This window comes from Macaca thibetana, chromosome 15 (genome assembly GCF_024542745.1).
Source record: "Macaca thibetana thibetana isolate TM-01 chromosome 15, ASM2454274v1, whole genome shotgun sequence".
In the NCBI taxonomy this organism is placed as follows: domain Eukaryota; kingdom Metazoa; phylum Chordata; class Mammalia; order Primates; family Cercopithecidae; genus Macaca; species Macaca thibetana.
The window spans coordinates 35,739,982-35,884,160 of record NC_065592.1 but is presented as its reverse complement, the minus strand read 5'-3'; the positions used below and the strand labels follow the sequence as shown (position 1 = coordinate 35,884,160).

Sequence of the window (144,179 nt, the reverse complement as noted above, 5' to 3'; positions counted from 1 at the left end):
TGTGTTGTAAGTATACTCTATATTGTGTAGTATACTCTATTGCAAGTATTCTCTATATTGTGTAGTGTACTCTGTATTTTAAGTGTACTCCATATTGTAAGTGTACTCTGTATAGTGTAGTGTACTGTAAGTGTACTTTGTATTGTAAGTGTAATTGTATTGTACTCTGTATTGTATGGTGTATGGTGCTTTAACTTTTAGAACAGCGTATGTTGTGGTTTTTCATATATGTGTGCATATACTTATATATGTTTTAGTAATACATTTTGTGTATTTATATATGTGTGTGTATATATATGAGGCATAATCTGCAGTCTTTTTACAAAATAAAATATTTTATACAATTAAACAGACTTCTCAATTATAACCAGAGGCATTAGAAACTAAAATCCATAACCATTTTACAGCAACCTTAGAAGGATAGAGCACAAAGTGCTTTTAATCTTTTCCCAAGAGATCAAGAGTTTCATTCACGTCTTCAAAAAATATTAAGTAATGATTTACATGAAATTAATTATTGAGGAAAAAATAGAAGAATTTTTAGAAAATTGAGAGAGATCATAAAATCTGATCTATAAACGGGTCCCTGTGCAATTATGTTTAGTACATCACCTGACTATGTGGTTAAAGTGGTCTTTTAATAAAGATGCAACACAGGAATCCAGGCTAGTTCTAGGATAATGACTAAGTGTTCAGTGGGGAGGGATGTTAAGTACTCTGGTTTATTGCATTCTGTTTATTGCATTTTGAATACCTTAAAATGACAATTTAATGTAGCTGAAATTATAAGAAATGTATTTTCCGCCAGCTACTTTTTAGTGAAAACCTATGAGATATGACTAGAGATCAGAGGCTAAGTCTTTATTACATTTATGGAAGTAAGAATGAATTTCTAAAAATGAAAGGGCAGCTCCCAGCTGTGGAGAGTTTTATGTTTGTTTTTAACAGACTTTCTACTTCTAAGCCATTACTCCCATGAAAGAGTTCCCTACTGTAGAGCAGACCCTCGAGGCAGATAATTTTAATCATAAACCTAAAAAAACATTGATTTGTTGACATTTTTGAAGGCATAAATATAGTCTTCATATGACCTTAACCAGGATGAGGAAACCTTGGCCAGTCATGAAATTCTGACTGACTGGAGGGTAAAATCCTTCAGTGGAGTATCAGTCAAAAAAAAAAAAAAAAAAAAATTCATAGGATGAGGTGATTTTACATTTGTTTTTTAGAAATATAAATCTAAAATATTGTATTTTCTGGCTTTAAAAAGTAAGAACAAGAAACATAAAATCTATTAACTCTCATTGCTATTGGATGATTCAACCAAAATAATAGTTTATTACTGTTACTGATATTTATGGGAAGACAGAGAAAGAAACAAAGGTAATAAGAGAAAGAAACAGCTGTAATATAAGAAAGATAAATAAAATAAGAGGGTGAATGTAAAGATAGAGACGACCAACCAAGAAGCAGGGAAGAGAGAAAGAAGGAACCACATGCTTAAAAACACAAAACACGGTCGGGCATGGTGGCTCACACCTGTAATCCAAGCACTTTGGGAGGCTGAGGCAGGCGTATCACGAGGTCAGGAGTTCAAGACCAGCCTGGTCAACATAATGAAACCCTGTCTTTACGAAAAATACAGAAAAAAAAAAAGTAGCAGGGCATGGTGGCAGGCACCTGTAATCCTAGCTACTCAGGAGGCTGAGGCAGGAGAATCGCTTGAACCTAGGAGGCGGAGGTTGCAGTGAGTGAGATCGCACCACTGCACTCCAGCTCGGAAGACAGTGTGAGACTCTGTCTCAAACACACACACACACACACACACACACACACATACACACACACAAAACAGTTAGGCGTAGGTTTTTCTGAAGATAACAGAAAAAGCCAAAATAACAGTGGCTTAAACAAAATAAATCTTTGTCCTCTATATAAAATTTCAAGCAACGAGGACACTGCCAGTATCATGGCCCCACAACAAATGGCAAAGCTGGCTCATTCTGTCCTGTTGCCCAGCCCAAGGTAATACGATGCTGAATTATCAAAGATGGCTGCTCATTTGCTCATCAATCAAGTCCATGTTCTAACCAATCTTTGGGAGTAAAGGATAAGGAAAAGCATGCCTGGTTCCAATAGTCAAATTTCCCTGAAGTTGCGCACTTAGTCACATGTCCGAACCTAGATGTAAAAGATGCCAATAAATGTTAACATTATGTCAAGTTAAAATTTGGAGTTTCTGTTACTAAGTAAAGATTAAAACACAGACATTTCTATATATAATTTGTTCTCCTTGTCACCGAAACCCATCATTTATTCCTTTTTTCTGGAAACATAAAAATTAGTTATTTGTTATAGTTATAACGAAGTAATATCTCCCAATTCCTCTAAACAGTCAGAATTTTTCTATTTGTATGTTCAATCATTAGATAACGTTTTAATAGTCAAATTTAATTTTCCCATGGAAGTTTGAAAGTTTTCCTTAGATACAGAAAAGAATTTCTGGAGATCTTAAAATTTACTTTGAGAGTACAATAGGATTTCAGTCAATTAACTATGTCTGCTCATATCCTTAGTAGTGTCTTCCACAATTCAAATTTACAGCTGTAATCTATTGGTGTGATTAGCTAAAGCATCCAAATTTCATGTAATCTTTCAGTAAAGACAAATTGTTTAATGTAATTAAGTTGTCATTCCTTTGTAGGACACTGCATATTTAAAAAAAAAAGAAAAGTCTCATTTTTATTCTATATGCCCCTATGTAGAATTGAGAAAATAAGGCTATTTCTCTGTGTTGGGAATAACTTCTAAAAATTGTATCAATGAAAAAAATAGTGTAACTTAGAATTAAACTTATGTAATATTTACCAATATTGAAATGCATGATCAAATTCTAATGAATAGAATGTTGGATGATTTCCAAGGCTAGGTCATAACAGGGAATATTGTCTAGTAGACTTTCCCTCTCTCCCAGGCATGAATCTTCGGAGCCCTGAGCTGCCATGTAAGAAGTCTAGCTAGCAATGCCATCATGCTGGAGAGATGATGAGCGAAAACTACATACAGAGTGAGACATTCAAGAAGCCCTAGTTGTGGAGTACAGCAGTTCTATGGGGGCTTGACATAACCATCTACTTTTCCAGAAAACCACATTGTCTAGGATGAGATAGTATGTGCCAAAGTTTATTGAATTCGTTGATTCACTACCTATTTCTGCTAATTCACTTGATTAACATCTATTCAATAATGATCTGTAATCCATCCCTGGGAAATTTGAAATGTGAGGTGAAAAACTAAAGACCTGAATGGCACAGGCAGTATATTTATTTTTCTTTAAAAATGAAAGTATTTCATTCAATGGGCTGGGCGCGGTGGCTCACACCTGTAATCCCAGCACTTTGGGAGGCTGAGATGGGAGGATGGCTTAAGGCCAGGAGTTCGAGACCAGCCTGGTCAACATAGTGAGACTCCATCTGAATTTAAAAGACATTAAAAATAAAAAAAGAGAAGTATTTCATTCAATGATCAATACTTTGTGGCTTTGTGACTTGTACTTACAACAAAGTCCTACTCTCATCTGAAGGAGAAGGAAATGTGATATCTAGAGGAGGCAGAAATCCAGTGGAAATAATATAGTTTCAAAACCCTTTCATGTATACCGTCATGTGTTACTTAATAATGGGGATACATTCTGGGAAATGAGTCATTAGGCAACTTTGTCATTGTGTGAACATCATAGAGTGTACTCATGCAAACCTGGATGGTATAGCCTAATACCAACCTACACTATAAGGTGTAGCCTATTGCTCCCAGGCTTTAAATTTATACAGCATGTTACTGTATTGAGTACTGTAGGCAACTATGGCACAATGGTATTTGTGTATCTAAACATAAAAAATTACAATAAAAATATAGTATTATAATTGTATGGAACCGCCATCCTATAGGTAGTCTGTCATAGACCAAAACATTCTTATGCAGCACGTGACTGTATTATTTTATCCAAACTCCACAGCAGTCCTCTAAGGATTAAAAGAAGGTTTTCTTTACACTCCAGAGATGAAAAACCTGAGATTCAAAAAGGCTAAGTGGGTCCTTGTTCAAATACCATTTCCTTTAAGACCATCATAACTAGGTTAAATCTCTCTTTCATGAGTATTTATAACACCATGTGTCTTTTCATTGCAGTGCTTAAAATATTTATAATTTACATTGTGTGACTTAAACATTAAACTTGTCTTTTCCACAAGATCGTAACTTTACTGGAGCAGGGGCTGAGTCTTCTTTTGCTCACTCTTGTATGTCTAGTTTGTTGTAGGTATTAAGTAATATTTTATGAATTAAGTCATGCTCTCCAATTATTTTATCAAATACCCTAAAAGTGCCAAACCATTGATGTGAGTCTGAACCTCCAAATCTCTAGCTCTTCAAAAGGTTTGAAAGGACCTTATTTCAGGGCTGTTTGTGGTAAAAGGTCACGGAATCTCACAAGACTTTTTAAAATGCCTTCCTGCTGAACTAGAATTCAGATTTTTAAATTCAGTCACCAGATGGAGCAAGATAATCACAAACAAATCATAAACGTGGTGACGTGTTTCAAAGAAAGTGTTTTCATTTATTCGTTTACTCAATTATTTATGCATTTTTAACAAATACATTTCAGTACCTCCTAAAATGACATTAGGTGCTATAGAGAATAAAATGAAATTCATGTACTCAGGATCTTTATAATCAGTTTTAAGTGACCATAGAATTATATGTCATTTTTTGAAATGAAAGATGACAACAGATGATTAAGTTCCAAAAGCATTGTGCAGGGAATTCATCTATTAGGCATTCATTGAAAACCGAAGTGGTTAGATACAGTTTCATGGAAAAAGACATGCAAAAGCAGGATAAGTCACACACTTACTATGGAAACTGCAGGCATGATTGGGGCAACTACTTAGTGTGTGGTAATGCAGTTAGGAGAGGGAATGTGATGACAATAATGAATAAGCAAGCAAAAGCAAGATCGTGAAGGCCCTTATGTTCTCATCATCCTGAAGTCTATTGGAAGCTATGGCATAATTTTCCTGTTGGTAAGTCATATGGAAATAATGCAGATTGTCTAGTAGACATCTGTAGATGTCTAGTTCATTGTATGAAGTAATATTTTATGAATGAATTAATTCATACTCTTCATTTGATGAAATAATACCCTAGAATGGGATAGGGCAGGGTGAAAATGGCTTACAGAAGACAAGGAGATGAGCTATGAGTGTTATAGACAATACAGATACAAGATATCAGAACATAGAAGCTACAGTTCTTTATTTAGTGAATACTGTGAGGTGAAGAAGAATGAGTAAGACACAGAAATATAATGTGAGTCCTAGAATTCTTATTCAGAGGTTAGGAAGAAGATGGTGCCATTTACCAAGGAAGAAAAAAAGAACTGTAGATTATACAAATTTGTGGGAGAAAATAAATCATTCAGCTCAAGTACGTATAAGTTAAGGTGTTAGTAAAAGATGCAATCATAGATATTCATCAGACAGTTGAAATTTAAAAATAAAATAGAGAATGTATAAATAGAAGGCACAAAAAAGGATTGATATCAAATGGGACAAAAAGGGAAAAGATACATCATTGAAAGTCAACAGCACATCAGAGATATTTTGTGACAAAAATTTAAATTAAGTCACACAGGATCAATACATAGTATGAGAACAGAAAGATGAGGAGGGAATCATGGAGAAAACTAACAGGGCTTGAACAGAACTAGAGGAGACTGAGAAGAATTGGCCCAGATACATGACAATAAACTAGAGGGTAATGACCCCAAAACGAAGGGAGGACAGAATGTGAAAGAGGAAATAATCAACAGCATCAGGTGCTGATGCTGAACGTTCAAATAATGTAAGGACTGAAAGAAAAACGTTGAATGTGGCAGCTAGGATATTACTGGTGACCATCATGAGGTCAGTTTCAGTTAGGTAGCAGAGGAAGAAGGTGGATTTCAGTAAGTTGAAGTGGAACTGGCAGGTGAGGAAACCAGTTCTTCAGTGAGAAGAGATTCTTTTTCAAAAAGCTTGACTATAGAGACACTGAGATCTAGGCTAGTGAGGAGTGTGTGGCAAAGGAAGGGTCTTTTATTTTAATGTGGAAGAACATAAAATGTATTTTTGGGGGGAATATAAACTGGTAGAAAGAAAATTATTGATTTCACAAGATTCCTAAAGAATTAGGAAGAGATGGGATCCAAATTTCAGGAAGAGCTACGTATTTCAAATAGAAGACTATAAAATTGAAGCAAAGTTGTTAAATGTGACTCCTAATATCATAAATATCATAAATTTGTAGGCAGTAACAGAGGAAATACCTGCCTGATAATCTCAATATCATCAATAAAATTGAAGGCACAACAGAAAGGATTTGTCAGTAAGTTAAGCAAGAATGGGAGAAATGGGTCTGTAGAAAAGAAGCACAGCACAGTGGGGAGGGGGAGGAGGTATGAGCAATGAGAGGGTAGATAGAATGAGGATCTTCTATTTTTGGTGTTGGTAGAGTTGATTCTGTCAATCAGAATGGATGACACACAAGCATTAAATCTTGGAAGCTCTCTCTGGGCTAGATTTCAACACTTGCTTATAGCTTGGGGAGAACCAGAGTAGCCGCAAGGGAAAGGCTTGGTTACCTAAGCCGTTGGCATAAGGAAGCCTTAAGATAGCAAATGACAATTTGTCAAATTGCATGGAATTCCTTCATTACTTTAATAATTGATATGGTCATACCTGTATATACTGACGGAATATCAGCTGTTAATGTTGGCCAAGGATAACAAAGGAAATCAGGCCTGCAGATTTTGGTTATTAGTTGTTTTCTATGCCACTGGGCAAAGAGATACTGGACCCAGTGGTGGACAGGGTGAGCCTAGAAAATAAATGTTAGTTTGCAGTACAGTGATTAATTTGAAATCTTTTCTCGAGATTCCCAAAGGACAGTGAAGAAGATGTTTTATGACTCATCAAAGTTTATCTCTGGATGGAAGGATGTATTAGTCCATTCTCGCACTGCTCTAAAGAAATGTCTGAGACTGGGTAATTTATAAAGAAAAGACATTTAATTGGTTCATAGTTTTGCAGGATGTATGGGAAGCATTGCAGCTTCTGCTTGTGGGGAGGCATCAGGAAGCTTCCAACCATGGCAGAAAGCAAAAGGGGAATGAGGAGCTTCACATGGTCGGAGCAGGAGGAAGCGGGGAAGGTGCCACACACTTTTAAATGACCAGATCTCAAGAGAATTCACTCACTATCCCGAGAACAGCGCCAGAGGGGAATCCACCCCCATGATCCAGTTACCTCCCACCAGGCCCCACCTCTAACACTGGGGATTACAACTCAACGTGAGATTCAGGCAGGGACGCAGATCCAAACCATATCAAAGGGCTAGGTCAATAAAGTCATAGTTGTAATAGTAACTATGCCTAATAATGGTCCTCATAGTCAAGAGAAATAAACATTGCTTATCTACCCATCCTCACACCTTAAAGCTTGTCATTACCAATTACAGCATCAGCTCCAATTATTTTTTATGTCTAGCATCCCATTCTAGGAAAAATACTTCTTTTTAGCAAATTCCTTCTTATACTCCCATTCACAGATTATATTCAACACACTGACCTTACCATTTCTTCAGTGTCTACTCCCTCAATCTGTGTCTACCTTTCTTCTTACTCAGCTTAGATTTCATTCTATGGCCCTGCATTAAAATAACCCCCATGCAAATACGTTCATTTCTTTTTACCCTCCTCTGCTCTGAAAGAACTTACATGGTAAAACCTATTAATTACAACCCTCTCCCTACTTCCTCTTTTACTTAAGTAGCTAAACCTACTGGGAGGAAAAAAAACCACAATCTTGCTAATTTGTCATACTTTAAATTCACAGTAGCAAATGCATAGCATATTTTTACAATTGCCAGATAAAGCTACACTTCCCTAATTCATTTACCCCCAACTCTATCATACTACAAACCATTTCACACATTCCCCTCTCTGCTCAATCATTAAAAGCCTCCTTCCCCTTCTCAATTTAAGCTTATGTCATTACTTTTTCCTTCACTGGCAACTCAACATGTGTAGAGCAAACTATAGAGTCAAATTAGTCTTGAAAATTTATTGAAAGTTAACACATTGGAGACTGACATACCATCTCTTACATTTAATACAACTAGGCTTTCTTCTAGCATTGAAACTGTTTCTTTAGTTACAGATACAGCCTGCATTCACAGTCCATGTTGTACCAAAAATATCTGTCTTTAAACATTATATGTTCCACAGCAAGCAGTATATGGGAAGTGACTTCGCCCGGGGAAAGAGTAGATTCACCTTTCCCATCTCACTCTCACTCTAGGGCATAAACTCATTGAATAAAATGGTAGGATAAATATTTACCCTATATAAATTTATATTTCTATATATTTTTAGTCTCTTAGTTTGTTTTTTTGTTGTTGTTTTTTTGGTTTTTTTTTGTTTTGTTTTTTGTTTTTTGAGACAGGGTCTCGCTCTGTCACCCAGGCTGGAGTGCAGTGGCGCAATCTTGGCTCACTGCAAGCTCCGCCTCCCGGGTTCACGACATTGTCCTGCCTCAGCCTCCCGAGTAGCTGGGACTACAGGCGCCCGCCACCGCACCCGGCTAATTTTTTGTGTTTTTAGTAGAGACAGGGTTTCACCGTGGTCTCGATCTCCTGACCCCATGATCCGCCCGCCTCAGCCTCCCAAAGTTCTGGGATTACAGGCGTAAGCCACCGTACCCGGCCCAGTCTCTTAGTTTTCTGATGTGACAGTCTGAGCTGCTGAGTGTGAAATTATTCTTTATTTTTTAATTTATTTATTTGTTTTTTACGACAGAGTCTCACTCTATCACCCAGGCTGGAGTGCAGTGGTGCAATCTCAGCTCGCTGGCTCACTGCAACCTCTGCCTCCCGGGTTCTAGTGATTCTCCTGCCTCAGTCCCCCTAGTAGCTAGGATTACAGGTGTGTGCCACCACGCCCAGCTAATTTTTGTATTTTTAGTAGTGACAGGGTTTCACCACGTTGGCCACGCTGGTCTCAAACTCCTGACCTCAGGTGATCTGCCCACCTCGGCCTCCCAAAGTGCTGGTATTACAGGCGTGAGCCACCGTGCCTGGCCAAGTGTGAAATGTTAATACATATTATATAATAGATGTATTATGTGATCCCACTGTAAAACACGACGTGTTCCCTGCTTCTTATTAAATTTAATAGTCCATTTAAAATGCTTAGTACAGTGCCTGGCATACAGTAAACCATAAATGTTAGCTATTAGTAGCAGTCATTTTAGTACAAGTGTTAATATTCAAGAGTCGATGTTACAGCCAAGGAGAGAGGATATAGGCAATGAAGATAAATGGTGGCATAGCATAAGTGCTAAATAACTATTATAGGTGCTTAGAGCAGAGAGAGATCACCATTAGCTGCAACATCAATGATTAGACTTGAAATGTTATGCATGAAAATACGTGAGGTTACAAGAAAAAGAAAGCCAGCAGCTGTGAACCAACAGTTCAGATAAAATACGAGACAAAATTGGAGATAATTTCTAGACTAATTCCAGAAAGATAAACCACAAAATGAAAGGTTATATGCATACACATTATGGTTTACAAGAAATGTTCACCTTCATTATATAATTTAATTTTCATGAGATTCAGTTGATAGAAGGGTAGGTGTTTCTATTTTAATTTTACAATGAAGAAACTGTCCCTTAGAGACTTGCTTACTTTCTTAGACTCCTGCTCAGCAATAGAACCTGAAGAAGAGCTAAATAGTGGTTCTCTGACTCTAAGCCCAGCATTCTAGCCATTGTATTCTTCCTGTTTTGCCTGAAACAATAATTGAAGGAGAATACATGTGCTGTGATAGTAAGTGCCAGGCTTAATATATTGCTTAAAGTACTTTGTTGTGTTGACAAAGTCCATTTAAAAAGAATGAGGAAATCTTTAAAAGTTGTACAACCATCAATACTGTTTTTCCATTAACTAGACACGCTGGTATCATCTTAATTCAAATATTTGTAAGCAGAAAAGAGATGCTCATTTTCATTCACAATGCTTTCCGTACCCCATCTGGCACAAGCAATTTCCTTTTGTTTGCCTTTAAACTGTGTTATAAAGAAATTAATTTTACCCGGAGGGCTTTCACTATAAATCTCACAACTTTCATTCTGGTTAATTTCTCAATTTCATCATCGGTAACAAATTATTCTTGTGGGGGGAGTTGTGCTTGTCAGTTTCTCTAGTTTAGCCCATCGGATTTTTTATTAGATCTTGCCATTAACAAAATTCTTTGTTTTCTTTCCAAAGTTGTCAACAGCTATTTTAATTATTTTATCATAAGGACACATTTTACATTGGTGTATATTAATTAATTGGAAAATTACCTTTTCAAATTAGTTTATAATGAGAATGATTATGTTTATTGTCACTTAGACAAGTGGTTGAATGAAAAAAGAATCAATTTAACTTAATGTTTGTGATTAATAACTAAAAATATAAATGTGTACCTCATAATTATTTAACCATACTTCTTGTGGAGTTTTCTCTATGATTTTAATAAGTAATTAGAAAAGTCTACTGATGCATAACCTCAGATTCCTAAAGGTCGCTGGTCTTTGGGAGACAAAAGACAAAAAAATAGAACAATGCTATCACTATTATTAATTCTTTCTTGATTCACTACTCTAAGTTGGGCTAGACTTGTCATCAGTAATATAAAGGTTGACAAGATATAATTCCTGGCTTCAAAGAAGTCATGGTCTAAAAATGTCACCCTTTCAACAGCTACCACTTTTTCACCATTTTTTGCATTATGACGACTTCCAGGCTTTTTCACAAGAAATATAAATCCTATCAACTTTGGAAGAAAAATGCATAGTAAGAACAGTGAAATTCACAGAAGTTACTTACTAAAGGTTATAGAGCTACTAAGTAGTAGACTGAGGAATTGAACCTCTCTCTCTCTCTTTCTCTGTCTCTCTACCCACCCCCCGGCCTCCCTCTCCCTCCCCTGCTGACATCCCCCCTTCACTCCTACTCCTCACCTTTCTTTCACTACCTTAGCATAAGAGCTATATAGTTAGCAGTGGCCAGACAACCATGCTATAAAAGCAGGAGAGAGTCACTGCCTCACTTTCCTTGGTCTCTGCCACTCAGAAAGACCTGACCTTGAATATTAGTCAAAGAAAACCCCATACTCACTGAGATCACTATTCCTCTCACATACATGGTCTTTCAAACATCCTGGAGGTGATGCTGTTCACAAATCATGAGGCATTGCTGAGGCATTTGGTCAGCACTTCCAGATAGCATCATGATCTAAGTCTAGAGCCAAGGCTGGTCAAACTCCTATGGCAGTGCCTTCTGAGAAACCACACAGGATATCATGTCCAATCTTTAGTTCAGATAAACAGGCATTTTTGACCTCTAACTCTGCTAAAACCTGAACCCAAAAAGCAGGAATAAATGGAAGATTAAAACAATGTCTTCCCTCAGAAATTCTAAGGAGAAACACATCATAAGCTCACTTTGATGAGGATTAAGAGCAAAATAGAAAGTTATTCAGAGATAACATGTAAAAATTATTTTTCTTATTGGAAATGTCCAAAAAGTCAATATCGTCAGATGTACAAGAATGCTCTGTCTGGGTTGATGTGGGATGATGGTGGTAGTATCACAGGAAAGATTGTAATTTAAAAAATGTTTTTTAAAAAACAATTTATAAAAAGATTTGTCAAAATAAAATTAGAGAGGTGTCTTTTAAAAGTACATACTGAGGGAGATTAGATTTAAAGCCTGCTTTAGTTTAATCAGCTGCAAACTGTGATCCCCAGCAATTTACCTACTTCTCTTAGACTCAATTTCTTCATCTAAAAAGAAGTAGTAGTAATAATATCTGCTTTTCATGTGTGTCTGATGTTTGAATGAGGTAATGAGGGTTACGTGCTTAGCACATATTACTGAGAGGCAGAATGTACACAGGTAAACAGAATTAGTATTTAAATTTGCAAAAACACATACAATTTACTTTTGGAGAGTCTGATATTCTGTAGGATACAGAATATCAGGCTGCTTTGACAATTATTGTAGATGAATATTTCAGCATTTATCTGTAGGAAAGGGAACAGAACATCAGAAGTGTCTGAAGTTTTATAATCCTATGATTGATGGAGTATCAGGTATTGATACTTTTTGGTTTTTTATCATAAAGTTGTTCTGAATTCTTCAAGCTGGAATACCTCACATATGCAAGATAAAACTATGTTTACATAACCTAGACCAGCATGCTCTTCTATCCTGAGTGGATTATAGTTACTCTGAAATTGCTTGTGTCACTGTGTTAATGTGGGTTTCACAGCAGGGACCATAACTTCTATTTGTGAATTTGTAGCGCCTGACACACAGCAGGTGCTCAATAAGTGCCTGTTGAAGGGAAATTGATAACTTCCATTCATTTAAACATTATACATTTTACTTTTTCAATATATACATTTAGGACCTCATTTTGATTTCTTATCACAACAAAATAAAAATTACTGAGGAAATCACACAGCTGGAGAAATTGATGTAATTAGTGTCACTATAAATTCATAAACACCATGATCACCGGCCTGTAGTAGGTATTCACTAGCACCTTGTAATCCTACTGTATTTCTCCAAGTAGCTTATTTTTCTGTTTTCTACTTAGCTGCTTTTTACTGCATTTTGTACACTGCCCCCCGACACCACCACCACCACTGTATTGAGACGATGTTGCCTCACAGTTCACAGATAAAGCAGAAGCCATTGTTTTGGAGTTCTTCCCATCACCAAATCAACAAACCTATCTGACTCTGCACTCATCTCCTTCTGCCCTTTAAATTCAATGGAGAAGGCATCTCCCTCCCAACATTCAGCAAAGGTGATTCCTTTCCACATCCATGTCCTTTTGCCATTCACCTTTTGAAGGGCTTTGCTGCCTGATTATTCTACGTCTCTTGTGCATCACCAATCTCTCCATCTATACTAAATTATTCCCACTAGCATGCAACTGCTGTTTACCATAGTCCATCTGGGAGCAATGTTTCCTGCCTTCCTCTTTCTCTGTTCCCTTTCTGGACCAAACTTCTTACAAGAGTTGCCACATCATGCTGTTTACACTCCTCCTAGCTGTTCACCCTTCAAATTCATTGCAGTTTCTCTTCCACCCTCACCATCTCTAAGTAACTGTTCTAGTTAAAGTCTCCAATGACCCCCATGTTTTCTGCTCTCACTGAACCCTCAACAGTTCACCATTCCTTCATGAAATACTCTTCTTTCTTGCCATCTACAATACCACTTTATTTTAACCTTCCTCCTATCTGCATACTCCTTTAAAATAAATTCTGAATATAAGCACTTATTACCATCCCCACTGCTGCTTCCCTACTTCAAAGCATAATCATTTCTTTTCAAAATTTTTGCAATTGGCTTCTAACTAGTATTACTACTCTACTCATTATCCTTACCTGTTAATAGCCTTTTCCCTACTCATCAGCATTAAAAATCCTCATAGCTCTCTGCCTTACTCAATTAAAAATCCAGAGTGATTACCAGGACCCATAAGGCTATATCCAACCTGGCCTCTGGTTACCTGTCTGACGTTGTTACCTTTTACCATCTTCCCCATTCCTTGGGCTCCAGACTTAACTAGTCTCGTTGCTGTTCCTGCAGGTTCCAGGAACCTTCCCATAAGGGCATTTATATCTCCTGTTTCTCAGACTAGAACATTCTTTGCCTGGATATCGGTAGGCTTATTTCCTTCAGTTCTTTGTTCAAATATCACCTTATCACAAAAGACTTTTCTCCTTACCCCAAAATATTTTTCTTTCACAGCTTTTATAAAAATATGCCATGATATACATGCATTGTTTATTGTCATTCCCTATACCAGCATATAAGCTCCAGGAGAGTGGAGACTTGGTCTATTTTTTTACTGCTGATTCCTCAGCTCTTGGAACAGTCTGATACTTAGTAATTATTTATTAAGTAAATGGTAAATTGAATTTTTTGTTTACTTGCATACTTTTACTGGGTTATAAACCCCATGACAGCCTATCAAAAAACTATATAGCTAATTAAATTATCACAGAGGCTACTGAAAATTCTCAATATACTTACTTGGTACTTCCACTCAATTTTCTTAACAGAACTAAATTCAATATGTTAAAACTAAACTCGTTATTCTGCCCATCAGACTATGTCTTCCTGACATTACTATTTCCATTAATGCAGTGTGATCCTCTCAGTCATACAAATTTAGATATTTAAGCCTCTTTTTACCTTTTATGCTTCTCCTTTATTGCTGTATTTGCATCAACAGATGCCAAATTTTTAATTATTACTTCTGTAAGGACACTTTGCCTCTTTGTTTCCATTCCCACTGCCACACGGTAGTTTAGACTTTTTGGCTTGAATCTGTCTTAATCATTTCCAATTCTTCTCCTGGTCTTCACTTCTGCATGTTTTTGATCATGTTATTAAGTAATTAATCACTCTAAATCATAACTCTCATACTCAAATCCTTAATTGTCTATCCATTACCCAGTTCAGCTGCAGGGAGCATATAATTTATTATCCAAATGAGTACATTTTTCAGAGTTAAAAGGACACTATTATTCATTACATTGGGACGACACATATGAACTGGAATTGTCCAAGCAAACCAAAAAGCATGGTCATTTTAACTTCCACAAGGACTGTTGATTGCTTACTCAACAATCATTCCTCCCTTCTTTCTGAAAAAAAGGAGGAGGATTTACTCCTCCTAAAAATGATTTAGTGATATAAATTGAATTTTCTTAGCCAACGTGGACATTGCATTCCTTTGTCAGCAACTGATTTAGGAAGGAGCACATAATCTAATTCTAGCCTCTGAAAAGTGAGAGGTAGTTTGTTTCAGGAAAAGAGATTCCTGAAAAAAGATTATGGATACATTTCTTATCCTTATTCTGGTTGACATCTTGTCTGCATGTAATCCCTGAAGCTTCAGTAACCAGTTCATGATCATGAGGTGAACTAGCGGAAGACAAAGCTGACATCCTAGCCTATCTGAGAGAAAAATGAAGATAACTTGGTTCTTTAATTATATTATTGAAATACTGAATTAACCAAAACTGTGGGTAACTTGCCTCTAAATGCAGGATACTCTTCTGCTAGTGTGAGATAATATATTTTCCCTTATTGTTTAAATGAATTAAAGTGGAGTTTTCATTACTTGCTGCTGAAAGCATTCCATTTGATGCAAGCTAAACATATGTCTGCCTCTTTCTTACTCTCGCTCTCTCTCTTTCTGGCTTTCAGTATTCTTTACCTACAGCTTCTTCTTCCTTCTTATCTAAAACCTGTTTCAGTACATTCTACTTTTTAGAGGAAAACCAGAATCTATTTTTAATATACTTTAATTTTTATAGTGTGTTTATTACAGGTTGCCCCTCATTTCAGAAATACTTTCTGTTCATTTTCTGAAAGCTAAAACCCTCCAGACCTACCCATCTCAGATATTATCTCCTCATGAAAGTTTACTGATTCTTGAAATGAATCTTATCCTTGTGTCTTTTAAACCTATATTGCAATAAATTCACATTTCTCTCATTACACTGATTTAACCACATCCTACAGTTTTATGCACAATGCTAAATCTTCTACCTATTTATACTCTTCTCAGTATGCTTTAAATATCTGACACAGAATTTTGCTTATTGAGTAAATAGCTATTAAAATTGATATTTTGAAAACATTTCACAATGTACAGTTATTAGTGAGTTAAGTAGTAATACTGTTTGCTATAATTTGCAAGGTGCCACACTAAGAAAAGTATGTCCTTGTCCTCAACTTAGTATTTTAAAACATAGAAGAGGGAAAAAAATAAGTATCTAATAATTAACATATTTTTGGTTGGCAAACAGATGCTACAAATAATACATCTTTTACATGCATCTGCCCTAGGTAACTAGTTTGCCAAAGTAATTTTATTGTCAGTGCATTTCTACAATATATATTGAACACTTTGAAGAGATAAATGGAAGCTTGCCATATAGGATGCCAAATTCAAAACTTCATTCTTTACTGAATTAAAAAGAATAGAGGGGAAAGACAGAAATATGATCAGTTTATGGTTATACTTCTTACTCAGATGAAATGCCTCTGCACTAGCATGTTAATATTTCAATCAGACTTGAAAGTCTGTTCCTGTTCCAGTTCCTTTATTTTAAATAACTGAATTTACCAAGAGAGACAAAGGCAGGGAGAGTCAGGAAAGGACTTATATTGATGGAGTGGTTAATATATGTCCAGGCACTATACTAAGAACTTTACATATGTCATCTTATTTTATCCTTAGTATAATCCCCCAATGTAGATATTTTTATCTCCAATTTACTAACAAGAAATCAGATGCACAGAATAGTGTCCACCAATATAGTTAGCAAACGACAGAGCCAAGATGTGAACCCACATAATCGATTAACTAAACCCAGGTCACCTTCACCATATATGCAAATATCTTAATATTTTTGCTTAAAGGTCAAAAGCTATGTTTAGTAATAGAGAATTTTCAGGATGTAAATTAAGGAATTCACAACTTAGTAGATGAGGCAAATGCTTGTGAATAATAAAATATAAAGAAAAATTCAGTAAAACCATAAAGAGTTCAGAAATGAAATACTACAATGTCTGAATTTAGATTTGGGCTATGTATAGGTTATGTACAAAGTGAGTGCAGAAAGCACAAGCACGAGAGTGCAGAGAGGGAGACAGGGAAAGGCAAGATACCAATAAATAGTGCATTAATAAATAGAAATGTCCAGGGGCAACTGCTGCTTAATTCTGCTAGGAGCCTCTGAGGAGTTATGTGGAATGCACTTTAAAATTCTCCACCTGGGGATTGAGAAGCTGAGATATTTATCTATTCACTTACATCTTTCATTGTTTGAGGGTTATCTCTGGGGTCTGTTATATCCTCAGCACATCAGGGCTTCCCTGCACTACAAGCACTGCACTGGGGAAAGTCCTCAGGCAGAGGAGCAGAGACAAAAGCCCTTGCGCTGAAAAATTGTCCGACCACACATGCACATGCATGACACCTGTCCACGGCTCAGAAGGGAAACAGGATGAGCAACAACACAGTCAGCTATGCATGGGAATGTAAGGGAGTTTAAGGAGCGTTGAGGCAATCAGGGCAGGAATCACAGAGGAGATAACATTTGGGTGGGTAGAAGTGAACTCAACAAGGTTTGGCAACAGGTAAGGAATAAGAGGCAGGAAGTGGAATTGAGTTTTACTCAATTTCAGCCCACCCTGACCACCCAATTTAAAATGGCAACACTTTCTTCCCACCATCCCTCACCACAATTCTTTTTTTTTTTTTTTGGAGACAGAGGCTCGCTCTGTCGCTCGGGCTGGAGTGCAGTGGTGCAATTTTGGCTCACTGAAACCTCCATCTCCCGGGTTCTAGCGATTCTTGTACCTCAGCCTCTGGAGTAGCTAGGACTGCAGGCACACACCATCATGCCCAGATAATTTTTGTACTTTTAGTAGAGACGGGGTTTTTCCATGTTGGCCAGGCTGGTCTCAAACTCCTGACCTCAAGTGATCTGCCTGCCTCAGCCTCCCAAAGTGCTGGGATTACAGGCATGAGCCACCAAGCCCAACCCCTCACCACAATTTGATCCCCCTACTTACATCATGTACTTGTTTTCCGTAGCAAATTTTGTTCACTGATATATCCTAAGTACCTAGAAGAGTATCAGACACTTCAAAGTTGTTTGATAAACATTTGTTGAACAAAATAATGAACTTGAGCATTAAGCTCTTCAGTTAGTAGATGGCTGTCTATAAGTATAATGAAGATGATGAATCTAAAAAGAGAAGGAAGCATGAGAAAGAAAATGAATGAACGCAGTTTGGTGCCCAGTTGAATCCACTGGACCCCTATGAGACATCAGTCATGTTTCTGCACACTGGAAAAGAAAGAAGGGCAAGGAATCTATGTTTTGTTGGCACTTTGTTTTTGCTGTTTAACTTTATATTCAGCATCATGCATTTGGTACATTTTCAAGGATCTTTTTTCTCAGTAAATCATCTATATTTATAGTATTAATATACCCTGGCGGACACAATAATCTCACATTTTTTCTGGCATCATCTATCCTTGAGGGCCTCTAAGCTTTTGTGCTGAAAAGTTATCTTTCTTATGGTTTTGCATTTACTTCTTTAAACTGAGAGCATCTGTCATAGGAGCTGATTCTGTTTGGCAGCTCCCACTCACTCAATAGTGCCCTTAACATCACTACCAGACTCAGAAATCTGCTTTCTTTCTGTCTTATTTTTCTGAGCTAAACTGTCACATGATTCTCCTCTGATCATATATGCTGGGTGGAACTATGAGATACAAAGTCTTCAAAAGTGGACTCTGTGCTTTGACTTTGTGTCATAGGCAGTCTTAAAAGCAATATTATCCTGTAGCTAGTACTGGAACTTATGCTAGTTCTTGGAAGATCAGACATACATTGGAAACGCTCATGTGATAGCCAATGACTGTTTCTGATATTTAGGTTTACATCTGCTTCTATCCAATGAGCTGAAATTCGCTCATATAGATTACAATAATTTGGAAATTTTCTTGATTATGTTGATGTTTACCTTTGTACTAATGATAAAGAAATGGTTTGTTAGGCAAATTAATAGAGCAAAACCATTGTGAACAGTATGCTTAAAGTTTGTAACTAATTCAAAGAAGAAATTACTTTCAGGCAATCTCAAGTAATTTAAAAAGCATCATTTGCATATAAATACACAGGATGATAGGTTAATTACAATTGTTTTTATATATTCATTGAAACTATTTCCCAAAAGCATTCTCTTAAACCACATTTTCATAGTATCTAGTTTCCTTGAAAGTAAAACAAGGAGGGGCTTTTTAACTTTTAAGTTGAGTGGTACATGTGCAGGCTTGTTACATAGGTAAACTTGTGTCATGGAAGTTTGTGGTATAGATTATTTTGCTCTCCAGGTATTAAACCTGGTAGATTTGTCACTAATTCTGCTTCCACCCAATGAATGAGGTTTGCCAGCAGTGTGTTCATCAGTCATGAAGCGACGTCATCAGATCACAAAGTCAAAAGCCCAATTAAAAGTCTCAACATTTAAAAATTCCAGATTTTATAGAGTTGTTTAAAAAAAAAAAAAAGAGTGAGCACTGAAGGAATATTATTTTAGCCAGGCATTGCAGTCCTTTCATGGGCTACAGTGCATTGAGAGGGAGCCATCTCCACGTTCTAGACTTGGGCAAAGCAAGGCTTTGAATGGACCCCATGCCCTTAGGTGGTAGAGGGCCAAGCATATAAAAAATTGGCACTTTTTGATGAATTTCTCCAAGTGTCTCATTTTCTGATCACTGATGTTTACATTGCTTATTTCACATTGCAAACTCTAGCATCTTTATTATTATTATCCTAATAATAAACATTAAAATGTACCTGTTTTGAATACTCAGTGACTCTGTTCCTTCTCCAATTATGATTCTGCCTCTACTTCAGCCAGGAGTCCTCCATGTTGTTTGAAGGAAGAACTTGAAAAACATCTTTAGTGTTTTCCCTAGTAATCAATGTGTTGCTCTTAGTTTTCGTTAACTTTGTGGCTAAAACTACATATAACACGACCCTTTGGTACACAGATTCCCTGAATGAGCTTGCTACTAAGAACAGTTATTTGTATCAATTTTTCTTTCCTTACAAACCCAATACTGATGGAAAATTGCAAGACATCATGAAAACAATTATTGACTGGTACATTGGGATAGAATTAAAGAAATGGGAATTGGTTAGGCTTGCATAGGGCTGATCAGCATGTGCTATACAATGAGCAAGGCAATTCAGCTGTTTATGCTTGGCATAACTCAATTTTGTGTTGTTACCCCCACCTTTAAACAGCCCAGAGACTTTCTGGTTCTGTTTCTCCAGAAACATTTCTTGTCTTCTGCAGGGATGTGGGTGGAGATTGGGTACCTGAAAGATGGGAGTTTGGTTGACAACCTGGAGTAATAACTTCTCTTCATATAGATTTTCAAACCACTTTATTTTCACTTACCTCATTGACTTCATCCTGTTCGATCTTTTATGGTATCTGATGTTTCTAATTCTTCAGGCCTTTCCAAGATGCTATGGAGGAAAAAAAAAAAAAAAAGCTGCTTGCATTTTACAGTATCTCTCTCTATAAGCCCTTAGATTTAAATTTCTTCATTCTGATAAATCAGATACTATTGTGCCACCCATTTCCATGTCCTAATATTTTAGTTTAAAGCTGTGGACATCTAGCGTATGTGTTTAGAGTATGTGTTTAGAGTATGCGTCTTGTTCTTGTTTGTGTGTGATTCTCCCTAGAAAAGGGAATTGAAACCTGAAGCTGAGCTTTGTTTTTTAATAATAGCTGAAGTTAATGAAAATAGGAATGAGGAGAATGCCATTCCAGGAAGGAAGAGCGATATGGTTTTAATAGTTAGTAAAAGTATATGTGTGATAGACAGAATAACATCTCACCCAAAGATACCAATATTCCTAATCCCCAGAACCCGTGAATATATTACTTTATATGGCAAAAGGGACTTTACAGATATGATCAAACTGAGGATCTTCAGATAGTAAAATTATCCTGCATTAGCCAGGTAGGCACGATGTAATCGCAAGAGTCATTATAATGGGAAAAGGGAGGCAGGAGGGATATTAGAGAAAGAAAGGACCAGAGGCAGAGGGCAGAGAGGAGCAAGACTCCTTGCCACACTGCTGGCTTTAAAGATGAAGGAATGGCCCACAAGTCAAGGAATACAGGGGGCTTCTAGAAACTGGAAAAGTCAAGGAACTGAATTCTCCTCTACAGCTTCCAGAAGCAATGCAACCCTGACAAACCATTAATAACTTCTGACCACCAGAATTGTAAGAGAATAAGTATTTGTTGTTTTGAGCTCCTAAGTTTGTGGTAATTCTTCACAGAAATAATAGGAAATTAAGGTACTATATAGAGAGAATATAGGGAGAAAGGGTGAATAAATAATGAAGTGAAAGACAGTGAAGGGTCTGGTATGCCAAGTTAAGGAATGTAAATTTTATCCTGAGTGACAGTAATGACCATTTCAAGATTTTAAGCAGAAGGATTTTACAGTTAGTTGTTTTTTTCATTTGTTCATTTTTACTTTATAACAACCACTCTCACAATAATTTGGATGGCAGATAAATTGGAAGGGCCAAAACCAGAAGTTGGTAAATCAGTTGGGAGACTATCTATAATCTAGTCAAGAAATGCTATGTTCACAGGAAGATACAGAAGACCCGAACAGCATGATAACAAGTAACGATATTGAATCCGTAATAAAAAGTCTGCCAACAAAATCTAGGATTCCATGGCTTTACTGATGAATTCTACCAAACTTTTAAAGAAGAACTAACATCAGTTCTTCTCAACGTATTCCAGGCAATTAAAGAGAATGGGATTTTTCACAATTCATTTTACAAGGCCAGCATTACTCTGATACCAAAACCAGAGAATGACACAACAGCAATAACGACAACAATTACAGGTCAATATGTCTGATGAACATAGTTGCAAAACTCTTCAATAAAATACTAGGAAACTGAATCCAACAACACACCGAAAAGATTACATAACATGATAAAGTGGGACTTATCCCAGGAATGAAAAAATGGTTCAACATATTCAAATCAATAAATGTGATATACCACATCTCACAGAATGGAAAAAAAAAAAACATAAGATCACCCAATAGATACAGTAAAAGCATTTGATAAAACTTAACATATCTTCATGATTAAAAACTCCCAGCAATTAAATATAGAAGGAACATACCTCCACACAATAAAGGTCATATATGACAGACCCATAGCAAACATCCTGCTAAATGGGGAAAAGATAATTTCCTAATTAAAGCCTAATTAAAAGGCTTTTAATTATAGGAGCCTTTCCTCTAAAAACTGGAACAAGACAAGTATGCTCACTTTCACTACTCTTACTCAATATATACTATAAGTTCTAGCCAGAGCGATTAGGCAGGAGAAAGCAATGAAGGGTATCCAAACTGGAAAAGAGGAAGTCAAACCGTCCCTCTTCACAGATGACACAATTTATATATAGAAAAACCTAAAGATTTCACCAGAAAACTCTTAGAACTGATGAAGAAATTTAGTAAAATTTCAGGATACAAAATTAACATACAAAAACCAATAGTAGTCCTGTGCACCAATAATTAACTAACTGAAAAAGAAATTTAAAAAGCAATCTCATTTACCATAGCTACAAAAAATACCTAATCAAGGAGGTAAAAAAATCTCTACAAAGAGAACTATAAAACACTGATTTAAAAATTGAAGAGAACACAAAAAAATGAAAAGATATCTCATGTTCATGGAGTGAATTAATTTTTTTTTTTTTTTTGAAATGGAGTCTTGCTCTGTTGCCAGGCTGGAGTGCAGCAGCGCAATCTCGGCTCATTGAAACCTCTGCCTCCCGGGTTCAAGTGATTCCCCTGCCTCAGCCTCCCGAGTAGCTGGGACTACAGGTGCCTGTCACCACTCCCAGCTAATTTTTTGTATTTTAGTATAGAGGGGGTTTCACCGTGTTGGACAGGATGGTCTCAATCTCCTGACCTCGTGATCTGCCCGCCTTGGCATCCCAAAGTGCTGGGATTACAGGCGTGAGCCACCGCACCTGGATGTGAATTAATATTTTTTAAATGACCATACTACCCAAAGCAATCTAAATATTCAGTGCAATCACTGTGAAAATACCAGTGACATTCTTCACAGAAGTAGAAACAAAAATCCTAAAATTTGCATGTAACCACAAAGACCATGAAGAGTCAAAGAAATTATGAGCAAAAAATACAAAGGTGGAGGCATCACAGTATCTGATTCCAAAATTATTATATATAATAATATATAACTTTATTACATAATGTTATCATAACTTTAAAAAAACTCATAGGCCAATGCAACAGAATAGAGAACCCAGAAATAAATTTATGTGTTTAAATCTAACTCATTTTAGACAAAGGTGCCAAGTGCAAACATTGGGGAAAAGACACCCTCTTTAATAAATGGTGCTGGGAAAACTGAATATCCATATGGAGAAGAATGTTTCTAGACCCTTATGTCTCACCATAATTAAAAATGAACTCAAACTGGATTAAAGATTTAAGCATAATACCCAAAATTATAAAATTAATAAAAGAAACCATAGAGGAAATCCTTCTGGATATTGATCTAGGAAAAAATTTTATCGCTAAGACTTAAAAAGAAAAAACAATAAAAACAAAAAGACAAATGGGACTATACTAAATGTAAAAGCTTCTTTACAGCAAAGGAAACAACCAACAGAGTGAAGAGACAACTGGTAAATGGAAGAAAATATTTGCAAACTATTCATATGACAAGGGACTAATATCTAGAATATACAGGAAACTTGAACAACTTAACAGAAAAAAAACCTGCACAATTTTTTATTACAAAATGGGCAAAGTATCTGAATAGACATTTCTCAAAAGAAGACATATAAATGGCTAACGAGTGTATGAAAAAATGCTCAGCATCACTGATCATCAGGGAAATGCAAATCAAAATGACAATGAGATATAATCTCACCCCAGCTAAAATTTTTATTATCCAAAAGACAAAACAAACAAACAAAAATGCCGGAGAAGCTCCAGAGAAAAGGGAACTCTTATACATTGTTGGTGGAAATGTAAACTAGTACATCCATTATGGAAAACAGTATGAAGGTTTCTCATAAAACTAAAAATAGAACTACCATATGACCCAGCAATTCCACTAGGTATTCATCCAAAGGAAAGGAGATCAGTATATCAAAGAGGCACCTACATCCTCATGTTTATTGCAGCACTATTCACAGTAGCCAAGATTTGGAGTCAACCTAAATGTCTATCTAAACAGATGGCAATGTGGTATGTATACACAATTAAATACTATCCAACCATTAAAAAGAATGAAATCTTGTCATTTGTGGCAACATGAATGAGCCTGGAGGGCATTATCTTAAATGAAATGCCAGACACAGAAAAATAAATACCACATGTTCTCACTCATATGTGGGAGCTAAAAACAAAACAAAACAAAACAAAAACTTGAGGTCTTAGAAGTAGAGAACAGAATTGTGGTTATTAGAGGCGGGGAAGGGGGAGGGGAGGGGAGGATAGGGAGAGGTTGGTTAACAGATACAAAGCTACAGCTAGATGGAAGGAATAAGTTTTAGTGTTCTGTAAGACAGTATAGTAAACATTGTTAACAATTTAGTGTATATTTTCAAAAAGCTAGAAGAGATTTTTTAATGTTTCCAACACAAAAAATAATTAATGTCCAAGGTAATGAATGTGCTTATTACCCTGATTTGATCATTGCTCATTGTATACACACATCAAAATATCACTCTGTATCCCATAAATATGTACAATTATTTTATGTCAAATAAAAATAAAAGGAAAAAAATAAATGCTATGTTCACATGGAGAAAAGGTTATAAAGGTACACTAAGGAAGTAAAATAACTGAGTAGATATGGAATCCTGAAAAAATGAAGGATTCTAAATGACTAAAATTCTGCCATTGAAAGGATACTTTTTATTTTTCTTGAAAGTAAAGAGCAGAATAAAAGGATTGGATTTGTTAGAAGTAGGAGTTCACTTTTATATATTCTGTTTTTGAGGTGCCTATAAAGGCTTCCAGTTAGAAAGATATTCAATAGAGTTGGATGTGTGGGAAATGAATTAGGCTTTACAAAAACCAAAGATATAAAATGACAAAGAAGAAAGAGAAAGATTAATTTATAGAAATGTCCCACATATATTTTAACCTCATTTATACCCATGAATTTAACTAATATTAATAAACTTAAGATTCCAGATACAAAGCTCTAGTCCTTATAATTTACCTGAGCTGAGATCCCTACTCAACTATTTTCTGGAAAACACTGCTCTGACATTTAGAAGTATATGAAATCTTACCTCTTACCTGTCCTGGTTAACAGCACACCACCACTTCAGTGTCAGAAAAGTCAATGTCATCTTCAACTCCTGCTCTCATTCTATTATCAAATTCATCATGATTTCCTGTCAGTTTTACTTCTCAAATATCTCTGAAATGTAACCCATCTACTCTATCTCCACTGCCATTTCTTTGGTTCAGATCCATATAACTTCCTCTTACCCCTTAATGAACATTTTTTCTTTCCAATCGATTTGCTGCACTTGCAGGTAAAGTACTTGATGATATCATGGCCCCAACATAGTGTTGAGCATCATGTCTCCACAGAAGATTTCTGAGGTAGGAAAGGGCCACCTGGTCTTCTCGTCTCTAATCGGAGAGCAGATGCCTTCACAGAAGCCCTACACCTCCGAACACCTTCTTGGCCAGAAACAAGTCACCTACTTACTCCTTCACCAACCACTGAAATGGAGAAGTGTTTAGACTAGTAATAATTAATGTTGTTAACTTAGCATGCCGCCTACTAAACAAAATCATGCTTCTTGAAATGAAAGGAGAAAGGGGACAATGGATAAGAAAATAGTTATTAGGCAACCAAAATCTGCTGTATCTAGAAATCATGAAATAGCAAGATGGTAGCATTAGTCCAGACTTCAGAGAGAGAGGGAAGGAGAGAGGGAGAGAGAAATCCTTAAATACAATAGTTAAACAGTGACATGCATCTATTTTTAAGAATGTTTTTTCAATACTCACTCTGAAAGACATTTTTATATTGCTGAAAAATATGTTTACTGAGTTCCTAACAATTATACTTGCATAAAAACAGAGGAATGAATCAAGATAGTAATACTCTTTTTTATGTTTAAACATGAGAAAGGACACATGCACGTGCACACACACACACACACACACACACACACGGTTTGAATCTAAGCTCACCTAAATATAGACACCACCATTCTTCTCATGGCATACATCCAAAGGATAGGCATAGTGCATACAAATAATTACTTGATCTCCATATGACTAGTCGTGCATTTTGTATTTGTTTTAGAAACATAACCTAGCACATCCTGATTTGTGTTTATGTACACTGCTACCATCTGCCCATTTAATGGCAACACAGCAATTATAAAACAATGACCAATGGTATCCAAATAAAGGATAGATGGAGCACAGTGAAAATGGGAGAAAATTTCATGGCTTTTAAAAACTCAGGTTTCAAATGTATCACCACTATGGCACATTCTGAATGTTATTAGCCTCTATATATAATGGTTTCTTTACTTGGTTCTAAGCTGGAACTCAATTTATCTTTCTCAGCAATATGCTATCTTGTTAATTATTTTACTTTTATATAAAACATTGAATATGTTGACATTTTATATGTCAATTGTAAATAATAAACAACTATTATACCAAAGGTTAAGTTTTTTATTGCAAGTTAACAGTACAATCCACCAAATGTGTATTGCCCATGATCATTTTTCTTCATAAACATTTCTCTCAGGTTTGTCTATTCTAGAATTTATGCCGATAATGGGCTTTTGAATCCTGATTTTATATGACACAGGGTCATATTTAAAAGCTTTTTATCAAAATAACGGGAGATGTAATTTTAAATACATCTCATCAATACAGCTGTCTTTAATGTCTGGAGATGAATAGTGACAAATGAGGCTGAGTTTTTGACTTGTTTAGCTGCTGCTGAAACAGACTGGGTGTTTTCATGGAGCTTTTAAGTGGATAATAGGTATGCAGTGAGCATTCTGAGGTGTGATAATGAGATCTATGTATGGATGCAGCCCTGTAGTTTTCACTGTGTTTCTGCACAAGAAAGTATTTGCAATTTATAAAAGAATCAGAAGTCTATTTACATGGCTACTGGGATGTGTGCTAAATTTCCTTATGCATTTAAATATCCCTATTTTCACACCCACTACAACCATTATTTAGTTTGCAGATTCATTAAACTGTATAATGCATACTTATTAATTGCCAAAGAAATCATGTCAAATTAGGTGTGGATTTTTATCACTTAAAAAAAAAAAGGACACAATAATGCAACATACTTAAAAAAGGCTTGAATCACAAAATGGTTATGATGACAAAGTTTGTATAAATATCTTTCATTCAAGCCTCCAAATTCATATATTGAAGATTAATGTACTCCAATTACAGGAAACACTAACTGTGATTTCAGCATTGGTTTGATGAAACCAAAACTGGATTCTCTAATTGCTGAAAAGTGACAGATCACATAAATGACTATAGCCAGAATACAGGAGTCCTGGAATTCTAGCCAATAAGCAGAAATTCTTACTCTTGCAAATCTCAGTGTGGTTAGTGCAAAAGAAAAGAGTGGAAGCAGAGATAAAAGTTAAAGGGTAGGTGCTGTAACAATAAAGCATCTAGTTTCTTAATGAAATCAACAACTGATTTCCTGCAAATAAGCTAATGTGAAAGCATATATAAGAGTGAGGGACTTTATAATGCCTTATATTATATTTCCTGGTACATGTACCCTGTAGATTACAGGAATGTGGTTTTAGGGAAACAGCATGGACTTTGGTGAAGACAACTCTGGACCTATCCTATATCTGGCACTTCCTAGCCATACAATTGTGGCCAGACTACGTATCATCTTTATTCTCAGTTGTCTCATTATTAAAATGTGTTGGGGGGTGCACTTCCAATTCAAATGATGAGGTGACTTCAGAGTCCTGTGAAGTCAAGATATTCTGAAGGACCCTCTAAACAACTAGATCCTGTATGTATTTATACACTTTCTAAGGCATTGCTGGACTTATAACAATGAAATAAAAAATTAGTAACCACTCCTAAGTTTTTTTTAATAGTGCTAAAATCAAAAAGTTTGGTTGGCCCTGGACAAATTCCAGTAAAAGTGTTGCTATCACAAGACGACACTTTAGATCAGCTATGAAGTGGGAAGGCTGAAACTATGAATCTTGTATTAGGTTAAGAATTTTCCAAGAAGGCTGAAATAGCCACACATCGGGTAGTGGCATGAGGCTTCTGGCAAGAGCAAGTGTAGCTCCTTTCTGAAGGAAGGTACATCAGATATAGGTCTTTCTGATTTCTATAAACAAAGATAAAATAATTATGAGCTCACACACAAAGATAACAGAATAGAAAGCTGCTTCTGCAATTATAAGAGCAGTAGGAAAAGAAAGCCTCATGGGGGTGGATTAGTAAAGAAAACAATTTCAAACTCATTTTGAGGCCAGCATTATATTTATAATAAAACCAGAAAAAGACATTGCAAGAAAAGAAAACTAGAAACTGATATCCCTGAACATTGACTAAAAAATCCTTAACAAAACATTAGCAAATTAAATTCAACAATATATTATATATATATTATATATACATATATATATATATATAAAGGATAATACATCATGTACAAATGGGTGGCCATATTAACAGACTGAGTGAGAAAATTCTTATGATTATCTCCACAGACATAGACAAAGCATTTGCCAAAATTCAGCATTTATTTATGATTCAAACACAACAAATTAGAAATAAGAAGACGTTTTCTTAACAGGATAGAAGACGTCTCTTTTTAAAAAAGACACCTATAGCTAACATCATACTTAATGGTAAGAGGCTGAACATTTTCCCCTAGGATTGAGCAGGAGGCAAAGATGTACTCTTATCACCCATGATCAATACAGTACTGTGAATATTGGCTAGTGCAATAAAACAAGAACTTAAAAGCCTTACAGATTAGATAGGAAAACTGTCTGTATTCACAGAAGACATGCTTACCTATGTAGAAAGTTTCAGACAATCTACAGAAATACCTCCAAAAACGAGTGAGTTTAGCAAGTTTGCACAATACAACACTGATAAATGAAAATGTTACATTCTCATTATATATGTATCATTGGATAAAGTTAATCATCTTTCCAAATACTAGCAATGAAAGCTCAGAATTTGAGACTAAAAAAATCACTTAAAACAGTATTGAAGGAAAAAAACATGAAATAAAAATCTAAGAAGGTATGTTCAGAATTTATATATTGAAAAATATAAAATCCTGTTGGAATAAGTAATACAGATATAAATGGTGGACATAACATATTTATGAATTGGAAGACTCAATATAGTTAGCATGTCACTTCATCTCAATTTTATCTCTTGATTCAATACAGTCCCAAACAAAATTTTAAAAAACTAATCCCCCCCGCAAATTTTAACATCCAAAAATATGTATAAGTCTTTTTGGAGGTCTCTAAGAACTTGCTATGTGAATCTGGGTGCTCCTGTATTGGGTGCATATATATTTATGAGAGTTAGCTCTTGTTACATTGATCCCTTTGCCATGATGTACTGTCTTGGTCTTTTTTATCTTTGTTGGTTTAAAGTCTGTTTTATCAGAGACTAGGATTGCAACCCCTGCTTTTTTTTTTTTGCTTTCCATTTGCTTGGTAAATATTCCTCCATCCCTTTATTTTGAGCCATGTGCACCTTTGCATGTGAGATGGGTATCCTGAATACAGCACACCAATGGGTCTTAACTCTTTATCCAATTTGCCAGTCTGTGTCTTTTAACTGGGGCATTTAGCCCATTTACATTTAAGGTTAATATTGTTATGTTTGAATTATATCCTGTTATTTGGATGTTGGCTGATTATTTTGCCCATTAGTTGATGCAGTTTCTTCATAGTGTTGATGGTCGTAACAATTTGGTATGTTTTTGTAGTTGCTGGTACCAGTTGTTCCTTTCCATGTTTAGTGCTTCTTTCAGGAGCTCTTGTAAGGTAGGCCTGGTGGTGACAGAATCTCTCAGCATTTGCTTGCCTGTAAAGGATTTTATTTCTCCTTCACTTTTGAAGCTTAGTTTGGCTGGATATGAAATTCTGGGTTGAAAATTATTTAAGAATGTTGAATATTGGCCCCGTCTCTCTTCAGTGAATCCAGGAGTTGAGTTTTGAAAAGATTACCAAAATAGACTGCTAGCCAGACAAATAAGGAAAAAAAGAGAGAAGAATCAAATAGACACAATAAAAAATGATAAAGGGGATATCACCACTGATACCACAGAAATACAAACTACCATCAGAGAATACTATAAACACCTCTATGCAAATAAACTAGAAAATCTAGAAGAAATGGATGAATTCCTGGACACATACACCCTCCCAAGACTAAACAAGGAAGAAGTTGAATCCCTGAATAGACCAATAACAAGTTCTGAAACTGAGGCAGTAATAAATAGCCTACCAATCAAAAATGTCCAGGACCAGGCAGATTCACAGCCAAATCGTACCAGAGGTACAAAGAGGAGGGGGTACCATTCCTTCTGAAACTATTCCAAACAGTAGAAAAAGAGAGACTCCTCCCTAACTCATTTTATGAGGCCAGCATCATCCTGATACCAAAACCTGGCAGAGACACAACCAAAAAAGAAAATTTCAGGCCGATGTCCCTGATGAGCATCAATGTGAAAATCTTCAATAAAATTCTGGCAAACTGAATCCAACTGAACATCAAAAACTTTATCCACCATGATCAAGTTGGATTCATCCCTGGTATGCAAGGCTGGTTTAATATACACAAATCAATAAACGTAATCCATCACATAAATAGAACCAATGACAAAAACCACATGATTATCTCAATAGATGCAGAAAAGGCCTTTGATAAAATTCAGCACTGCTTCATGCTAAAAACTCTCGATAAACTAAGTGTTGTTGGAACATATCTCAAAATAATAAGACCTATTTATGATAACCCCACAGCCAATATCATACTGAATGTGTGAAAGCTGGAAGTATTCCCTTTGAAAACCAGTACAAGACAAGGATGCCCTCTCTCACCACTCCTACTGCACATAGTATTGGAAGTTCTGGCCAGGGCAATCAGGCAAGAGAAGGAAATAAAGTGTATTCATATAAGAAGATAGGAAGTCAAATTGTCTCTGTTTGTAGATGACATGATTGTATATTTAGAAAACCCCTTTGTCTCATCCCAAAATCTCCTTAAGCTGATAAGCAATTTCAGCAAAGTCTCAGGATACAAAATCAATGTGCAAAAATTACAAGCATTCCTATTAACCAATAATAGACAAACAGAGGGCCAAATCATGAGTGAACTCCCATTCACAATTGCTACAAAGAGAATAAAATACCTAAGAATACAACTTACAAGGGATGTGAAGGACCTCTTCAAAGAGAACTACGAAGCACTTCTCAAGGAAATAAGAGAGGACACAAACAAATGGAAAAACATTCCATGCTCATGGATAGGAAGAATCAATATTGTGAAAATGCCCAAACTGCCAAAAATAACTTATAGATTCAATGCTATCCCCATCGAGCTACCATTGACTTTCTTCACAGAATTAGAAAAAAACTACTTTAAATTTCATATGGAACCAAAAAAGAGCATGTGTAGCCAAGACAATCCTAACCAAAAAGAACAAAGCTGGAGGCATCATGCTACCTGACTTCAAACTATACTACAAGGCTAAAGTAACCAAAACAGCATGGTACTGATAACAGAACGGATATTTAGACCAATGGAACAGAACGAAGGCCTCAGAAATAATGCCACACATGTACAACCATCTGATCTTTAACAAATCTGACAAAAACAAGCATTGGGAAAAGGATTTCCTATTTAATAAATGGTGTTGGGAAAATTGGCTAGCCATATGCAGAAAACTGAAACTAGATCCCTTCCTTACACCTTTACAAAAATTAACTCAAGATGGATTAAAGACTTAAATATAAGACCTAAAACCATAAAAACCCTAGATTAAAATCTAGACAATACCATTCAGGACATAGGCATGGGCAAGGATTCATGACTAAAACACCAAAAGCAATGGCAACAAAAGCCAAAATTGACAAATGGGCTCTAATTAAACTAAAGAGCTTCTGCACAGCAAAAGAAACTACCGTCAGAGTGAACAGGCAACCTACAGAATGGGAGAAAATTTTTGCAATCTGTCCATCTGACAAAGGGCTAATATCCAGAATCTACAAAGAACTTAACCAAATATATAAGATAAAGACAACCCCATCAAAAAGTGGGTGAAGGATATGAACAGACAGTTCTCAAAAGAAGACATTTATGTGGCCAACAAACATATGAAAAAAAGCTCATCATCACTGCTCATTAGAGAAATGCAAATCAAAACAACAATGAGATACCATCTCATGCCAGTTAGAATGGCAATCATTAAAAAGTCAGGAAACAACAGATGTTAGAGAGGATGTGGAGAAATAGGAATGCTTTTACGCTGTTGGTGGGAGTGTAAATTAGTTAAACCTTTGTGGAAGACAGTGTGGTGATTCCTCAAGGATCTAGAACCAGAAATACTATTTACCCAGCCATCCCATTACTGGGTATATACACAAAGGATTATAAATCATTCTACTATAAAGACACATGCACACGTATGTTTATTGTAGCACTGTTCACGATAGCAAAGACTTGGAACCAACTCAAGTGTCCATCAATGATAGACTGGATAAAGAAAATGTGGGACATACATACCATGGAATACTATGCAGCCATAAAAAAGGATGAGTTCATACCCTTTGCAGGGACATGGATGAAGCTGGAAACTATCATTCTCAGCATAGTAACACAGGAACAGAAAACCAAACACTGTATGTTCTCACTCATAAGTGAGAGTTGAACAATGAGAACACATGGACACAGTGGAGGGCAGGGAGCATCACACACTGGAGCCTCTTGCGGGGTTGGGGGCTGGGGGAGGGATAGCATTGGGAGAAATACCTAATGTAGATGACGGGTTGATGGGTGCAGCAAATCACCATGACACGTGTATACCTATGTAAGGAACCTGCACGTTCTGCAAATGTATCCCAGAACTTAAAGTATAATTTAAAAAAAAAAGAAGGATAAGAAAAAAAAGCAGCTGGGGATAAAAGGTCACACAAAGAACAATTTGTGTAACATAAAACCTCTTGACTGTGACAATGGAAGCAAAAAAAAAAAAAAAAAGGTAGAACAATTTATTCGAAGTGGAGTGTTAATCAAAAAATGGCTGTCCTGGGAGGTCGAGGAAGGCAGATCATGAGTTCAGGAGATCAAGACCATCCTGGCAAACATGGTGAATCCTCGTCTCTGCTAAAAATACTAAAATTAGCTAGGCTTGGTTGTGCATGCTTGTAATCCCAGCTACTTGGGAGGCTGAGGCAGGAGAATTGCTTGAACCTGGGAGGCAGAAGTTGCAGTGAGCTGAGACTGCACCACTGCATACCAGCCTGGCGACAAAGCAAGACTCCATCTCAAAAAAAAAAAAAAAAAAGAAAGAAAGAAAGAAAGAAAGGAAAAAAAAATGTCTCACAAACTATCTGGTTGACATAACTGGCTGCCAGTCATTTTGTTCCATGATGCAGCAACAAACGATTCTTCCGAAAGTGCGTATTATACAGCAAAGCTTTATTTTTTTGCCTGTATTACACAGGAGCTTAGTAAGCTATCAGTGCACTAGCTCTGGATCATGTTTTGTCTTTATGGCATCTAGACTACAGGAGTAATCCCTATTTGGAACATGCATTTCTCATGACAAAAGAAAAGGAACAAGGGCAGAATAATGTAATGACCCTTAAAGCTTCTGTGAGACCTGGCACACATCACTTCTGCTCATATTTCTATGCGCCAACATAAGTTTTGAAGACAAGATGGGTATCTATGTGGTAGGGAAGTATACTCCTCCCACAGAGAAAGACAGCAAACTATATGGCAATGAGCAGGGATATAAAATATTCTTATAGGGAGGAGAGCAAATAATTAGAAAAAATAATATAGTGTATTACAATTCAGTATTGTGTACCTAGACATTCTTATCTTTCAAGGACAAGGCAAAATAAACCATTTTCAGATAAATAAAAGTGAAGGATTTTACCACTCACAAATCTTCACAAAAGGAAATTCTGAGAATTGTACTTCTGAAAGGAAGGAAAGTAATTACAGAAAGAAGGTCTAAAATGCAAAAATGAATAGTGAACAAATAAATTTAGATATGTGACAAAATCTAACACTATAAAAAACAATACAAAGTCTAAATTGTAGTATGAAAACAAAACAATAGAATTTGGGTGTGTGTGTGTGTGTGTGTGTGTGTGCACAAATCCAGAAAAGATCATTCTTTGCTAACTTCTGTGAATGCCCATCTCTTCTGTCTTCTCTGAGTACATACCTCAAACCCCTAGCTTCACTAGCTAACTCCTAGTCTACTAATTATTTTAGGATTTTTTTCTAATTTCTAATCTAATTTTTAAAAACCATCTATGATTAACCCCATTCAAAGTCTAGCCTGGATTGTTTTACTGTTTGTCTAGCACTCTGCCATAGTACCCTATTATAAAAAATTATCAGACTGGGCTATTATTGTTGTTCATTATTCCATCTCTCACACTAAAGTGAGGATCAAGATCTTTGGCATTTTTATGATGTATTTCATGCATTTAGCACAATGATTGTAGACCCCCAAATAAATATTTATTGAATGACAGAAGGAACTGAATGTAGGATAAAAAGATATAGTTCTTTTCCTTTTGGAATTGAATGTTTTTAACATTTATTAATATCTCTCTAAAGGGGAGTAAATGCCATTTATTGTTTTATACACTTCCAGTGAATTCAGTTATGTTCACTAATTTATAGTTGTCATAACTTTTCCTGAGAAGCAGAGAAAAGAGGGAAATTACTATCAGTTTATAGATAAGCTCACTGAAGCTCAAAGCAGGTAATATCTCTTTCACAAGGTAGTGCCACCATTCAGATCCAAATCTCTTTTTAAAAAATCAACATTCAGTATATAAAGATGATTGTTTCAAAGGCTCAAAACTATAGTTCCTTATGTGGCATGGATAGAAAAAATAGCTCTATAATTATTATAAAGAATAATACAACTTAATGTGAAATGCAGATGCCCTCATTAGGTAAAATCCATAAAGCTGATATTATTTAAAAAACAAGTGTTTTCATTTTTCATAAAAACAACTCACAGACTGAAAACATCATTTCCAGAATTGGTTTTTTCTTCTTTCTCTGTCCAAATGTATTGAAGTGTTGAGAAACTGGTGGGTAATTGTTTTATCATTCATTCTAAACTCTATCCAGTGCAGACTGCATACATTCAAGCCAAGTATCCTCATGAAATTAATTTCAGGCTGGGCGCAGTGGCTCACGCCTATAATCCCAGCACTTTGGGAGACCGAAGCAGGCAGATCATGAGGTCAGGAGTTCAAGACCAGCCTGGCCAATATGGGAAAATCCTGTCTCTACTAAAAAATACAAAAATTAACTGGGCGTGGTGGCACATGCCTGTAATCCCAGCTACTCAGGAGGCTGAGGCAGGAGAATCACTGGAACCTGGGAAGCAGAGGTTTCAGTGAGCCGAGATTGTGCCATTGCCCTCCAGCCTGGACGACAGAGCAAGACTCCATCTCAAAAAAAAAAAAAAAATTAATTTCAGATTGATGTTGGTTTACTGTTTCAAGAACATTTAATTGAATATTTTAAATAAGACAGACAAAGCATTTTTATAAATAGGTAATAACACTGATATTAGTAAACCATAAAAAATCAACCTGCATAGGTGCCCCTCGAGTCTGACATCAGAGTAATAGTTCCATTTTATGAATTTACCATTTTGTTTTCTATTTGTAGCACAAGAAACATTATACCAACAATGAAAGAAATAAATAAAAAAGAAAAATATCTCACAATCCCAACTCACTAACAAATCCTTTGTTTTCATTTTTTATGTTCTTTGGGTCATAAGGAAACATGTTTTATGTGTTTGAAAGTATACTGTTCATTTTAATTTTTTTTCACTTGACGTTACGTTATAAACTTTTTTACATTGTCATTTTTCAAAATAAGTTTTTTAAATTAATGGTTTATAGTCTACAAATTTATATTCGGTGGTTTACTGAACCATTTCTTAGTTTTCAAACATGAAGCTGCTTTCCATTTTTTTACTATTATAAATGAGTTAGTAATGAGTATTTTTACATGTGTTTTTCCTTTTTCCCTAAAAATAATATTAAGTCTGAACAATAGCAACAACATATCAAAAAAGGAACAATTTCAAGTTTTTGCTATTTTGTTTTTAAAAGATGACTACAACTTACACTCTCAGTAGCTTATTTGAAAGCACTAATTTCAACACAAGCTCACTTGTACATATGTGCTAATTTAATAATTGTAAAAAAATACACCATTTGATTTTACATCTTTAATAAATAATCACATTGGCCGGGCGTGGTGGCTCACGACTGTAATCCCAGCACTTTGGGAGGCTGAGGCAGGCAGATCACCTGAGGTCGGGAGTTTGAGACCAGCCTAACCAATATGGAGAAACCCTGTCCCTACTAAAAATACAAAATTAGTTGGGCATGGTGGCACATGCCTGTAATTCCAGCTACTCAGGAGGCTGAGGCAGAAGAATCGCTTGAACCCGGGAGGCGGAGGTTGCCGTATGGCGAGATCGTACCATTGCACTCCAGCCTGGGCAACAAGAGTGAAACTCCATCTAAAACAAATAAATAAATAAATAATCACATTAAATTTTGTGCCCTAAGTGGCTGTTTGTATGTGAATTCGTTGTCGCCCTGATATAAGGACTCTTAACACAATGATGAGGTCACAAAAGAAACTAGTAAACCTCTGGGGGAGAAATGATCCTACCCTCTTTTAGCCACTTTGCAATTGCTGTTTCATTCTTCAACTATGTCTGAAAGGGAGTTATATTATGCTTTATTCCTACCACAAAATCACTCATTCAATATTTTCTGATGTTGGAACATGATGTGTGTCATTTTGCATCTCACCTTATAGAGAAAGTATGGATACCAACTCAGATAGGGAAGGGGTAGCTGTAGTCTCCATAATTGTATACTTACATCGTTATTTCTATTTGACAAATAATCTAAGAAATCATATAAGTAAAATATGAAAAATATTGCACTTAAGAGTACCACTGAATTTATTCATAATTGTGTCCATCTTTAAGGCCAGGATTAACATATTGATTCTCAGGGGACTTTTTAAATGTGTTTTGTAAAAATTGCTACTATGTGTTTAGTTCCTGCTACATGCCAGACACTTCTACACGTGGTATAGCTAATTATCCCAGCAATCCTATAAAATAAATATGCATCATCTCCATTTTACAGGTAGGGAAATTGAGACTCAGAGGTTAAGTATCTTGCCCAGGTCCATTCAGTACACTCCTAGGCTGAATTTCACGTTTAATGTTTTCTCTCTCTAACATCTGTGATCTTTCACTTGTTTAATTATTTAATTCAAAGGTTAAGTATATTTTCTTCTCTAAATTCTCAATTTTCTATTGTAAATTTACGTTGATAGGAATATAATTTAACCCAGAACATTAATAAACTATAATCTAAGTAATTAAAATGCTCAACCAATAAATGTTTCTGATCTCAAACTAAGAAAGCTTTCTCTTTATATAAATTTTCACCTGGATGAAAGAAATCCTGAGGTAAATGAAATCCACTTTCTGGACCCAATGCTGTGTTATACCAACTGTGCTTTTCTGGACAATAGGCTCATTTGCCATTCTTTGAACATAATTTTTACCTTCTTCCTTCTGCACCTAAGCTCATTTTTCAACTGCAAATCTCCTTCTCCAGTCATTAAGGGGCCAATCCAAAGGGCATCTTCTTTATGATAGCTTTCTTAGTCACTTCAAAGTAACTCTTCTCTCTCTAGAACAGCCATATGACTTTGTTCTATATTCTTCTCCATCATTATTTCTATTCTGTGCAGTAAATGGAAAGAACATGGGCTTTAAAGGTGTCTAGGTGACTCAATATTCCGCTCTAAATTGTCATTTTCTTAAAGATCAATGTGTCAGCTATTTCTGTGTAACAAATCACCCCAAAACTTAGTGACTTAAAACAATAAGCATTCCTTATTGCTCTTAAATCTATGAGTAAGCTAGGTGGTTGGCTGGCAATAAGATGGTCCAATCTAGGATGGTCTCAGCAAGGACAGCTGGGCTCGTTTCCATGTAATTTATCAGTTTCCAACAAGATGGCCTTAGTTTCTTCCACATGGAAGTGACAGAGTTTCAAGAGAAAACAAGTGGAAGACCTCTTAGGGCCTAAGCAAAGAGAGAGAGAGACAGAGACTGACTCACTTCTTCCTTCACATTCTCTGATCACGAGGGCAGCTCAAATTCAAGTGGTAGGAGAATAGACTCCACCTCTTGATGGGAGAAGCTTTCAAAATCAGCATAATGGAGTATCTACATTTCAGGGTTATAAAATCAATAGGAAATTTTATTACAAAATCCTTAGCAAATGTTTTGAATATAATCTATACTCAATATATGCTAAATTTTATATCCCTTATATATCTTTGTCCCTCATGTCTTACATATAGTAGGTCTATAAGCAATGCCAAAATAATGGATTATAGAAATATATCTTTTGGAATACTCTTGGAAAACAGATTTTGAAAAACATTTTAATACAAATATGCAATCAAACAGGTACATTACTTCCTGAAAATTATAATTAATTAATTCAAGTACTAGAAAATATATAGAAAATAAATACCAATGCTAAAAGCCAAGACAAATTTAACCATTTTTCTTCAAAGTCCTCAGTTCCTCAATTTATATTTTTGTCATATGAAAAGTGGAAATTTTAAAAGGAGGTATCTGATCATACCGAATATATAATTTGTGCAGGGCCTATTATTTTTGGCAATGGATTTTATTTTATGGGAGTAAAATGAAGTACATAAATTCTGCATCACGTGCTGGAAAAAAATCAGTATAGCTACACAGTTCTCATGCTTCAAGGATTTTTACTGTAATAGAAATCTGTAGGAACATAACACCTTTGAACTTCACAGCCTCGGTGTGTCTTAGACAGACATGGTGAGAATGCATTCAGCAAGTAATGCTGAAGTAAAACTCGTATAGTGTTTAGTAGCCAAACAAATGTGCTGATTTTATTTACAGTTTTAGAAGCCATCTTTTCTTTTCAAAGAGCCTTTAAATAATAATCTGCCTAAACCCAATGTCCATTTTAGAAATGGATAAATTAGAGCAAATTGAATATACCTGTGTTTTATACGCAGTAAAACTCAGAGTTTGGATTTGAGTCATATAAAAATGGATACAATTTCTCTCATTCAGTTCACTCAATGAGGGAATATAATCGCCTATGATAATGTAACACAGAACTTTTCTAACTAACCTAGTACAAATTCATATTTCTGTAGAACCCCGAGGTTGTGCTTTAGTGTTTTCAACATTTGATTGGTATTTATCTTTTACTCATGGCAATATTTATATATATTTTTTAAAAACACTCAAGCTTGAATATGCTATATACAACATTAAACTTTTTTAAATCAATGTTTTAAAATTATAAAGTAGTTCAAAAAACTCAGATAACAATATAGAGTACTATAATGAAAATTATGTACCTAGCCCCTATGTTTATCATATTGTCATATTATTCCACACTTGCCATAGTTATAGTTACAATACTCTATAAAATCCTTTATTTCCATTATCTTTGCTCCCACTCAGTGGTAATCTATTCTCACTAATTCCAAATTTATCATTTACAGTTAAGTTTTCTAATATTTCTATGTTTTTATTCACGTGTAAAAAAATCTATATTACGATTTTGCAGAATTTTTAACGATTTAAATGCTATCTTAATACAGGTATTATTTTCAAATTGCTTTGTTTTATTCAACATTATAAATCTGCGCTTCATTCCTACTAAGATATGTGTTGCTCTAGTTTATTTTTACTGTATGATTTTTACAGCATTTTATGACTATATCAACACAATTTATTTATTCTTCTGTTGATGGGCACTTCAAATATTTTCAATTATTCTCTTTTTCAAATAATTCTGCCATAAACAGCCTTGAACATAGTATCCTTTTGTGCACATAGAAGAGTTTCTCTACTAGAAAAGGAACTGCTGAGTTGTAGGGAATATTTATCTTCAAGTTTAACAGATATTACCAATGTTCACTATGTATGAAGGTTACATATTTTTCTTTCTAAAAGAGGTTATGTATTTTCTTGTGATAATATAATGACACCTATAACCCACTGTGATTCTTTTTTCCTCTGGATTCAGACCTCAGTATAGTACTCATCCATGGTAACTGCTAGACTCTCTCCTCATCAACACTATGGGTCATGATTATACAATAGTGAAGAAATCACATCATTTCTTTCTGCGTGGTTTGCAGAAAAGAAGGCATTTGTTTTGTGGAAAGTAGACATCAGGAATGTTAGACTGGGTACCTCTCTCTGTTGCTGTATCAGGGGAATGTTTGATTAGGTAAAGACTGACTGTATCCAAGTAAGTCCTCTGTAAATAGGCATACAGATCTCACAGGGCAAGGCGCTCAATATTTTGTAGCCTGGGAATCAACAGTTAAAACATTTTTACCCCTCCACCCCTGAATTCTCCTGGAAAGCCTATACATCGAGAAGCTCATCTTGTCTTTGGAACAAGACATCTTTGGTTTTCGATGTGTTACAGCTCAGGATCTAGCAATTTTTGTCCCCATTTCCCAATCCTACCAAAAACGATAAGCTTATTGGTGCCTACTGCCCTGATTCCGATCCTGCATATAGCCTCAAGTTCTCATGATATGTTAGCAAGACAATAACCTCTCCAATTCTCAGATGCTTCATTTATTTACAAGAGAGGTAACTGGGAATCAGGGAGGAAATGTATTTTCTCAACACAGCCAGAAAGCAGCAAAACAGAATGCAACCTGCTCTTGCTTCTTAGCAAAATGTTCTTTGTACTATACAATTTATCCAAAATGACTCCCTTTAGTTTCTCTAGTTTTTCCTCTGAGACTTTTTCAGTATTTGCTAGACAAAATTGGATTTTGTAATGTATTCCTAGAAACAAGGTTATATAAACATGAACTTTAGTCTCAACATTATGTAGGTCTTCTGCATGCAATATTCTCTCCAGGGAAATACTATGTTTCGCCTGTCGAGACTTACAGCCACAGAAATTCAAAGTAGGAATGGACTCTCAAAAAGTTGCTCAATATTGTCAATTTCCAAATGAAACAAAAGTGAAAAATAAAATATAAAGAGGTTAAGTTACTTGCCCAGAGCCATGCTTCTAATAAGTGGCAGAACCACTATCATATTTTTTTCTGATTATAACAGTAAAGATAAAATAGGCCGGGCACGGTGGCTCAAGCCTGTAATCCCAGCACTTTGGGAGGCTGAGACAGCCAGATCACAAGGTCAGGAGATCCAGACTATCCTGGCTAATACGGTGAAACCCCGTCTCTACTAAAAAATACAAAAAAACTAGCCGGGCGAGGTGGCGGGCGCCTGTAGTCCCAGCTACTCGGGAGGCTGAGGCAGAAGAATGGCATAAACCCGGGAGGCGGAGCTTGCAGTGAGCTGAGATCCGGCCACTGCACTCCAGCCTGGGTGACAGAGCGAGACTCCGTCTCAAAAAAAAAAGAATAAAATAAAAATCCACTGTAAATTCCTACCACACAGAGATAGCTACTATTAAAATATAATTGCCTATTTTTCCAATTGTGTCCATTAAGAGGAGAATCAATAAATAAATTAATTGCAGTATTTATTTGATACCATAATAATTACTACAGTTCTTTTGGGTTTAAATTCAATTTGAGTATTTATTAGATGTGTGCCCTTGGGCAGGTTAATTAATTTACCTGGGCATCATTTTCCCCATAAATAGGAGAAAATAGTAGCGCTGTTTTTAAGATTAGATGTCATAATACATGATAACATTGTCTTCCAGTAATCAATATTTAGTGAAGCATAGCTAAATTATTTGGTTCAAATAAGTGAAAACATAGTTTGTGCTTCATTATAACAGGAAACATGTATTTTTACATTTTATAGTCATTCTGTTGTACCATATACATACATATATGCACACACGTATATACACTCTAATTTATATTTTAAAATGTGAATTGTATAGGAATAATTTTGTGTTTCTCTCCCCTTTTAAAGAAAGTGGATCTATCAGGTCAATCAGAAACTTAAGTTATGTTAACCATAATTTTATGCCAGGAATTGGCATCCTACTGGGCATAAACATGCACAAACTGTCATGTTCTGGAACAGAGAATCAGCTTAGTGGAAGCATTTAGATCACAAACTCAACCACACCTTGGTCTTCAGCAATTACATTCACATATGCATTATAAATTAGAAAAAAATGACAAAGTATAGAAATATAACATTAAGTATATATTTTAAATTGTGCATAAATATTAGGAATATACATTATATGCAAGCATATATTTGAATTAGGAGTAAATATGCTGGATTGTTATCACTGCCTCTCTCTGGAAGTTTTTTTAAAATATACTTTTCTATATTTTATTAATTCCCAATATGAATTGTAAAACTCTTTATAATTAGAAAGTTGCTAAAAGAGAAGTCAATCAAGGGATGTGTTCTCCCCTTTATGAATTATTTAGTATATCTGAAACTAAATACCCTTTATATTTGGATACAAAGATGAATCTTTGGGTGTCCAACTTAGACTGATTTAACAAATTACATTGTGCCATGAATTAGGCCACAAATCTGTTTTTGCCTATACTGCTCCAGTGACCCGGTATCCAGTTTTCTCTTTTTATCTCCACTACTCCATTATCACCCCAAGAAAAAAATTTAACCATCCGTACAGACACAATTAGTTTCTCTTTCTGAACTAAGACTTTTAAAATTATCTACTGAAAATTGAGCACTTCTATCTTTTTGACCCACTGTAGTTTGAACATACATTTGTCATAAACCTGAAACAATTAGTTTGTACTTTTCCAAGTATATGTCTGTATCCTGAGATCAGAGGCTCTGTCCAATTGTCTTTGTTTTCCCAGTACTTGGCAGAATAAGTGGATATTTGTTGAAGATAGGGTTGGAGGGAGAGAGGAGGATGGAAGGAATAAAAGAAATAAGGGAGGGAGGAAATGACAAAAAGAGGGAGGTAGGAAACAATCAGATAAATATTTAGTGATGTGCAAAGAATAGATACCTCTCATGGAGATTTGAAGCATCCCTGGGAATTCATTTGAGGTGAGTCTACTATTCATATTTTTTCCATGCATAGACATACTTGTCCAAAAGGCTGAAAAAAATTAAAATTAATGTCATGAGAGAAAACTAGGTGAATCTAAAAATTAAAAAATGAATTGTACATATTGATATACATGCTAGCCTCTGTAAAGAATTTTAGAATTTTTATAACACCTTTCAAATATAGTCTTCTTAAAATCTCAGAGAAACCCAATGACCTAAATATTTATTGCCAGTTTAAAATTAGGAAACTGAGGTTCCAAAAGGTAACATGATCTGTCCCAGTTTACACAGCTAAAAAATGGCAGTTTATATTTTAGTAACACTTATCCAAAGTCTTAGGGGGCTTAACACAAACAAGGTTTATTTCTCATTTGTGTTTTTCCACTATGTATCAGCAGGGAGCAACCACATATTGTAAACTCTCGGCGACCCAGGCTGATGCAGAAGGCACCATCTCAAACATTACTAGTTATTGCCTCAGAGGGATGGAGAACTGACCATTTCACATCAGCAATTAAATGTTCCACTTCGAAGTGACACATGCCACTTTTACTAACAAACTTATTAGTCACATGGACTGACCCAACCACAACAGGGCCAAGAAATACAATGTTAGCATGTGACTGGAAGTGAAGAGAACTGAAAACTATTTGGCAATATTTTTACCTAGTATCTAATACTCCTAAGTGAGAATTCAAGTACTTTTTTGGTACAAACATAGAAATAACATGCTCTTAAAATTTCAGAATTCTTAAAACTCATGTACATTAAAATAAAAGTATTCTTATAATTGAATAATTTCTTATTCAGAAATAAGTTGGTCCTGAAGCAGTCTATTCTGAACCAGATAACTGCATGCAGTTTAGTTCTATCTGTACCTGCTTAGTCCAACTCTATTTATATTTTTATTTAGAGTTAAGACATATAAACATAATCTCATAAACTGGAGACAGATTATAGAAAGGGACAATAGGATTTCTTCGAGAGAATTTTATTCAGGGATGAAGGAATTGGTATGAACAGAAACTGACCTCTTTCAACATTAAGCTTTTATGTGTATCCATCCTAGCCCCCAGCTATAATTGTGTATAAGACCAGGGAGGATAAAGGGGCTTTGTGTCAATTCCAAGGTCTGTTTCACTAGATAAGTCATGTTTTGAGACTCAAATAAGTCTGCTGTAAAGTAAGTATTTTTACAACTTAACATATCCTTTACAAGTGCAGGCATGCTTGTATCTTGGCAACAGTATTGCTGGTTCATGCCATCTTAGGCTACTGGAAACAGTGCCATTGTAAAGCCAAAACCTTTAAGTAGGTTTGGAGTCCAGCAGCTAGGAAAGCTTCATCAGACTAGCAAAAAGGGTTGTGACAAAAGAAAATCACGAAGAGCTTGTATTCAGTAAATAGTGCCGGTAGAAATCGAACCAATGCCAAAGGCACGGAGATGTAGCTTCTTGGAGCAGAATCTGTATAGAACAGTTGAGGTTAGTGCCTGTAGAATCCTGAATTGGTTAATAACAATTAGTTAATTTCCACAAAGATTCATTCACTATATGTCTACTAAATACCTATTCTTTGCAAATCATGGTCCTAAATTTTTCTAGGTGTTGGACAACACTAGGTAAGCAAATAAATTTTCTACTCTCATGAAGCTAAAATTTAGGAGGAGGAGAGAAAATATAAGTACATGAGGAAATAAAGTAATTTTAGATATTCACCTCCAGGATGTGAAAGAAAGGAATCAAGGATGACTTCTAGGGTTTGGTGAATGGTTATGCCATTTAATGTAAAAGCATAAGAGTTTCATAAGAGTTCCAAAATCAAGTGTTCAGTTTGGGACAAGTAGATTTTGAGATGCTGACAAGATATTAGTGGAAATGTTGACTGGGCAGTGGCATTCAGGTGCTTGATGGACAGTCATGTGTCTGCACTGCAACAAGCACTGAATTAGAGGTAGGAGCATTGGTAGTGCAGCCTGGAGTAAAAATAAAGCTGGCATCCAGTGGCTGCCTGGACTGATTCATAGTTCATATAACCCATCTCTTGTGTACTCCCACAGACGTGTCTAATATTGGCATATAAGTGATGCATCCCAATAACGTGTCCCCATGTTATTTTCACTGTACAATTTATTTCACAATTAATATTTAGTCAATGTCTACATATAAGTGATGTTTTCTTAGGGGAGACAGTGTGGTATAACAAGAGGTTACTAGGTGTGAAGCCAAAGTGTGATAATTCTCCTTCAATGAATAACTTGTTGCTTCAACTGCTGGAAGTCCTATTGGCAGACAATCTTCAGCTGTCAGCACCTTCAGAGATTGCTTCAGCCACAGAGAGCCACTTTTCTCAAGGTCATGCTCCTTTCCAGGGTGGCCCACATTCAATTACTGATCTATTGGTCTATGTGGGAAGATTTATGCTGCGGCATCTAAGCCCAACTTGGGACCACTCTGCAGGAAACTGCAGTCTAGCCTAGTGGGGCTGGCAGTCATTAGGCCTTTATCACAACTCAGCTTCTGCTCCGTCCTGCTGCTAGCCTCCCATTCACAAGTGTTGGTGCCAAGGGCACTCTTTCATAAATTCCCGCTCACTACACACTATCCTGGCACCTGCTCTCTGGGGAACCCAGCTTGCAGCACAGAGACTATTTCTATTTTATTATTTACCATGTAAATATACTTGTGGTTGTTTGACAGGTTGGCAACATTTTTGACACTCTTCCCAGAAAAGTTGAAATCTCCATTCCCTACTTGTGAAACTAGGTGGATCTTTGCTACTGCTTCAACAAACAGAGGAATATGGTGGGAAAGGGGGCTGTGTGATGTGTAACTTATGAAGCTAGGGAGCAAAGGACATGAGATTTCTGCTGGTCCCTCTTGGGACATTCATTCTGGGAACCTTTGGTTCACAGGCACAAAGTCCAGCTACCCTGAAGTTGCTCTGCAGCGAGACCATGGAGAGAAAACAGAGGGTGTTATGTCTGAGGATCCCCAACTATTCTAGATCCCAGATGTTTGCGTTGTTTCAGACCAGGCACCAAACATGTGAATAAAGCCTTTGAGGTGCCCTCAGCCCCAGCCATCAATGACCACAACTGCATGAGAGACTCCAAACAAGGATTGACTAGCTAAGCCCAGGGAACCCTCAGGTGAGGAAAAAAAAAAAAATTAGTTATTGTTTTAAGTCATTGTTTTAGGATGGTTTGTTCACACCTATAAATAGTTATAACAATAATTAAATTATTTTAATTCTCTCAGCCTCAATTTCTCTGTGATATGGGAATAATTTTATTAAGACCTTCTGAACCTATTGCACTAGCAAGTTTTGGAAATAACAGTAACAGCATATGGAAACTTGCTTTATAAGCTGTAAGACACATTAATTAGAGGTACAGTTTATTATAATTATCATGATAAATCCTCATTAATGTGGAATGGAATATACAGAATACCAAAAAATAATGATTCCTTATCTCAAGGAGTAGCAATATTGGCTCTCAGTTTATAATCATTTATTCTAACCACAAAAAAAAGTAAACAGAAGGGTCTGGAATGGCAAAGGGAAAATGGAAATCAAAAATGGATTTAAAAGCAATAATGTAATATTTATTTTTCCTTATCTACCCCTTCTGTACAGCTCAGATCAAAAGAGTATTTTTAGGTATATTTGCAGAAGACAAAACTTTGTCCTCTCTGCAAGCTTCAAGCATGGAAATTTGGCACTTAACAATTCTCTCTTTTACATTCACTAAATGTTGCTCCTACTGCCCTCCTCTATTTGTTCTCTGCCCTACATATTTTGAATGCCTTTATCTCTAAGTAGATATAAACACCTTTAAAGAAATAGTCCAGGGATTCTTCATAGTTGTGCCCTAGGAATAACTGTCAGAGTACTTTGTAAACCGAAGGCACCTAACACATGTTTACAAAATAAACTCCAAAGATTGCAAATACAATTTTAAAGATACTAAAGGATCAACGATTACTTATTACTAATCTACTTTTTACTTAATTGAAAATTAGGAATTCAACTACCAGTTTAAATGGATTTTTCTTTTTTTATTTCATTTTATAGGTTCCAAGATTTCCGCCAAGTCTTTACTAGTGTAACCTGCCAAATATTCCAATTCTCCTAACTCCTGCTCCACCAGGCACATTTTGAGATTGCATTTTCTGAGCCCCTTGTGATGAATAGTTGTAGCAAATTCTGAGTATAAGTGATGTATATCACTTTGGGTGTAACATTTAAGTCATAGATCTAAACCCTCCCAAACTTTTTATTTCCTCTGGCAATGATTTGCAAGATTCTAGGTGGTAGCTGCCCCACTGACTAGCTTCCATAGTGACTATGAGCAGAAATACCTTCTCTTCTGACTTGATATGAACATGGAGCATCAACAAAAAATAAGTCATTGTTACTTTTTAAGCCCTTGAGGTTTGTTTTCTGTTACTGTTGTTCATTTGTTTTCTGTTTTTGTTTTTGTTTTGTTTTTTCACAGCATAATTTCCTGATATAGTCTTAAGTATAGATAGACTATACACTTGGTGACTGAAACTGATTGATGGGTTTGGCAAAGCCTGACAGCAGAAGAATCACAGCCCTGGTACAATTTCTCTCCTTTCCAGTTATTTGTCAGTGGCATCTAAATTGGTTTAGTAAATCAGCACTAATCTTGAAATTCCACATTGTTACCATAGAGACCACAAGTCAGTACTTCTAATGACTGAGTCATATGCACTTTTATGCTTCCCAAAGTCTATGTTATTTCTGTTAAAATAGCCTATTGTATCTCAAATTATTCCTGGAGTTGTCTTAGATGAGTTCCCCAGAAACGACTCTGAGACAAAGATTTGTATTCGGAAAGTTTGGCTGGGAGTGCTATCCAGAACACACATGACCGAGTGAAGAAAACATACTTGTCCAGAGGGAGATGCTGAACTGCAGTGCAATCAGAACAAAGACCTTAGCTGATGGCATGGGGAGCGTTTAGATGGCCCTTTATAGTTGTCCTGGTTGAAACAAAAGGTATGGACTCTTGTGTCTCTGCATCAACCAGTCATTGGATACAGGTGACCACAGGGGAGGAAATGTAACTTTCAGCTAGGCAAAGCCTGGGAAGGAACTCAATGATGAGCTGTCACCAGCCAACACTCTTGCCAAATGAAGGAATTTATGCCTCTGTCCTGAAGAGAATTCTGCAGGTTGCAACACAGTAACCACTGTAAAAGCAATATAAGTTTCTAATGAAATCTTTGGCAACCTGCCACCAGGTTATCTCCTGTTAAAACCATTACTACAGTTTCTGTCCACCATGATCTGTCCACTGAATTGCTGTTTCCCTGTCTCCAAGCATCAAATGCATACCTAACCTGAAGAATTCAGCTCAAACATCATCTAGTAAAATCCTCCAAAAATAATCTCTCCTGATGATGTTACCAATCATGATTTTTTTTTTCTTCTTGTGGACTTTCTTGGCATTCTATGCCAAAACTGTTTCATAAGTTTGCTTCATGTAAGAAAAAAGCCCTCTAAGTGGATGACTATGGAGCTGATGCTCAAACCTGAGGTATAAAGAAACCAAGATGGAGGTTGATAGAGGTGGGAGAAATAACTTGACATATTCAGTAGGGGATTCTTTAGGTCTCATTTGTTCCTCTAGAGTCCCACACAGATAACACTAGTGCTGAGGCCCAAAGTGTCCTGTAGTCCGGGGCTATGTTTTGTAAGCCAGATTCTTCTCTTTTCACCATACTGTATGAATTGCTTCCCCATTAATATTCCCAAAGGTTTAGTAAAGGATTTTTCTAAAGTTCCTTTCTTGACTTGCCCTTGCTTCAGAACCTTAAAAGGAGAGATCATTTCGATTCCTTCTTAGGGTTTTTGTGCCCCTTCCCCACTCACGACTCCATCCCCATCTGTTACCAGAAAGGGGTCCTGATCCAGACCCCAAGAGAGGTCTGTACAGGGACTGCGTAGACAAGCTATGAGGCCAGTTTTCCCAAAGGGCTTTTACTGGCTCTACAAGTTAAACATGCCATTCCAGTCAAAGTCTTAGTAAAATAATCAGTTTCTCCAATTGTGTCCTGTTACAAAAGAAAACAGATTCTTATTGCACTTATGCAAATAACTATATTATCATAAGTTAAGAATACTCACAGATGGTTTCCAAATTCTGGAGAAATCAGGCAGCAAGAAACAAATATGCTCCCAACTTTGTTCACAGGAGTATACTTGTATTAGTTCATTTTCATACTGCTATGAAGAAATACCTAAGATTGAGTAATTTATAAAGAAAAAGAGGTTGAGTGGACTTACAGTCCCCTTCCCTGGGGAGGCCTCACAATCATGGTAGAAGGTGAAGGAGGAGCAAAGGCATGTCTTACATGGTGGCAGGCAAGAGAGCGTGTGCAGGGGAACTGCCCTTTATAAAACCATCAGGTCTCCTGAGACTCACTATCACGAGAACAGCATGGGAAAAACCCACCCCATGATTCAATTGCCTCCCAATGGGTCCCTGCCATGACACATGGGGATTGTGGGAGCTACATTTCAAGATGAGATTTGGGTGGGGACACAGCCAAACCATATCAATAATTTACTCAATTGTTAAAAGCTGTAAATAGCCCAAAAGAAAAGTTTTCTTGGCTCTGAGAAACAAAAGATCAGCAATGTTTTAAGCTAAAAGCCAAAAAAAGATTACTTCAGGCTTCTATTAGTTCAGTCCATGCAATTAATTCCTGTTCTGCTTGATATTCATGAACAGTTCAGCCCTCCATGAGAGTTCTGAAAGTTTTTCCTCTATTATAATGTCACAATCTCCAGAGTTACCAGAAACCTGCATTCAAGAGCACCTGTCAAAGTCTTATAGCTGATTATAAACCACCTTTTGAAGAGGATCAAAATAAGACAACAATTGTCCATGAATGACAAAAAGTCTTAGGACAGCCACTATTAAAGCCACAATTGACAAGAAAATTTTGGGTACTTCTGTGGCATACAAAAATTTTACATAATAATTATGACAATACATGCACTAAATCATATGAGAATTATAGGAGTTTCCCATAATTTTGGAACACATACCTAAAACTTATTTACACAAATAAATCTTTTGTTCCTTAATAGAGGGAAGACTTAGCTTTCCAAACAATCTGACTCTCTCCTTCCCCAGGAAAACAAAACTATTTTAATATTTTTTAATATAACATGAAAATCTTGTTCAACAGAGAAAGCCAAATTTCACCTTTACATTAACGCAGTATTGATGCCAAACCTAATTCTTAATAAAACCTTATAGACAAATCTATCCAATCTTAATCAGTTAGATCATCAGGTAAGATTCTCATAAACCTTTTATAACCCTTTACAATTTTTTGTTAAAGAGCAGATCAGTGTTGTAAGAAAACCCTGTTGTGCTTTTATTCCAATGTTCAATTTATGAAAAAACCTGAATACCCCCTTTAATTGTAGCTAATATGTTCACACACAGAATTTCTTTTATAAGATTAATTGTTCACAAAACTTCCACAACTTGTTTAAACCTTTATCTTTTTTCTATATAGCTTGAAAAAAAAATTTAAGCCTCTAAACTAGGCCAAAAAAAAATCCATATTCCCATGCCTTCTTATAATTTTTTTTACCAAAAACACATCACTGTTCTTACACACATTGCACGTAAAACTGTTTGTTCAGTAGACTCAATTAAATGTTACAATGCTAACTGAGCAACTTTTATTTTTGGTGAAAAATCTGGTAAGTAAGGATTTTAATTATCTATCAAGTGTGGAGCCTAAGACACTAGAGAGAAGTCCAGAAAAGGTCTTTTTTCAGCATAGCCAGGGGGGCATGGCTAACTCCACATGTTCACATGCCTTACCTGGAATCTAATGGCTCCAAAGCAGGTAAGTTATCAAGTTAAAGAAGCAGTTTATGATATTAAAGCATTTGGCAAACCTAAATCTGACTGGGCTAATTTAGACCAAATGTCTTTATTTTACCAATAATCTTTAAAACTGTCTGTAATTCCTAAATATTACTAAAGTTACATGAATTAAAAGGTATTTGTTTTTATTTTTCTGACAATATTTGCTTTAATTACCTATTATCTTTAAACCAATTAATCAGAGCTCTTATGTATAAACATCACACACACAACACATGTAAATATGCAGACAGACAGAAAATTCAGTACTTTTAAGATTTGCCATTTGCAAGTTTCTTAATTGGATTGCTGGCTTTAGGGTGGAGCCCTTGGAGGAATAGGACTGGGAAAGCATGCAGTTTCCAGGGCCTAATAAGCAGGCACAGCTGGAAGGCAAAACAGAGCCCCAAAATTAAGGGTCTCATTTTTATATTAGATCCTGGATCTCTGAAGAAAAGAGGGAATTAGGCATGAGATCATATCATTTGCAGGGACATGGATGAAGCTGGAAGCCATCATTCTCAGCAAACTAACATAGGAACAGAATACCAAACTCCACATGTTCTCACTTATAAGTGGGAGCTGAACAATGAGAACACATGAATACAGGGAGAGGAACAACACACACTGGGGCCTGTTGGGGAGAGCACCAGGATAAATAGCTAATGCATGTGGGGCTTAATACCTAGGTGATGGGTTGATAGGTACAGCAAACCACCATGGCATATGCTTACCAATGTAACAAACCTGCACATCCTGCACATGTATCCCAGAGCTTAAAGTTAAATTTTTAAAAAGAGGGAATCAACCCATCTCCCATGGGAGTCTTATCTCTCAGTGGGGAATGGGGACAGTTTCAAACTTTCTAGGTGGCCAAGAACATGATTCTCTAATCCAAACATGCAAAGTGCCAAGTATCCCCCCATAACTGCCATTAGCCTCCCCAAAAGTATATTTCCTACCTAGTTTTACATACCAAAACTCTCTCATAATGCAAAGTAATTTCTGATACTCCAAAAGTCAATAATGTCAGACATCACAATGCAAAACAGAGGAGAGCCTTAGATTTTGAGAGGGATCTATCTGATTTCAGGTTCTGGGTTTTCATGAAGAAAGCAGAGGTTTTTCCCCAAACAGCGTCTGTGGTGCTTCCTGTTTTTCCCAAGGAGTCCCAGGCTGTTAGAGCTTGAATATACACTTTTAATGAAGCTGACTTTTAACCATAGCATTCTTAAAATAAAAAAAAATCTCATTATCAGACTCTAGCCAGGCAAACAGCAAATACTTCTAGCTTTTGAACTTTACCAAAGGTAACCTCCCAGGTACTCAGAAAAAGGAAAATTCAAGAAAGGAAGTCAGAAGTTGTTCTACAGCACTGGGCAGTCTCCATTGCTTTTCCCAGAAGGAGTCTAGAGCAGCCAATTTTGAGCTTGCAAAGCCTTTTAACTGCTCAATATAATTTTTAGGGGTATGATATGAACCCCAAAGTTCCTGTCCTCTGGATGACAGAGACAAAGAGGAAGTACTGCCACATGGTTATAAGGTCAAACTCCCAAGAACATAAAACAAGACAAGAGGGAAACTTCAGTTTTGCTTTTGTTTTGTTTTGTTTTGTATTGTTTTGTTTTGTTTTGTTTCAGGGACCTGAAGCAAAGTTTGTAAGTGACCAGTTTGATGGGCTGTCTTGAACAGCAGTCTTATAGGGTGTATTAGTCAGGGTTCTCTGAAGGTATAGTACTAACAGGATAGATGAATAGATGAATGGAGAATTTTTAGGAGAATTGTCTCACATGATTACAAGGTGAAGTCCCACAACAGGCCATCAGCAAGCTGAGGGGCCAGGAAGCCAGTCCCAGTCCCAAAACCTGAAAAGTAGGGAAGCTAATAGTGCAGCCTTCAGTCTGTAGCTGAAGACCCAAGAGCTGCTGATGAATCACTGGTGTAAGTCCAAGAGTCCAAAAGCTAAAGAACTTGGAGTCTGATGTTCAAGGCCAGGAAGCATCCAGCATGGGAGAAACATGGAGGCCAGAAGACTCAGCCAGTTTAGTCTTTCCACATTCCTCTGCCTGCTTTTATCCTGGCCAAGCTGGCAGCTGAATAGATGGTACCCATCCAGAATGAGGGTGAGTCTGCCTCTCCCAGTTCACCAACTCAAATGTTAATCTCCTTTGGCAGCACCCTCACAGACACACCCAAGAACAATACTTTGCATCCTTCAATACAATCAATTTAACACTCAGTATTAACCACCACATGGGGGCTTAAGCCTGTATTCTATCCTAAGGTACACCTTCTTCTGACAGAACAATATGGAAAGACAAATTTATAGGACAAAGTACCCCAAATTCACTACAGCTTAAGACGAACTTAATGAAAAAATTCTTTTTCCTATTAATTAAAACTTCACAAGAAATAAACAGTGATATTTACCATTCCTATAACTTGTTTGCACAGACAGGCCAGCAGTCTGAATGGTAAGAACCTTACCGTTTTGCTGGCATGCCAGGCTTCTGAGTTCCCTTTCCCTGAGCAGCCCTAGTGACCTGTCTTGTGGCATCATAGCCCAAGGGGTCAAACCACAACAGAAAGGAAAATCACCTTTTTCCATTTCATGAAACCATTGGCAAAAGCCTCTCAATTTTGTAAGATGTCACCCAAGAGATTGCATGGGGTAACCAAATTAACATTTTCCAAAACAGCCAGAGCAAAATACATGTGACAAAACATAGATATTAGCCACTCTGCTTAGCACCCAGTATCAAACTGGCAAGGCTCAAACATGACCCTGGTTGGGCCTTGTCATCTTTGATCCACTCAAAGTGGTGTGGAATGATCTTCCGACCAGGAGTTGCAACATGTGGTCTCTGAGCAAAGTGAAACCACAGACAGTTGCCCTGAGTAACAGAAAAGATAGAAAAGGAGAACAGCATTGCCTGCAGCAGGGTGGGCAAAATGAGGAGCTCAGGGAGGTCAGAGAAAGACCCATCCATTGCAGAATCTAAAGTTCGGGTGGCCAATTGTCTCATCAGCTTTCAAATTTTCCCCATATCCAGTGATCCTATATACACCTAATCCTGTCACCCACAGCCATCACCAAAGAGTGCAAGGCAGATTAATCCAAAGAGCGTAACAGTTAATATCCTATAATGTCAAATCCATTTTTAATCAAGAGGGACTTCTAATCCCCTTAGTCCTAGGAAGGACTCTAACCTTCCTAATTTGGGCCTTGAATCTAAGTTCCATCAAGTGTCCTTGCCTTTTATTAAGAGAGGCCTTTAAGCTGTCTTAGGAGAGACTCTAACTCTCCTAAGTTGGGCGTCTAACCCAATTCCATCCTTTAACCAGGTAAAATGGTTCCTACCACTTACCCAAAGTCATCCAATTGGTGCTCTAATCTATTTCCTTTGGATAAGGAGTCTCCTTAGTTTAATCACTTTGTGGTCACCAGGAAGATGTTACCAGAAAAGGGTCCTGATCAAGACTTTAAGCGAGGGTTCTTGGACCTCATGCAGGAAAGAATTTGGGGTGAGTCCATAGAGTACAGTGAAAGCAAGTTTATTAGGAAAGTCAAGGAATAAAAGAATTGCTAGTCCATAGACAGAGAGCAGTGGCATAGGCTGCTTGACTAATTATACTTATAGTTATTTCTTGATTATATGCTAAACAAGGCGTGTATTATTCCCTAGTTTTCCAGGAAAGAGGTGGGCAATTCCCAGGACTGAGAGTTCCTCCCCTTTTTAGACCATAAAGTGTAACTTCCTGACATTGCTATGGCATTTGTGAACTGTCATGGCACTTGTAGGAGTGTCTTTTGGCATGCTAATGCATTATAATTAGCACATAATGAGCAGTGAGGACTACCAGAGGTTACTTTTGTCCCTATCTTGGTTTTGGTGGGTTTTAGCCAGCTTCTGTACCACATTATTTTATCAGTAAGGTCTTCGTGGCCTGTATGTTGTGCCAACCACCTATCTCATCCTGTAACTAAGAATGCCTAACCTCCTGGGAATGCAGCCCAGCGGGTCTCACCCTCACTTTGCCCAGCCTGTATTCAAGATGGAGTTGCTCTGGTTCAAATGCCTCTGACACATCCGTGGCTGAAGTGGTTGTCCTGGTGTTAATTATTGAAGGATTCTGCCAAGGGGTAGGGAAATGTTAGAGAGTAAGTGTCTGGGCTGTCAGGTTTAACTGTCCTTTTCCCAGTAGAAATCCTCCCTACAGAATCAATCTTTTGTTATCTGTTTTAAATTTTATTTTTCAGGGAAGCAATGTTTTTATACTTTCAATTAAAATTATTTGTACATACATTTTATTTCCTCATGAGACCTTAAAAGTACTTGAGATAAAAAATTTAGGAAAATCAGTAGAAGCCTTAATTTTCCTATTTGCAAAATGAGTGGCAATAACTTTTCAAGGGCCCTTTTATCCATATTACTTGCTAATTTTATACAACTCAGCCTAAAATTATAGGATGTCACAATTCTAGACAGGTCGAGTGTCCTTAATCTCTGGTTTCCATATTAGTTTGCTGGCTGATATGCTGCCTATATCTTTTTGTTATTTTCAGGTAACATAATTGCTCTGGAAAAGAAGGCAAGAAAGTAAAACAAGGCAGTTTCACCACACCTATCATCAGGAACTCAGGGGCAATTTGACTTAAAGCAGCTTGAAATTTTAAAAGAAAAACAGAAAATGCAATCTGTTTTCTCATTTGTTCGGTTTCCTCTTTAAACAAGCACACTCTATCTCGCTAAAGATTTCCCCCTAAAAAGAAAACACATTGCACAGCTTGACCTATAATTTAAATCACAATTAAGCTTCCAGTTAGAATGTATCTTCATCATAAATCTACTGTAAATCCCCCAGTGTTCTGTTAAATTCCCTGAGCCTCTCAAACAGCAGGACCCCCGTTTTATTTCCCCTAGTTATAAAATGCTGGATTATAGCTTATTTATGAGTTTCATGAATAAGAAAAATTTGATTGCCATTCACAGAGAAATTCTCACCAGGTTATTATATTCCTGGATCCTATTAATAAAAATACACAAACTAAAAATTACTCCAAATTAGTCATTCAAGTAGAAATGCTTGCAAGACTTCTTTGTATAAAAAGAAGATGCCACCAAACAGCACTATTAAGAACATTTCCTCCTACTGCTCCTGGTCATCACTGCTACCTCTGCTAAATCCAATCTGCTTTTTATAAACATTTATAAATCTACCTTTTAGCCTGCTATAGCAATCCTTCCTGAGGGACATTGCTTTTTCACTAGGAATTTACTCCTTATGAGTAGTGCCTAAGCAGTTCAGATTTTATGTTCTTGACCTAAATCTGGGTACCCATTATAAATCCAGACTTGACGGAGAATGTCCAAGCATCTGGTGAAATGGGTCATCTGGGGTTTCAAAGATTTGAGGGCTTCCATAGTCACATGGAAAGGACAATTACTTGAGGCATGAAGACTGATAGGTACTCCCAGGGTAGTGTAAAATTGTTGTATAAAGTTCTGCTTTATAATCAATAAAATAAGAATTGATATTTACTACAATATAAGCTCCATACAGCAGAAATTTTTGTAAGCACTCAATTATTTGTTGAATGAGTGGATGGACTTTCATCTCACCTCTGCTCTGTGATCAAAGCCTAGTTCCAAGATCTACCTTCTTCACCTATGAAAAGGAAATTACATGTATTACATGAAGTAACTTAGGAAATGTGTATGGAACTAAGTATAGCACAAGTATAAATCAATATTTTAAGCAATAAAATTACTTTCTAATAATCATAAATAATTCAAACTAAGTCTAAAATAAAAGATTATTTAAATCCTTGAAAGGCAACAATGGGGAAAACTATTGTCTAAAAATTGCAAGCATTTTCTTTCTCTTAAAATGTGAAGGATTAAATTTTCAGGCACAAAAAGCTTTTGTTTTTGTAAAGTCATCTGAATGGATATTTATTTACACAAATGTAGAACGATGGTTCCCAGTTGCAATATACATATTTTAGACATGTAGCAGCAAATAAATGAACTGCTTTGCTTTATATTTTAACATAGTGACATTAATGTAAACAGGTTTATTTTTAAAATATCTTTCTTTTCTTAGCATAAGGACAGAAAGATGTTTTTATTACGTATGTACCTAGACTATTCCATGCCTTACATTATTGCTTGTCCTTATGAAATTGCATGAGTGTTTTCCCAAAGAAGTTGCCCACAGGAGACTGGGAGAGGATACTGGCAACGGTAGAAAAGACTTGGAGACATGATCTTCATCATCTATTGACAAAGGACATAAAGAGAACATGATTTGGACTGCTGAAGCCTCACCTGAACTCCACTGTGGATTTCCTACAATTGCTGTTATTTAAAAACACATCATCTAATTCTCAGAAATGTATTGATGCCACACATTATCATGGTCTGAAGACCCTCAGGAACCAAAGCACAAAACCACACTCTTACGGTGGGGTGGAGTTTGGGGAGAATGGACTATGGGGAGTGGGGAGACCAAAATCGAATGCACAGAAGTCTATGAATTCCCCATTTCCCACCTACTTATAATGGGATAGAAGTGGGACTGGAAGTCAGTGTGTGGAGATAAGGCCAGCATGGGAAAGGGAAGAGAGAGTGATCAAGGTAATTCCTGAGTTTCTATGCACATTAATGTTTGATGGAGTATGCAGGTAATTACCTAGGAACTTAAATATGGGTAAAAATAACAACAAAACAACAAACTTTCATCTGAAAAAATCTGGAAAACAATAGTTTCTGATTTGGAGAGAATGACCATTTTTATAATCTTTGTATGTTCATGTAGTTGCTCATCCCTTCAACTAGCACTTATGGAGCACAACTCTGTATCCAGAATTGGACTGGATGCTGGGTTTATAGGCACTTACAAGGCAAGACCACTGACATCAAGGTGCTCACAGTGGGAGACAAACATATAAATAAATGCATGTAACAGGAGTCTGTGTAATTAATAAGATAATACAAAGGAGGGTTAGTAATTATACCTCGACAGCAACTAAGAAAGTGGTAGCTGAATTAGATTCTTTCAACCCAAAACTGCAGCTGTTCATAAAGCATGGAAGATTGTTTTTACTTTACTGGCAAAAAAAAATTGCAACCAGAGGAAAATAATATGGTGCTGAGAGCCCTCTGAAGCATACAGCTGGCATAAATATTTTGTGGTACATTCCTTAGCCTACTATCACAGTGGTCACTGATAATCTTATACAAATAGAATATGTTGATAACAGGTTTTTTCTTAAGTTTTCAATATTAGATTATTAAGAAATGATCACTACAATGAACTCACTGAACCTTAAAATACTATTTTGTGAAATATATTGTATATTTTCAAGTATTTTTTCTTTTTTAAACTATTCTTTTCTTGTACCTTAATGAGCAAGCAGAAAATGAAACCCCTGAACTTATTCATATTCAATATTTGTTAAGTATCTACTATGTGACAAGCACCAATATGCATCACAAAGGTACGTCACAATGGGAATGGAGGTCAGAAGAAAAGTGTGGATAAAGGGTTAAGGGATTATGGAAGAGGTTGTAAGTAACGTAAGAAATGGATCAGATTTGGGGTTTAAATACATGTAGAAATACACAAGGGGGAGAAGTGAAGAGTCAAAGGATATTTCAAGTTCAGCATGTGCAAAGAAAGAGATGGAGAAGTGAACACCGATGCTTCAGGAATGATGAAAAGTTAAGATGGTGCATAAAATGCTCCATAACCTGCCTTCTGTGGATCTCTTACACTAAATCTTGATACTTCTTGCATCATATGTTATGTTTATCTTCTGTGCCATTGCCTGTGCAATCTACTCTATTTAGATGATTGCCTTTCACTCTTCATTTCTCCTGGGTAATGTCTTTATATAAGCCTTCTCCACTCAACTATGGATTCCTTAGGGAGACAGGCACACATCTTATTCATCTTTGATTCCCAGCACATAACACAATTCTTGGCACAATGCAGGCATTCTATAAATGCCTGTTGAATCCATTGATTCATCTATCCACCAACAAAGTTAGTGAGCACCTTCTTTTGTCATTGGTTGGTGCTAAGTTCACAACAGTTAAAAAAAAAAGGACATGGTAATCCAAAGAAGAGAGGTTAGAATTAACTTTGTGTGTAATTTTCACCAAAGGTTTATACAGAGGGAAGAGGTACCATTTTTATATAGAAACATATATATATATATATATATACACATACACACACACACACACATATATATATATATAAACTTTAGAGAGGGCAGAGTCTTGTTGAAGTAGAAGATTAAGTTAAGATATATTTGTTGACTAGAGGACTGCAGAGTGGTATAAGAGGTAGTGGAGATGTTAACTGCAGAAGCAGTTTTTGTTCTGTAAACCAAAAATTCTGAGAGTGAAGACTCTCTTTGAATCTAGTAAGAATTGAGTTTGGTAATAAAAAGGAACCAGTTGGAGGAGGATCAGGCAGATGTGTGTGGATTTCAAATAAAAAGTAACAATGGACCACCATGACAAGGAGAACTATGAAATGAGAATAACATTTGAGGAACAGAAGCCAATAATTATCCCCATAAAAGAATGGGTATGACAAAGCAGAAGAGAGGTGAGATAGGTAGCTCTGGCTATTAACCAGCATGCAAGTGATAAAAGCCAAGGATAGCTGGAAAAACAGAAAGAAACAAATATGAAACAAGTAAGAATAGAACTTACTTTATGAGTAGTACATGAAAATTTTTTTTAAAAAAAAAACCTCTGTCACCAGGCTGGAGTGCAGTGGCACGATCTTGGATCACTGCAACTTCCACCTCCTGGGTTCAAGCGATTCTAGGGCCTCAGCCTCCCAAGTAGCTGGGATTACAGGCACGCATCACCACACCCAGCTAATTTTTGTATTTTAGTAGAGATGGGGTTTCCATGTTGGGGCCAGGATACTCTTGATCTCCTGACCTCCTGATCTGCCCACCTTGGCCTCCCAAAGTGCTGGGATTACAGGCATGAGCCACTGCGCCTTGTCGAAAATACTTTCTTAAGACCTAGTACCAGACTTCATTAGAGAAGTAATGACTGGTTTTTAGGAAAAGTGACTTTGAATATGGAATGTGAGCTCTGGAAGGAAGACTCAGGAGGAGCAAAACAAAGATCACTGATGTTCTTCACGAAAAGTAAATGAGAAGGCCTCCTCCAACATGGTTGACTGAGCTTTCCTTTATAAACTCATAGAAATAATGGATAAAATATAAGTATTGTTATATAAATCATATACAACCTTAAAAACAAAAAACAACAAAAAGGAAATTCTCAGTGCCCAAAATAAATTTTAAAAATTGAATAGCAGAAAGCAGAACTGATACTTTGGTAGCCCTCCAAAATTTTATACTTGGCCATATGCCTCAGGAACCAGTAGTTGGGTTTTAATGTCCAAGCACAAGGCTGAGCTTTAATGAGGCAGGTGAGCTGGAACTAAGCCCTTATGTAAAACCTAGAGCCTTAGGAATAGCCAGCCACTAGAACTGGAAAAAGGTAATCTACTAGTCTGGGGAAGCGATGAAGAAGTTTGTTCTTTGGGGCTTTGGATAGGGAGAAAAAAAGAAAAAACATAAGGTACCTATGAGAAATCAAAACCGCAGCCCTGCAAGAGATATAAATTTATAATATTTGCATAAGTCAGGAGCCACAGACTGAGAAATTATCATTTGAAAATGCTTCGGATCTTTAAGAGCTACAGTATGCTGGCAGAAGGAAATGCATAATTGCTCTAAAGGGACTCTTTTGCAACTAAGGGCATAAGAGAGTCCCATAAACAAAACCACCCACCGAAGAAGAGCACCACATGAGGAAATAAATCACTGAGTAAGAGTCAGTGGAGGTTGTCAACGAGAGTTAGGAACTGAAAAGCTAAAAATAACAGAACTAACAGAAAATAAAATAAAATAAAGACATATAACTTGACTAAAAGGGCAAAATAATAGAAATCATAGTGAAAGAATAGGCAGAATTCACAAAAAAACAAACATGTATTTTGGAAAACAATATTGTCATTGAAACGAAAATGAATGGGTCTAACCAGATCCCACTGGTGAATGAATATAATAACTTTCTTTCCTATTCCTCATTTTAAATTATACTTAGCTGGGTTTCTTTGCAAGTTTGTCAAACAGTTTATATTTGGTGAACCCACAGTTCAAATAATATGGCGTTAGAAATAAAATAGAGTCATGCGTTGCCTAACGACGAGATACGTTCTGAGAAATGCCTCATTAGGCAATTTCATTGTTGTGCAAACATCATAAAGTATACAAACCTAGATAGTATAGCCTTATGATCCTAGACTATAAACTTTTCTAGCATATTACTGTACTGAATAATGTAGGTAACTGTAACTCAATGTTGTGTTTGTGTTTCTAAACAGAAAGGGTAGTATGCTGCACTATCATGTTACAACATCACTAAGCAATAGGAATTTTTCAGCTCCATTATAATCTTAAGGGACCATAGTCATACAATGTAGTAGGACATTGAAATATTATGTGGTGCATGACTGTATTCAAAAAGTGTTGCTAGGCCCCTGCCCTCCAGCCTGAGACAGAGTGAGGCTCCCTTTCTAAAAAAATAAAAGTGCTGCTAGTCAATACAATGTAAAAATATAAACTGTCATTATCAATTCATTCCCTTGAACCTAAAAATAGTGTCTCAACAAAATGAGTCTTCCTTACTTCTGCGGGAAAGTCCTTTTTTTCCTGTCCTTTGTTCCAAGGAGAAAGGATTCACTCAGGTCCTTGTGAGAAGAGCTTCTTTAGCACTCTAAAATTAGAAAAGTATACCCTGGACAGAGCCGGTTCCTTCTAGTTCCCTAGGAGAGTAGAGCACCAAATTTGTCTCCTAGGTCTTGCTTTAGGGCTGTATGTGTGTCCTTGCTAGTACTGATGCCTTCCAATATAAGGACTCAGACTCCACTAGCTGCCAGATTTCTGCTTGAAACACTACCTGCTAGTGTTGAAGCTTTCAAATGATTTTAATCCATGGCCATGAAGCAAGAACAGTGTTTTCTTTAACTGCATCTACCCTATACTCTATCTCTGTTTCTACCCCTCACATCTCCAAATGAGGGGGCTTTACTGGCTTTGCGCCTGTTTCCACTCACCTGTGGTGATCTCAGGAGGCAGAGTTTGAAGTTAGTCATCAGTGATTTCCTCAAGTCCATTTGTCCTATATTTAGCAGCAATTCCTTAGTGGTTCTGGCATGCAATAAGACTAAAACTGATAGAGATCTCCACCTTTATAAGCATTTTTCATTTTGATCAATGGTCTTAATGGGAGTAGTTAGATCTGCACATTCTTCTAACCACCCAGAAGTCCTTAACCAACAACAGTGCATTTGTATGTTTTCATCCATTTGACGTAAGTGCATCAGCTAGTTGTTAAAGTGCAAAGACTAACAGTCTGTCTTCACACATATTTCCATACCAAGAATCACTTTATTTCACAACTTGACTACGTCCACATTAGGATTTGTTGGCAAATTAAAAATTATTTACTCACAAAATGATAAAAGGAAGGAGACACAGGTGAAAGTAAATGTGTAAGAGTTAACAGAATCAATACAATTGAATAGCTGTGGAGCCTAGGGGATGCAGGATTCAAGGCAGACAAAGATATCTGCTGAAGTAAATTAATGTTAGGTCACTACCCATGGTTGACATCACAGAAGTGAGTAAGCATATCAGAGTAAATAAATGAATCCTTTCTTAAACAAAAAACCCATAAAACTTATTTTACTCCCTTAACGAGAAATATTTTCAAAATTTAGGCCCATTCCTGGTAGATTAAGACCAGTTCAGACGACTGCATTGCCATTCCAGGGCCAAGAAAGCAACTTTAAAAACACGCCCTATGCTATGGTCTAAATATGTCCCTCAAACTTCACATTTTGAAATCCTAACCCCCAAACTGATGGTTTTGGCAAGTGGCCTCTTGGGAAGTGAGGAATGGGAAGAAAGGAAAGGCCCTTATAAGATAGGCCCAAGGGAGGGCCTCTGCCTCTCCACCATGTGAGGACAGGGTCAGAAGGTGCTATCCACTGAACAGAAAGCACTCCTTCCTAGACACACCTTGTTCTGTGACATTCCAGCCTTCAGAAATGTGAAGAATAAACCTCTGTGGTTCATAAGCTACCCAGTCTATGGTATTTTGTTATGGAAGCCCAAAAGGATCAAGCCATCCCAAAATGGCATTGTCCACACCATGTTTTTGTACCTCACCTAGAAAAACACCATACCCATTCGGAGTTAAATCCTTCCTAACTCTTTAGTATCAACGTGCTTGGAAACGTAAGTAATGCTGACACCTTTTTTCTTTCTAAAGAACAATACATACCTATTAACAGGATCGGTGAATAGTACTAGATTCTATGCATGGAGCCTAGTATGTATTTAAAAGCATGCAATCTGGAACTAGACTGGAAACAAATCCCAGCTTACTAGACAAACTGCTTAACCTTTTACTTGGACTCATTCAACTCATTTGTAAAACGAGGGCAATTTCTGATTTCACAGGGTTGCTACGAGGATTTTAAAAAGCCCCTTGGAACATAGCCTAACACTCAGAACTCAATAAATATGAACTGTCTTAAAAGGTTTCCAGAAAAAATCCCTGACAGGTTAGGTAGGCTTATCATTACAACGCTTTCCAGTGTAAGGGAGGTGAACAGCTATTTAGCACCACACAACTCCTCTGGGCTCAGAACAGCTCTCAGTAGACTACGATCCCTTCCCGACGTGAAAATTTCAGATAAAAAGGCTCGGCGAAGTCCGAAGGCAGCACGGGACCGAGCCAGGACGCGGGCCAGAGTCCTCCGAAGGACTGTGCCTCTCCGGCCCCACCGAAATACAGCTTTTACTTTGCAGCAATCTGAGCCAACCCAAGAAGATTCTGAGGCTTCCAAAACAGAACCGACAAGAACACTCCAAGAATGCCTCTACACCTCTTGATTCTGTCGCTTTGCGTGAAGAGTAGTAAGCCGCGGTGAGCACCGCCCAGAACTCGAGAAGGCGGAGTCTGCAGGGCGCCGAACGCTGACTAGAGGACCCGAGGAGGGGCGGGGCTGACGAAGCGCGAGGACCTGGGGACGAGGTGTGGGGCTGACCATAGCGTGCCGGACGCCGGTGTGAACATATACTACCTGCTCTTGTAGTGCCCAGGCCCGCGCCTGGGAGTCCCCGGAGCTGCCATTATCGAGACTCTGCGTCCTATTGCCCTGAAGCGTTAATCCTTCGCGTGTAGGGGAAAAATGGAATCCTAAAGACAGGCAGCTCCTAGGCACCAGCACAGGAAATAAGCAATGGAGGTGGGGTCCTTTGCTCGCGCCGAAATTCAAAGGAATAAATAGTTCCGGCGCGGGTGTTGAGAGCGGTGCGGCAGGTGTTGTATCCGCTATGGTGAAGTTCTCTTCGTAGCAGCCGCGGCTAGAGAGTTGGCCTGCTCCCCGCCTTTGTGACCCGGAGGAGCTTTTGGGGTGCGTCAAGCCCTGGCCTGAGGCAGCGGTGAGGCGTGTGCGTGAGCACGGCCGGTTGAGCCCGGCCAGACATCCTGGCGGGAGGCGGGACGCGGGGGCTATGGGGAGGACGACCTTAGGTGATCCTTAGAAATAAAGGCTAGTTCCTATTCGGCCTTGGAGTAGGGCGAAGAGGTGTAGACAGGCCTCAAGAAGCAAAGTAACAGCCTGAGTAAAAGCAAGACGGTGGAGAATATGAGATACATCTCATCCCTAGTAAATACTTAGATGACTTCCCCTCCTCCCGGAGTCAAGCACAATTCGGGGATGCAATGATGAACGTAGGTGAAGATACTACAGGAACTTACAGACAAGTAATGACCGTCTAATACCAGTTTTAAGTACCATGAAGGAAAAAGCCGAGTGAAGAAGTGTGGAGAGGTGACACAGGGAGGTCAGGGAGGACTCCAGTAGGGTGACACATTTGAGCAAAGACGTGAGTGCAGTAGAGAGTAAGCTACGTCAGTATCAGAAAAAAGCACATTGTGGGCAAAGATAATGGGGTATGAAATAATCCGTAGTCTTTATTAGCTAGAGTATGATGAAAGTAGAAGGCAAGCCTGGAAAAACAGGTGTAAGAAATAGTTAAGACTTCCCAGTTGAATGGTTTAATTTCCAGATAGTGGCTAACTCTGTTATATTTTTGAGTAGATGAACGATGTCTTTACATCAGACAAGATAGTTTGTCAAGTGGCTGTTTTATTTCTATTACCCTATCATTACCGTTTTTGCCTAGTGTTCATTATGATTCCAGGTTTACATTCCACTTAGGTGGTGGTATTTCTGTTTCGTACAGAACTGGTTTGTGGCCTGTTTGATTCCTGTCAGAGGTTTGCTGACCCAAGACAGTATCGAAAATGCATATTAAGTCAATTATTCTAGAGGGATTCAAGTCCTATGCTCAGAGAACCGAAGTCAATGGTTTTGACCCCCTCTTCAATGCTATCACTGGCTTAAATGGTAGTGGAAAATCAAACATATTGGACTCCATCTGCTTTTTGCTGGGCATCTCCAACCTGTCTCAGGTAAAGTGTAAACTTTCTGATTTATTTGAATTTAAGGGGGCAGGAGAATCCTCCCTGAACTTTGGAGACTTAACAATATTCTCTTCATTTGTGTTTTTATACTTTTTGTAAATTACACCTCACTGTCACCTTTTAAGGAAACTATTATTACTCCTTTAGATGAGAAAATAGAAACATAGAGATGTTTATGTTGGAGAAGTTTATAAGTAACAATGCCTCAAAACTCAGGCTTTCTGACTGTAAAGTAGTCTCATTCCAGAGTATTTTCAACCCTGTGTAATGATGCCTTTTCAAATCCTGCTAATAGATTGAATGACTAGTGAAAATCATTGGGACTGTCTTTCCTTATATCTTGCCAAGTAACTTTTTGTTAAAAAATGAATAGGAAACAATTCAATTCAGAGTTGAAAAGGTTCTATAGAGAAAAGTGTCCATTTCAGGTTGTTACCTATTTTCCTTGCCAGAGTATGCAGCTGCCTATCCTTGTCTGCTTAGTGGACACTATGTTGGTGGGTTTTCCAACAGCAAGGAATTCATTTTTAGTGCTGCTTTGTAGGGAGTTTTGTAATTGATACACTTTTCTTCTTTTATTTAAGGTTCGAGCTTCTAATTTACAAGATTTAGTTTACAAAAATGGGCAGGCTGGTATTACCAAAGCCTCTGTGTCAATCACATTTGATAATTCTGACAAAAAGCAAAGTCCTTTAGGATTTGAGGTTCATGATGAAATCACAGTAACAAGGCAGGTGAGTGGCTATTAAACATTTCGATATCTTAAGACCTTTTATGTCTGATGTGGTTTTTGGCCCTATGCCTTTGCAAAACGTGCTAGAGAAAGTTGATGAGCAAAATTTGTGCCTTAAATTCTGACTAGATTCCTTAATATCTTCCTTACATTAAAATTTTGATCATGTACACTCTATCACTAAGAGAACTGAAAGAGAACTGAAAAGTTATTCATCCGGTATAAGCACTCAGCTATGCTGAAATCTTAAACCATACTTGAATCTTCTCTGGCTGTTCTTGAACACCTGTGTACTTGAGATCTTGCAGTCTTCTGAGATAACCCATTCTGTTTTTGGACAGGTCTTACTAGAAAGTTACCCCTATAAATTTTGTCAGAGTCTGCTGTCTTCAAATTTTATTCATTAATCCTAGTCCTCTTGAGAGCACTAAGAGCAAATCTGACTTATTCCCTACTTCAGTGTTCAAGTGATCTGCAAGCATATGTGTTTTAGTTCTAAGTGAAATCTTACCAGGTCTTTCATTGATGTTTGTTCCTAGTTCCTTCACTTGCCTGATTATACCAGGTATGCTCCAGTTTCCCTCCCTGCCCCTGCATTCATCTATCTATCTTTTAATGACACCTTAGATTGAGTGTACTAAAATCGGTCTAGTTAGAGTTATTGTTTCATTTTAGACATTCTACTTCTATTTTTCTCAGTAGAGCTTTTTTTTTATGTGTGTTATTAATATAGTCAGGCAGTGTTTTCAGCTTGTCAGTGTTTTTTGTTTTGTTTTGTTTTTTGTTTTTTGGTTTTTTTTGAAGACGGAGTCTTGCTCTGTTACCCAGGCTGGAGTGTAGTGGCACCATCTCAGCTCACTGCAATATTCGTCTCCCAGGTTCAAGAGAGTCTTCTGCCTCAGCCTCCTGAGTAGCTGATACTACAGGCACCTACCACCACACCTGGCTAATTTTTTTTTGTATTTTTAGTAGAGACGGGATTTCACTGTGTTGGCTAGGGTGGTCTCAGTCTCCTGACCTTGTAATCTGCCCGCCTCGGCCTCGTGAGCCACCGTGCCCAGCCCAAGGTTTTGTTTTTAAAAATGTAGTCAACTCCCATTTACTGTCCATCTTATTATTTATCACTTACAGATTTTCTCCTCTATTTTAATGGAAGCCTCTGATTTAAAAAAAAAAAAAAGAAATACAGGCTAGGTTAGGACAGAATCCTGTTCTGTGTCATTAGGCATCCATCAAATATTTATCCTTTAGGAACTGTCACTAAGTCTCTTACTAATAATCTACCTAATTGTTCCTGTCCTCATTCAGGCTATAAACTTGTATCTTCACCAAAATTATAAAGTTTTTGTCAGAGAGGTCTCTTCAAATACATTAATATATGAACTACCAACCTAGTAGTCCTATCAGGAAAATAAATGAACCAATATTTATTCAATGTTTATTAAATACTTGATGTATATTGGGTGTTTTTGAATGTACTGGGATGTAGTTAGAAGAATGAGAAACAGAACTTGTCTTTAAGGACCTCAATCTGGTAGGTGAGACAGTCATACCCAATAAATGACAATTTAAGTGTGGTAGTAGAGTATGGTGTCTGAGATGACTTAATGAAACCATACTGAAGCTCTGTGATTACCCTTTCTTTTAAATGGTCACAAATCATGTCTTTATTAATAGCTTTTTGAATCTTGTCAAGAATTGATGTCAGGCTACTTTGTCTGACTTCTGTTCCTGTTGAAAAGTAGAGAAAGCCTCTGTAGAAAAGTTACAGAAAGAAGGTAACTAGGAAAGGAAAGTATGTTTTACATATACTTGGAAACATAAAGCTAGAAGGTAACCTTGGAGACCTAGTCTGGTGCAGGCCAGGGTAAGAGGCTTGTGTGTAATTACATAATTAGTTAGCAAAAGTACTTGCATTAAACGCCGGTTGTCCTGACTCAAGTTAGTGTTTTTAGCCATGTCATACTTGTTCCACTATTTATGCAGAATTGGTTTTGTTTACTGCTAGTTGGACAGAACAAATAAACGTAAGCTAATATGCTTAGTAATTTATCCTAGCTCAAGGTGTGCATGTACATGAATATTTTTAAAATTGCTTTCTTTTATAGGTGGTTATTGGTGGTAGAAATAAATATTTAATCAATGGAGTCAATGCTAACAACACAAGAGTACAGGATCTCTTCTGTTCTGTTGGCCTTAATGTTAACAACCCTCACTTTCTCATCATGCAGGTATTTTGTTTGAGGTCTTTATGTCACTTTCGTAATAGTGTTGACATGTTTTACATTTAAGCAGTTAAAGTAAAAGTACCATATGTTTTGGATTTTATACTTTTTATTTACTATTGTGCTGTGTCTGGCCATCTGTTAAGAAATGTGGTTTAGTTACTTGCAGTGATATATTCTACTGTATTATAGACCTTTGACTCCTCTAGAATGTTTAGGAGTAATTTTTCTTGACTTTTTATGTTGTCACTAAAAGAACAATACATGTTAACTGTAAAAAAAAAAAGAAAGCAAGCCATAATATGTCCTTTTAAATTATTGGATTAATGCATCTTAATATTTCAAGTATAAAAGTTTGAATAATTTGCTTATTTAGAGACACAAATGAGGAGTAAAGGCTGATTTTATCTTACATTTACATTATGTCATTTGACCCATCCAGCTGTCGTTTGAGAGAATTACAGTAAAGTCAATGGGAGCATCTCAGTGGGACCAAAATAAAAATATTTCCACTACACACCTTCAGAGTTGAAAACTTACTTTTAAGTGAATCTACATTCTAGTAATACGATTCTCTGACACCTGGGCATGCAGGTGTTTTGTTTTACTTGTTTTTGATAATGAATGAATTTAATGGTTTACTGGCATTGATATAAAATATTTTATTTTATTTGAAGCCTAGAAGTATGTCATCTGTTTTGTGAATTATCCTGGAGGGTTATCATTCAAATAAATTTTAAAAGTTTATTAATTATGCCACAATTTCTTTTTATATTTACCTGTTTTAAAATTGAATATTTCTACTTAGGAATGTTAACTGTCTCAGAAACATGGTCCTTGTTAACTTTGTATCATTTAATGAATTATTTCATTTGTATCATTTCCTAACTTCCATAATTTGTATCACTGGTAAGTGGGAAAGTTAATAGTAAAGTCCCAAAATTCTAGAATCATGGAAGAATTATAAAGGAAAGATCCCCAAAGATTGGTAAAATGAGATAAAGCAGCTTCAGTCTAGATAAACATGAATGGTAGTACAGATAAACATTTTCTGTAATTTGTTATCTTAGTAAGTTTCCATTTTATTTTCAGGGCCGAATTACAAAAGTATTGAATATGAAACCTCCAGAGGTAAGAGTACTATTTATGGACATTAAAAATAGTTGGTATAGATATTTAATCTTTCAGACAATTTTTAAATATTATTAAAATTTTTTGAAACATTGTTTAGGAATGATTAGTAAAGACAGTTGTATATCTGTTTAATGTTTGGCACTATGCCCAGATATTAAAATTGATTTTGATCGTGTAAAGGAGTCTTACTCAACTGGTGTTTCATGTCAGAATTCATTCCTACAGAATAAGCCTACAGGAAAAGATTTGTGTGAAATTACTGTATTTAACTTTAATGGTTCATTTGGGCCAAATTTTGATAAGATGTTTAGTGAGGTCAAGGCAAAAATGTTATATTTAATGTAAATTCCAGTTGGACACATTGTCTTGGATACTAAACGTTAATAAAATTGTCATTCCAGATTTTATCCATGATAGAAGAAGCAGCTGGAACCAGGATGTATGAATACAAAAAAATAGCTGCACAGAAAACTATAGAAAAAAAGGAGGCTAAGCTGAAAGAAATTAAGACGGTAATTTAATTCATATAAAACATTTTTGGAGAAGAATGTAATTTTGCATATAGAGTTTTTGCTGTAAAGAGGGAAAAATTTTTTTTTCTTCGTTCAGTTTTCCATAGCCATCCATGCTACTTCTCTTTCAAATACATTTTAATAGTACTTTACATGCTAAAAATACTGATTTTTCTTTGTTTTCCAGATACTTGAAGAAGAGATTACTCCAACCATTCAAAAATTAAAAGAGGTATATTCTGTATATTTGAGGATAATCTATTAGAATGTCTTTCAAAGTCAGCGATGTATCCAAAATCATACACATGGTGATACTATTTCTTGGGGGTTTTTTTCCTGCGATGAGATAAGGAATTAGAGTTGGCAGTCCATAATTGAGCCTTCTGCTTGCAGAGGATATATACTTATCTACTGAGTCATAGGATATTGGAGAGTAATATTTATAGTTTCAGAAAATGTTATGCTGAATTTTAATACTTTATTGAAGCTAAGCAAGTCTGGATTTTTTTAGATAAATAGGATTGACTGGAAAAACATTTCTTAAAGATAATGGCACCCTTAGACACCCTCATTGGTAGAGTGAACAATTTCCAGGATAAGAGGGGCTATCACTATAATTATTGCTGTCAAGGTATTTTGTAAGCAGAAGGTGTTGAAACAGAGGATTGGGTTTTCCCTATAATCTTTGCTGCTCCTGATATCAAAAGACATGGCAGTATTTCATGAAAGAATACATTTATGAGCTACATTTTCGTTTTCTTGAGACAAGTCTCACTCTGTCGCCCAGGGTGGAGTGCAGTAGTGTGATCACAGCTCACTGCAGCCTCCACCTTCCAGTCTCAAGGAATCCTCCCACCTTAGCCTTCTGAGTAGCTGGGGACTATAGATTCATGCCACCACACCCTGCTAGTTTATTTTTTTTTTTGTAGAGATGGGGTTTCTCGTCGTTTCTTAGGCTGGTCTTGAAATCCTGGGCTCAAGTGATCCACCCACCTCGGCCTCGTGAAGTGCTGGGATGACAGGAGTGAGCCACTGTGCCCAGCCAAACGACGTTTTAAAAGATATCCATTTAGGAATTTATTAAACGCTCATTGAAATTTGGTACTACTCAGAGCTGTCTTGTGAATCCATATAGTAGTGTAGATTTTACTGGAAAAATTGTGGTCTTGAAGGTACCCTTTTTGTATGCATGATTTAGTAGAAAACACTAGATCAGGAATTTAAACTTAGGTCCTCGACTTGATTTTGCCACAATTTCTTCCTAAATCTAACAACATGGACAGATCATTTCATCATTCTGAATTTGATTTTTATGTGTAAATTAAGGATTTTAGTTATTACTTTGTCTGGTCCCATTAGGTCCTTATGGGAATCATGTTTAGTAATGATGTGAGCAAGTGCTTATAGTAGTGCTTCAAAGAATATTAGAGTAGGCATCTTGGTAATACTACTACAGAATCTGTGTAATAGTGTATCATTGGTGGGTGTGTAAGTGGTCTTTAACAGACTTATTAACACTAGCTTACGAACTTTATGTCCATATTTCTTTGTTAAGCTCAGCTACCCAATTATTTGTTAGAAGAAGTAGCCAAATAAGATTCACTAGAGAAGTTATAATGCTATCTGAAAGTCCTGACTTCTAATGTTGTGTAAAGTATCCTACAATTTAAGATGTTATAATTGTTTAATACAGGACAAAATCTATTGCATCATGTAATGAGAAGTTTGATACATCTTGCATAATTAAATTTTTTTTAATACAATTTTGAGTTACTATTTTTTTGCAACTTCCCTTTCAGGAAAGATCTTCCTACTTGGAGTACCAAAAAGTGATGAGAGAAATAGAACATTTGAGTCGTTTATATATTGCTTATCAGTTTTTGCTGGCTGAAGATACCAAAGCACGCTCAGCTGAGGAGTTAAAAGAAATGCAAGATAAAATTATAAAGCTTCAGGAAGAATTGTCTGAGAACGATAAAAAAATAAAAGCACTTAATCATGAAATAGAAGAACTAGAAAAAAGAAAAGATAAGGTCTGAACATATGTATTAGAATCGATAATATACTCTGTGGAAAACGTACTACATTTTGGTAACTAGGATTCAGTGGGCATTGTCTGTTGTATTGATTTCTTAATCTTATAGTAAGATAATGAAATAACTTATAAAAAAGTATTTGCTACAGAACTCATACAATAAAATGACAACATGAACAAATTTTATATAAATGACTGACTTGGCTGCATTTTATTACAGGAAATTGGAGGTATACTTCGATCTTTAGAAGATGCTCTTGCAGAGGCTCAGCGAGTTAATACTAAATCTCAAAGTGCATTTGATCTCAAAAAGAAAAATCTGGCATGTGAAGAAAGCAAACGCAAAGAGCTGGAAAAAAATATGATTGAGGTAAGTGAGCTTAATGTGCCACTAGTGCCACTTGTAGACAAGTGTATAGTCTCACTAGTGTACATTTATCTATTCCATGAATATTTAGTGAGTGTCTGCTATACGCTAAGTACAGTTGTTTGGGCTGGCGTTACAACTGGACCAAATAGTCAGAAGTCCTTGCCTTGTGGGCGTTCATTCCATTGGGGGAAATGATAATAAAAAAAATAAATAAAACGTGTAACATGTTATATAGTGATAACTGATGTGGAAAAAAGGTAAAGCAGGGAAGGGGATTAGGGGTGTAGAGGAAAAAGGGTACAGTTTGGGATTTTAAGTTCGGTAGCCATTGAAGTAAGGTGGAGAGTAGGGAGAACAGGTTTGATAAGCTTAAGAAATACAGTGTGAATGTAATATGCGTGAGGAGCCTGTTAAGACATCTTGAGTAGTGATGTTGATTAGGTACTTAAATATATGAATAGTGAATCCAGGCAAAAATACAAATTTGGAGGGATCATCAATGTATAGGTGTTATTTAAATCCGTGAGACTAGATAAAATGATCAAGGCTGTAAGTTTATATAAGAAGGTTGGAGCCCTGGGATACTTTCAATATTTGAATGTTGGGATAGTTCAGCATTCAAAACAGATTGAGTAGCGTGAGGAAAATTAGGCAAGTAAGTTGTCCTGGAGTTCAGGTAAAAAAGAGATTTCAAGGAGGAGTGTCCGTGAGTACCTGATTAGATTGTATTCATACTCTGACAGAATGAAAGCAGAAAAAAGAAAAGTGACTATAGATAACTTTTTGAGAAGTTTTCTGAAAGAAGGAGAAATAGGGAGCTAACTGGAGGGTAATACAGAAGAAAGAGTTTTTTTGGCTTGATTTTACATGGGATAAATCAATTCTATATTGACAGAAAAGATCCAGTAGAAAAGGCGTCATTTGTAATTCAGGAGAGAGAGATGGAAGAGTTGTTAAAATAGGGCCCTTTAGTAGCTGAAAGTAGGATAGGAACTAATGTATAGAGGTCACCTTCATGAGAACTAGGAATAGGTCATCCATGGTAACAGAAGAGTCAAGTATATAGTCTCATATGTAGGTAGATGAGTAGGTGTGTTTTTGGAGCTTATGGCATTTCTTTTGAGGGTGATTCTGTTGTCCCAGTGAAGATATACATTTGCCTTTTCACTGAAGAAAAATTAACTTTTTGAAAATAATTTCTTTATATTGCCCTGTTAGATATTTTTGCAGAGAAATACAGTGGTTGAATTAAGAAACAGAGGAGGAAAATTTAGACAAAATTTTGAAGCAATATGGATGTGATGTAGCAGTCTGTGTTGTGACATCCAACAACTGAAATCAAATCACCAATTACTTTTTTTTTTTTTAAGGTTTTGTAAAGCTCTAAATGTGTGGGCCTGCCTTGTTTTGGGTTCGTTTTTCTTTAGTCTTGTCATGTCCTTAAGCTTCACACACTGATTGCTCCTTTTTCATCCTTCTTTTCTGTATCCCTTATTCTTTTAGATCTCTTAATGTTAGTATGCCCTAAGGCTAGCACTCTGATATCTTTTATAAATGTTCATGACATAGGTGGTCTCATCCAGGTCTGTAACTCTAAATATCATCTATATGTTGATACCTTCCAAATCTCTAAGCAGTCTTAACTCCCTGAACTCTTTGAAGCAGGTTTATTGTATGCAGGTTACCAGCTTGTCTGAGGACAGCAGACAGAACACATTCATACACAACATTTTATGTGAAATGTATTTATTACTTATTGATAGGCAACAAGGGAAAACAGAAGTCTAGGATTCATTGCAAGCCGATCCCCCAAGGCTCAGAAAAGCTGCCTAAGGTGGTTAGAATTTCATTTGCATGTGCCCAACTTGCACAGCAGCTGAGGGACCCCAGAAAACAGCCTGCTCTGGGTTTATACCCTGGAGTAACATGAGACACTGGGCTGAAGCATTGAGATTCTGTTTTAGGGCAGCTGGAGGAGCAGACAGGAACAGTCCTGACTGTTCCAGCCATTGCCTCCCTTTCTCGGGATATTGCATTATCAGCACATTCTACAGTTATTCTTGAGAACTATAAGCCAGAGAGGGAAGAACTGGCTTAGTCTAGTGCCACCTAAGGAGTTGTCTTGTAGTTTATCCTCCAATCTAGGTTCCCACACTAGCAAAGCTAGTCCTTTTATTATGCCCACAGACTTCTCTGAATCTGAAGGAGAAGGAGGTTTGTCTTAGATGGATATAACACTCTGACTGACATAATCTCATTGCAGTATTGTTGAGCCGTAGCCAGAATACATTTCACTGTGCCCAGGAGGACTACAAGCAGGATGATCAGGCCTGCCTGGAGCACTGACTCAGCCCAGGATCCCAGTAATACAGATATGAAGTTGTTAAAGAGGTCAAAGAAGGATCCTTCAGACCTGCTTCCAGATCTGTATTTGTGGCTCTGCAGTACCTAAGGTGTTTATCTAGGTATAGCAGGAAGCGTTGGCAACCACATACGCTCTTTCCACTTGTGCTAACAGATTTAGAGCAGTTGTCTAAAACAACCTTCCCAAGGGATATCTGCTGAGCTGAAAAGCAATGTTATGTATGGTACCGAAGATTTTATAAAGCACTTAAACCGAGAGTCAGTAAAACCTCTTGGTAGGTCCTGAGTAAATCTGTTGTACAGCTTTAGGCTGCTGGCCCTAGAGTGCATCTCATTTCTAGGAGTGATACGTAGGGGCATCCCCCAGCATGCCCAACGTACAGGATCCCACCATCTGCCAGCTTTCCAGGCCTGACATCGCCCATCTTCTGTTTGGGTCACTCCTACACTGCCCATGGAAAATGATGTAGTCCCTGGCAAACGTCTTTTTTACCTGGACTCCAGGACAACTTACTGGCCTAATTTTCCTCACAGTACTCAATCTCTTGAATGTTGAACTATCCTAACATTCAAATGTTGAAAGTATCCCAGGGCTTCAGCCTTTTTATATAAACTTACATAGCACCGTTTCCCCCGTTTTACTGTTCAGTGACCCCATTCATGGGTAGGGAGGCATTAGCGTTTGCCAGCTAAATCTCATTAGTGGTATAGTTGCATAAGTTCAATTTCCCCCATACAAAATTGTTCATGAAGATCCTACACAGAGGGCTTGCACTAGTTCATTGTGTTTCCTTCGTCACCAGTGGGACACACCCATTGAGGTTATGTTATGTTTCATCATGACATTTTGCCACAGTTAAGTTAAAATGCCATTTTTAGCACCCTTTTATGTGACAGATGCTATGTCCTCTCATGTAAGCCAGGGGTTGGGGTCTATTGACGTACACTGTGACATTAGGAATGCTAGGGTAGTTCACTGCTAGCAGGACCAGATTGTCACTGTGGGCTATGACAGAAAGTTCCTGGATATCATGTCTAACATCTTATGTTACCCGCCATGGCCACAGCTTGGGAGGTGTTTTGCTTCCAGGTCTTTGCTGCCACATCCTTGTGGAAAAAGTGTATTGACAGGTTAGTGCTCCCACCTAACACTCTCCTGGGATCTCAGATGTTCCCACCTAACACTCTCCTGCGATCTCAGATGTTCCCGAGCTATCATAGGGATTGGGCTATACATTGCAGTGCTGTGTTTCCTTTGTGCTAAAGTACAGTGTTTAAGTCCATAATGCCCTAGTCAGATGTTGGTACCACCTCACTAACAGGCCACCTTGATATCCTTCAGTTACTTTATGAGTAGGCTATTTCATTGTTTCATTTTCATTGCTTCATTTTAGCTCCATTGGCTTGTGAATAACAGGGTGCATGGAAAGTCCATTGTATTCCACAAGAGAATGCCCATTATCATGCAGGTTGGGCAGTGAAAGATGTTCCTTGGTCAGAGTGAAATATGATGAAGTATAAAAAAAAATGACGTTTCTTTCAAGGGTAGCATCAGGGTCCATATGAGTGACATATATTTGTCGCTTTCAGAAAGCATGTCCTTGTTTCCACAGAGGGGAATTTTTAAAATTTTATTTTATTTATTTATTTATTTGAGATGGGGTTTCGATCTTGTTGCCCAGGCTGGAGTGCAATGGCGCGATCTCGGCTCACTACACCTTGCATTCTGCCTCCTGGGCTCAAGCAATTCTCCTGCCTCAGCCTCCCAAGTAGCTGGGATTACAGGAATGCACCACCACGACTGGCTAATTTTGTATTTTTAGTAGAGAGAGGGTTCCTCCATGTTAGTCAGGCTGGTCTCAAACTCCGACCTCAGGTGATCTGCCTGCCTCAGCCTCCCAAAGTGCTGGGATTATAGGTATGATCCACAATGCCCGGCCCACATAGGGGATTTTTTTTTAACAGTCCAGTCACTGAGTTGCCCTTCTGCTGACCAGATGGCTAGGCTGTTGGCAACAGCCTATGACTTGGTGAAATGTAGCAAGATATGGCGATGGGGTGGCCCAAATGGACATCATCACTGCATGTAGTTTGACCCATTGATCATAATGTCCATGTTCAGCCTCAGTCAAAAGATGACCACTTATTGGCCTGATGGTGGCTACAGTCAAGAGGATCCCTCCTGTTTTGTTTGATGCAACTTTCAGTAAATCACGCCATACCATTGGTAGGCACATCTCAGAATCTTAGGACCCAGGGAGCCAGAGGAGAAGCCAAAGCATCCCCTGTGGGTTGTTTGGACCCTTCTAATAAGCAAGCCATTTTTTTCATGAAGCCCCCTGGTCCCTTGGGGTTGCAACTGGGCTTGATTTCAAATGTACCATTTCTGTATGATAATCAAGCTCTTTTGAGTCTGCTCCAATTCATTGATAGGGTTTTTTTTGTTGTTGTTAGCACCCAAGTGTGGGCAGTTTAAGTCACAGAGTCACATGTAGTGCTCTAGCCTTAAGACACACAGTCTCCACCAGTGCACAACAGCAAGCAAAAAGTTACATTCCAAGAGTTGTATCGGGTGGCTGCCTCAAGCAACTTAAAGTTCAACTTCGAAGAGGCTAGGTCTCTCCAGTGACAAGTTTCTGTTGCCATAGACTCCAGTCAGCGTTCTTGGTGGTTGTGGACACCTGTCATTGCGTCAGACTAACAGACTGTAAATGTTTTAAAAGCAGCAAGGCCACCACTTTACATTGTTTTCTAAGGCCTGCTACTGCAAAGTCCATTGTTCAAAGTTGGCAGCTTTGTTGGTCACCAGGATTAAAGGGGGCCAAAAAAACACCCACATGGGTTATATGCTGTGTTTAGTACCCAAGAGACCTACCAGCTGTGGGGCTTCTTTTTTGTTAGTAAGTGTCACCAGCACCAACCATTTTTGTTTGACTATATCTGGGATACTTCCTTGGCTTTCTGTCCAAGTGACCTTGACATTCAGCTTATGACCATCCATTAGTCTTCATGCCCCAAAGGCCTGTCTGACCAGCCAGACTAGGCCAATGCATTGTGACATTTTTATCTATAGTGGGTTTTGAATTAAGAAAGTAGTGTCTTATTCTCCATTTGGTATGCAGTACTGCTTTCATTGAGTAACTTATGAGGTCTTGGGTAAGTCTTGAATAACTTATGAAGTCTTAGTTATCCGGGGTGGATATGTGCCACGGGTATAGCTCCAATTCTTAGCAGCGAGGGACATACCTCCTCAGGTGGTGGTGATGTTCTGCACCACAAGCAACCAAACTATCAATATCCATACTCAGTGGAGGGAACTGTGGTCACCAGCACCCAAAGTGACACAAAGTATCTACTCACAGCACGTAAGCATAGTGAGTCATTACATTTGCCTGAAACCCTCCCATGGTCATCAGTTTAACTTTTCCCTAGGAAAACTGGAAATAAGTCCTGTGGGCTCCAGCATCCAAGAACTCCAGAAAAGCCTACTTTCATTTCTTTTTCTCATCTTAACAGGAGTATAGGGCCATCTCTGGTGGGGACCTGGAGACCTTGGTCCTGCTCTAAACTATTCCATTTAGCCATTTGGATCCACAGTGTCCCTTTATCAAACAAACACTTCAACCAGGCTGCATAAGCCTTTCCTGGCCTTTCTGTATACTCATCCTCTAGATAGTGAGCTTCATTTTCTATGAGGCCTGCGTTGTGTGTGTTGGTTCTCTCAGATGCCTCAGGGACTGTCTGAATACCTCTTTCCTGTTCCCTCTCAGGAGCCATCTGACTACCCGCTTCCTGAGCTGTCTGGCCCTGGGAACGAGCAATTACATGTGTCAAACAACCAGGGGATCATGTGCTGAGCTCCCCCATTTCTGTTTCTTGCTCTGCCTCAATTCATGCAGCCAGCTCATTCATTGAGGGGGTCATCTATATTCCATTTATTATGGCTCCTTCTCCATAAAACATCCAGCTGCATATCCAAGCCCCTCAACCCTTTAGGGTGATATCTCTGCCCTAGGCTGGGTATTGGGGGCAGGGAGGCGAAGGGGTGAAGCCATTCAAGCTTTATCAGTAAGCCATGGTTCTGTCAGAGCAGACCCTACTAACAGCACTGATGGTATGAAACAAGTTCACTATGTACTAGTTACCAACTTGTCAGTGTTAATGGAACTCACTCATACAGCATAAGTTATATGAAGCAAATTTATTTCCTACAGATAGGCAGTAATAGTAAAAGCCTAGGTTTCATGGTGGGCCATTCCCACAAGTGTTGGATGGAGTTTCATCTGTGTGTTCCCCATACAGCTGAGGGACCGCAGAAAGCAGCTTGTGCTGGGTTTATAAACCCAGCCTGCCCTGGGTTTATACCACAGAAATAGAGAAATGGGGGTGGTCAGCACTGGTTTACATGAGTTGCTGAGCTAAAGCATGAAAAGACATGCATATTTCTAGGAGGGAACTGAAATAGAGTGTGGATTATTCAGGCCATTCCCTCAATCAGAATGTTGCATTTTCTGGCACATTCTACAACTATTTTTGAGAACCACAACTGAGAAAGGGAGAACAAGATTAGTCTAATGACATCCAGATGACTGTCCAACAAACTGTAGATTTCTTCGTCCAGCTACTTAATTAACATTTTTACTTGGATGACTTTTAAAAAGTGTAAAACTTAACATTTCCAGAATAGAATTTAGGAATTTTCCTCATCTACCCAGACCCACCTGAGTTACTGAATTTTCCTTATGTCAGTAAATGGTACCACTATTTACCTAATTGTTGAGGCCAGAAATCTTGAGTCCTCTGGATTCTCGCCATTCTTTAAATATCTAGATCCAGTCTATCAATAAATTCTGTTAACTTTAAAAGTGTATTCAGAATACAGCCACTTTTTGTTACCTCCATTACTGCCAACTTCATTCAAACCATCACCTCTCATGAGGGCTACTGCAATAATGTGCTTATTAGTTGCCCTACTTTTTTCCTGTTGCCACTCTATAGTTTGTTCTTTACAGAAGCTAAAATGTAAACTGAATCACATCACTCCTGTGCTTAAAATCCTTCAGTGGTTTCCAAATTACATGTACGCTGTATGACACTGGAACAACATGGGTTTGAACTGCGTGGATCGACTTATTAGCAGATTTTTCTCGATAAATATATTGGAAAATTATTTGAAGGTTTGCAACAGTTTGAAAAAACTTGCAGACAAATACCATATGGCCTAGAAATATCAAAAAAATTAAGAAAAAGTTAAGTATGTCATAAATGCACAACATATATGTAGGTACTAGTCTATTTTATCATTTACTACCATAAAATATACAAAAATCTATTATAAAAAGTTAAAGTTTTTCAAAACTTAAAACACCGTACTTGGCACTATTTGTAGTTCAGAGAAATGTAAACAAATGTAAAGATGCAATATTAAATAACTACATAAAACTATAGAACATACTACACTATTGTAATACTTTTGTAGCCACCTCCTGTTGCTATGGTGGTGAGCTCAAGTAAACTCAGTGTGGCATTAATCGTTTACTTCTGAGTAGTTCACGTTTCCAGTAAGTTGCAGAGCTCGGTAGAAAGTGATGTCTTGTGGTTCTCGTGTAGTTTTCATGTTTAGTGCAATACCATAAACCCAAATAACATGGGATCTGTATGAAGTGGCACTAGTGATACTGAAAATGCTCCCAAAAAGCAGGGAGAAGTCAGGATGCTACAAGAAACAGTTGAGTTGCTTGATAATGTACCATAGATTGAGGTGTGCAGCTGTGGTTGCCTTCCTTTCCAGACAGATGATTTATCTTGTAAACAGATGATGTAAACTTATCGTGTCAGTAAATACACTACAGTACTGTAAATGTATTTTCTCTTATGCTTTTAACATTTTCTTTTTTCTAGCTTTATTGCAAGAATACAATATATAATGTAGCATACAAAATATAAGTTAATTGTGTTATTGGTAAGGCTTTGGTTAACAGTAGGCTATTAGTAGTTAAGTTTTTGGGGGGTTCAAAAGCATATGTGATTTTTGACTGTATGGTGGGTCTGTACTCGAACTCCCATCTTGTTTAAGGATCAACTATATAATTAAATCTAAGTCTTTACCATGGCCTGCAAGGTGCTTCATGATATGACTCTTGGCTCCTTAACCATTTACTCACTCTGCTCCTAGTCCATTTCCTCAAATATTCAAACATGTTCCTCAGGGCTTTCAAGTATACTGCCCCACAAGTATTTGCACGGTCACTCCTCCTATTTCATCCAGTCTTCCCTTCAAATGGCATCTCAAAGGCCTTCTCTTATTCTTCTTGAAGTAAGAGTTCCTATCACTGTATTCCCCAACCTTGTTTTGTTTGTTTACCATGTCTTCTAACTTTGAATATAGGCTCCCTTAGAACAGCGACTTAGTCTGTGTCTTTAATGTCTTAGAACAGGGCCTGCTGTACAGTAAGCACTTCATAAATGATGAATCATGAACTAATCAAGTGGGCCAAAATTTGTTGTCACTTTAATTGTAAATAAGATAGTTAGATTTTCTTTTTTCAGGGCTGGTATCTTGTGTAGTGTCAGATATCTGGTTAATATTACCTAAAAGGTATTACATAATAGTAATACTTTTTCTATAACTATTTAGTGCTCAAATTTTATGGCTCTTGACAGTTTATAAAATACTTTCATATACATACTCTTAATTCTAAAATCTCTACTTTTAAGCTTAGTGTAGGATGTCTGTTATTTCAGTTTTACAGTTTTAGAAATTCATTTTTAGTCCCTTCAAGAGATTTGTTTAAATCTGCAATTATTATTTAGCCCAGTGTCTCATGGATTTAATTTATAACATGGAATGAAAATATTTCAAGTAGTATAAGAGTTATATTTATTCTAAAAACTGTAATTTCAAAATGATAATTCAGTATTTATATACAGTTATGATGGTTAAATTATTTTATTATGCTCACTCCAAATTGCTATGGAATTTGATTACATAAGGGTATATGCGTATAAGAAACTGGATGTTTTTCCTGAAATACATTATTTTTCCATTTGAAACTCTTCTTAAAGGACTCTAAAACTTTAGCAGCAAAGGAAAAAGAAGTTAAAAAGATAACAGATGGACTGCATGCCCTTCAAGAAGCAAGTAATAAAGATGCTGAAGCTCTGGCGGCTGCACAGCAGCACTTCAATGCTGTTTCCGCTGGCCTGTCCAGTAATGAAGATGGAGCAGAAGCAACTCTTGCTGGTCAAATGATGGCCTGTAAAAATGATATAAGTAAAGCTCAGACAGAAGCCAAACAGGTAAATATAGACATTAAGCACTATGTGATTGCTTTTTTTTTCAAGAAGTTCCTTTTCACATTATGCTTTGGCAATTGTTACATAGTGTTGAAAATAATCAGTGTCAAGGAACTTGTTTATTTATGTTATTCTGCAACTCTAATGCCTAATGCAGGAAAAGTCACATATATTATTGCTAAATATTGATGAACTTAATTTGTTAAGATGCTGTACAACATAAATTACGTTAATTCAGTGTAATGAATTAACGTAATTGTAATGTAAGTGTAATGTAAGTGTAATAAATGCTTTGTTCTGTCTGCAGCATTGTGTGGAATTTTAGAGATTAATCCATTTATTCTTTTTTTGGCTATTTTTATTTTTTATTAATATCATAGTGTTGAAGTCTTAAGCTTTAACAGGAAAACAGGATTGTCTTCCCCATTGCTTTGCCTATCATACCTAGTTCTTAAAACCTTGTTTCTGAAGCTTTACATTTTTCTAGGAAGTATCTCTACCTCACATTTAGCCACATTCTAGTCTTTGTTCTCCCTACTCTGATTTCATAATCTTAAAAGTCTTGTCAGTCTATTACAGTGTTTCTCACATTTTACATAGTAGTGCAACTTCAAGTCCTATGAACACAAGAATTTTGCTAGCAGAAAAAATACATGTACACAGGCATATCATTGTTTCTTTTTTTTTTTTTTTTGAGACGGAGTCTGGCTCTGTCGCCCGGGCTGGAGTGCAGTGGCCGGATCTCAGCTCACTGCAAGCTCCGCCCCCCGGGTTTACGCCATTCTCCTGCCTCAGCCTCCCGAGTAGCTGGGACTACAGGCGCCTGCCGCCTCACCCGGCTAGTTTTTTTGTATTTTTTTAGGAGAGACGGGGTTTCACCGTGTTCGCCAGGATGGTCTCGATCTCCTGACCTCGTGATCCGCCCGTCTCGGCCTCCCCCATTGTTTCTTTTTTAATGGAAGATGCAGATTTTAAAACAGGTACACAAATGTGTGTGATTATGCATTAATCCTCAGGTTTTCCTCTTTATATATTTGCAACTTTTTCATTCAGGCATGACAGAGATGACAGTCACAAATTTATAAGAACTCTCAACAGTAGAAAATCTTTAAAGTACTCTTTAAAGTACCCCCATCTGGGTTTTAGAATACTAGTTCATAGTTTTAAGAAGCAGTGGTCAATTGTATAAACTCTTGAATGCCTGACACATTTAATTTAAATAGTTCTAGCATTTAATTATTAGACTCTCAGCATTTAAGTTTCTTTGTCAGTTTAGCTTCTTTTCCTGTATAATTTTAGATCTTATTGCTCAATTCAGTTTCTTAACTGTTTTTAGACAGCACTCACAAATATATACAAATACAAATATAAACAAGCAGAAAGGAAAGGAAGGAGAGTTGTGATTTCTAGCTGGCTGTAATTACCAGCTACTGACAGTTATTTGAAATAATTCTTCAATTTTAATATGTCATATTGAAGGGGTGGCCTGCCCCTCCACACCTGTGGGTGTTTCTCGTTAGGTGGAATGAGAGACTTGAGAAAAGAAATGAGACACAGAGACAAAGTATAGAGAAAGAAAGAGTGGGCCCAGGGGACCGGCGCTCAGCTTACAGAGGACCCACGCCGGCTGAGTTCCCTCAGAGGACCCACGTCTCTGAGTTCCCTTAGTGTTTATTGATAATTATCTTTACCATCTTAAAGATAAGGGAGTGGCAGGACAACAGGATCATTATAAGGAGGAAATCAGCAGTAAGACATGTGAACAAAAATCTCTGTGACATGAATAAGTTTAAAGGAAAATGCTGTGCCTTGAGATGCGTATGCAAACATCTCCATAAACCTTTTAGCAGCATTGTTTCAGCCTATCACATGGGGAGAAACCTTGGACAATACCTAGCTTTCCTAGGCAGAGGTCCCTGCTACCTTTGGCCATGTAGGTGTCCCTGGGTAGTTGAAAGTAAGAGAATGGCGATGCCAGCAAGCTGCCTTCAGGCACTTGTTTAACAAAGACACATCCTGCACAGCCCAAAATCCATTAAACCTTGAGTCACCACAGCACATGTCTCTTGCAAGGACAAGGTTAGGGGTAGGGTCACAGATTAACAGCATCTCAAATACAGAACAAAATGGAGTCTCTTATGTCTACTTCTTTCTATATAGACACAGTAACAGGCTGATCTCTCTTTTCCCCACACATATCTTATTAAAAATATGGACTTTAATTTCAATTTCTTTAACAACATGTTAATCATATATTAGTTTATATTTTGAGTAGTTTTTGAGGAGAAAATACTGGGAAATGACTAATTTGTTGAAATACTAATCCAAGAGACCAAACAATTAAATTTTTAAGGCTAAGGTCTCTTAGTAAAACCAATCTGAATCTTTGGCCATTTAATTACTAGCACTGTCTGCCTCATACATCCTATAGTCTGTTGCATTTTTCTGCCACAGGCTCAGATGAAGCTGAAGCATGCTCAACAGGAATTAAAGAATAAACAAGCTGAAGTTAAGAAGATGGATAGTGGCTACAGGAAGGATCAAGAAGCTTTAGAAGCTGTAAAAAGACTTAAAGAAAAACTTGAAGCTGAAATGAAAAAGCTAAATTATGAAGGTTTGCCTTTAAAAACATGATAATCAGGTCATGAGGAGGTAGTGATTTTTGATAAAAAGCTAATTTAAATAAAGAACGCAAGCAAGTAGGAAACATTTCTTAGCCTATTAACGAGCGTTAGTATAAGAAGTGTTTGTAAGTATAGTAAAAAAAAAACCTAATTATAAAACAACTCTTGAATTTTTGAAAACTCAGTATTGAGAATTTCCTGCTTCAATCATTTGAAAGCTCAAAAATGTCATTTGTGTATTTCTACATTAGTAGGCATTCAGTTTGTATATTATTTTTTGGAATGAAAATTATGTTATTTGCTATTGGAAATAATGTTTGACAATGGATAGAAATTGGAAGGTTCAGCGTGCTTTTGTAATACTTACAGAAATTTGTATTTTTTGTGTGTTTTGGAAATAGTGGTTACTAATAGTTTCCTTAAAACAGTAGACTGAACTTTTAAAACTCGGTTTTATTATGATTTATCTTGCAGAAAATAAAGAGGAAAGCCTTTTGGAAAAGCGCAGGCAGCTGTCTCGTGATATTGGTAGATTGAAAGAAACATATGAAGCTCTATTAGCCAGATTTCCCAATCTTCGATTTGCATACAAGTAAGAGACTTAAGCCTTGAATTTTAAGATAGAAATAATCAAGACATTTTTATTTAAGCTGGAAGCAGTCTGAAAGTTTTGTCGACACCAAGATTTTTGTATGAAACTTGTTGTAACTGCTTTTCTTTCATTGGTATTTTTCCTTTAAGCATTTGTTGAAATGTTTTAAATGTTAGCAGGGAAATTCTTGTGAAATTTAATGGCTAATGATGCCACTAATCTTAAAATCAGGGAAATTTAATCACAGTTCAAAATGTCTTTAAAGTTATTCTGTCATTAAAGTTAAATATCCACATTTACATCTTATAATTTGTTTTGCTATGTGGGTTTTTTAATGGAATATTTACAGTAATCATATGTATGATAGGGATTAGAACATCAGAGTTCTTATTACATTGAAACATACTGAAACATCTATTGATTGATGTAAAAACAACAGCTGGCTAGTCATTTGGGACATTTTAAAATTTTTGGTTTGTTAAAACCATGTGCTGATTCTGCTTTCATTTCACTTTAATGTGTTGTCCAAAAGAGCTCTTGATGAGTAAAGTATAACTTTTTCTACTTTATTATCTAAGATAAATTTTTGTCAACTTTTGTATTTCAGGGATCCAGAGAAGAACTGGAATAGAAATTGTGTGAAAGGACTTGTGGCTTCTCTGATTAGTGTGAAAGATACTTCTGCAACCACAGCTTTAGAATTAGTGGCTGGAGAACGACTCTACAATGTTGTAGTAGACACAGAAGTAAGTCGATTTTAATTTAAAAAAATTTTTAATTTGGTTAGCTTGAAAAGTCATGTGCTGCTAAGAGAATTGAATACTTTCTTGATGTTTTAAGGCTCTCCCCTAAGGTGACATATTTACAGGGTAAAACTGTTTGGTTCATAACTGTTTGGTAACTGTTCCAAAGGAAGGCTCATGCTTACTCAGAAACTCAGAATGCATATTACCAATCTGAAACTTTTGGGATCTCTTTGCTGTATAAGTTGAATTTAATCTGTAAAATAATCTGAGAACAAATGACCTGTTTTTAATGTCAGTCTTCCCATCAAGGTAACATTGAATTTATCTACATTTCTTCAGTTGTCCTTGTTATCCTTCTGTAAAATGCTCATACTCTTTCCTGTAAATGCTACATAGTCATTGTCAAATTTACTTCCTTGTTTTTTTTAAATTTATATCATATATATTTAAAATGTACAAGAAGCCTGGATATGGTGGCTCACACCTGTAATCCCAGCACTTTGGGAGGCCGAGGTGGGCAGATCATTTGAGCCCAGGAGTTCAAGACCAGCCTCGGCAACATGGCAAAACCCCATCTCTACTGAAAATACAAAAGTTAGCCAGACACGGTGGCGTGCACCTGGAGTCCCAGCAACTCTGGAGGCTGAGGCACAAGAATTGCTTGAACTTGGGAGGTGGAGGTTGCAGTAAGCTGAGATCACACCACTGCACTCCTGCCTGGGCAACAGAGCAAGACTGTATCTCTAAAAAAAGAAAAAAACAAATGTACAACAAGATGTTTTGATACATATACATGGTGAAATGGTTATTGTAGTCAAACATATTAACATAGCCATTCATCTTTCATAGTTACCTTTTTTGTGTGTGATAGCACCTAAAATTTACTCTTAGCAAATTTTCAATATACACCATTATTAGTTATAGTCCTCATGCTATACATTACATCTCTGAATAGGTAGATTTATTTATCCTACCCGACTGCAAATATGTGCCCTTTGACCTGTGACCTACTTCCACCCATTTTCTTTCCCTCCTCATCCCTGATAAACACTATCCTACTCTTTTTATTTGTCCAACTTTTTTTTTAAAGATTCCATGTACAAGTGAGGTCATACAGTATTTTTTTTTTCTTTGTCTGATTATGTCACTTAGCATTATGTCTTCTGGGTTTATTCATGTTGTCACAAATGTCAGCATCTCCTTTTTCAAGGTCAAATGATGTTCCATTGCATATATAATTATAGCTTGATTGTTTGGGATAAATGGCACTAAACATTTGTTATAGACTACTAAACTTGCGTTCTCTCAATTTTCTGTCTTTAACGTGCGTTTTTTAAATTCTAATGTGTGTTGTAGGTTACTGGTAAAAAGCTACTCGAAAGGGGGGAACTGAAACGTCGATACACCATAATTCCACTCAATAAAATTTCAGCCAGATGTATTGCACCAGAAACTCTGAGAGTGGCTCAGAATCTTGTAAGTCTCATTTTGTCTTATTTATATGTTTAATCTTCATCTGTGTGGGTGTGTGTGTTTTTTTTAAGTTAGAAGATATTAATTTTGAGGAACATAATCATATACAGAACCACAAAATTAAAATACAAGAAAATTGGGTTGGCTTGTGCAATTAGATGACAAGAGAATAGAAATGTTGAAAGACTTGAACTCCCTTTCATATACTTCACTTTGTGGTATTAGAATGTCCTTTTTAACCTTAAGTCGCATGACTATCAGGTGATGGTGAAAATTACACTCCTGATTCCTGAGCTTCTAGATAAATACCCCAAATTCTTCAAGTTTTTGTTTTTGTTTCTATGTCAGGCATACTTAAACTGCCCACGGTGACATCCATTATGGGAGGCCTTCATTAGTATTGCAGTGATGCTTCTTTATTAGAGTTCTTCTAGATTGTTATTCAGCCTGTGCAGGTACATAGCAGGTGACCAGGATCCCATTCAACTGCTGACGTTGATCTAAAGTGACATGCTTGCTAGTAAGAAAATAGATCAGTACAAGGAAATACATTTAAAAGTTATTGTAGTTGTGTAATACTGTGAAAACATGAAGTCAGTCATAACATTCAGCTGTAATGTTTTTTTATTGAGCAGACATTCCAAGTACATGAGTTGAAAAGACATTTCTATGAAACTTACAAATATACTTGTAACTAATTGGATGTTGTAGCCTTAGTTAAATTCAGAAGATTTCAATGAAAATGATTTCAAAATATAGTTGTGTTGATATGTATACTATCAGGAGAGGGAGGATGAGTGCTGAGTAACTAAAAGGTGGTGTTTTTGGTTGGTACTTTCTTTACTTGAAGAATCACCATTAAGTCCAGAAGGCTCAGGAAGTTAAATCAGCCATACATCAAGTCCCAGCATTAGAAGGAAATTGGGATTTCAAGTAACAGCAAAAATACTTTGCCTCAGATCCCTTAGCCAGACCTATTTGATGGTAGCTGCCACATCAAAGAACAATACTGAACATGTGTTACATAGAGCTTCCTTCGTTGTGATTGCCACTGCTGATACTAAGCTCTAAAAGAGATGCTTATTTTTTCATAAAATGATGGCAGAGGTAGCGTCTATAAACAAAGGCTGAGAAGAAGCATTGTGATCAAAATAGAGGACTGAGGGATTTTTAAAATTACTTTTACTCTCTCAGTTATTACTTGTGTTTTTATTTCTGTAACTGCAGATGACTGCTCTAGCATGTTTCATTTGTATGAAAAAAATATTTGTTGTGAAGCCAAATTCCTGATTATTGAAACAAAATTTTCTTATAGTTGTGTTGATCTGGGAATTACAGGTTAAGCACTCCAAGTCCAAAAACTGAAATTTTCCAAAAATCAAAACTCTGACACCCAAAAAATGCTCATTGGAGCATTTTGGATTTAGAAAGTTCAACCACTGTAGTACAAATATACCAAAATCTGAAAACTGAAACACTTCTGTTCTAAGCATTTAGGATAAAGGATCCTCAATCTGTACCATCATTAAGAAAGTTGTGTCCAGTCAACTTTGATAATGGACACTTAGAAACATGGTGATGGCTCCTTATTGATAGAAACTTTCATAATGCCCAGTAGTAGCTATTAATAAATATTTTACTTAGCAATAGATCTTTCAGTATTTAAACCTGCAATTTTTTTTCCTGAAACTTTGGGTTTTACATAGCTTTTTAGAAAGTTCAGAAAGAATTTTAATGCTAGGTAAGTATTACTTAAGTTTCCATTACAGCAGTTCTTACTAGTTTATAAAATAATACCTGAAAGGAAAAGAACTAGTATGTACTGTGGTGTATCTATTGTTGTCCCACAGGTTGGCCCTGACAGCGTTCGTGTGGCTCTTTCCCTGGTTGAATATAAACCAGAACTTCAGAAAGCAATGGAGTTTGTCTTTGGAACAACATTTGTTTGTGACAATATGGATAATGCCAAAAAAGTGGCCTTTGATAAGAGGATAATGACTAGAACTGTAACTCTCGGAGGCGATGTGTTTGATCCTCATGGGACATTGAGTGGAGGTAAGTTTTATATCCTTTTGTCCTCACAATTCTTTGTGGTAAATAGGAAGAGGCCTTTTTTAAGTACATTTTTAGCCCAACTACCCACTTCTTCAGGAAACATGTTAACTTCTCATTTGTGTGTTTGCCAGTGCCGCCTACCTCCTGTCAAAAGTAAAACAAAAATTAAACCTGCTCTTGAAATGGTACCGTAATGTCTTAAAGGAATTCTTAGACAGTGATCGTGTTCTTCTTGGTCTAGTATTTGCCACACTGAGTTTGCAGATCTTTGTCAAGACAATAGAATAACAAACACTGAATATGTTTACTATATACCAATGTTCTGCAACTATGCTGTCCAATACAGTAGCCACTAGCCATATGTGACTCTTTACATTTAATGAAGTTAAATAAAAGTAATTTCCTTGGTTGCATTAGTCACATTTCAAGAGCCCATAACCACAAATGATTAATGGATAATTAGACAATGCAGATATAGAACATGTCTATCATTCTATAAAACCATATTCTATGGGCTTTAAATAAGAATTAATTCTTAATAACAATGATGAGGTAGGCATGGTAGTATCATCTCTAATATACACTTGCAGAAATGAAGATACAGAGTGGTTAAATAACTCACTACAGGGTGGCAGAGCTCAGAATTTGAATCCCAGCAGTCTGATTTCAGGGTTTGTGTTTTTAACCCAGTAAACGGCATAAAGCCATTTGAGGTATCAAGTGACTTAATGTCTTTCTAAGCCACGAAAACAATAGCCAGTTCAATGATTTCCATGACCAGGTATTAGGTTCTCCAGTACACAGTCAAATGAGTAGTATCTGCAAATGGAAGATAAAAAGAGACTATGTGTTTTTACATGTCTACAAGGGAAGAAACTTTTTAGATTTTATTGATTCCGATGCTTTTGAAGTTTTTACTTACAGGATAGGAAATAACCCCATATCTTAATTACCAAGTGTTTAAACAGCATTTTTAATTGACCTTAGCATTCTTCCATCAAATCTGCAGAGTTTCTTTGTCAACATAATACCTCAGCCTGTCACTGCCAGATAATTATAGTTCTATAATGTGAAATCGGTTTATTCTACTTGCTGCGCTGTGTCAGAACTTAGGTCAGCCCCCCAGTCTTAGCTTACAACCAGTTTATTTCATGTGAATGCTGTATCTGCTGCAGATCAGTTGCCTTTCTGCTCAGTGCTGTTCTCATTCTGGGACTCATTGTGAAGGAGAAGCAGTCTCTGTCTTGAACAGAGACTCATGGCAAACGGAAAGCAAATGGTAAATTAGGTACTGCCTCCTAAAGCTTACTTTCAGAAGGGACACATTTCTCCATTTCATTGGCCAGAGCAAATCACGTAGGCAAGTCCAATGTCAGAGGCCGGAAGATGGGCCCAGTAGACAAGGCAGTGGTTATTTTGAATAAATAATACCTACTACAACCTCTTGGATCTGTTATGAGTTCTCTGTGTTCTAAGGTTCAGGTGATGGAATGAATTCCATGGCTTCATAAGCTCACTAAAATATTTACTATTGAATATCGATTTGAGTGCAATTGTCTTAGAAGACTTTTTATTGTGTAGTGTATACCTGGTAACTCAATGTGGAAGATCTGTTTGAATTTGCCTCTATCAGGTGCTCGATCCCAGGCGGCTTCTATTTTAACCAAGTTTCAAGAACTCAAAGATGTTCAGGATGAACTGAGAATCAAAGAGAATGAGCTGCGGGCTCTAGAGGAGGAATTAGCAGGTCTTAAAAACACTGCTGAAAAGTAAGAACTGTATATACATTTTCTAAATTAAAGATTTGCATAGTAGAAAATGATAGAAAATTTACTTTTATTTGCAGAAATACAGCTTCTGACTTTTCTCATATTTTTGGTTTATTTAAAATATTTAAATTGTGAGTTGATAACCATTTATCCATTTTTTTCTCATAAGAGAGATATCTTTGTTAAGAAATTAGCAAAATCTATTTAAGCAAAACAATCATTCAAATATTCCATTCTTGCTGCTGAGAAATACACTAGCACTTGGCTAGGGTTGGTGGGGAAACCCTTAGATACTCTGGTGTCTGATACCAGAGGTTACTTGATTTCCTGATTTGGCGTTAAAATGATAGAGTATAGCATTGATCAGGTGCCCACAGTAAGTTTAATAGCATTGTGACTGTCCTTCCTATATCAAGGATCTGCTGGGTTGCCTATGAGCAGGTAAACAAGTTCATGTCGAATATCAGTACTGTGTTTCCTTACAGTATTTCTTCTGTATAGGTACGGATAAGATACATAAATACTTTCCAACATCGTTTCTATTTAGTATAATAGAGTTATATGTGTATTTTAATTTTTTCAATATTGGGATCATGCTAATGTAACCTTTTTGTGTCACTCAGTAAACATTTACTGAGTGCTCCCTGTGTGCCACATATTCTTCTAGCGGCTGGGGATCAGATAAGTATCCCTGCCTTCATCTAGTTTTTCTTGTTGGAGAAGCAGACAATAAAGAAAGATAAATTGGTAAAACATGTTACTAGTTCTAAGAAGAAAAAAGTAAATCAGGAAAGGAGATAGGAACTGTCTAGGGCAAAGACATGTTAAAATTTTATATTGGGTGACCAAGAAAAGCCTCACTGAGGACATGATTGTTGAGTAAACACATGAGTGAGTGAGTGAACAAGAGTGAGTGAACTGGCTCTGTGGTTATCTGGGAGAATAAGTCCCCACTTGAATTGAAAGCTTCATGAGTTAAAAGAGCTACAAACTTAACAAAGTGCATCGTTTGAAAGTTTGGCCAGGCCTAGTGGTGCACACCTGTAATCCCAGCACTTTGGGAGGCTGAAGCAGGTGGATCGCTTGAGCTCAGGAGTTCAAGACCAGCTTGAGCAACATGGAGAAACCCTGTCTCTATTAAAAATACAAAAAAGTTAGCCAGGCATGGTGGCATGTGCCTGTGGTCTCAGCTACTCAGGAGGCTGAGGTAGGTGGATTGCTGGAGCCCTGCAGTTCAAGGTTGCTGTGAGCTGAGATTGTGCCACTGCACTCTATCCTTGGGGACAGAGTGAGACCCTGTCTCAAAAAAAAAATTTTTTTTTAAAGTTTAATTGTAATTTTTTCCAGTATTTCTGAAGATGACAAATAGGGACTGATTTAAAAAGATTTTATTCAGAATTCGCAATACTGAATACAATTTAAAAAATCTAAATAAATGTTGAAATTATTTTTGGGTACGTTTTTAGCATTCAAATTCTGTAGTTATGAAAGCTTAGAATGGCACCAAGACTTTTGAGGATGCTAAATATGGACAAGATTTTCATAGTCAGGATGACCATTCAGAGATACAAATTGAATCAAAGTTTTTCTGTTTTCTTTTTCTTTTTTTTTTTTGAGATGGAGTCTCACTCTGTCACCCAGGCTGGAGTGCAATGGCCCGATCTCGACTCACTGCAACCTCTGCCTCAGCCTCCCAAGTAGCTGCAATTACAGGCGCGTGCCACCACACCGGCTAATTTTTGTATTTTTAGTAGAGATGGAGTTTCACCATGTTGGTCAGGTTGGTCTCGAACTCCTGGCCTCAAGTGTTCTATCCTGTTTACTTTCAAACATCACATACATGTAAAGGCCTGCATTTTACCTTCATGAATATAAATTAACCAGAGAGTAAATGAATTATTTTCTGTGAGAAGAGTAAAACAAAACTTTTCTGTGATATGTGGAAGCACTAACAAGGTGATGAGTTTGTAGTTAGTTACATTTGGCTTAGAACTGTTAATTTTGTTCAGTAGTATTGGATCATTTGTTCTGCAGAATTGAATTCTTTCCTAATTGTGTCACTGAGGTCAAGGAAGGAAAATAGATTTTGAAAAAAATGAGAATGGTGGAAGGATCAGCTAAAGCCATTGTTTCACACCATATCAGGAAAGTAACATCTTTTAAACAAATATTTCTATACTCCACGTTTTTAAATTAACTTGAAGTTAAAATTATTAAGTACTGTCAAGTATAGCTTCAGGCAGGAATACTCAAGGTAGTATTTATATTTTATAAGTTTTTTTTTTTTTTTCCTCAAACCTCATGAATTTCTAGTGACAAGGTACTTTGTGAATTTATATTAACTTGAAATTTCACTGCAGCTGAATTAGCTAAATACCTTTGAAAGAAATGAGTAAGCAGCCAGAATTGGGATTGAATTACAAAGTTTTCAAGAAGGTGCGTTTTAAAACAACTAAGTTCAAAACTATTTTTCTTACACTAAAAGTAGGGAACATTATTATTAACATTTGAAAATGAGGTTAATAATTAAATTTTTGAAATTTTATGTAATTGTTATAATTAATCATTTTTTGTGGTGAGTAGTTGTTTGTTTTTTTTTTTCTTTTTAGTTAGCAAGAGGGATTATTTTTAAGGAAACCTAGCTGTTAAATATTTCTAGTGTAAATAGTTATTGTGGATTTTAGTCATTTAGAGTTATTTACCTTCAATGACCATATCTAAATTTGAATTAATTGGTACCTCAGAAACTTGAAAGTCATCAAAATTATTCCTGTAACCAGTAGCATCTTATATGGTTTATAATGTATATGAGTTTATTTTAGGTAAGAATCTGAAGTTTGAATGTATTTCTCAAATACCAGAGAAATTACAGTCATTTCTTACGTGTTTCTGTTTTTGTAAGGTATCGCCAACTAAAACAGCAGTGGGAGATGAAAACTGAAGAGGCAGATTTATTACAAACCAAGCTCCAGCAAAGCTCATATCACAAGCAACAGGAAGAATTAGATGCCCTTAAAAAAACCATTGGTAAGATGAAAACAGCCCATGCTTAATCTCTGGTTTTATTCATATCTGTTACCTTACCTTAGGTATCTTCTCTACCTGTGCTATGTTTAAGATACATATGATAAAGTTTATTTAGGGAAAATCCAAGTATGGGATTTCTAGGTCTTAGGGTATGGTTATTTTCATCTTTATTATATATTGTCAAAGGTCTGTTCATTTCTACCAATGTTCATTTCCACCAGTGGCATATGAAAGTTTTCATTTCTCCAAGTTCTTTTTTTTCTCCAGACTTTTAAAATTTTACAAATCTGTTGGTTGTGAAAAGATAGCATGCATTGGCATTTATTTTGCATTTCCCTAATTTCTGTTGGAATTTGGGATCTTTTTTGTATGTTCATTGTACCTTTGGGTTTATACTTCTGTAAATTTTCTATTTATTTCTTTTGCCCATGGGTTGCTCATGGTTTTTTCCCCACTGTTCTCATTCTTAAGAGTCCTAATTTCTTATAGGTTATGTGCATTGCAAATATCCTTTTACTGTCCTTTTTGGCTATGTACTGGTCTTTTAATTTTGTGTTCATAATATTTTTGTTATACAAAAGTTTTTATCTCCACTAATATTTTAATAGTATTTTCCACAATGAAAAGTAGCATAAGAAATTGTGCGGTAACGACTTCCAAGGTTATTTGCACCTGGGTCCCAACACTAACAGTATGCTTCGGTTGTTACAGCAACACGTGTTCATTCAGTATTGCTCTCTTATTTATTCATTTATTATTTTTTTTTTTTTTGAGATGGAGTCTCTCTGTGTCCCCAGACTGGAGTGCAGTGGCGCAATCTCAGGTCACTGCAACCTCCGCCTCCCGGGTTCAAGCACCTTCCTCAGCCTCCTGAGTTGCAGGGACTACAGGCGTGCAGCACCACACCCAGTTAATTTTTGTATTTTTAGTAGAGAGAAGGTTTCACCATGTTGGTCAGGATGGTCTTGATCTCTTGACCTCATGATCGCCCTCCTTGGCCTCCCAAAGTGCTGGGATTACACAGGCCTGAACTACCACACCTGGCCTTATTTTTTTCTTTCACAAATTTGGGGATATTTTTCCTTTGCTGTATCCTACTGTCAATTTGTTTGTCAACTTTAATGAGAAGTTCCCTGAATATGTATAAAATAGGCAAAGAACATAAAGTAAGCTTGTTTATGAAATTACACACTTTCTAGCAACTACAGGAAAAATACCATAGTTATAGTGTTCTGGTTTTAGGAAGCATACAGTTGCATAAAAAATATGATCTGTGTTTTTTTTTTTTTTTAAATAGATTGCTTCAATACCTTTGTAAAAGAATAGTTGTAGGTGAAGTTCAATTTCATAGCAGAAGAAATGATTTCATTACAGATTTTTAGATAATTCAAATATGACTTTTAGGTAGGATCTGTGTTTCATTATACCATTTCTAGAATATCATTGGGATAGTTAATTTTCTTAAATTTTAGCCGGTAATTTTCCAAACCATTTCTTCCATTAAAAGTTGAATTTGTAAACCTTTACCTGTAACTGTTAATTTAGCAACATTTGCCTACTTTGTGATGCAGAGGAAAGTGAGGAGATTTTGAAAAACACTGAAGAAATCCAAAGAAAAGCCGAAGAAAAATATGAAGTATTGGAAAATAAAATGAAAAATGCAGAAGCTGAGAGAGAGCGAGAACTGAAGGATGCTCAGAAAAAACTGGATTGTGCCAAAACAAAGTCAGATGCATCTAGCAAGAAGATGAAAGAAAAACAACAGGTAATAACTTCTTTTTGAAACTGAACCAACCTTTTAAAGTCAACATAGAGCTGAAGGTGGTAGAGCATCATTGGTTGACCTTAGTCATCAGAATTGATCTCAGAATCTAAAAGGGAGCAGTGTTCTTTGGAAGCAAATTATGCTTCTCACAAGTCAAAGGAATATACAGGATGAGCATCTCAAATCCGAAATACAGCAGAGTTAGAAACTTTTTGAGTGTTGATCTGAGGCTCAAAGGAAATGTTCATTGGAGCAGATTTGATTTGGGATACTCAGTCAGTATAATGCAAATATTCCAAAATCTAAAAAAAAAAAAAAATCTGAAGTCTGAAACACTTCTGGTCCTACACATTTTGGATAAGGGATATTTAATCTGTATTTTTCTCTGAAAACAGTGCAGTCTAGTATTTCATAGTTGTGAGTAGGGGATGCTAATTTTAAGGAAAGGCCGAAGTTGACCATTGGCAAATGCTTCCTTCAAGAGCGGATGGCCTTTCTTCAGGAGTGGATTATTTGATACTGTGGATGTCTTATCAGAGATTCAGCAAGTTGACATTTTTATTTGGTAAGCACCTAAATGAATGTGCACTGTGAGAACATGATGGAAGACAAAGCATGTTATATTTACAAGGTGTCATTCAGTTGTAAACTGATAATAGTTTATTATATCTTTTAGCTAATATCAAAGCTAGAATTTGAACCTAAGTTTTTAATCACTTTTATGTGATTTCACCTAAATATATTTCCCTCACATTTTTTTTTAGCCCACTCTAAGACTCTTATTAAATAGCTGTGCAAAGTATTTTCTAATGCAGGGGTCCCCAACCCCCAGACCACAGACCAGTAACACAGGAGGTGTATGGCAGGCAAATGAGGATTACTGCCTGAGCTCCACCTCCTGTCAGATCAGCAGTGGTATTACATTTTCATAGGATTGCAGACCCGTTTGTGAACTGTGCATTCAAGGGATCTAGGTTTCATATTCCTTATGAGAATCTAATGCCTGATGATCTGAGATGGGGTGGTTTTATCCCGAAACCATGCTCTCTCCCTGCCCCTACCACATGGAAAAATCATCTTCCACAAATCTGGTCCTTGGTGCCAAAAAGGTTGGGGACTGCTCTTCTAATGAAATGAAGTGTAGCTACAGTGGGAAAGAATAATATTGAGAAACTTTTTACACATTGAACAGTTTTGTTTTTAAACTTTACTTCCACTAATTCATCTGTTATGTAGAATATTGTTTTCCCTGTAGGAATAAATGATAAAGGATATAATTTATGCAGAGTTCTTTCAGCCTATACAAATTACACTTTTTTTTTAATATGGGAAAATAAACTTCCTTTTTCTGGGGAAGCAGCTTAACCTGTACTTTTGGTAGCTGTGGGTCTTACTTGCATGAGATTATTGTTTATTTAATTTTCCTGTACATACTTGTTTTTGAGTAATCACCTATGTGAATACCCGAATACTGTGTTTTTTGCAGGAAGTTGAAGCTATCACTCTGGAACTGGAAGAGCTCAAGAGAGAGCATACATCTTACAAACAACAGCTTGAAGCTGTAAATGAAGCTATCAAATCCTATGAAAGTCAGATTGAAGTAATGGCAGCTGAGGTGGCTAAAAATAAGGTAGGATTTATTTATCAAATTGGAGAAGCTGAAAATGATAATCTTTTTATGAAACATTAGCTTAAGATGTTTGACTTTGGTGTTCTCAGTCTTTTCACTCAGAATGAGGCACAGATAGCTTTTACTCATCCAGAATTGCCAGTTTGGGGATCTCATAGTTCAGTCAGCTTCTAGCAGTCTCTCTTCTTCCTCACCCAGTTGATTCCATCTACATTACATCCAGCAGAAACGCTTTCATTTGCAGCATGAGCATTGTACCCCAACCCTTTTTCCAGGGGTAATCCAAGTTTTCTTCTGTGTATAAATTCATTAGTCCTTTTAATGGTGATATAAAACAGAGGGTTAGGTGATCTTCTCTCTGCCTGTAATCACATTGACATCTTGCCCAGGGATCTGTCAGATAATTGTTTAGTAAATTAAAATTATTTACATGTTACCTCACCACATATTTTCTTTTATTTTTTGTTTTAGGAGTCAGTAAATAAAGCTCAAGAAGAAGTGACCAAGCAAAAAGAGGTAATAACAGCCCAAGACACTGTAATTAAAGCTAAATATGCAGAAGTGGCAAAACACAAGGAGCAAAACAATGATTCTCAGCTTAAAATTAAGGAATTAGACCACAACATCAGCAAACATAAACGGGAGGCTGAAGATGGTGCTGCAAAGGTATGTTTGTGTTCATTTTTTATACTTAATCAAATTTTTATTACTGTGCTCTTGAAAAATTTTAGAAAACTGCTTGATGGAGAAATCTGTAAATATAAATGGCAAAATTACAGCCTGACATAAATTTGAGCTTGCAGCTATTAACTGCTTTTCAACAATGCTAATTTTCAACAAATTGCACAAATGTTTTATTTTTAGATTTAATTTTAGATATTTGTTCCCATCTACAAGATGTAGTTACCAAATGTTTAGTGGTCTCCCATGGAAATAACTTTTTACCTCCAAATGTTGATAGAACTAATTACTGCTGTGCTAGTAATAATGATGTGTATTCTGTACCTTATTTCAAATTGAATTTAAAGAACTCACAGAACTATATATAGAGCTAACCTAAAAAAAAGGACTGAATTGGCTTCCACATGTCTTTATGAGTGTCACTGCTGTATTTGCCACTTTATAAAAATCTGATGTTTTGCCAAGCAGCTATGTTTTTGAGGTTACCCCACAGTTTCCTTCTTTCATGTGTCACAGCACCTTTAACTTCAGTGGTTTAAAACACATGCTTTTGCAGAAATTCATTGCTTGGTTGAGAAGCTGCATTCACATGGTGTTAATAATTCATCCAGCATGTTTTCTTATGAGTGTGTAACAATTTGGCACCTTTTTAATGTCCAGGATATTTTTTTTTTAAGCATCCTAAAAATACATGAACTTTAACTTCAGAAAGATCAAGAACATACAAAACAATCTTCCCCTCTTCTGAAAGAACTGTGGAACTTGATTTAAAAAACATTTTTTATGGCTACATTATAATCTCCCACTTTATTACTATTGATTTCCCATTAGCTTAGTGATAGTGAACTGACTGAAATATTACCAATGGCAATGTTACTGCTAATAGTATTTTGGTAACTGAAAATGCTAGTACTGGTGATTGCTAGGAGATTTTATTTACAATTGAAAGAGTAAAAGGAGGGACTTGCAAGTGGGTCTGCTAAGAAGTCAATGCTTCTTTGAAAAACATAGTTTATCAAAGATTTATACATACCTACTAGTATCAGATCCTGTGCCAGGCACTGACAATATAAGGATGAGCAACACATATACAGAATGAATGATATAGAATGCTTTCAAAGAGTTTACAGGTCAAGAGGAAGATAGACTTGAAATGATAATTCTACTACGGGGCCTACATTTGAGACCATATCCATGGAATTAATACAAGTCAACAAATTAACAAGGATTGGATTCTGCCAGTGAGAATGAATCAATCTAGTAGAAGAAAATCTTCTTTAAGCACTGTAATTTGAACTGTATAATCAGTTGTATTACATGAAGTATTATATTGTGCCTTTTTCAGAGGGGTGGGAGCAGGGATAGAGTCAATGTTTAGGGCAGTTTCTTAGAATATAGTTCTGAGAGAAAAATCATTAGGTCTCAGTCAGCATTAGGCTTCCATGATTTTACCAAATCTATGACTTAAGTATTAAAGGAATTTTACTACAAGTTGTTTTTTGAAGCAATAGATAGAATTTGGTAAATTCTAAAGGAGTTCTATCTGACTTCCATTTCATTCTAATGGAGGTGCTTTGCGTACAGTTTGTAAAAATTTCTCTGAGTTGGCTCTTCTAATGCCAAAGTAATAGGAAGATCTTTTGCTATGCACTGTCTTGTTTTTGTAGTCTGCACTCCACATAACAATATTCATCTTTATTCTTGTCAGTAATGAAACTCATTTTTAAAAACGAGTCACCCAGGCATGGTGGCTCACGCCTGTAATCCCAGCACTTTGGGAGGCCGAGGTGGGTGGATCACCTGAGGTCGGGAGTTCAAGACCAGCCTGACCAAAATGGAGAAACCCCATCTCTACTAAAAATACAAAATTAGCTGGGCATGGTGGCGCATACCTGTAATCTCAGCCACTCAGAAGGCTGAGGCAGGAGAATCACTTGAACTTGGGAGGCAGAGGTTGCGAAGTTGTGGTGAGCTGAGATTGCCCATTGCATTCCAGTCTGGGCAACAAGAGCGAAACTCCATCTCAAACAAACAAACAAAAAAATCAGTCATTGAAGGTTTTTTCTTCAGTATTTGATTAAAAAGTATTAAATATTTAAGAAACTGGCTTATACATATTGGTTTGTAAACATTTGTAGATCTCCATCTATTTTTATATGTGGCTAGGTATCCAAAATGTTGAAAGATTATGACTGGATTAATGCAGAGAGACACCTCTTTGGCCAACCCAATAGTGCCTATGATTTCAAAACTAACAACCCTAAAGAAGCTGGTCAGAGACTTCAGAAGTTGCAAGAAATGAAGGAGAAACTAGGAAGAAATGTCAATATGAGAGCTATGAATGTATTGACAGAAGCTGAAGAGCGGGTAAGTCAATTTCCTATGAATATCTGGCCACATTAGAACATGACCAGCATTGATAGCTCTGTATGACCCCTGATGGAGTTATTAGAGTTAACCTTTTGCAGATGTCTTTGATGCTTTTCTTTCTGCTTTCCTTTTTATCTTTTCGTCGTTTTTTTCTTATTACTCTTGTGCGTCATTAGTGGTTTTTACATTCTGTTACACCTGGAATGACTTTTCCACTGGCTTTTGTTCTTTGTCAAACATAATTCCTCACATTTCTGTCATTTCTTTCAGTTGCATTGAAAAGCCTTGAATAGGGTATGCTGCGCTGTCGTTCTCTTGACTCTACTGTATACTGAAACTATTATATAAGTAATGACTAAAGCCATTACATACATAAATACTGTTTCACTAATCTGTAAATCCTGCAACCTTTTCTCAGTTTTAATGCTCTTAATTACTCAATAATGTTACCCATCTCCCCTAACCTGACAAAACTTTGAGTCTGGGAAGGGAGTTTACTGTCATTTAGTGATGAACTTGGGAGGACCTATCACTAGAAAAACCCAGTGGGGGAAGCATTCCCTACTCTTAAGATAGCCATAAGAAATGGCTATCTTAAATTTTATATTAATGCCCCATACCTTCCTTAATTCTGCAAAATTCTGTTTGAATTTGCAAATCATAGAGTAAAATTCATGAGAAATCTGCAACACTGATAATAGCACAATTACTTAAGAAATTTTACCGTAACTTTTTTTTTAACTGTTATTGGCATGAATATACACCGAGAGTCTAGATTATGTTAGATACCAAACAGATGAATCATGCAGGTGTTGTGATCTCTCTACAAAATGCTCCTGCTGGTTTTCTTTTCTACATTAAAGCTTTGCATATATGTGGCATATTTATAGAAGGAAAACTTTGGTCTGAATTTGATCGGCATAACATGATGAAACTTGTTCACTTGTACTCGTTTACTTCTGTTAGAGGAGACCTGAGTCTAATATTTTTTTCAAAAGAATTTATCAACTCCCATCCTGTTACCAGAGGAGAAGCCTGTATTGTTGATCAGCAGATGGCCTTTTTTTTCTCCTTGTGTTTTGTATCCATCTACATAAGCAATTATATGGATTTTCATGAAAAAATAAGATAACATAGGAGGTTTGGGGAGCGTGACTGTAAAGAGGGACAGCTGGGAAGACATAAGGACTGGCTAGAGTTGTTAAAGGTGAATGTGAAATGCAGGGCTTTGAGGAGAAATGAGTTAGGAAGAGTTTTAGGAAGTCCCACTGCTGTTGATGGTATGATTATCCCTCTACAGCCTTGCTCAAAGGAATGCTACTCTTAAAGTGATGATATTTAAGCTGAAATTTCAGGCAACCGTTACGTCAGAAAAAAGAATATTCCAGGAAGGGAGAACAGTGCAGGGGCCATAAGACAATAGTGAGTTTATTATGTTCAAAGGAGCTGTAAAAGACCATATGGCCAGAACCTGGGGAGGAGTTTAATGCCATAAAGTCAAGGGATAAATAAGGTCCAATTCCCTTTATCCTGATGCATACAGGCTTAAAATCTGGTTGATGGGTGCAGCAAACCACCATGGCACATGTATACCTATGTAACAAACCTGTACATTTTGCACATGTATCCCAGAACTTACAGTAAAATTTTAAAAAATTAAATAATAAGGTCCAATTTATGTGGGACCTATACATCATCGTGAAGGATCAAAATTTTATTCATGTCTCTGCTAAGGCTGACCTTAGGAGGAGAGCTTTCAGGGCTACTTTTATTTAAGTTTATATATAACACTTTTTTTTTTTGCCTTGACTGCTAAGGAGATAAGGGAATATTAGTGGAGTCAAAATATTTTAAGGACTTGTCTTATAAATTCTTCTAGCAATTTAATTTTGTTATATACATATGGATGATTTTATTCCTAATTTTGTTAAGAGTATATATACACACACACATCATATAGTATATGTATAGTATAGTATATACTTATAAGAGTATATATAATTCTTAGTGCATTGTATCTTTTTGGTAAATAGGAATGTATGCGTTATATATCAAAATAATGAAACCTGTTTATTTCTGACTGAATTCCAGAATATAGAAGAGATTTTATATTTTCCCAGTTAACCATGTTTTTTATCTCACAGTATAATGACTTGATGAAGAAGAAGAGAATTGTAGAAAATGACAAATCCAAAATTCTTACAACTATAGAAGACCTAGACCAGAAGAAAAACCAAGCCCTAAATATTGCATGGCAAAAGGTATTTTAACCCCAGAATATTATGTTTTGTTTTATATGAGGTGGCGAGGATGAAAAAAATATTATCAGTGGATTTATACTCTGAGAAATTTGAAATGGCTGATCTGTGTTTGATTGAGGCACATATTCACACTTCAATTAAAACCTCAGACTTTTAAATGCATTTTTTCTTTTCAGACTTGACTATTACCAGATCCTGGCATTCTTGTCCTCCTTAAGAATTGGACAGTAAACAAGCCTCTTTTATAGGACACTTACTCAACAAAATCCCAATTCCATTTTGTTTTATGACAGCTTTGGCAGATGTCAGGCTTCTTTACTGTTACTTCTACTTCCCTGACTTCATGTATCTGTCTGCTGTAGGATAATCCCTTAGCCTCTCATGTGGAAGTTTTTCCATTTTTACTGTCACAGAAGACTCTTACTTCAAAGATTCCAAACATAGAGTTACTGTGCTGTTTGGTAGTTTAGCAAACCTGTGCCTTCTGGGTTTTAATGGGACACTATTTTCTCTTTGTAATTCTGTAGGAATTCTATCTTCAGTAATGCACCACAGTTATCCCTTTTAGTCACCTTGTTTTTTTCTTTTCTAAGACTTATTTTCAGTGCTCTATTCCCTGTACAATTTTTCTCTTAAAAAGGGAAGCAAAAGACTGACCCTATTATTGTTGTACAGCATGTCGACTTAACACTGGATCTGAGAAGTTTTTGTTTTCTTTTTTCCCACCAGGGTTCCTGGACTTAGTACAAATCAGAATCTATTGTCTAAACATATCCTGCTCTTCCCTAATTTCCAAGGTTCTTCCAAAGCCAGTAGCATTTATTCAGTCACTTACTATATGCCAGTCACTATTCTCAAATTAATTTTCTTATCTAATCTTCACAATAACCTAATGAAATAGGTACTGTTATCAGCATTATATTCTTCCTTCTGGCTTCAGCCCTGGTTATGTTCAGGTGTAGTAGCATTCCTCTCTCTTGATCCTGAGCTGCCTCTCCCCCACTTGGTTTAGAACCTGCTTCCATTCTGTAGACTATTATTCAGCAGCTGTGTACTTGTTCTTAAAATGTGTGTTACTTAGTAAATCTATATTTAGGAGCACTGCTTGTGTCTATGAGATTTTCTTGTTACTATGTTCATTAAAAAGTATATTTACATTTTAATATTGTATATCTGCATTTGAATTTGGAGATTTCTCTAGAGAACTTGGCTGTCAAGTCCTTGTGTATGTGTGTGTGTGTTAGACTTTCAAGTTTGACTCCTGAACTAAGAATATTAGTCATGTCTTTAAAGACAGATGGCCAGATTCCCAAATCATCAATCAAGTGCGTATGAACAAAAATTACCCTATTACAAACTAGGATTTTGGCCCTACATCTCTGTCTCCTTCTGTGGCAAGACAGGAGCAGACCAAACAGCCTTCTTTTTTCTTGGGATCTAACCCTATTTTCTGGCCCTCAACAGCTTATCCTCTTCGGCTAGGAGATGAGACATATAGAAAAGAACCCTTTAACAGATCTGGTCCTTTGATTTCATGCCCCTTTTTCTCCTGGGCCTCACACTGATCTGCTTAGGGCTTTAGACCCATCTTATTGTATCAGTCAACAGGAAAAAGAAAAGTTTTATAAGAGAACATTTTATTCCAAAAAGAGTTTTGTTTTTGTGTTTGCTTCTATTTTGTGTTTTTTTTTTCCTCATGTGATACAAATGTGTATATCCTGAGGATTCCTGCAATGTGTTCTACAAAAGTGTCAAAACTTTGGAGAGTAGAGTTAGAGGTGTGCCTTCTAGTTCCCCTGGAAATTAGAGCAGGATTCAGTAATTCATTTTTGTAAAAGGCCAGATAATAAATATTTTTTGCTTGGGAGCCCATCCAGTCTCTGTTGCAACTACCTGATTTTGTTGTATCACTAGCAATGATTGATAGACACTTTGTAAATGAATGAGCATCTCCAGATTTTTCACATGGACCATAGTTTGTCAGTCTCCGAGTTACAGTAATAGACAAAGTAGACCTGCTGTGTTGCATATACATATATCAACAATTGATTCTTCTCGGAAAGCATCCTGATGTTTTAACTCTTTTATTTTTTAAATCCAGGTGAACACGGACTTTGGCTCTATTTTTTCTACTCTTTTGCCTGGTGCTAACGCTATGCTTGCACCACCAGAGGGTCAAACTGTTTTGGATGGTCTGGAGTTCAAGGTTGCCTTAGGAAATACTTGGAAAGAAAACCTAACTGAACTCAGTGGTGGTCAGAGGTGAGGAATCACTTTGCTGTATTTTAATTTTCATTCCTCTTACTTTAATTCATCATCTCATTACCTTAACAATTGTATTTGTGTTTTAATTTGCTTAACTACCTTTGCATGTAGAGTTTAAGGAGCCTAATATATAAGACTAAACATTTTGGTTAAAACATTTGATTAAAATAGGCGGCAAAGTTGACAAAATATATTTTTAAAAAATGTATTTTCAAATATTAAAAAATGAATAGTCCAGGACAAGATGAAACAGAAATGCTGAGCCCTGTGTTCACCCTGGCTTTCTCTCTAGTGGCAGTTTTTGGACTTCAGGTGCCCAAACAGAGGTCAGTAGTCTCACTAAGTTAAAAAACACAGAATTTTGTAAAGCCCTAGAGTGCTACACCTTGGTATTAGGTCTCTACTGTCCCTGAAGTGAAGCCTAATGGAGACATATCCTAAGAAACTGAACAGATTTCTTGAAGGGATCAAACTGTTACTTGTTTATCAGAACAAAGGCCAGTGTTCTTTAAAGAAGGTTAAAAAAAATTGAGATACTAAACAACATAACCACAGACTCTGAAATGACAGTTGATGAAAATAGGAAACAAGTTAGAGTTACATTAATCATTTTATGAACATAATGAGAGAAATAGCTACTAAAAAGAATTAAGTGGATCTTCAAGAGATTAAAAAAAGTTTTCTGCATGAGGTTAACAGCAGATAAGATACTGTAAAAGAAAGATGAGTAAATTTGAAGACATAGCAATAGAACAGAATCTATTCAGGCTACACTGAGAAAGAAAAAACTGGAGGGGGAAAAAAACCGGCTTCAATGTCCTAAGGGAAGCTGTCTAATGTGCAAGTAATTGGAGATCCAAAAGGAGAGGGAATAGGGAGGATGGAAAAATACTTGAAGAAATTATGGCCCTATATTTTCCAGATTTGATGAATTCTGTAAACCCACAGATTTGAGTTCTGTCAAGCTCAGGCAGGATAAACAGAAACACATATAAAATAACAAAGCAAGAGATATATAAAACTGCTGAAAACCAGTGATTAGGAGAAAAATCCTAAAATCAGCTAGAGGAAAAGAGACATATTATATGCTAGTGAACAAAAATAAAAGTGTCTTTAGATTTTTTTTTAAATGCTACATATGTAAGCCAGAAGTCTGGAACATCCACGAAGTGCTCAAAGTAAAACATGTCAACTAGAATTGTTTATCTAACAGAAATATTCTTCAAATTGAAGGCAATATGAATACTTTTCAGACAGAAACATCTGAACCATACTACAGGTTAAAGGAAGTTCTCAGGCAAAAGGAAAATGATACCAGATGGAACCTTGGATCTACATAAAGGAAGGAAGAGTGTTGGAAAATAACATGGATTTGGAGTTCAGGAAAGTTTCTTCCAACCTTACACAGTGATTCAGAAAGTCAGCATAGTGATAGAAATCTAAAAGGTCATATGTCCTCACGTCTTACCTGCAGATAGCCAATTAATTAAAACCTCCTAAAAGAAAGTTGTGAATGAATATTCACATAATTGAAATTAGTGATTAATTTAGTAATTTTTTTTTCTCCGACGTTATATAATCCATAGGCCTTGAATTGTTCTTCTGTGTCCTGTAATACCATCATGTAACCCTTTTTTTATGTACATAGAAAATATAGACACCTGTTAATGTTCCTTATGACCCCTTGTATCATTTTTATGAGTAGAAATATATTTTATTTATATTTTTTATAAAATTTGTAAATAAGAATCAAAAATACAGCACCTGCTCTGCCTGTTCATAAAAATTGAATTCCACAGTTTAGTTCCCAGTATCTTTAGCTATATTTGCCAAAGCCCTAGAAAATGTTTTGAGGAAAATAGAAAATGTGTGCTTCTCTTCTTACTGGGACCTATAAATTATTTCTGTAATTAAAATGCTATAAAGTTATTTTTAGATATACCACTATCCAGCGTGGCAGTTAAAAAAAAATTCTGCTATGCTGAAGGGTTAAAGATTAAGTTTAAAACTCAATACTTGAGGCACTCATCACAGAGAAAGACAAACATAATTTTAGGTTGGCTGAATGACTTTAGCTCCCTTTTATAGAGGTGATTAACAGTCTCACTGTGATTTCATTTTGATGATACTGTTTTATTCTTTTTTTTTTTTTTTGCTAGCAATTTTTCTCCACTTGTGCACACATTTTTCCCTACTTACTTATGTATTTCCTAATAAATAGCCTTATTAGAATGCAGCAGGCCTTGGGCCGGGCACGGTGGCTCATGCCTATAATCCCAGCACTTTGGGAGGCCAAGGCGGGTGGATCACTTGAGGTCAGGAGTTCGAGACCAGCCTGGCCAGCATGGTGAAATCCTGTCTCTACTAAAACTACAAAAATTATCTGGGTGTGGTGGCATGCACCTGTAATCTCAGCTACTAGGGACACTAGTAGAATTGCTTGAACCTGGGAGGCAGAGTTTGCAGTGAACCGAGATCGTGCCACTGCACTTCATCCTGGATAACAGAGCAAGACTCTCAAAAAAGAATGCAGCAAGCATTAAGTTGGCTATCCTAGTACTGTATGCCAACATGTACTTGAAGTTACAGAATAAGTATATTACAAATGCTACTCTAATGTTTAGTCTAATGTTAAGTAATTATAAATATTTTATATTAAAATAAGACTTTATGAATTATTTTTAAGGAAAAAATATAATAATTATATGATTCTTCATACTGGATTAGAATGAGCTGCAGTAAGCGAGAAGAGAACTGAAAATAGTGCTGTGGAACCTGAAATTAGGTGTAACTATGAATTTTACATAAAATTGTTTGAACTTTTGACAGTGATGTACTTAGAGTAATGGGCCATCATCCATACAACTTATTCACAAATGGTACCAAAAATATATAGAGATTGTGTGTCTGTTTGTGTGTGTATATGCATACTTATGTAAGTGTGTACATTATGAAAGTTTGAAAAATGACATCTCACCCAGTTACTGTTACCAAGACAATAGCTATTGTCTTAAATAATGACCATAGCCCTTACTCTTACGAGCCAACTGGGGAAGGAAAAAAAAAAACTTTTAAAACTAACATGATCTTAAGAGTAGGTGCCAAACGTAATATGGCAATATTAAAATTGTCTGAAAATAGCATGCTTCTGAAAAGAGGAAAAATGGAAAGCTAAAATAAAAAGAAATATTTTAATACAACAAAAGTGTTAAAGTTTGAAACTCAAGATTCTTTTTTTATATGACTGCCTTTCAGATAAATCTGCTCTATTCACAATAATAGGATCACATATTTGCTTCAGTGTTTTGATAAGTGGTAAAATCAAATTGTTATGGTTTTTCTTCTACTGACCTTTTCTTAGGTCTTTAGTGGCCTTGTCATTAATACTGTCGATGCTCCTCTTCAAACCTGCTCCAATTTATATCCTTGATGAGGTAGATGCAGCTTTGGATCTTTCTCATACCCAAAACATTGGACAGATGCTACGTACTCATTTCACACATTCTCAGGTAAGAACCAGAAAAAAAAGTCTCAGTAATAGTTTAATTAGACTATTTTTCCAAAACCATTCTTTAGTAGTAGCCAATGTTAGTAAGATATTTAGGGTTGATAAATACTAAAGTATTGTATATTTATTTAAATAAACTTATGTTTAAATAGGTATAGAAGGAAAAAAGGTTCACTCTCCTTTTAAAGAAAGACCTAGGCATTAAAAATGTTGGTTGTAGCATGAGGGAGATTCCAATGTAGTCATAATACAGAATTAACTTAGGGTTAATACAATTGTTTTCTCTAGTTAGCTGCCATAAAGATGTACAAGATGTACAATCAAAACTGTCTCAGGGATATTACTCAGGTATCAGAAAATCATGTGACACTTGATGGGGGAATTTAATTTCTCATGGCTAAAAAGTCGAACAAAGCCCCTGAAGCTAAGAACAGTTTGTTTTTATTACAGTGTTGCTGTAGGACCTGGGGCTGCCAAATATGCTTGCATAAATTATGCATTGTACAACTCTGGGGACTCCACTCATAGTTAAGCGACTTCTAAAACAATTTGGACAGCTAGTATTTACTTAGGTGCCTCATATAACTAAAGATATAAAATCAAAATTATCTACAAACAATTCTTATCCCCAGTATAAAGGAGTAAACTTCAATTCACAAAAAGTTTTTTTATACTTTTTTCTTTTTTCCTTAAGTTCATCGTGGTGTCACTAAAAGAAGGTATGTTCAACAATGCAAACGTTCTTTTCAAAACCAAGTTTGTGGATGGTGTTTCTACAGTAGCCAGATTTACTCAATGTCAAAATGGAAAGATTTCAAAGGAAGCAAAATCCAAGGCAAAACCACCCAAAGGAGCACATGTGGAAGTTTAAACTACAAGTTTATTTCTTCATCTTGACCTGTTTTTTTAAATATAAACTTTTAAGGACTTGGGATAAGTAATTTGTTGATATAAAAAATTAATGTTACTATGTTACTTAACCCATGTTTTCTCTTTATATAATCACTTATCACTTACAAATGAGCATATATTCCTCATCTCTTAACCAGTCTAATTATGGTCCAATTATTGTGATTGTGATTTTATGCATATCATCAAATGTTTTTTTCTTATGCAGGTCTTTTATATATTAGGAATCCTGAGATACCCAATTCCATATGTAAAAGCTAATATACAAAAAAGCAGATTAAATTACATGATAAATGTAGCTGATCATCAGTGTTTAATTGATTTAATTCCTAAGGCAATATTAATGTGTTTTCTATTCTAATAAAGTCATTCAGGTAAGGAAGAATTATCAGTCAGGTAACTGGACCAACAATGGGAACACATATAAAGCTATTATGCATGCACAGAGCCGTTTGAGGCTAGTTTTTTAACGACACAACTCCACACCCCTGATTTAGACTGAGATAGAAAACAGATCTTGAAAGATTTCTTATTTTAATGATACATGAATATCATGTTCCTATATGCTTAATAATTGGTCTCTATGACTTTAATGTTTTTGTTTTTTTAAGCTTTATAAGTATTTTTAAATAAAAGTTTAGGAGGAGGTGTGTTGCGTGGTACTATCTGCTGCAAGTTTATCTGAAGTCTGTTAATATTTTCCAAGATTTTTGCCAGCCTTTTCATAATCCAGTCATCAACAGCCTATTGGTAAACAAGAATGTAGGAGCCTGTAGACTAAACCAAATTTATTTTTCCCTGAGTCTGATACATATATTTGATATATCTATTTGAGATATATATAAAATATATTTACATCTGATATATATATCTGATATATAAAATATATTTATATCTGATATATATATAAATATAAATCGATCCATCTGTTCCACCAAAATAACTCAAAAGTTGGATAATTATTTGTGTCTTCTGCTTTCCAGTTCAAAGGGATGAAATTCCTTTAGAACTTGAAAGATGACACTAGCAAACACCATGAGAATACTATCTACAGTTTTTAGTATCTTTAGGTACATCGTCAGTAGAACAGTGACTCCAAACTGAATCATAAAAGCTCTGACGTGATGTAATCTGATCTTCCATGTGTTATTTTGGCCCCACATCTCTTCTTGATTTTTTTAGTCTTATTTCCTTAGTATTATTATCATATTTTCCCTGATATATGGCTGAACTTCCTGGCCCTGGGCTTGACATTTCTCACCCTTCATTCTACATACATATGAGATGTCGGAAAACATGCAGTAATTGATATTATGGGACACATTGGAAAGGATTGAATCTGGAATTAGTTCTGTCCACTGTGGAGGGGAGAGGAAATAATGCTGTAAATGTTGAGTTACAAAAAGTCTAATGTCAAATAGTTTTTTTGTTTTCCTTTCAGATGTATCACAAACTGTGCCAAAACAGTTACCAATTCACACAGTCAACATTAAAGTATACCATAGTATATAAATTAGTCAGTACTTGCTGTTAATATTTCTGATTTAATAGTTATTAAGTGGTACTTCATTGCTGTTTTAGCCAGTGTTTAAAAAATAATTTGGGAGGTTGAACTTCATTGCTGTTTTAGCCAGTGTTTAAAAAATAATTTGGGAGGTTGACTATCTTGGCTTATGTACTCATTTCCTTTTCTCTGCTAAAAATTTTCTGCTTGTATGCTTTCCTGATTTTTGTCTTGTATAATCTTGATCTTTGACAATCCTCAAACATGTATTAAATTTTTGTAATTTTTTTTCATTAGAGGGAAGTCATTAAGGGGATTAGGGACATTTGTTTCACACATCTGCAGTAATATGAGTTAACTGATATTTACCAAGCTCTTTCTTTACATTTTTCACACTGTATATATTGTCATATTTAATCCTCAAAGGAACCTGGTGAGGTAAATACTGTTGTCAGCATGGTGTAACTGAGGAATTGAGTTGAGCAGAAAAGTTAGGAAACTTGCTCAGGGTGATAATACAATTAGGAGTTTCAGGGCCCATGTACAAATCTTGTCAGTCTCCAGAACCTAAGATATACTATGTCACTGACAGCTTGAACATTTGTATTTATTGTACAGAATAAATTTAAGAAAAGTACCTGTATGAGCAGTATGTACAATGTGAATGTTATCTTAAAGAAGAACCTCAACCATGTGAAGAGAAGATTCATTGTGATGGTGGCAGTTTTGGCATTTCATGTAAGCTCATGGCAAATGCAAAGCAAAGACATGAAATTTTCTCTTCCAGTATGGTGGCGTAATCTAAAGGCCAACATTCCCTCAGATAATAAATATAGATCCTGGGCAAAATACTAGAAACAACTACCTGAGAGTTCAGGAAACTGAAGAAAAACTAGAAAGATTTTGGATGGGAGATAAGATATGGAGGAAGAGATAGGCACAAGCTAAGGTTAATGTTTTTGACCTAAGTACCAGCTATAGTCACGATGCAGCTGTAGGACAGCTAAGGCTGCAGTGGAAAGCCTGGGGTCTTTCTGGTCTGGAGAACTAAGAGATGGGATCTGGGCTAACCACAGCTTCCAGAAAGTGAAGGAGAAATCTCAGAAGGGATAAACGAGGACCTGGAGAAAGAGGTCCCAGACTTAGTAGATGAAGTTAGCCAAAGTAATTAACCCCTGAACTCTGCAGATACAGAACATATCAAAGATAAAGCCAGATACTAGTTAAAACAGTAAGGATAGATTGAAATCAGTAACATTGCAATAAGAAGAATCCAGTATGAACTAGTGAACTTGAATTTGTATTGAGGTGACTGGGTGTCTTAGAGAATGAGGGAATAGAGAGGAGGATAAGTGAGGGCTTAGTAGAATCAGGGATATAAACAGGAAGAGTTGGTTAATGTAAAACCCATTTGGATTTGTTAACTGGCTGTAATGCCAAGGTAGGCTCTTACCCTCCCACAGAGACTGGGACTCTACCTTAAAGTGTTGGTTGGAAGAAACAGTAAACTCTTAGCAACCTTGAGTTTTCTCAGGTAAGCACTTTCAGGAGGAGGATAGTCAACCTATGGATGTGGCTTTGAGCTGTTAGAAAACTGCTAATGTGTTTTTCAGATCTTTACAGGCAAAGGTTTATTTAGAAGTAGAAAGGGCTCAGAGGAGCCTGGCTAGAATTTCATCAAAGATAATCTGTGAAACAGACAAGAAGTTTGCAGTTTACCCTAATAAATGAATTGTGATTTGAACCGCCACCTGCAAGACCATTCTCCAGGTGACCTTGGACTAACCCACTTCTCCCCACTTCTCACTGGTTGTCAAAAAGAACAGCCTTGCTATCTGGTCAGGTGAATGACAACCAAGTGGAAAAAGATCTGTGTGGTTACAAGGAGTATGGCAAAAGGTTGCTAACTGGAAAGGACAAATACATGTCACCTGTGGATGCTGGGAATACCATAGCCACCTTTTAGGGGAACTTAAATTACGTTTTTGGATACCCTGTAAAACTTTGCTCCAACAAGGAACCTCTTCTACTGTCCAAGGAACATGACAGCAGGCACACTTATGGAATACAATGGGCTTTCCATGCACCCTGTCATCCTCAGTCCAATAGAGCTGTTGAACAATGGAAAGCCAGTTCACAACGAGTGAAGGAAGGACATCAGGATAACCTACTAGTGGGGTGATAGCAGCCCATCTGAATAGGGCAGTATGGGGACACTGAACACTGCACTCCAGGGCAAAGGAACCACATGATTGCAGCGTGTTGAGAAACACCAAGCCTGGAGGAGGTACAGGTGGACCAGATAATGGCCTCTGCCTGTGAAATCCAAATTCCAGTGTTCCCAGCCATTTTCTTTTTTTACAGTGTACATCCTGTGAGTGGTATGCAGTTCTGGCTGCCACAGTACCCCAAAAGGCCCCCCTAACTCTAATCTGGAGTCAATGTTTCCCTCAGGTGCACTCCCTGTGAGATCCCTCAGGGGTGGGAAACAGGACCAAGAAATACCAGGGTGCTAAAGTCCCTCTAATAGTGCCAGGGACATCTGATCCTTCCATTTAGCTGGGCAATGTCAGACGTGTCATCATTCAAGAAGTGACTTCCCTTCCTGGACTGGATGACTGAGGCTGAAATATCTGAGGCATTTCAAGGATAGTACCACAGGATATGGTAATGTTTATAGTATACAGTGTGATGTTTTGATATTCATATATGTTATTGATTACCACAATCAAGCTAATTAACATATCTCACATAATTACCTTTTTTGTGTGTATGGTGAGGACATTTAAGATCTATTCTTCTGGCAAATTTTAAATATATAACAAAGTATTAGCTGTAGTCACCATGCTGTACAGCAGATCTCCAGAACTTATTCATCAAGCATAACTATTACTTTGTATTCTTTGATAAACATCTCCCCACTTCCCCTGCTCCCCAGCCCTTGGCAACCACATTCTACTCCTTGGTTCTATGAGTTTGACTTTTTCAGGTTTTACATATGAGTGAGATCATTAGAGTATTTGTCTTTTTGTGCCTCTTTGATTTCACTTAGCATTATGCCTTCTATGTTAATACATGTCACAAATAACATGTCCTTTTTAACGCTAAATAATATTCCTCTGTGTGTATGTTTATATCTATGTTGACTAGTTTTTTTGCTCATATGAATACTATAAACATTTGTGTACAGGTCACAGACATCTGATCCTTTCATTGTGATGGGCGATGTTATCAGATATGTCAAGTTTGTTTAGGACCTGACCTCCCTTCCTGGGCTAGACCGCTGAGGCCAAAAGGTCTGGGAGAAGTAACAAGGACAATGGGGCCTGCAGAGGTAGTGGCCTCAGGATAGGGACAGACGGACTGGGTTGCTGCACCAACTCAGCCTGACCCCTGTCCCATAGATAGGGTCAACTCTGAGAGATCTGGCGGGGGAGGTGCAGAGTAGGGTACTAGCCGGCCACCATGCTTTTTACACGGGATGAGACATCTAAGGCTTGAAATCCTAACACCTTTGTTAGGTTCTCCTAAGCTGTGGCCATGGCCACAAAGTGACCTGCCATTCTGGACCTCATTCTGTCACAGACCACAGTGACCAAGTCTTATTAATGGCATAGTTGCATTTGCTCAGGTTCTCTTGTACGTTATTCATGAAGCCCCTACACAAAGGACTAACAATCCAGTCCCTGTTTTTGTTGTTGCCATTGGGATACTTACTCAGGTAATAAAAAGAGGTGTGTCCAAGTGCCAGCCCCTCAAGGTTTTGTTAGTTGTGGTTCTGACATTTTGGCAGAGGTCATTAATTTAAAACGGCACCAGCATTCCTAACGCTGTAACGTACACCAGTACACCAACAGAACCTGAGCCTAAGCCCTGATTACTGAGTAAGGATGTACCCCCAGCATGGAAAGGAGCCAGAGGTGACCTGATTTTTGTGTGTGTGTGTGTGTGTGTGTGTGTGTGTGTGTGTGTGTGTGTGTGTTTTGCCTTTGGATATCCAATTGCTCCAGCACAATTTTTTGAAAAGGCTGTCTTAGCCAGGCACGGTGGCTCAAGCTTGTAATCTCAGCACTTTGGGAGGCAGAGGCAGGTGGATCACTTGAGGTCAGGAGTTCGAGACCAGCCAGACCAACATGGTGAAACCTCATCTCTACTAAAAATACAAAAAATTCGCCAGGCACGGTGGTGTGTGCCTGTAATACCAGCTACTAGGGAGGCTGAGGCAGAATTACTTTAACCTGGGAGACAGAGGTTGCAGTGAGCCGAGATTGTGCCACTATACTCCAGCCTGGGCAAGAGAGCAAGAGACTGTCTCAAAAAAAAAAAAAAAAAAAAAAAAAAAAAAAGACTATCTTTCCTCCTAGAAAATCATCGAGTTGGTGTTTTGCTTTTCCAACTGTGTCAAAAATTATTTGGGCATTTTTTAAAGTCTGTTTTTATTATAGGTTCTCTATTCTGTTCCATTGATCTATGTGTCTGTCCCTTTTCCAATATCTCATAGTCTTGATTATGGTCACTACGTAATAAACCTTGAAGTCAGTTAGAATGATTCTTACTACTTTATTGCTCTTTGTCAAAATTGATTTAGATATTCTTGATGGATGCCTTTCCATACAAGTTTTAGAATAATCTTAACTATATCTACAGAATGCCTTGGGATTTTTATAGGAATTACATTAAACCTAGGTATTAAAGAGAATTGATATCTTTACTGTGTTGAACCTGGCAACCCAGGAACACGGACTAAATGTCTCTCCATTTATTTTGATCTTTAACTTCAATACTGATAATTTTCAGTACACCATATATGGAAAGGCAACAGTCTAGAATATCTAAATCAAGTTTGACAAAGAGGAATAAAGTAGCAGGAATCAAATGGGTATGCTGAAACAGTTGTACATTTTGTTAGACTTACACCTAAATATTTCATTTTTTGAGCTACGATAAAGGGTATTGTATGTGTAACATTAATATCCATATGTTCATTGTTAGTGAATACAAATAATTTTTGTATGTCTATCTTGTAACCGTTGGCCTTGCTAAACTTCTTAGTTCTAGGTTTCTTGTAGATTTTGGAGGATTTTCTACACAGACAGTTATGTCCTCTACAATCATAAGCAGCTTTCTTTCTTCCGTTATGGCACTGACTGGAACTTCTTAGCACTGTGTTGTGTAAGAATGGTGAGAGCCAGACCATCCTGGCTAACATGGTGAAACCCCATCTCTACTAAAAAAACAAAAAATTAGCCAGGCACGGTGGCGGGCACCTATAGTCCCAGCTACTCAGGAGGCTGAGGCAAGAGAGTTGCTGGAACCCGGGAGGCGGAAGTTGTAGTGAGCTGAGATCGCGCCACTGCACTCCAGCCTGGGCAATCGCGCGAGACTCTGTCTCAAAAAAAATAAAACTAAAAAAAAAAAAAAAGGTGGAGAGCCACTACACTTGCCTTGTTCCCAAAATCAAGAAGGAAGTATTCTTTCACCTCTAAGTATAATGTTAGCTGTAGGGTTTTGGTAGATGCTGTTTACCAAATTGAGGAAGTTCTCTTCTAATCCTATTTTGATGGCAGTTTTTTTTTTTAAATCATGAATCAGTATTGAATTTCTTCAACGCTTTGTCCGCATTGATCGGTACGATCATGTAACTTCTTCCTTAGCCTGTTAATATCATGGATTACACTGCTTGATTTTTACATACTGAACCAGTCTTTCCTTAGAATAAACTCTACTTGAGAATGGTGTGTATAGTTCTTTCTGCATTTTGCTGAATTGTATTTGCTAAAAATTTGGTCATGGTCTTAATGTCTGTATTCGTGAGAGGCATTGGCATGGTTTTCTTTTTTTCTACTTTGTTTCAGGATAATACTGGCTTCATGAAATTGAATTGCGAAATGTTCCCTCCTCTATTTTCTGGAGGATTGTGTAGAACTAGTGTTAATTCTTTAAATATTTGGTAGAATTTTGTGAAATAATCTGGGCCTTGAGATTTGAGGGTGGTGGTGGGTGGTAAAATTATTAGTAAATATTTCCTTGATAGTTATAGGACTACTCTATATCTTTTATTATTTTATATAGAATGAATTGCAATAGTTTTTTCTTTTTGAGGAATTACTGTCTTTCATCTAAATTGTCAAATTTGTGTGTGGAGTTAATCATGGTATTTCCTTATTATTATCCTTTTGATGTATTCAGGTTTTGTCATTGATATCCCTTGTTTCATTTCCAATATGATAATTTGTGTCTTTTTTTAACTTTTGTCACCCTTGGTAGAGGTTTGTCTGTCTATTGTCTAATGTTATGATCTTTTCAAAGAACCAGTGTTTTATTTCATTAACTTTCTCTACTCTTTTTGTTTTTGGTTCGTTGATTTCTGCTCTTAGCTTGTTTTCTTTTTTCTGCTTGCTTTGGACTTACTTTGATATTCCTTTTCTAGTTTCTCATAAGGAAGCTTAACTTACTAATTTGAGAACTCTAATTTTTTTCTGATAAGCGTGTAATGATACAAACATCCCTCTTAAGTCATCTTTCAGTGTCATCTCACAGATTTTGTCATTTCCATTTTCATTTTCTTTAAATTCAAAATGTTTTTAAATTTACTTTATTGAACATTTTTTCTTCAAATCGTGGGTTTTTTGGGGGAGTGTTTTTTTGTTTGGTTGGTTTTTGTTTTGTTTTTTTGAGAAATCTATCTCACTCTTATCGCCCAGGCTGGAGTGCAGTGGGGCGATCTCAGCTGCCTCCTGGGTTCAAGCGAGTCTCCTCCCTCAACCTCGCTAGTAGCTGGGACTACAGGTGCTCGCCACCATGCCTGGCTAATTTTTTGTATTTTTAGTAGAGACGGGGTTTCACTGTGTTAACCAGGATGGTCTCGATCTCCTGACCTCATAATCCACCCGCCTCGGCCTCCCAAAGTGTTGGGATTACAGGCGTGAGCCACCGCGCCTGGCCCTGGGGAGTGTATTTTTTAACTTACAAATTCTTGAGATTTTCCAAGTATATTTTTCTTCTTGAGTTCTAATTCTTGTTTGGTCAGGGATCATACTTTGTATCATTTCAATTTAAAAAAAAAAAGAAATTGATAGACTTATATGCTTCTATTAAAAAACAAAAAGCCACAAATATAATAGTCTAAGGTTCTATTCTAAGCTGTATTCTAGATAAGAACGAAGTAAACTCAAGTAAAAAGATGTAAATAATAAAGGGTAGGAATCCATAATATATAAAACAATGGAGAAAATCAGTGAAACCCACATCGAGTTCTCAAACTGTCAACAAAATCTATGTATCCCTGTCAACCAGAGAAATTACAAATCACTATCAGGAATGAAAGAAGAGCTGCCACTGTGGATCTTACCTGGATTAAAAAGATACAAAATTATGACCACTGTTATGCTGATACATTTGACAACTTAGACAAAATAGAAAAATTCTTTGAAAAACCAAAATTGATGCAAGACTAGACAAAATCTGAATAGCCTCACATCTACTAATGAGATTGAAATTATTATTAAACAGCTTTCCACAAAGAAAACTCCAATCCTACAACGAATACTCCAAGTTTCACTCATAAATTTTACCATTTAAGGAAGAAATAACACCAATCTTATACAAAGTCTTCCAGAAAATAGAAGGGGAGAAGACACTTCCCAGCTTTTTTTTTTTTTTTTTTTTTACTAGACTAGTGTTGTTCTGATAGTAAAACCTGACAAAGACATTACAAAACAAAAAAGTTAAAGGAAAGCAACCCTCATGAATATAGGAACAAAAATTCTTAAACTATTATCAAATTAAACCTAATGACATATTATAAAAGATTAGCCATTACAGAGTTGTTTTTAACAGATGGTGCCGACAGCTTGATATTTATATGAAAAAAATGTAAACATTGACCCTCAACAACATAGGCAAAAATAAATACAAATGGGTCATAGGCCCAGCAGTAAGTTCTAACACTTTTAGAAGAAAACATAGTGACCCTATGTTATGCAAAGATTTCTTAGGACAAAGAAGATACAAGGGAAAGATGGACCAATTAAACTTCATCAAAATAAAGTTGAAAAAAATCTCTTCAAAAGACACTTAAGAAAATGAAAAGACAAGCTACAGAATAGGATAAATTATTTGCAATGTATAAATTTAACAGAATTGCATCCAAAATGTTTAAAGAACTCTTGCAACCCACTTGTTGACATTTGTATGAATGGTAAACTGAGCGGCTGACTGAGTTAAACTGCTGACACCTTACCATGCAAGGCAGTGCAACCCAGTGACTTCTAATGATTGTACTTCTCACTGCAACACATTTGCATTTTTAATGGCAGTTTCTGTCTTTAATAAAGCTATAATAATCGCTAAGTTTTAATATCTCAACTTCCTGAGTACATGTCTTTAATTATCTGTGGGATGAAATGAGAATTATGTATAAAGCACTTCTACTGCACAGCAAAACATGATAGTTATTTTACAGAAATGCAGCCGTTTTATTTGGAGTCTGAAATAAATGCTTTTTTGAGCAAATTTCTAACAGACAAACTATGGTTATTAAGTTTATGGTATTAGGTACCCATTTTTCAGAATTAAACAAAGTGAGCCTGTCATATAAACCTGACATACTTGTTGCCAATAATAAAACTGTAGCTTTCAAATGAAAATTAGAATTTTGGCAAAGTTGTATTCATTATGAGCTTGACATATCTTAATATTTCAAGACTTTTCTAATACAACTGGTGGCAATATTAACAAATGAAGTTTTTTTTATACTGTATTATGAAATGTGTTAACATTTAGGAGATATGCATGATTCAGTGAATGGCATTTTCCAGTGACCAATATGTGATATTACAAAATCACTATGTGGGTAAAATAGTCATTCACAGTACAGGAATGATCAATGGTTTTAATATTACAGAGTACAAAAACTTTATTGATATGGTTTCACACTCCACATTGCAACTAAATTTTAAGAAGCTATTGTCACATTTTGTTTTTAATATTAAGGAAAAATATTCACATTATTTGAAGACACTTAAAATATTTTTCCCTTTTCCAACTACCTATTTGTTTTCAATTCTAGTTGGGTTACTCAATTTGCCTAAAGTTATACAGCTAGAAAATAGAAAAGCCAAAGTTTGAATTCAGACTGTCTAGCTGATAAGCCCATACTCTTAGATATTGCACCATTATAATGAGTGAGAAATACTTCTAAATTTATGTCTGGAGCTAAGATAACATTTGGTTCCCCCTTGAATAGAAATACAATATTCTGGCCAGGCGCAGTGGCTCATGCCTGTAATCCCAGCACTTTGGAAGGCCAAAGCAGGTGGATCATCTGAGGTCAGGGGTTTAAGACCAGCCTGGTCAACATGGTGAAATCCTGTCTCTATTAAAAGTAAAAAAATTTTTAAAAATTAGCTGGGCATAGTGGTGGGCGCCTATAGTCCCAGCTACTCAGAGGCTGAGGCAGGAGAATCGCTTAAACCCGGGAGGCAGAGGTTGCAGTGAACCGAGATTGCACCACTGCACTCCAGCCTGGGCAACAGCGTGAGACTCTGTCTCAAAAAAAAAAAAAAAACAATAATATCAGCCCTTTTATGTATTGTACCTATTGCTTCCTATTCTATATTTGTATGTGTGAAAGGTTTTATTTTCACATCTTTCAACTTTAATCAAAGACAAATTTTTAAATCCTTTAGTAATTTAGCTATAGAAGTCTACTGTATTGCTAATTACTTAGAATTGAACATTCAAAGCATATGTTAATTTGAAGAAAAGGAGAAAGAAATCTAATGGAGGAGAAAAAAATTTTTATCCTGAGATTGCTTCTAACTCAGCATAAGGAAGCAGGTATTAAGCATATCCTGATTATCTCTGCTTTGTGGGACCAGAAAGAACATAGGTAATTTACTTTTATAAATAATTCCAATGTTTTAAGCCGTATCTTCCACGCTGTCTGTCACATAATTTCCATTAGGACTAAATGAACCAAAAATGTACTGTGTTGCTACTTCATGGCCCATGCTACCCTGGTGCCTTGCTACTGAACAATTTAGATTGAAAAATGTGGGTTCAGGGTAGAGAAGAGAAAGGAAGAAAACAAGGATGCATTGGCTGCACAAAGTTTCATCTATTATCTCCTTTTAACAGCTCAGCACAGTTGCTATTATTACTCTCATAGATAAGAAAACAGGCTCAAAGACGTAATTTACCTCCCCTCAACTGAGGTATAGTAGAATCAGAATTTGAATATATCTCTTCAATTCCAAGGTTCATGATTTTTCAACATGTGTTTCTAAAATGCCATTTAATAATGTAAAAACCATTTAAGGGGAAAAAAAGACTTTCTACACAGATTTACTTAAATATATAGGATCATAAACTTCAAAATGAACTCTTGCCTTCCATTCTTTTAAACTGAAATAGCAAAAAATACACAATGACTACAAACAACCATGAAAACAAAATGTAGCTCAACATCTCATTATGCAGATAAAGGGGTGAAATAAAGTTGCTGCATAGAGACTAAGATTATCTGATACAGAGCATGTAACATGTATTATGAACCATGTAATGACTCATTTTTCCCGCCACTTTTCTCAATGTAAACCACTGTAATCTTATACAGTATGCTATTTTGTCATCATCTACTAGGACAAAACCATGTACATACTAAGAACACCTCTGTTCTTTTATTTAATGGCCCAATTGCATTAAAGCACTCCTACTTCATGCTAAAGATACTGTTATACAATTATAAAGGCAAGCAATGAAATCACTTGTATCAAGAACACAAGTTATTAAGATGAGCCTCAAACATGCCTATGTTCATTTTTAAACTTATCAAAAGAAAAAGTACAAATTTAAAATATTGAGAAGTTACAGACCCCTGAGAATATATCCTAAGACCCCTCCCCAGAGGTCCTCAAATTGCAGTTTGAGGAGGACTGCACTATAGCATATGAAAATGTATATGCTTTTTATATAGGATCATTATTCTCTGACAAAAGTTTCTTCCACAGTAACAGTTTCCTCAGAGGATTTTTACTAATATTTCTCATCTGTGTTCTACTGTACTTTGTGTAGAGTAAAGCTTTTTCCCCATCTCCCTGAAGAGTGACAGCTTCAGAACACCCTTCTTGACTTTGGGACTAAGAACAGCGAGCTGGAATAGCTCTTCCCATTTAGGTCTAGCTCTGAATTTCTCAAAGTCCTGTACAAATGCTAAATATAATGTAATCTATTTATTATCCTTTCTCTTTCATAATGTGAAATTGATGTTGATAATATCAACTCGATAGATTGCTAGTCAAATTTGAATATGGTAAATGTTCTTGCAGTTTCTTGACACATACAAGGTACTAAAAAATGTTAAACTCTATCACCACTAACATAAATCAAAATTATTCTATACTATTCCAAATGTACATTTCCACTTATATTTTGATCATTTCTTACGGATTAATTTGTCACCCCAACAAACCAAACTCTTCGAACTCAGAAAGCAGGCTTATTCTAGCATTTTCAGTGCCTAAACTAGTGCTTAGCACTTAGGAGTTTTCCTATCAGGAATTGCTGAATTGGTGAATTCTTGTTTATGTCACCTCGCATATGATGTGTAATACCTTCACATGAGACAATGTCGTAAAACCTTTTTTAAGATTTTTTTTTTTGAATTATCTTCCTTTTACCTAACACAATACATGAAACATAGTAGGAAAGAATTGTATAAATTAAATCACACTTCCCCAAACACACACACACACACACACACTTACATATCTCCTTAAGAGCTCATCTGATTCAATCCCATAATTATTTTCACTATGAGGCAATTTAAATTTAGGAATGTCAAGGAACTTCTTTAACTTGTCTCTGAATGTCCAACCCAGTACTTTCTCCCTTATGTGTGCTGCCTACTACCCCTACCTACTCTGTGTCTTGGTTATTTATAGTTTTCATATATATATATATATCATATATATTCATATATGATATATATATATTTTACATTACTCAAATTTTCCATTCTATTTTATTTGTCTGTTTCTTCTGCCTACAAGTCATTTCAATCTCTGTCTAGAAATTGTTTGTCTATCTTTCAAGTGTCAGATTTAATGCTATGTCTACTGAGGCCTTGCTGCAGATAGCTTGAGATGCTGCCTCTTTCATACTTTTTCAGTATGTCAAGACCTCTCAGGATGGTTACTGTATTCTATTTCCGTTTTATACCCCCTGGAAAGCAAGGAGGACAGGGAGAATGTTTAATGTATCTCTTTATCCTTAATACGTAACATAGTATCTGACACAGAGAGATTAACAAAAGTTTCTTTCTTCACTTGATACATAATGGTTTACATATTTTTGGAGTACATGTGATATTTTGTTGCATATATAGAGTGCGTAATAATCAAGTCAAAGGATTTGGGGAATCCATCACCTTGAGTACTTATTATGTCTATATTTTGGGAATATTTCAAGTTATCTCTTCTAGCTAAACAAGTATTTCTAAATGGAAAGTGTTAGACTTGTTAAAAAGTTTTTCATTTTATTAAAGATTCATGAGTTTATAATTGAGGAAATCTCAAGCACTTGGACAAGAGGTAGAGCAGATGGTTTTTCAGGAGATCCATTATGGTACTTGTAACCAAATCACAAGTAGTCTATTTGTAAGACAGCTGTACGTATAGAGGCTCTGATGATTAATACTTCTGGATGAGAGTGGGAAATGAATGAACCTTTACTGGCAGCAAAAGACAATGTCATTCCAGGGGAGAGGGAAGGACATGCATAAGGCATGAAAATATGAAACATTAAATGTTGGGGACTAAAAATATTTCTATATGCTTGGGTTATAGATTATGTAAATGGAATCAAGAAAAGAAGCTGGAAAGGCAGTTCTACAACTGGATTGAGAAACGTATTTGACTTTAAACTCTGTCTTCCTAACAAATCTGATTTGACTGGAAAATTAGAAGATCCTAAAACAAAGATCCTAAAACAATGATCAATCAGGAGAAAAGCAGTGTGACAAAAATTTTTTTAATGTGGATGTGGACCCATGATCTAACCTTGAGAATTTAGCACAATTGTAGCCAGAGCAAAAACCAGAGAAATCATTTAAATTTTTCTAAACAGAAAAATACTGCTAAGGCAAATCCAAGGTGTTCCCTGGATTTTAGACAAAATCAGTGGGAAAGGAACCACACTGAAAACTATCTTGGCCTTCTGATTTGCTTTCTGTTACAAAGCATTATCCGTAGCTAAATATGCAAACTGATATATTCAAACTCAAATTCAAAATGTAAAAATTGTCAATCCACTCATTTTTCAACTGCAGGCATGCTATGAACATCTACTACACTTTTTGCTCCCTCCTGCTTTGTCCAACCTACGGATACCACAACAGACCTAACTCAGAACCCAACGGGAATAAAATTTGGCCTGTATTCGATGTTTGGGACTTAGAGTCTGGGTAACTCTAAGTTACCCAAGTGTCAGAATCAGCACTTCTGTTTGAGGCTTCTCTCATTCTTTTATCCATCCCTCAGGTGCTTTCCTCTTTTCTTCTGTCTTGAACCTATCTACTCAAGTCTTAGCTAACTACAAACCTAATTTTCATATTTTCTCATGGTCTTTTTGAAAAACATTTTGTTAGAGATGGGATGGTCTCACCATCTTACTTAGGCTGGTCTCGGACCCCTGACCTCAAGTGATCCTTGTCTCAGCCTCCTGAGTAACTGGGACTACAAATCTGCACCACTGTGGGCTTCTTTTGGTTTTGAATCACTTGCATGCTCTTGTAGATCTTTTGTTAGTATTTCTTTTCTGAAACGCTGTTTCTACCCTACTCCTAGTTCCAGCCTTCATTCCCCAGAACTATAGCCCAGGCTAAGCCTTTGGCCTTCTGCTTAATCAGAGAAGAAAATTTGGACTCTTACAATATTTTCAGCTAAAAATATTCTAGTGAGCAACTTAAGTAATTTTTTTTCTTTCTCTGAAAGGAAATAAAAAGTTTGGAAGAGTAATACCAAACTAAGTAGACACAGTTACTTCCAAATCCCTTAAAAAATGATGACTTCCAACATTTCACAGGAAACATTATCAAATAATCCAGATAAAAAGATATGTTGCACAGTAAGTATATAAATGTAGCAACTGCCACAAATGAAAGCATTTCTTAGCACTAAATCTTTTAAAGTGAAAAACAACAGTTCAGTGTGTTGGTACAAAAGCCTGTTTGAGCCATGTGCAGTTTGTGACAAATTCTACTGACACTGCAATTAGTAACCTTCATGTTTTCACATAGACATTTTCCCTGAAAACATATGGTCATAGATTTCATAGATTTTCAGTTCTAATTTTTAACTTCTCACCCAAATTGCCATTCTTAATTCAAAGTCCTTTCTGCAATGAAAGCACAGAATTTCAAGTGGTATTCTTTTTTACTGTGCACGTGTGTGTGTGTGTGTAGATATAAAAGAACATTACCAATGAGAGAAAAATCAGTGTGGACCAATGTTATACACACACACACACACAGGCTGTATATATGCAATTATATATATATAATAGGCTGTGTGTATATATATAATTTGGTGTTAAAAGTTCTCAATATAAGTTTTTCTTACTTTTGACTGGTGCGATTCAGAATACAACATAAGTAGACAGCAGTTATTTGGAGAGGGATTGGCATCACTTTGTCACTTTGTAGATCATGTTTTTTAGGTAATATGAGGCAAGCTATATGTTGACTACTTCTGCTATTCACCATTTCCTTACAAAAGAAATGCACCAAACAACATATAGCTTTTGTATTTTACATGCCTATGAAACAAAGTTATAAAGTACTAATAACATTGATAAAATTTTAGAATTATTATGGTATTCTTTTCAAGCTTTCAATTACCTCATTATAATTATTTTATTTATTTATTTATATTTTGAGACAGAGGCTCGTTCTGTTGTCCAGGCTGGTGTGCAGTGGTGCAATCTCAGCTCACTGCAACCTCTGCCTCCCCAGTTCAAGCCATTCTCGTCCCTCAGCCTCCCGAGTAGCTGGGATTACAGGCATGCACCACCATGCCCAGCTAATTTCCGTATTTTTAGTAGAGACGGGGTTTCTCCATGTTGGCCAGGCTGGTCTTGAACTTCTGACATCAGGTGATCCAACCCCGCCTCGGCTTCCCAAAGTGCTGGGATTACAGGATTGAGCCACCATGCCCAGCCTATTTTATATATTTTTTAATTCTCTTGTAAATAGTGTGTGCATGGGCATGGCAAAAGAAATTCAAAATTTACATTTTATACCTATAAAAAAACATTCCTCCCACTGTCCACTCACATTTCAATTTCCAGAATAACCCTTTTAGATCATTTCTATTTTAGTGTTCCTAATTAATATTATCAATTTTCTCTTTCCATTGTGTCAGTACCATAAAGGTATTTGAGTACATTTATTTTTGATCGAGATTATGGAAGAGACCTTCCTATTTAATTGTCTTTCAGCAGAAATTCCATCCTGCATGCTACTGCTTATTTGCATCCTGCATAGTGTAATAGACCTACCCCTGCTATGTAGTGGAGTTCTCTAGCAGACTTCTCACAACCCACTCATGACAAATCAACTTTAGCCTCAAACAAGATTTATATTGGAATGACATAACATTTTTCCACACTTATTTTTCTCTCATTGGTAATGTTCTTTTATGTCTATAACTCTTACTGTAAACATATTAGGGTGGTGCAAAAGTAATTACATTTTTTGCCATTACTTTTTTTTTTCTCTTTGAGACAGAGTCTCGCTCTGTCGCCCAGGCTGGAGTGCAGTGGCCGGATCTCAGCTCACTGCAAGCTCCGCCTCCCGGGTTCACGCCATTCTCTTGCCTCAGCCTCCCGAGTAGCTGGGACTACAGGCGCCCGCCACCTCGCCCAGCTAGGTTTTTTTTTTTTTTTTTTTTTTTTTTTTTTGGATTTTTTAGTAGAGACGGGGTTTCACTGCATTAGCCAGGATAGTCTCGATCTCCTGACCTCGTGATCCGCCCGTCTCGGCCTCCCAAAGTGCTGGGATTACAGGCTTGAGCCACCGTGCCCGGCTTTTTTTCTTTTTTTGAGATGAAGTCTCGCTCTGTCACCTGGACTGGAGTGCAGTGGCGTGATCTCAGCTCACTGCAACCTCCGCCTCCCAGGTTCAAGGATTCTCATTCCCCAGCCTCCTGAGTAGCTGAGACTACAGGTGTGCATGCCATGGCTGGCTAACTTTTGTATTTTTAGTAGAGACGGGGTTTCATCACGTTGGCCTGGATGGTCTGGACTTCTGACCTCAAGTGGTCTGCCCACCTCAGCTTGCCAAAGTGTTGGAATTCCAGGCGAGAACCACCACACCTGGCCAGTTTTTGCTATTCCCCTCAATGGCATAAACCACAATTACTTTTGCACCAACGTAATAGAACACTAGCTTGTTTCTGATGCCATTCAATTATTTTTACAAAAGAATTCAAGGCAACATTTTGTAAGATTTTCTGCTGCTTTTCATGTGACTAGTTATTTAAGTTCCATCAATCAGCAGCATAGTTTTATATAGTTTGAAAAGTAGATGAGACTTTGTTTAGACAATGTTGAATCAATTTTGGCATGGTCCACTCACCTATCTCACTCCCTCTGCAAAGAAAGAAAATTATACCCCGAGCAGAAAACAAACTCTCTTGGTCCCAACTGCCTTACAAAAATTTTCTTGGTGAAGCACAAACCTGCATGTTGCATTATTTATGATTGCTTTTGGGAAAATACTACATATATTTATTTGTTTTACTATGTAGAATTTTAAAAGGTTACATAAAAGGTTTGAAGGCCGGGCTTGGTGGCTTATGCCTGTACTCTCAGCACTTTGGAAGGCCGAGGTGGGTGAATCACGAGGTCAGGAGTTCGAGACCAGCCAGGCCAACATGGTGAAACCCCATCTCTACTAAAAATTTAAATATTAGCCAGGAGCAGTGGTGGGCACCTGTAATCCCAGCTACTCAGGAGGCTGAGGCAGGAGAATTGCTTGAACCCGGGAGGCAGGTTGCAGTGAGCCAAGATCGCGCCACTGCACTCTAACACTCTAGCACTCTAGCCTGGGCAACAGAGCAGGATTGTGTCTTAAAAAAAAGAAAAAAAAAAGGTTTGAAAACAGTATGCAAAAATGTGAAAGCACTCATAGAATAGTGGGTATTCTGAGGTTTTTTTAATATTCAAATAATTCAGTCATATTATTTTTATAGTGGTATATTTTGGTTTTTTTAAAATAATGTTTATAAGCATAACTTGTTAAGAAGTTTAGGAACAACCAAAGTTTGTATTCAAATGAGATGCTGGGACACAAAGGACGTTTGCTGAAAAGGTTGATTCAACTCAAAAGAAATCTAGTGGGTATAGGACATTTCCCTACTTGACTCTGTCATGTTTCCAGATCAGCCTCATTTGAACTGATCGGAGATATTTATGTCAGTTTATTAGTCATCCATCTGAAGATAAGAGAGAAAGATTCTAACAGTAATAAGATTGGAGAGTGAAGACATCTAAAAAATCAATAACTACCCACATATGGCTAAACATGGGGCTTTCGGAAATGTCTAGTAGTTAAACAAACTAACCAAAAAAAGCACTGAACAGAATATTGTATACTAAGTTATTCTGCATATAAAATAGAAAGAATGAAGTACTTACAATGCAGAGATAAATATACTTTAAGGCTTTTAATATAATAAATATACAAAAATCAAGAATTAGGCTTTTCCTTTTTCTCAATGTTTAGGAAACAAGACCAACTTTATGAAAAGGGAAAGATACGATTAAACCAAACAATAGCCTGAAGTAAATTAGTGATAAGGGCATACAAATATAAAGGAAACTGCATAGGAAAATTCATCAAAATACAGAAAAACAAATAAATTTTACATTAAAAGCAGTTAAGTTCAGTTTTAAAAATCAAGTCAATATTGTGAAAAACAAACATAAAGTACTATTTCAGTTGCAGAAACAAGAAAAAGAGAAAAAATAAAGATTAATACAAGTTTTAAATACTTCTAACCCAGAGTTCAGCTCAAAGATACCTAATACACAATAATTAGTTCTTGAACAATAGTCAAGAACAAAAGGATCAGATAAAAACAAAGATGTAAGGAAAGAATATTTTCCTAAGGTGAAGAAAGGTTTGACCTCAAAAGGTCTTTTTGAGGATTTTTAATGCTTGAAGAGAAAAACACGTAAACCCTTTAAAAAATATATACATACATATATATAAAAACAAACATATATATGTATATATGTAAATATGTATACAAATTAAATAGTTTATACACACTTTATTTAAAGTATAAATAAAGAATCTCATAAGATTTTTGGGGAAAATGCCATACAGAAGACAAAAATTCCGGTTGGCCTCTGATATCTCCTTCATAATATTATATAGCAGAAGATATTTGAATAGAATCTACATGAGAAAAAAGTCATAAATTATATATTCAGCCAAATTGTTAATAATGTGAGAATGCAACAGAATATTATTCCCAGTTAAGCAAAGTTTCAAAAATAGTATCATCCACATTGTCTCCATAAAAAAAACCCAAAATAACTCCAAGCAATAGTCCAGCTACTCAAAGGATATGTCAAAATATAGAATCAAATAGAGAAGTTGCAGCTTGAAAAGTTTAATAGTGACCACTGAAATCAACACTGTTAAAATTTTTAAAGATTACAAAATAATGTAAATGTAAAAATTAATGATTGAAAGAATGCAATCAATAGATTTTGAGATGTACCTGGCCAACGAATGCAGCATAATGGGCAGAGCCAAATTTGAGGTGTGCCAAAATGTCACATACTTTCATTAAGGGATCACTTTGTAGGAATGGGATTGTTTGGATGTGGCAGGGAGAGATGCTTTCATACTGCTTCCATAGATATACACTAATACAGTACTAATGTCCTATTTGTCTATATGAAATGGGATCAAGTAGGTAGCTAACAATTTGTAGTTTACATTTGTGCAGTATTCTCTAGTAGATACTTTTTTTTTTTTTTTTTTTTTTTTTTTTTGAGACGGAGTCTCACTCTTGTTGCCCAGGCTGGAGTACAATGGAGTGATCTCAGCTCACTGCAACCTCCACCTCCTGAGTTCAAGCTAATCTCCTGCTTCAGCCTCCCAAGTAACTGGGATTACAGACAACTGCCACCACGCCCAGCTAATTTTTTGTGTTTTTAATAGAGACAGGGTTTCATCATGTCGACCAGGCTGGTCTCAAACTCCTGACCTCAGGTGATCCACCTGCCTCGGCCTGCCAAAGTGCTGGGATTACAGGCATGAGCCACTGTGCCTGGCCTCTAGTAGACACTTTAAAAGGTTTTACTTAGTTAATTCTTATAGCATTCTTGAAAGGTGGGTATTATCAGGTCTATTGTGCAGATATGGACAAGAATCACACTAGTTAAGTAATTTGCCCAGGGACACACAGATAATAAATGATAGAACTGATATTTTAGTACAGACCTGTGCCATCCCAAAGCCTAGGATTTCCCTGTTTATATTACATCACTTCCCACTGGTGTCTATTTCAACGGTTAGTTTTACCAAACACTTTAAGAAGAAACCTTTTTATCTTCATCTCATAGTAAACTAAGCTTAGATTTAGCACACTGAATGTGACCTTTTTAAATGTATATTTACTGTATAAATTATCCAGAGGGTCCATCTGTTTCCCCAATTTTAAAATCCATGGTAATTGTTCACACAAATAATTACAGAGAACCATATACCATATTCCACCTTTAAAAACATAAGAAAAAATCTACAATTAATTATATGTCATATTTGTAATACCACACAGAAAATGAATTCCGAAGCAAGTTTCCACTTAAAATTATATATAGTCCAAATTGTATCCCAGTAATGCCAAATTTAAATGCTTTTCATTGTTTCTGATTTAAAAATTTACTTGACAAACTATAATGAATTCAAATAGGTTATATTTACAATGCACAACTGAGCTCTATAAAACAAAAGAAGCTATACAGCACAGTAATGTTTACCACATTTCCATTAGAAGTCAACATTCTAATTAATAGGTGGCCACAAATCTGTATGTCATGCAAAATAAAATTTATTTATAATCATAGTTTATTATGATTATGCTACCTTAAATTTATTGCACTCCGAATTTTATTACAAGCATTAAAATGGAATTAGAAACAATTTAGTTACCAATTTACTGATATACTGTTAAAGAAAAAGTTAACTTCACAGGCTAAATTAACTCCATGTGTGCATTTAAACACTGAGTGTACATTACTCATATTGGTGCCTTGTGAATCTGAACTTTGGATGAGAAATTCCATTCCAAAAACATGGGGAAATCCAAACTTAGTCGGGCATAAACCACTCTGGTCTAAAGCTTAAGTAACGTTCAGAAATGCAGGAACAATGTACACAGAGCTAAGATTCAAATATCAGTAACTTTCCCAAGTTCACAAGATTTGTTGTAACATTAGATGTACAGTCACCCATTCAAACACAGGCAAATGCACCCAATTTCCCTCTCACATACATAAATCATAGAATAGTTTGATGCATGTTTTTATTGGCCTTTGCAATTCCAAAAAAGGATGGATAAAGTTTGACTATATCCTTTTAAAACAACTTTTTGTCTCTTTAGAAAAATATGTGGTTCACCATTGAAAATACATAGAAGACACTAAAAATCACTCACAACGTCATTATGTAGTTATAACCCCTGTACCTTATCATGTATAAACCTTCTGTATTTCTATTATCTACATAATACATACTTTCTTAATTTAAAAGGAGCTTTTCTTTACATTTTTACCATTTGAACAAGATGCACATTTCCAAATGTTCTTATGTTACATTATTTTTAAATCTGTGTATAATTTAATGCATTCCATCATAGAATGTAAATACTCTCCATAAGTACATGTTACATGTATATAACTGTGATAGAATGCATTTATATTTAAATCATAGAAATAATTATGGAATTTGTTCATATTTTATAAAACAAAATATGCAAAAGTTATATATATTTTATTTTTTTGAGACAAAGTCTCACTCTACTGCCCAGGCTGCATTGCAGTGGCATGATCTCAGCTCACTGCAACCTCCACCTCCAAGGTTTAAGCAATTCTCCTGCCTCAGCCTCCTAAGGTGCTGGGACCATAGCCACGTGCCACCATGCCTGGCTAATTTGTGTATTCTTTTTCCTTTTTTAATTTTTTTAGTAGAGATGGGATTTTGCCACATAAGCCGGGTTGGTATCGAATTCCTGACCTCAGGTGATCCACTGCCTCAGCCTCCCAAACTCATACATGTTTTTAAAAAGGAATTTATAAATACATGTATACTATATAGATGTATATGTGTATAAAACAGAAAAATAGGTCTTTGTAAACATCTCACCGTTTTTGGTCTTTTGACTGTTGCCAGATTTTGTAGTTGTAAATAACTTTGCAATGAACATTGCTATTGTTAATCTTTGCACACATCCTTATATATTGCTGTGTTTTTTCAATGCCTGTTACATGGTAGGTATCTACTAAGTATTTGTTAAATGACTATTTTTCAAAGCATTTATAAATTTAGTAGCAAATATATAATTCTGCCCTTAAGATCTTTCCAATACTGAAAATATGTTAAGTATCATAGTAAATGTTACTGCTAGAATTTTAGAATTAAACCAGGGCATTCTTTTTCAAGTTTTCAATTACATAATTATTTTAAATATTTTTAAATTCTGTTATGTATGCATGGGCATGGCAAAAAATTCAAAATTTATATTTTATACCTATAGAAACATTGTCTCTCCCACTCTCCACTTGGGTTTCTATTTCCAGAGTAACACTTATAGACCATTTCTATTTTAGTCTTTCCTAATTAATATTACAAATTTCCTGTTTCCATTGTGTTAATACCATAAAGTTATTTGAGTATTTTTATTTTTGACCAAAGAGATTATGGAAGAGACCTTCCTGTTTAATTGTCTTTGAGCAGAAATTCCATCATGCATTCTACTACTTATTTGCCTCCTTTATATTATCATAGACCCATTCCTTGCTGTGTAGTCAACTTCTCACAAGCTAGACATGGCAAATCAACTTTAGTCTAACACAAGATTCATATTGGAATGACATATAACGTTGCACTTTCTTTTGGCTCAAGTATTCCTCTTTTGTGGATAAGTCCACAAACAAAAAAAAAATAATACTTAGGACATTATGGCTCATAATAACTTCTATCCTAATAGAAAAAAAACTGTATTATTATCTAGGATAGCATAGTTTATGTCGACTATGGTTATTCAGTGCAGTCTTGTCATGATATAACTTATTCTATGGATGAGTTTTACACTTATCCTCCAGATTTATTATATAAATGAGCTTTCCTAATTATAAAAATTGCTAGTTACCTTTAATGCTCTGAATTTTCCCACCCCACTCTTACCAGAGAATTGGGCCAAGATGAACTTTAAATAACAATGCTGAATATGTTTCATGGCCTGCCTCAACACTGGAGAACAGAAACATTTATATTATGTGTAAAAACTTTTGACATGGTTATAGGAGGCTGCTGAGTTACTCATATAGAGGTCAGTACAAGATAGGTGTCCAGGAGGTCACAATAAGTGGGGCTATGAGGAGCAGAACCTAGAAAAACTAACAGGCTAATTCTTGAGAAGGCACTGGGGTGGAGTCGTCTTCATTCTCTTGCCTAGAGAAACCAGTTAGGCAATTATGAACATAGTAAGAGAAATCCAGGCATGATGGAATGCCTAGGGTCGTAGAGTAATATGGAATTGTCTCATCAGAAAAGTATTGGGTAGCCTTTATTTAAAAAAACAAAAGTTGCTGGGTTGAACATAAAGGTCAAATCATCATCTCTGAATACTTTTCTAGCTATCTGCCTTCTTTTCCCACCCTCCCATGCAAACACATACATACAATTTCATGCCAAAGCAGGACACAGTCTATTCAACCACTCTGAGTGGCTCTTATCAGTATCCTCAGCTACACAAACTTTCTCCTCCCAGATCTTGTTCCCTGTAAGATATATTAATATAAACACTTTTTCCAAATGTTTGGTGTTCATGGATATTTTTCTTTTTGGTGCTTTTTTATGTTATTGTTTGTTTATAATATCACTTTAATAAACATCCTGTGAAGTATAACATGTTAAAGAAAAGTGCATTCCTGGCCAACATGGTGAAACCCCATCTCTAGTAAAAATGCAAAAATTAGCTGGGAGTAGTGGTGTGCGCCTGTAGTCCCAGCTACTCGTGAGACTGAGGCAGGAGAATCACTTGAACCTGGGAAGTGGAGGCTGCAGTGAGCCAAGATCGTGCCACTGCACTCCAGCCTGGTGATAGAGTGAGAATCCACCTCAAAAAGAAAGGAAAAAAAAAAAAAAAAAAAGAGAAGTACGCACAGCATAAGAATTCATAACTTAATGAATTGGTAAATACATCTAACTAAATGGCCAGAGGCAGAATGTGTGTATAGGAGAGGTTAGGCATGGAATATGACTGGAAAGAGAGGTAATCCTTGGGAGCTGACTTGAAGTTGCATTTACATAGCTCCATTCCCAGGAAATCAAAACAGGAGTAGAAAGTAAGAAAGAAACTCAGTCCTAGGAACTGGGCCAACATGGAGTCAAGAAAGGAGTGAGTAGGAAGGGAAACAGTGGTTGAAATTGAATTCTGAATTACAGAGGACATCAAAAAACAATCTTTCTCTAACTTTTCACTGGTCCTATAACAAGTCTTGGTCAGAGACATTAAAAAGATTAAGACACTTCTAAATATGTAATATTTTTATTCACATTTTAAGTTTAATCTCACTTATTTTCTATCATCACCTTAGACAATGGGGCTTAATGTGTCTCTACTCTGTATTTATGTATTTCTGTAGAGCACTTAAAGGAGAGGACTCTGAGCTATGTGGATTGAAACAAGGAATTGGAAAGAGAATAGACACGACCGGGATTTATAGAATCTCACTCAACTATATTTACAAAAACCATTATCAAGCAAAGAGGCTTAAGCAAATTTTTTACAGAAGTGTGCCGCTCCCTGACATCCATAAGACTTTGTAGGAATTGCTAGAAGTACAGCTGCTTTCAAGCCAGATAGGATCATTAATTATTTTCTTTTTGTATATCAAGCCTTTGACTCTCACTATTTTGACCAAAATGTAACAAATAACAAAATTGTTTCTTTTTGTTGGGTTTAATGATAGCATCCTGTTCTGATGAGATTTTTACATAAGAGAAAACAGGAGGCACTGAAGAAAATACAGACTGCCCAGGTACTATTCCACAGGACATTCTTCACAGCTGATGACAAGCAGTAGTATTTCTTTAGAGTGACGGTTTTCAAATTGTGTTCCACAGGGTTTCATAGATATATTGCCATGGGGCTGAGAGCAGCCAAGTGGTTCTGAGTTCCTGTCCATGAATATAGCAGAGATGTTTTACTCTTTCCTGTTGGATTATAGATGTTTTGTAGAAAATGTGACTCTAAAAAATATTTAAATAAATTTTAAAAATTAAAACACATCTTTAAAATAGGTTGGTAGAGTAGTATTAAGCCCTACTGAATGTGTATCTATTTGTCTCCTATCTTAGGGTGGATGAGAAAGGAGAGATTTCAGTTGGGAGATCAGAAATTTAGATGAGAATGTACAGGGACCTGGGCCTCTCAGTTTAGATTAGAAGTAGGTCCAGTATGTCTTAAAGATGTTACCCGAAAACAAAATGTAGCCTTGAAAGCTAACTGAAAACTTTAATTCAACATCCATGTACTTTCTGTAAAGTACCTGTTATTTTCTTAGCCGAGAGAGAGAGTGTGTGTGTGAGAGGACTGAGAGTCAGTCCTAGCCCTGCTGGTGGAGGTTGGGAGGGTGAAGTAGTAGAAGGACATTTATTGGGAAAGAGTGAAACAGACACATAATAAAATACTTATAATACAATGTAGCAATTATCCAATGCATATTTTTTGAATGGATATTTGAATGAATATAAAAAAGGCTGCAAGAGCTTGAAGGTGGTGCTCTTTTCCTGAAGAGATTATATGGGAACCTGGTATGATTGATAGGTAACAGTTTGCCTGGTGATTTGTAACTAAAAGGCATACTTCCATCACAGCACTATTAGAACCGTATTCCAATTGATGGTTCATGCATACATTGAACAAGAAGTACTTACAACCTTATGTCAGAAAACCTGCTAAATACAGATAACAGTAAGATAAGTAAAATGAAATAGCTATCCTGAAATAACTTGCAATCTAGTTCAGGGATTTCTGATTTCTCCACAAATCTGGGGATACGTTTTTTCTTCCTTTTGATTTCCAGATCTTAGCCCAGTTCTTGGTATACAGTTGGATCTCAGGAAATATATATTAAATGCATGAATTCTCTTCACATCCCTGAAAAGTAAGTTACTTATCCCTTTGAGTCATTTTAGCCTTGTAATGTCACCAATACAAGCTTGTCATTACAGCCTTTCTAGTATACTGAACCAATCATTAGAAACTGACACAGTGGGTAATGTTGTTCACCCATACATTTTAATGGGAGAACATTGGAGGATTATACTAAGAGCACATAGATGATAGGACCACATGGGTCATACTTGGCCAAGCCCTGGATACAGGTAGCCACAAATGTCATCTATTAACAGTGGGTGGATTTAATAATGAGAAGATACGGTAATATGGAGAAATGATAATATATTTCAAGGACTAATAACTACAAATTACCATGCCTGTTAATTTTACAGATATTTTATCCTCAGTCTTAGCAACGGTCATCTAAACTGGTGGGGGCTTTTCCAGTTTTAGACCAGAGAAGCTAAAGCATAAACAGGTGAAATATTTTGCTCAGAATGACAGAGGCAGAATAGAGAAAGTTTTTAAAAGTTAAATTTCAGTATCAAGATGAAGATATTTAAGGGAATCTGAAAAGGTAGGAATTACGAAAACCAATTTAATGCATCATCAAGGATAGTATCAGGGTCAGTGTTCCTGCTTATTATAGTGCACTTAAAAATTTGTAAGCTGTGTATAGAGCATATAAATGCTATTGTGTAATTTATTATGAAATATAGGTGTTAAAATCATTTTTGCTGAGAAGCAATTTATTCTCAAACAAGACTAAGATACTTAACATTTAAGGAGTCATTTCACTTAGTATGAAAAATAATATAGAAAAATCGAGATCTTTACAGTTTGCAGCAGAAATGCCAAACAATTGTATTTGTTCAGAAATAGGTCAAGTGAATCATTTGTCAAACCAGGACACTTAAAATCTTTGTTATATAAAAAAATTGGTAAAATCATTTAATGCATGAAAAGAACTGAAACTACAGGATAATTCAAAACCAATGAAGTAAAAATTGTCCAATAAGAAAAAACTATTGAATGTTTCTTGCTCTTAGTTTTTAGTTTTCTTAAACACCATGACTCTAATTTATCAGAATAATAATGATTTAGTAGTACCCAATATTTTTTGTAAGTTTTACAAATACTTTTTCTTAAATTTTTCAAACTTCAATTTTTGGGATTGAAGTTCCGATTAAATTGGAGAAAACACACTTCACCTTCTCTCTCTCACTTATTATAACCAAAAGCCCTGGACAAAGTGCATAAAGTCACTAACTGAGAATTCTGAAGCATACTTGAGAGAGAAATAAAAACTAAAAGAATAACCAACACATCTTCCTGGATTTTTTTTTCTTTTCTTTTCTGTCTCCTACTTTAGGTTTTAGTGTATCCCAAATCAGTGGGTGTGGATAAAAAAAAAAAAAGTCCAAGAAATTCTCTCTTCTTTTCCAGCTAACGGGAGAGAAAAAGGGGCCCTAGAATAGTTGTGGAGAAAATGCCAGTTAAAAATAAATTATAGTAGTCCAAGACTCATGCAAGCTCCAGTCATGAAGCTGTATTTGCATAGCAGTAGTACTAGTGATTATACAGTCACATAAAACTGTGAGATAAAAATCCATCTCTTTGACCAAAAAAACTTGGAAAAGATGTTCCTGTGGTCCAAAGAATGTGGAGGAAATTTTGATTCTCTCTCTCTTTTTTTCTCTTACCACTTTGCTGCTGATGTAGACCCAGTCATGAGAAGTGTTTGGGAGCATGGGGCACTAAAATTTTAGTTTAGTAGCCAGAGGATCAGGAAAAAAAATATTTCTTGGATATAGAATGCAGGAGGAATGTCACAGAGAAAAAGGTTCTGTAGTAAAAGATTTCTACTTTTATATGTAAGTTCCCAGGCTCACTCCCTGATTTGCACATGCATGGCACTGAGTTGAGGTATACTATAGTCTAAATCACAGACCAGATCCTAGATGGCACAATTAACACTGAAAAAGTTTTGACACCTAAACTGATATCTGAACTATAGACCATAGAAGACAGATTAAGACTTGCACCTAACCTTAATGAGATTGGTTGTTGCTAAAACAAAATGCCAACATTCTCAGGAATATGACAAAACCTTTATAATATTCATAAAGTTAAATACAATTAAAAATTACATGACATACCAAAAAAGATCAATCTCAACAAAACTCAAGGATCCTATAAAATTCACAGATGCTAACCCTGAGATGACCCAGATACTGGAATTACCACATTTTAAAACAGGAATTGTAGCTATGTTTTGTGAAATAAGGGCAAATATTCTTGAAACAAATGAGAAGATAGATATTCTCAATAAAGATGTAGTAACTATTAAAAAGTAACAAATGAAAACCATAGAACTAAAAAATACAATAATGGAAAATTTCCAAAATCTCTTTAATGGCTCACTTGCTAAATGGATATAAGAGAGGAAAAAATTGGCCGGGCATGGTGGCTCACGCCTGTAATCCCAGCACTTTGGGAGGCCGAGGCAGGCGGATCACAAGGTCAGGAGTTCGAGATCAGCCTGACCAACATGGTGAAACCCCATCTCTACTAAAAATACAAAAATTAGCCAGGCATGATGGCACACACCTGTAATCCCAGCTACTTGGGAGGTTGGGGCAGAAGAATCACTTGAACACAGGAGGCAGAGGTTGCAGTGAGTCAAGATCATGCCATTGCACTCCAGCCTGGGCGACAGAGCGAGACTTCGTCTCAGGAAAAAAAAAAAAAAAAAAAAAAAAAAAAAAAAAAAAAAAAAGAGGAAAAGATCAACTTGAAGATAGACCAACTGAAATTTTCCAATTTGAAAGAATATTGGAAAGTTAATATCCATGTTAGTGAAGTTCTAGAGAAAGGAGAGAGAGATCAGTGCAGAAAACTTATTTTTAAAAATAATGGCTTAAGATTTCCAAAGCTGTATGAAAGACATAATTAAAAAGATTCAAGGAATCTGGCAAAACCTACACATGATAAATTCAAATAAAAATACATGCTGATACATTATAATCAAAGTAATGAAAATTAAATATGAGAAAAAATATTGAAATCAGACAGAAGAAAGCAACACAGTACATATAAGGGAATACCAATTTGAATGACCTCGGACTGTTCATCAGAAATAATGGGGGCAAAAAACAGTGGAACTATAAAGGGCTGAGAGAAACAAACACAACTACCCAGAATTCTCTATTTAAAGAAAACAACCTTCAGAAACGAAGGAGAAATAGGACATTCTAGGATGAAATAAAATGAAGAGAATTTGTCTCCAGCAAACCTTCCTTGAAAGAAGGAAGTTGTGTGGGCAGAAGGATATCAAAATGAAACTTGAAATTTCAGAATGAAGGAAGAACAGAAATAGTAAATAGTGTGTACATAAAATACCCTTTTTGCTTTAGTTTTTTAAAACATGCATGACTGTTGAAATAAGAAAATTATAAAATTATCTGATGGGTTTCAGACAATTTCAGTGGGTTTTCCTGATCTTAACTGCATAGATCTTCTCCAAAGCACACGCCTTATCTTGTCAGCCTCCAAGGCCAACATTACACAAGAGAAATATTGGTGAATGAAACAAAAAACATGTTTAGTGGAGATATTGTTATATTTGATATAAGAAATGGAAATAAGAGCTTTAAATTGTATTTAAAACCTCAGTATATCAAAACAAACTAAAAATTGAACTTGTTCTTCTGTTAGTGCAACTTACAAATATTAAGGAGGTAGGTACTTTTTTCACTCTTCCTTTTTGCCTAGTCTTCTTTAGTTTCTTACTTTTTTATCCGTGTTCTTTCCTCTTTCCTGTTTTTCTCTTTGTCCTCCCCACTCTGTCATACATAATCTATGATAACTACAAAATAAAGAAGGTAGGGTAAAGAGATATACATGGCTATGAAGGTTCTATATTTCACTGGAAGAGATAATTTAACTTTAAGTAGACTGAAAATATATATATACACACAGACAGAGAGAAATCCCTATAGCAATCACCAACATAAACTAAAGGAAGACATAAAGTCAAAAAGCCACATAAAGTAGAATAGAATACTAAAACATATTCAAATAATCCACAACAAATCAAGAAAGAGGAAATAGAAAGATGAAAGACAAAAGGATGAAGAAAAACAAACAAGAAAATGGTAGACCAAAATCCAAGAATATCATTACATTAAATGAAAATGGTCTAAATGCATCAATTTTTTTAAAAAAGACAGTCTTTCAGATTAGATTAACAAAAAAGATCCAACTATATGCTAGGTTAACTGTGCACCATGGAAGGTAAAAAGCCAAATATTGTATGAAATGATGGACATAGAATCTGAGTTGTAGTGATACATGGAGGCCTAAAATGTCATCATGACTTGTTAAAATGGGAGTACATAAAGGCTTAGTAATAAATTAAAACTTAGTAATAAATTAGAGTCTACTGGGTGCATGAGCCCACCTAGTGGTCATTTCTCTGATCCCAGGTATGACAAGCTGAGTAACAGCATAACGCTTACATTGGATCTCTGGAGTGAAATCTGTCATAGCGTGAAATTCTAAGTGGAAGCCTCTGATAGTGCAAAACTCCCATCCAAGTGAGCAAACAAAAAAAAATAACACCATATCCCATGAGGTTGGCAGAAATTAGAGTCACATACCAGAGTGGAGAGTTGGTAGTCCCTGCCATTTCTCTGCTTAATTCAACACTCTAGCCCCTGAACAAGATGAAAGAATCTTGGAAAATGGGATGGGATTATGGCAGACTTAACCAAGGAGTAACTCTAATTGCATCCACAGCCACTATGTTAGATGAAATATCTTTGCTTGAGCAGATTAAAATAGCCCTGGATAGTGGGAATATAGCCATTCAATTATCAAATGTATTCTTTTTCATTACTCTCAGAGTAAGGGATCCGAAATACTTTGAATTCAGACAACACTATCTATTTGCAGTTTAGTTCCAGGATTAAATCAATTTTCCCATTTGCTGTCATAATATACTATGAAGAGGTTTGGACACTCTAAACCTCTTGCAGAAAACCAGGTTGATCCACTGTATCAGTGATATCATTGGTAATTGGTCAAGATGAACAAGAAGTGGCTAGAGTATTAGAGGCCTTGTTAAGACACGTATGCTTCAGAGGATAGAAGATAAACCCCAGAAAGGCTCAGGGATATTTTACATCAGTATAATTTTAGCGGTCCAGTGGTCATGGGCATTCCAGAACATCCCATATAAAGTAAAAAACAAACTGTTGCATCTTGTACCTTCCAACACAAAAACAGAAGCACAAGGTTTGGTAGGTCTCTTCAGGTTCTGAAGAGGTCAGCATATTCAACAATTGGGAATACTGTGTTGACCCATATGCCAAGAGAGATGGAAGCTTCAAGTGGGGCCCCAAACAGGAAAGGGCTCTATAGCCAGGCCAGGCTATGATGAAAGCAGCCTTGCCACTTGGAACAGATGACCAGGCTCACCCTATGGTATTATAAGTATCAGTGTGGGAAAAGATACCATGTGGAATCTATGAAAGCCTCAAAGAGCTATTTACAATACAGACTTCTAGGGCAAGGCCAATGCTATTTATAGCAGAGACTTCAATATCTTTTACCCAACAGCTCCATGTGTGCTACTGAGCACCTAACCATGGGGTACCAAATGACCTTACAGCCCCAACTGCCCATCATTAGCTAGGTCCTCTTATCAGACTCACCAAGTTATAAAGCCAAGTGGGTCCAGCAACTATTCGTTTTAAAATGAAAGTGTTGAAACAAGAATTGAGGTCAGGCATGGTGGCTCATACCTGTCATGCCAGTACTTTGGGAGGCTGAGACAGGATTGCTTGAGCCCAGGAGTTTAAGACTAGCCTGGGAAATACAATGAAACCCGGTCTCCACAAAAAATAAAAACAATAGGCAGCCATGGTGGCACATACCTGTAGTACCCAGCTACTTGGGAGGCTGAGGTGGGAGAACTGCTTGAGCCTGGGATTTCAAGGCCGTAGTGAGCTGTGATGGTGCCACCACACACTAGCCTGAGTGACAGCAATACTCTGTCTCAACAACAACAACAAAGAATGGAGTATGAGTCATCTGTTAGCTAGCTGAAGACCCACACTTAATCTCTCACTCTTGCTTAGTGCCCTCTCCATCAAATCATACCATGTGACCAGCTGACAGAAGAGGAAAAATCACGAGATTGGTTCACTAGTGTTTTAGCTGTCAGCTATTCTAGGTTCTGCTTCAGCTGCAGAGACTCACTTTGCCCAGGGTTGCGTTCCTTCTTGGGGTTGCTCATATAGAATGGATGATTTATAAAAATGTGTAAAGACTTGGCTGTCTTGACCCGAGTCAGGACAACTCTAAAGGAGTATTTTGGCTCCAGAGCAACTTTTGGAGTAGGCTGAGGCTGTCATTGGTCCTGCCACACAACTCGACTACTCAAACCTATTTCCTTTCTGTCCCTTTTACAGGCACTGTCCCTGAGGGAACTGTTTAGTAAACATGCAGCAAACTAAACTCAGTGTTAGAATTAGCTTCTGGAGGAAACCAGCCTGTGACAATATTTTCTACTCAATTTGAATTTTTGTTTCATATTTGTTAGTCTGTTATTTTTTTTCAAAATTATTTTTGGGTAATTTCATGTCTTTGTTTTCTTATTCTCTAGAAGAGACACATTAAGGATTGAAAGACATCGCTGGCCATTTACCTAGTTTTCTTCTTATATGAAATACTTTGTATCCTCTATGGTATTCTTAACTGTGTTTGAATATTTCCAATGATATCCACATTAGATAGTAATGCACAGCTCTAACGTTTACAAAATATTCTCTTACGGTGAGCTGAAATCTACCTCCTGTGTCTTCTACCCATTTACCTTTGTTTGGTTTATTAATCCATTTCTATATGACAGTTTCAAATAAATTAAAGTATCTAGCACGTCCTCTGCTGAATTTTCATGAGGCTAAATAAATCCAATTTTCTCAACCATTCCTCATATGTTTCAACCTCTCATCATCATAATTCAACCTCTTCTGTAGATTTTGTAAATTACACGTCCTTTAGCATAGCAACAACTCGGAATTTTTTTTTAACTGTTCTGACATTCCCCTTATGAAAAGAGGATCTTGCCCAGAGTATATATTGAAACAAATAAACAA

General features: G+C 36.4%; 1 protein-coding gene and 2 long non-coding RNA genes across 5 annotated transcripts; 1 reads left to right on the top strand and 2 right to left on the bottom strand.

Annotated features, from left to right (window-relative positions):
• Positions 1–36,323: 36,323 nt before the first annotated feature.
• Positions 36,324–64,206, bottom strand: LOC126938124 (uncharacterized). Its single transcript, XR_007719954.1, has 3 exons — positions 64,138–64,206; positions 43,168–43,260; positions 36,324–36,632 (listed from the first exon to the last, which is right to left on the bottom strand). It is a non-coding gene; the product is annotated as an uncharacterized LOC126938124 (long non-coding RNA).
• Positions 50,101–64,127, bottom strand: LOC126938125 (uncharacterized). Its single transcript, XR_007719955.1, has 3 exons — positions 62,299–64,127; positions 57,301–57,416; positions 50,101–56,805 (listed from the first exon to the last, which is right to left on the bottom strand). It is a non-coding gene; the product is annotated as an uncharacterized LOC126938125 (long non-coding RNA).
• A 130-nt stretch (positions 64,207–64,336) lies between the features above and the next one.
• SMC2 (structural maintenance of chromosomes 2) lies at positions 64,337–111,604 on the top strand. 3 transcript variants are annotated; one of them, XM_050762291.1, is made up of 25 exons: positions 64,337–64,668; positions 65,504–65,732; positions 66,329–66,478; positions 68,586–68,708; positions 69,795–69,833; positions 70,238–70,348; positions 70,536–70,580; positions 72,148–72,381; positions 72,604–72,753; positions 82,183–82,416; positions 84,868–85,027; positions 85,512–85,629; positions 86,237–86,375; positions 87,732–87,851; positions 89,699–89,903; positions 91,537–91,672; positions 94,575–94,699; positions 96,271–96,464; positions 97,951–98,094; positions 98,566–98,760; positions 100,942–101,142; positions 103,290–103,406; positions 105,508–105,668; positions 109,033–109,180; positions 109,874–111,604. In XM_050762291.1, exons 2-25 carry the CDS (start codon positions 65,565–65,567, stop codon positions 110,048–110,050), a joined length of 3,594 nt encoding a protein of 1,197 aa, XP_050618248.1. In that variant the 5' UTR covers positions 64,337–64,668; positions 65,504–65,564; the 3' UTR covers positions 110,051–111,604. The 3 variants fall into 3 exon arrangements, with proteins under 3 accessions (XP_050618248.1, XP_050618246.1, XP_050618247.1); XM_050762289.1 differs by having other exon boundaries at positions 64,337–64,696; XM_050762290.1 differs by having other exon boundaries at positions 64,337–64,705.
• Positions 111,605–144,179: the final 32,575 nt, after the last annotated feature.

What these genes read in the sequence shown, in the direction of transcription:
- SMC2 (XM_050762291.1), top strand. Translation starts at nt 65,565, where the DNA reads ATGCATATTAAGTCAATTATTCTAGAGGGATTCAAGTCCTATGCTCAG. An exon ending in AAATCACAGTAACAAGGCAG is followed by an intron (nt 66,479 to 68,585) that starts GTGAGTGGCTAT and finishes TTTCTTTTATAG; the next exon opens with GTGGTTATTGGTGGTAGAAA. An exon ending in TAGAAAAAAGAAAAGATAAG is followed by an intron (nt 72,382 to 72,603) that starts GTCTGAACATAT and finishes ATTTTATTACAG; the next exon opens with GAAATTGGAGGTATACTTCG.